The 144,179-nt window shown below is 42.9% G+C and overlaps 1 protein-coding gene across 7 annotated transcripts; it reads right to left on the minus strand.

Moving 5' to 3' along the window:
* Positions 1-9,564: 9,564 nt before the first annotated feature.
* LOC120017472 (fibroblast growth factor receptor 2-like) lies at positions 9,565-117,608 on the minus strand. 7 transcript variants are annotated; one of them, XM_038960236.1, is made up of 18 exons: positions 116,896-117,608; positions 114,009-114,285; positions 96,540-96,809; positions 95,893-95,967; positions 82,314-82,483; positions 76,724-76,847; positions 73,439-73,629; positions 72,855-72,993; positions 62,024-62,223; positions 60,905-61,047; positions 47,734-47,855; positions 46,953-47,063; positions 43,789-43,979; positions 42,894-43,016; positions 30,231-30,301; positions 18,694-18,831; positions 17,919-18,024; positions 9,565-11,315 (listed from the first exon to the last, which is right to left on the minus strand). In XM_038960236.1, the coding sequence occupies exons 2-18, from the start codon at positions 114,196-114,198 to the stop codon at positions 11,151-11,153; spliced, it is 2,529 nt and encodes an 842-aa protein (XP_038816164.1). In that variant the 5' UTR covers positions 114,199-114,285; positions 116,896-117,608; the 3' UTR covers positions 9,565-11,150. The 7 variants fall into 7 exon arrangements, with proteins under 7 accessions (XP_038816164.1, XP_038816163.1, XP_038816161.1 ...); XM_038960235.1 differs by having other exon boundaries at positions 62,018-62,223; XM_038960233.1 differs by lacking the exon at positions 72,855-72,993 and adding an exon at positions 71,845-71,989 and having other exon boundaries at positions 62,018-62,223; positions 116,909-117,607.
* Between the last annotated feature and the right edge of the window lie 26,571 nt (positions 117,609-144,179).

Below are 144,179 nucleotides of genomic sequence, written 5' to 3' on the forward strand. Positions count from 1 at the left end.
TGCGTAACACGGTGTCTGCCCGTACTCTCGCTCTCCACGGTAAGCCCGGGAAGTTGGCGCAGGTCTCCTACCTGACTTCGCCACACTCCCCTTTAGCCCCCCCCCCCCCCCCCCCCCAAGAAATTTTTGGGCTTGACTCACAGGCTTCCGTGCTAGTCGCTTCCCCTCATAACGCCGGTTCCTCTCTCCGGTTGCCTCTGCTCTCCGAGCTGCCTCCAGTTGTTCCCATGGGAGGCGATCCTTTCCAGCCAGGATCTCCTCACATGTGTAGCAACCCTTGCCGTCCAAAACATCCTCCCATGTCCATTCCTCCTTCGTGCGCTGTTGCTCTCTCCCGTTACACCGCTGCTTGATCCTTTGTTGGTGGGTGATTCTGTAACGTTCGTCTTGTGGTGAATGAACGGACCAAGGCGCAGCGGGTGATGAATACATACTGATTTATTAAATGAAAGACGAAACACTAATAAACACTAGAACAAACTACAAAACAATAAACGAAGGCAACAGACCTGAAACAAACGAACTTACATATAGACGAAGAACGCACGAACAGGAACAGACTACCTAAAACGAACGAACAAACGAAACAGTCCCATGTGGTATACACAGACACAGGAACAATCACCCACAAACAAACAGTGAGAACAACCTACCTTAATATGGTTCTCAATCAGAGGAAACGTCAAACACCTGCCTCTAATTGAGAACCATACCAGGCAACACATTAACCCAACATAGAAAACACATAACATAGACTACCCACCCCAACTCACGCCCTGACCAACTAAACACATACAAAACAACAGAAAACAGGTCAGGAACGTGACAAAGTCGGAAATTAGTTCTGACTACCACGTGAACGTGTCATGAGTCATAGGTCTACCACCTTCGATGTCACTGCTGACATCATCAGTGAGTAACAAGAGATAGGGAAATAATGTCGCTTTCAAGACAACTCGGAAACTCTGACATTTCTGACTTGGAAATTCATTGTAGAAAAATGAACTCCGAGTTTCCCACTTGGAAAATATCAAAACCGACCAATAGGAAGTACTACGCAAGAAATTTTAACTCTCAGGCGTTGAGTTTTTGAGTTGTCTTAAAAGCCCCATAAGCTGTGGGTGAAGCGATTGGCATCCGTGGGAAGTTACATGTTTTCTATTATTTTAGAAAAGGGGATTGCAATATATTTCAATAGCTGTCAGATGAAAATAATCTAGGATATACAGTATTTAATCACTGACTCTGACTTTCATTTGTATTTTATGTATCAGCTTACCACATCTATGTTATAGTAATCTGGTGCCCGACGGCGCAGTCCAAAACCTTGAAAACCCCATTAAAAACCCCATTAGATGTTGGGCTCCCGAGTGGCGCAGCAGTCTAAGGCACTGCATCTCAGTGCTAGAGGCATTACTACAGACCCTGGTTCAATTCCAGGCTGTATCACAACCGGCCGTGATTGGGAGTCCCATAGGGCGGTGCACAATTGGCCCTGGGTGGCCATCATTGTAAATAAGAATTTGTTCTTAACTGACTTGCATAGTTAAATAAAGGTTAGATAAAAATGTTTAGATTTTTGCCCAAAGTTTAGGATTTTTTTAAATTCATGATGGTTTTTATTTTATTTGTGCTAGTTTTGGAGTCAAAGATAATAGTTTCACTATAGTTTAAGTTTTTCAAACAGGTCTGTTAATTATTTTATTTCAGTTTACCCCCCAAAAATTAGGATTCGTTTTTGTATTAGTTTCAGTTTTAGTTTACTATAATAACCTTGACATGCACTCACTCACCCACCCACATACACAAACACACACTCTCACACACACTCGTTTTGTTTATCCTTCCATGAATAACCAGACACAGTGCCTTGCAAACCCTTATTCAAATACAAGTAGAGCCCTCCCTCCTATAGCCATTGACCCAGCGATGAACCAGTTGGGGGTGGGGTAGAGTTATGGACAGAGATTTAGTGTAGGGAGGGTAAAAAATATAAAAAGTAAGCCGTGTTAAACTTCAAGTCCCCTAAGTTGCTCACCCCCATGGCCCCCTGCCCAGTGCTTGGTTGGTAGGGTCTTATCTTGTGTCCCCAGGGTCCAGTGAATGTGGGCTCCTCAGGCTTCACACAAAGCCCATGTTGACATTCCAGAGGACCAAGCCTTGTGCAAACACACCAGAACCAGGCAGCCCCCTGGCAGATGGCTAGGCTGGGTGGGGTGGGATGGTGGTGGTGACGTTGGGGGAGCCAGGGGGCTCAGCCCAGAACATAACATGGATGGAATGGAGCAATAGTCCAGGATCGTGTTCAGTAGGACAACATTTTGCAACAGAAAATGCACATGAGTGTTTCTTATTTTCTTATTGGACAAATACAGGTAGTCCCTTTACGTATCAGTATACCACATCTATGTTATAGCAAGTCGCTGACGCAGCACGCAACCATTGATGATTCATGCAACGTCTGGGCAGGGGAATTTATTTTCGCTAATTTTGGAGTCAAAGATAATAGTTTCACTATAGTTTTAGTTTTTCAAACAGGTCTTTTAATTATTTTATTTCAGTTTAGGAAAAAAAATATATGATTCGTTTTCGTATTAGTTTCAGTTTTAGTTAACTATAATAACCCTGACAGTGCACTCACTCACTCACCCACCCACACACACATACACACTCGTTGCTTATCCTTGCATGAAGAACCAGACACAGTGCCTCGCAAACTCTTATTCAATTACACAACTTTTACGTCCGAGGAAACCACGAAGTCTAGCGAAACTACCGGTTTGAAGTGGAAAAAGCATCTACTTAATTTTTTCCGATAGAAATAATTCCATTCTCCTCCATGCACTGTAATTTACAACTTTATTCAACTGCCAATTTACTGTTCGTTCCCTTCAGTTGGTTGAGCCTGCATTATCATTCCAATTAATTAAATTGTTTTGTGTACATTCATTTGCTTCCTCTGTATATGCCGTCACGTCCGTGTGGTTATTGCTGAGGATGATTAGTAACAGTTGATAATATATATATAAGCCAACTGAAAATTATTCCTGATTATTATTTGACCATGCTTGTCATTTATGAACATTTTGAACATCTTGGCATAGTTCTGTTATAATCTCCACCCGGCACAGCCAGAAGAGGACTGGCCATCCCTCATAGCCTGGTTCCTCTCTAGGTTTCTTCCTAGGTTTTGGCCTTTCTAGGGAGTTTTTCCTAGCCACCGTGCTTCTACACCTGCATTGCTTGCTGTTTGGGGTTTTAGGCTGGGTTTCTGTACAGCACTTCGAGATATTAGCTGATGTACGAAGGGCTATATAAAATAAACTTGATTTGATTTGATATATATTTTCAATGACATGTAGGCTAATTACATCATTACAGAGAGGAGCGCAGACCAAGCCGTAACAGTTTGAACCAATAGTTATTGCAGGCAATAGGGGGTATCGCCTACTATTGTACACTATTCTTTCTATTACTAATCTTCCAACATTACCATGGGTTGAATAACTGAATATGTCAACGTTCAGGATGAGTCAAACCACTATTTTGTGTTCATCAATATATTTCATTGATCCCTAATATTCTGAAACCCTTCTCTTGATATATTATGTAACCAAAATTAAAATTAAAAGGTACACTGTATTTAAATAGATGGCTTAGAGATGTACTACGCAGAAATCGCTCCACCATTTACAGGTTGCTAAAATTAGAATAGTTCGGCAATTTTAGTTTTTGGGACAAAACAAGCAAGTATAGCGTAGAGAATCATTGTACCATCAACTGTTTGAAGCTGGTGTACATAACCGAAAGTAAAAGATGCAAAAACAAAACGTAAGCACTGGAAGCATAGAAATAGTCCACATAGAACAGATCTACCGCTTCTTGGACTTGCTTTCAATGAGAATGACAGATTTATAACACATTTCTAAGTGCATTTGGTGGGTCAGCCGAATAGTTACATATGGCAGCTATAAAATATATTTACTGAAAACCCTATTGAATGAAAACTCCATATGAAAATATGTTGGCCAGCAAGTGGGGAGGGTTTTCAGCAGATGGAAGGGTTTTCAGTGGTTTAATGAAATGTATTCTGAGCGGGCAAGGTAGCCACATCAGCAGAGCGGGTTACGCGACAATAAGTTAAGTATGAATAACAAATACTGAGAAGTGCATTGGAAAGGCTGTGTAGGAAAGGCTTAAGTAGGAAGGTGTACATTTCCTAAGTCTAAAACAGCCCCTTATACCCTAACGTCTGCCGCCTGTCTCCGTAGAAGTTAGCCTAGGCCCTGATTGGAGGTCTTAGGGGTTAAGCCTGAAAATGTTTATGAAACCTAAAAGTAAGCCCCCTCTATGGGAAAGCCGTGTGGTGGTCAGGGTTTAAAAGGGTTCAAATTAAATGTTATTTGTCACATGCGCCGAATACAACAGGTGTAGTAGAACTTACAGTGAAATGCTAACTTACAAGCCCTTAACCAACAATGCTTTACGAAGTGTTAAGTAAAAAAATTGAAAACAAATGTAACAAATAATTCAACAGCAGCAATAAAATAACAATAGCGAGGCTATATACAGGGGGTACCGGTACAGAGTCAATGTGCGACGAAACCGGTTAGTCGAGGTAATTGAGGTAATATGTAGATGTAGGTAGAGTTAAAGTGACTTATGCATTGATAATAAACAGAGAGTAGCAGCAGCGTAAAAGAGGGGTGTGGGTAGCCCTTTGATTAGCTGTTCAGGAGTCTTATTGCTTGGGCGCTCCGGTACCGCATGCTGTGCGGTAGCAGAGAGAACAGTCTATGACTAGGGTGACTGGAGTCTTTGCCAATTTTTAGGGCCTTCCTCTGACACCGCCTGGTATCGAGGTCCTGGATGGCAGGAAGCTACCCTCTGTAGTGCCTTGCGGTCAGAGGCCGAGCAGTTGCCATACCAGGCAGTGATGCAACCAGTCAGGATGCTCTCGATGGTGCAGCTGTAGAACCTTTTGCGGATCTGAGGACCCAAGCCAAATCTTTTCAGTCTCCTGAGGGGGAATAGGTTTTGTGATGTACTCTTCACGACCATCTTAGTGTGTTTCGACCATGATAGTTTGTTGGTGATGTGGACACCAAGGAACTTGAAACTCTCAACCTGCTCCACTACAGCCCTGTTGTTGAGAATGGAGGCGTGCTCGGTCCTCCTTTTCCTGTAGTCCACAATCATCTCCTTTGTCTTGATCACATTGAGGGACAGGTTGTTGTCCTGGTACCACACGGCCAGGTCTCTTATAAAACCCTCTTAGGCCTCACTCCCCCCTATCTGAGATATCTACTGCAACCCTCATCCTCCACATACAACACCCATTCTGCCAGTCACATTCTGTTAAAGGTCCCCAAAGCAAACACATCCCTGGGACACTCAACTTTTCAGTTCGCTGCAGCTAGCAACAAACACTCAAACTGGACAGTTTTATCTCAATCTCTTCATTCAAAGACTCAATCATGGACACTCTTACTGATGGTTGTGGCTGCTTTGCGTGATGTATTGTTGTCTCTACCTTCTTGCCCTTTGTGCTGTTGTCTGTGCCCAATAATGTTTGTATCATGTTTTGTGCTGCTACCATTTTGTTTTGCTACCGTGTTGTCATGTTGTGTTGCTAACATGCTGTGTTGTCATCTGTTGCTGCCTTGCTGTATTGTTGTCTTAGGTCTCTCTTCGTGTAGTGTTGTGTTGTCTCTTTTGTCATGATGTGTGTTTTGTCCTATATTTATGTTATTTATTTTATTTTTAATCCCAACCCCGTTCCCACAGGTCTTTTGCCTTTTGGTAGGCCGTCATTGTAAATAAGAATTTGTTCTTAACTGACAAAAAAAATGAAAGTTGCAGAGGGAGGTGTTTAGTCCCAGTGTCCTTAGTTTAGTGATCAGCTTTGAGGGCACTGTGGTGTTTAACGCTGAGCTGTAGTCAATGAATAGCATTCTCACATAGGTGTTCCTTTTGTCCAGGTGGGAAAGGGCAGTGTTGAGTGCAATAGAGATTGCATCATCTGTGGATCTGTTGGGGCGGTATGCAAATTGGAGTGGGTCTAGGGTTTCTGGGTTAATGGTGTTTATGTTAGCGGGATTTCTTATAAACTTCCGGGTTGGAGTCCCGCTCCTTGAAAGTGGCAGCTCTACCCTTTAGCTCAGTGCGGATGTTGCCTGTAATCCATGGCTTCTGGTTGGGGTATGTACGTACGGTCACTGTGGGGATGACATCATCGTTGCACTTATTGAAGCCAGTGACTAATGTGGTGTACTCCTCAATGCCATCAGAAGAATCCCGGAACATATTCCAGTCTGTGCTAGCAAAACAATCCTGTAGCTTAGCATCTTCTTCATCTGACAACTTTCTTATTGAACAAGTCACTGGTTTACAACATCTCTAAGTCCTATCTTGCAATCATCCCTGGGGTGCAGTTTAATAAAACAATATATGAATACCTCAGCAAGATAATAAATATATGATATCAATAAATTCACTGAATGAATGAAATACAAAACTATACCTTCGTAGTTTATATGATGAAAGGAATCTCAGGGGAATGGAGCAGAATATATTGGGCATGTCTATGTCTGTATGTCCTGTATCAGTATTTGTGGCCTAAAATAACAACTTCCTTAAATCTCAGTCACTCTTTTCTTGAAATGTTTTTTTCATTGCTTTTGTGGTTGCTGCGAACTTGTCATAATCAGTGACTGTTGGCCTAAACTTGCCTCAGCATTGGAGGAAAACATAGCATGTAGATCTAGACGGAGCACCTTATTTTCTCTCCAGTCTCCATACGCAACCTCCAGGAGTGTGTATAGCCAGTCCACAGGTACTGATTACAGTGAGCTATAGCCAGTATGAATATCCGGCCGCCAAGACCACCTTTCTCTCTCCTCCCTACAATGACGGGTGCCACTCATTCTGTTCTCAAATCCTCCAGGGCTCTTCTTGGCTTTTTCAGTGGAAAAAGATACATGTTTTCCCCTACTTTTCACTCCGCCCTCTCAGGCTCCCAGGAGCATGGCAGAACACGTTGAGCGCCATCAAGTCACAGGGGAGTGGCACTGCACTCAGGGATTCTCAGAGCAAGACAGGTCAACGCCTGGTAATTGAGGGTGAGGGAATCAAGATTTACTCTAAAGAATGGAACTGTAAATGTCTGCTCTTAACATCACTGGCCTTAAAACTTGACTTATTTGTCGTATGGCTCTATTCAATCGCTATTGCTGAAGCATTACAGATTGTGCTATAAAAATGTAAAGGTAATTTCCGATTGAGCAGACATACGCAGCATTTACTATGAATGCAGTCTCCGCTAACGTGGGAAAATTGTCTTTAAATTGAATAGAGCCCTTATTATTTTTAGCTCCTAGTGGAGCAAAGGGCCTCAACAGTGCATCTCCAGCGAACCCTGTTCTGGTCAGTTTTCCTAACTTTATTCCAGGCCCTAAAACTAGACACATCATTCCCCCACCTTCCTATAGACTGACTGGCAAATACAACATACATATAAAGCTCTAAGCCATGCTATCATCTGGTACAATTAATTTGGCTAAACTTTCATCAACTCTAATGTATTTTTGAATGAAATGCCAGTGTCTTGCTGTATGTTGCTATTAACGTTATTGCTTTGCTTAGATGAATAAAGCACCATTAACCTCTATTAACACAGCCTTTATCAATCACAGTTGATGATAAATAAACACTGATTACCTACATGTTTACCTAAATCATTATTTCACTCTGCTAAACTGAACAAATCAATCAACGAATCAGCCAACACCAACAAAAAACGGATACTGATATTCTAATATAGCCCGTCTCAGACCTCTCTCAAGGACATGAAAATATTTTTGAGTGAATAGTCAACACACACTTGTTTTTCTATCTTTTATTTTTCAAATGTGACAAGAACACTTGCAAAAAACATCTTAAACTTGGTCCACTAGAAGAAAAAAAAAACACAAATGATTTAATACTTTTGTTTTTCAGCTTTGAATCCTCTGGTGTTAATTTGGAGTCTATCTTTAAGCCTAAATGAAGTAACAGATTGCTAGTGGGTAGTTTTCAATCATATACAGTGCATTTAGAAAGTATTCAGACCTTCACTTTTTACACATTTTATTACGTTACAGACTTATTTTAAAATTGATTAAATCGTTTCCGCCCTCATCAATCTACACATAATACCCCATGATGACAAAGCAAAAACAGTTTTTAGAATTTTTTGCAAATGTATTAAAAATTTAAAACGTAAATATCACATTTACGTAAGTATCCAGACCCTTTACTTGGTACTTTGTTGAAGCCCCTTTGGCAGCAATTACAGCCTTGAGTCTTTTTGGGTATGACGCCACAAGCTTGGCACATCTGTATTTGGGGAGTTTCTCCCATTCTTCTCTGCAGATCCTCTTAAGCTCTGTCAGGTTGGATGGGGAGCATCGGTGCACAGCTATTTTCAGGTCTCCCTAGAGACGTTCGATCGGGTTCAAGTCTGGGCTCTGGCTGGGCCACTCAAGGATATTCAGAGACTTGTCCCGAAGCCACTCCTGCATTGTCTTGGCTGTGTGTTTAGGGTCGTTGTCCTGTTGGAGAGAGAACCTTCGCCCCAGTCTGAGGTCCTGAGCATTCTGGAGCATGTTGTCATCTGTACTTTGCTCTGTTCATCTTTGCCTCGATCCTGACTAGTCTCCCAGTCCATGACGCTGAAAAACATCCCCACAGCATGATGCTGCCACCACCATGCTTCACTGTAAGGAGGTGCCAGGTTTCCTCCAGACGTGACGCTTGGCATTCAGTCCAAAGAGTTCAATCTTGGTTTCATCAGACCAGAGAATCTTGTTTCTCATGGTCTGAAAGTCCTTTAGGTGCTTTTTGGCAAACTCCAAGCGGGTTGTCATGTGTCTTTTACTGAGGAGTGGCTTCTGTCTGGCCACTCTACCATAAAGGCCTGATTGGTAGAGTGCTGCAGAGATGGTTGTCCTTCTGGAAGGTTCTCCCATCTCCTCAGGGACTCTAGAGCTCTTTCAGAGTGACCATCGGATTCTTGGTCACCACCCTGACCAAGGCCCTTCTCTCCCGATTGCTCAGTTTGGCCGGGCGGCCAGTTCTAGGAAGAGTCTTGGTGGTTTCAAACCTCTTTCATTTAAGAATGATGGAGGCCACTGTGTTCTTGGGGACCTTCAATGCTGCAGAATTGTTTTGGTACCCTTCCCCAGATCTGTGCTCGACACAATCCTGTCTCGGAGCTCTACGGACAATTCCATCAACCTCTGACATGCACTGTTCACTGTGGGACCTTATATAGACAGGTGTGTGTCTTTACAAATCATGTCCAATCAATTGAATTTACCACAGGTGGACTCCAATCAAGTTGTAGAAACATCTCAAGGATGATCAATGGAAACAGGATGCACCTGAGCTCAATTTCGAGTCAAATAGCAAAGGGTTTGAATACTTATGTAAATAAGGTATCTGTTTTTATTTTTAATACATTTGCAAAAATGTCCAAAAACCTGTTTTAACTTTGTCATTATGGGGTATTGTGTGTAGATTGATGAGGATAATGTTTTATTTAATCAATTTTAGAATAAGGCTGTAACGTAACAAAATGTGAAAAAAGTGAAGGGGTCTGAATACTTTCCGAATGTACTGTAAATATCCAGAAATCTCATTCCATTTGCAAACCTAAGAAAGAGTAAAATGACTGGATAGAAACTGCATCATCTACATAAGAAAGGAATTAGCAGACTATAAAATGTACAGTATTTAAATTGTAACTTAATATTCACATTTATATATAAAATGTACGAAACCAGGAATCTTTTTAACACCCACTACCAAAAATAGCTTTGTTTCTGTTACCTCTGAAAGATAATTTTAAATGACCATAATAAAAATAATGAATTATTTATTCTTTGTTATCAGCATCATTAATAGCATTAATTCTTCCTTACTATTTTTGTTCTTTTTTCAACTTTTTTGATTTCATAAAAAAAGTAAATAAATTAACATGCTATCTCTTTCCCTGAAAGCCAATACTCCACTGTGTCCTTGAGTGAGAGCGAGACAGGTGTGTGTGTGTGTGTGTGTGTACGTGTGCATGCTTGTGTTTGTGTCTTTAAAAGAACACAAGAGAACAGAAACGTAACCTGGGTGATGACACACCTGTCTCAAACCCAAAGAGGGAGGACGGGAGAGGGGGGAATTATTCTGGAGTCCATACAAAAAATAATTAACTGTAAATATATACTATTTATATATTTATACATATTTGAATATATTTACAATTTTACTCAGCACTATATTTATGCATTATTTTTTCACCATAATAATATGTGTGTGGGATTATTAAGAGAAGGTAAAAAGAAACAAGACAATATTACAAAATATAAACAAGAGGCCGTGTCTGTATGCTCTCTTTCTCCTATTTAACTGTTTTTGTTAGTTGATGCTTCTTTCAGTCTCCTTCCTATTTTGCTGTCCTCTTTTTGAGTCCCTTGTTTTTTTTCAGTTCATTATGGTCCATATTTTCCCTCTGGGCACAAACTAAAGTCTTAGAATGGCAGTCAACGGAATGGAATCATGGAACGCACAAATTGTAAATTCCAAACTCTTGTGGAAAACAACCGAACAAGAAACAAAACGTCAAGAAAGGGGGTCCCTGTCCTCTCCTTAAGACCTTGAACATGGGTATGAACGTGGGTGAATGTGTTCAGTTCTAACAGCAGCGCTGCCACCAGCCCAGTCTCATCCAGTCCGTTAGTCCTTTGCACACTCTGTCTTTGCACACACTGTACATAGATTTTTTTCTATTGTGTTATTGACTGTACGTTTGTTTATGTGTAACTCTGTGTTGTTTGTTTTTGTCGCACTGCTTTGCTTTATCTTGGCCAGGTCGCAGTTGCAAATGAGAACTTGTTCTCAACTGGCCTACCTGGTTGAATAAAGGTGAAATAAAAAAAATTAAAATAAAGTCCATTGGGAGCCAGAGGGGGGTTGGGGGGTTGGGGGTTTGTGGCTTGGGGGGGGGTTAGTAGTGGGGGTATATCTCAGTTTCTCTCTATGGAAGTGTCTCTTTGGGGGGGGGGTTGTAAGGGTGAGGGGCAGGTCAGGCTCGATGGAGGGATTGAGGAGGGGAGGCCTCATGTTTTGACACCCCCACTGATGTGCTGGTACTTTGGGAGGCAGGGCTCCTCTGGTAAGGGGTCATGGGAGAACACAGAGTCATCACCGGAGGAACAGGAACTGCGTGTGTCCTGGAAGCTGGGAGAATACTGCTCCGCTGGGGCACACAGGTCCAGATACTCCTACAGTACACATAGACAGGGTAAGAGGGAAGAAGGGGGTGAGACAACTATAACACTCACAGGTTCAGAGAGGAGAGATAGAGAGAGTGAGAGAACTATAAACTATTATGTAAACTATAAACTATTCCTAAATCACGTTGGACAGATTCATAAAAAATGTTTGCGGCACCAGGAGAGAAAATAATCTTAAATCGGATCCGTATAAAAATATTTGCACGAATAATACTTAATAAATGGTGCGTGCTGTAGCGAGAGGAACTTTCCAGCACGGTTCACATAGAGCAATGCTGACCCGGTTGCTGCTAGTCTCAGTATAAAGTGGTTCAACGTGTCTGGGCGGGCAAGGCAGAGCACCCAGAGAGAGAGAGAGAGAACAAAAGAGTGAGAGAGAACAACACAGAGAGGGAGGGAGGGAAAGAGCGAGAGGGGGAGACCAGAGAGAGAGAGAGAAACCAAAGAGAGGGAGAGAGAGAAAGAGACCAGAGAGAGAGCGTTCAAACTAAGAGAGGAGGGGCAAGAAAGAGAGAGAGAGGGAGCGAAAGACAGACCAGAGAGATAGAGAGAGAGAGAGAGAGAGACTGTTCAAACTAAGAGAGGGCCACTCAACCCGGGGCTACATCTATACCGCTCCGCTTAACGTCACTCCCCAGCACAATCCAAACAAACCTGACATCTGAAATTGGAATGTGGCTGAACGTAGTCTGGCAACCTTCAGCACTCACCCAAAAACCAAGGAAAATATAAAAAACAAAAATATTTTTTTGTATTCATTTTGGGGCTTTTCGACTTAAGCCAGTCATTTTGTCATTATCCCTGCACCCTCCTCTCTCCTTAGAAGTGTTCTTGGGGTTTGAGCGTTCTTCTTAAAAAGAGTGCTGGCTTCCATTTTCTCAGCTCAACACAAGGCATCTCACATTACTAAAGAGCTCCACATATGCCAGTGGTTTGGGGAGGGGAAAAAGGGGCGCTTTATTACATTTCAAAAGTTCAAACTGAAACCTTGAAGTTGGGGCTTTTGGCATTATCTATGGAGCCCCAGTCTGAGGCCAGATGAGCCCTGACAGATTTCCATCCACAGCCCCTCTTCAGACCCGTGCACGGATATCACACACGACAGGAGGGGAATGGAAAGAAACACAAACCATTATTCCGAGGCGAGGAATAGCTCGGAGTAGCTCTCTATGATTGGGCAACATCAGTGGGCCATGGCCTGGTTTGCATCAACCAGCCATTTTCTGGTCACTGTAAAGGTCATGTGTCAGCCAACGCAGGTTCCTTCTAATGCTTTTTGAACATTCTTGTAAAAAAAAGTGTTGTTCAACTTTGCTTGCCCCCAATTGGAGTGTCTGTGAGCCTGTATCGTGTTCATCTTTTTCCAAGCTTTTGGAGTAGTCTGACATGCTTTTACGTCATACTTCTCAGTGGCCGAGCACTTCCAAGGATACGAGGTCAGCAGGGTTGGGGTCAATTCCATTTAAATTCAGTCAATTCAGGAAGTAAACTTAAATTCTAATTCCATTTTTTCCTCAATGCTAAATATTTTTATTGGATTTTCTGTTTACTTCCTGAATTGAAAGGGAATTGACCCCAACCCTGTACGTACATTGCCTTCGGAAAGTATTCCGACTTTTTCCTCATTTTGTTACGTTACAGCCTTATTCTAAAATGGATTAAATTGTTTTTCCCCTCATCAATCTACACACAATAGCCCATAATGATAAAGCAAAAAAACGGAAATATCTCATCTTCAAGAGGTTGGGCCATCCTATAAATGTTTGTGAAATATAATAACATTTTGCAGACACTTTGATCCAAAATGACTTACAGCCATGCGTGAATACATTTTTACGTATGGGTGGTCACGGGAATCAAACCAAATATCCTGGCAATGCAATGCTCTACAAAGATGCATGACAGGGTTATGAATGCTTTTTGAAGCATCAATTTAATATTTACCTTTATTAAAAAGTGCTAATACCACCCTTTATAAAGCACAGGTTTATGTCATACAGTGCATTCGGGAAAGTATTCTGACCCGTGCACTTTCTTTGTTACGTTACAGCCTTATTCAAAAATGTATTACATTTGTTTTTCTCCTCAAAAATCTACACATAATACCCCATAATGACAAAGCAAAAACATTTTTTTAGACATTTTTGCAAATGTAAAAAACTGAAATATCACATAAGTATTCAGACCCTTTATTTAGTACTTTGTTGAAGCATCTTTGGCAGTGATTACAGCATCGAGTCTTCTTGGGTATGACGCTACAAGCTTGGCACACCTGTATTTGGGGAGTTTATTCTATTCTTCTCTGCAGATGGTGCTGAAGTAAGATGGTTTTACATGCTCCTAACCAACTGTGCTATTTTGTTAGTTTTTTTTGCATTAACAAAAACAACTTATTTTGTACATAATGTGGATGCTACCGTCTCTTATGACCAAAAATGACTTCTGGACATCAGAACAGCGATTACTCACCTCGACCTGGAAGAAACTTTTTCCTTTAACGAGTCCGACGAGAAGGATATACTGCTTTCCCGGGCACAAATCCCCGTCATTTGCGTGAAGAAAAGACGGAGGAAAAGGGGCCGCAGGTCGGGCTGCCTTCTGAGAATCCGTAGGCGAGCGAATAAACTCCCACTGACCTACGATTAAGATTATCCTACCAACGGGACATTAAAAACGGCAATATCTTATGTTTCACCGAGTCGTGGCTGAACGACGACACGGATAATATAGAGCTGGCAGGATTTCCCATGCACCGGCAGAACAGAGAAGAAGCTACGTCTGGCAAGACGAGGGGTGGGGGTGTGTGTCTATTTGTCAAGAACAGCTGGTGAGCAATGTCTAATATTAAAGAAGTCTCGAGGTACTGCTCGCCTGAGGTAGAGTACCATATGAAAAGCTGTAGACCACACTATCTGCCAAGAGAGTTCTCATCTATATTATTCGTAGCCGTCTTTTAACAAACCACAGACCGATGCTGGCACTAAGACCACACTCAACCAACTCCAAAGCTAACAGGAAAATGCTAATCCAGAAGCCGCGCTCCTAGTGGCCGGGGACTTTAATGCAGGCAAACTTAAATCAGTTTTACCAAATTTTTACCAGCACGTCACATGTGCAACTCTAGACCACCTTTACTCAACACACAGAGATGCATACAAAGCTCTCCCGCGCCCTCCATTTGGCAAATCTGACAATAATTCTATCCTCCTGATTCCTGATTACGAGCAAAAAATAGAGCAGGAAGTACCAGTGACTCGCTCAATACGGAAGTGGTCAGATGACGTGGATGCTAAGCTACAGGACTGTTTTGTGAGTACAGACTGGAATATGTTCCGGGATTCATCCAATGGCATTGAGGAGTATACCACCTCAGTCATCGGCTTCATCAATAAGTGCATTGACGACGTCGTCCCCACAGTGACCGTACGTACATATCCCAACCAGAAGCCATGGATTACAGGCAACATCCGCATCGAGTTAAAGGCTAGAGCTGCCTCTATCAAGGAGTGGGACACTCATCCGGACGTTTATAAGAAATCCCGCTATGCCCTCAGACGAACCATCAAACAAGCAAAGCGTCAATATAATTAAGATTGAATCCTACTACACCGGCTCTGATGCTCGTCGGATGTGGCAGGGCTTGAAAACTATTACAAACTACAAAGGGAAACCCAGACGTGAGCTGCCCAGTGACGAGAGCCTACCAGACGAGCGAAATGCCTTTTATGCTCGCTTCGAGGCAAGCAACACTGAAGCATGCACGAGAGCACCAGCTGTTCTGGATGACTGTGTGATAACGCTCTCTCGGTAGCAGATGTGAGCAAGACCTTGAAACAGGTCAACAGTCACAAAGCCGCGGGGCCAGACGGATTACCAGGACGTGTACTCAAAGCACGCTCGGACCAACTGGCAAGTGTTTTCACTGACAGCTGCACCATCGAGAGCATCCTGCCCGGTTTCATCACCGCCTGGTATGGCAAATGCTCGGCATCTAACCGCAAGGCGCTACAGAGGGTAGTGCGTATGGCCGAGTACATCACTGGGGCCAATCTTCCTGCCATCCAGGACCTATATAATAGGCGGTGTCAGAGGAAAGACCATAAAATTGTCTGAGATTCCAGTCACCCAAGTCATAGACTGTTTTTTTCCGCACGGAAAGCGGTGCCAAGTCTTGGACCAAAAGGCTCCTTAACAGCTTCTACCCTCAAGCCATAAGACTGCTCCACAATTAATCAAATGGACACCCCCCCTACATTTGTTTTGTACACTGCTACTACACGCTGTTTAGCACCTATGCATAGTCACTTAACCCCAACTACATGTACAAATGACCTCAACTAACCTTTACTCCCCAACATTGAATCGGTACCGGTACCCCCTGTATATAGCCTCATTATTGTTATTTTATTGTGTTACTTTTTATTATTTACTTTATTTGGTAAATATTTTATTAACTCTTCTTGAACTGTACTGTTGGTTAAGGGCTTGTAAGTAAGCATTTCACTGTAAGGTCTACACTTGTATTCAGCTGTATTCAGCGCATGTGACAAATAAAGTTTGATTTGATTTGAGATCCTCTCAACCTCTGTCAGGTTGGATGGGGAGTGTTGCTGCACAGCTAATTTCAGGTCTCTAGAGCTGTTCTGTCGGGTTCAAGTCTGGGCTCTGGCTGGGCTACTCAAGGACATTCAGAGACTTGTCCCAAAGCCACTACTGCGTCTTGGCTGTGTGCTTAGGGTCGTTGTCCTGTTGGAAGGTGAACATTCGCCCCCAGTCTGAAGTCCTGAGTGCTCTGGAGCAGGTTTTCATCAAGGATATCTCTGTACTTTGCTCTGTTCATCTTTCCTTTGATCCTGACTAATCTCCCAGTCCATGCCGCTGAAAAACATCTCCACAGCATGATGCTGCCACCACCATGCTTCACCTTTGGATGATGCCAGGTTTCCTCCAAACATGACACTTGGCATTCAGGCCAAAGAGTTCAATCTTGGTTTCATCAGACCAAAGAATCTTGTTTCTCATGGTCTGAGAGTCTTTAGGTGCCTTTTGGCAACTCCAAGCGGGCTGTCATGTGCCTTTTACTGAGGAGTGCCTTCTGTCTGGCCACTCTACCATAAAGACCTGATTGGTGGAGTGCTGCAGAGATGGTTGTCCTTCTGGAAGGTTCTCCCATCTCCACAGAGGAACTCTAGAGCTCTGTCAGTGTGACCATCGGGTTCTTGGTCACCTCCCTGACCAAGGCCCTTCTCCCCCGATTGCTCAGTTTGTTTTAGAGAAGATAGTTCTAGGAAGAGTCTTGGTGGTTCCAAACTTCCATTTAAGAATCATGGATGCCACTGTGTTCTTGGGGACATTCAATGCTGCAGACATGTTTTGGTACCCTTCCCCAGATCTGTTCCTCAACACAATCCTGTCTCGGAGATCTACGGGCAATTCCTTTGACCTCATGGCTTGGGTTTTGCTCTGACATGCACTGTAAACTGTGGGACCTTATAAAGACAGGTGTGTGCCTTTACAAATCATATCCAATCAATTGAATTTACCACAGGTGGACTCCAATCAAGTTGTAGAAACATCTCAAGGATGATCAATGCAAACAGGATGCACCTGAGTTCAATTTCGAGCCTCATAGCAAAGGGGTCTGAATACTTATGTAAATAAGGTATCCGTTTTTTTTAAAATACATTTGCAAAAATTTATAAAAATCTGTTTTCGCTTGATCATTGTGGTAATGTGTGTAGATAAAAAAAATTTTTTAGAATAAGGCTGTAACGTAACAAAATGTGGAAAAAGTCAAGGGGTCAGAATACTTTCTGAAGGCACTACAAGTAAGTTTCTCAGACTTCAGATTGATTGTAGGTGACTGTGACCTTGGGCTGTTACGGTGACCGCATTACCGCCACACCGGCAGTCACTTGTCATGACAGCAGTCAAATTCCACTTAACTAGACTTCTCCAAAACTGCTCTCTGATGCCGCTGATGGTCATTAGTAGCCTATCAAACTTGCTAAGGGTCAGTCGCTTATGGTCGGTGCTCAGCGCTATATTTTTCCACTAATCATTCTGACATCAATGCAAATGCAATAGAAAATCGAATAAAACACTTCATGAGAGCTCTGGCATTCAGAGTTAGAGCAAAATAGGAGAGCCAGCTCCTCATAGCTGGTTGATGCATGGAATGAAATAAGTGTTCCTATAAGCCCATGTTGCTCAACATTTCCATAGGCTATGCAAAAGTGTTGATGGCCTCTATTAAAAAGACGAGGCTCCCATCAGGTTTCCATAGACTAGGCCTACTATATTTTTTTCTCAACTTTTCTAATATTAAGCACATTGCGTCGCTTTACAACTGGAGTAGCCTACCTGGCGGGTATGAAAATGAATCGCAGCAAAAGCCTCCTCCATCCGCTATTCAAGTGCATAGAATTTACCCTACCCCAACAGCAGTACGATAGCCAGGGATGCTGAACGCGCTTATGTTCATTAACAGTCAATTACCATGAGACCGGCTGACAACATTTCATGAGCGCCACAGCCCTAGTGTGAACAGGTGTGATGGTGAAGCGGAATGACTCTGGTTTGTGCCCTCACCTCATTGGTGACCAGGGTCAGGATACGGTCTAGATCCTCCACCAACTGCTTGAAGGTGGGCCGATGGGAGGAAATGGCATGCCAACAGTCTTTCATCATCATGTACCTGAGAGAGAGAGAGAGAGCGAGAGAGCGAGAGAGAGAGCGAGAGAGCGAGAGAGCGAGAGAGCGAGAGAGCGAGAGAGCGAGAGAGAGAGAGAGAGAGAGAGAGAGATTAACAAAAGTCCTGTATTATATATTTCCAAAGTAACATGCCTTGTCACTCATTAAACAGACTGCTGTTCTTCTCTAAAACACTGTCAAAGTGGGTGAGATGATTAAGACTGATTTCTCTGAGCCTAAGTGTCCAGGTATGAACCAGAGAATCCAAACACAGAGCTATGCAGGTTCTATTTCTCTGTACTCTTTAACGTTCAAGACTGATGGACCCCAATGCCAATCCTATCCTTGGTCTGTTTGTCTGTCTCCACTGTGGGCTTCACTGTTTCCAGTACAGTGTGAGAACATTAGGCCCTACAGTACCGGTGTAGGCCGTAACATTGTTTTCTGTGTGACTGGACAAGCCCCATTGTGAATGAGGACATTGATACAGACCCAGGCCAGATGTGTAGGGTCATTGATCCGATGGAGATGGGGTGAGGGTGGGGACCCCAATAAGGTTTATGTGTGTTTGTGTGCGCCTGCCTGCGTGAATGCACACATTCGTGCTTGTGCGCCTGCCTACGTGCATGCATGTGTGTGTGTTTGAGATAAAAAGATAAAGATGGTATCATACAGCTCGTTGGTGCAGTTGCCAGGCTTGTCCATGCGATGGCCCTCTTTCAGCAGCTTGAAGAGCTCTTCTACGGGGATGCCGGGGTACGGAGAACCCCCCAGGGTGAAGATCTCCCACATTAGCACCCCAAATGACCAGCTGTGAAGAAAAACACATACACACTAGAGTTCTCAATTTCAGCCCCAACCTGATGGGGCCTAACGGGTTCGGGCCGGGCCTGTGTTTTCAATAATTTTTTCATTGCATATATTTTTCTTTACAGTGCGTGCCTGTGTGAATGGTACACCCTATCTCTCTCTCTCCTCCTTCAGCTGAAGGAGAAAGTACACGCTGTATTGCGCTGTCCATTTGGGCTGAAGCTGCTATCTAATTAGTTATACATTTGTTTCTTACTTGTTTCTCTGACTGAAAAGTTATGTTACCGAAATCCCTCTTTTGTTCAGACTGCAAAAACATTCCCTATTCGCTAAATGTGCCTTCCCTGCTATGCTCTGTTCACGTGACACGTGCATGCACCCGTTAGGCCAAAGGCCGGCCTATAGCTAATAATATCCAGAACATTTATTTATTTATTATTTAATTATTCAAGACTCCATTTAATATTAAAAAAGTTTGTGTTTTCTGACTGTTTGAAACAGTGTAAACAGCACCAAACAGATAAGAAATCACAGAGAGTCTGTTCTAATGGAAAAAGTATTTATTAGACTACAAAGATTAAACACAGTCGCAATCCTACAATTGCTGACGTTGCAGTTTATCTGTTGAATTATTCAAGGCTCCCTTTGTTATTTCATTTTAAAACTAAGCCTACTGATGATGATATTAGCATGCTTATTATTATAATGATGATAATAAGAAGAAGAAAGCGATCAAGAAGACGGAGAGCACTGTGTGACCCATGTGTGTAAAGGTGGGCCTATTATAAAAACAAAACATTATGTTTGTTTGGAACAGCGTAAACAATGCTGAATATTTTTTTATTTTTTTAAATCACAGAATCTATTCTAATGAAAACAATTACTAAAATCTTTACTACAACATGCCAAAGTGTAAAAACAGTGGAATTCGTGAAATTGTTTTATTTAACATACAATACATGACAAAGTATGTGGACACCTGCTCGTCAAACATCTCATTCCAAAATCATGGGCATTAATATGGAGTTGGTCCCTCCTGCGCTGCTATAACAGCCTCCAGTCCTCTGGGAAGGCTTTCCGCTACACGTTGGAACATTGCTGTGGGGACTTGCTTCCATTCAGCCACAAAAGCATTAGTGAGGTTGGGCACTGATGTTGGGCGATTAGGCCTGGCTTGCAGTCAGCGTTCCAATTCATCCCAAAGCTGTTCGATGGGGTTGAGGTCAGGGCTCTGTGCAGGCCAGGTAAGTTCTTCCACACCAATCTCGACAAACCATTTCTGTATGGACCTTGCTTTGGCCACGGGGGCATTGTCATGCTGAAACAGGAAAGGGCCTTCTCCAAACTGTTTCCACAAAGTTGGAAGCACAGAATCGTCTAGAATGTCATTGTATGTGGTAGCGTTTTGATTTCTCTTCATTGGAACTAAATGGCCACAGACCATTATTCCTCATCCACCAAACGTTACAGGTGGCACTACGCATTCGGGCAGGTAGCGTTCTCCTGGCATCCACCTAACTCAGATTCCTCCGCTGGATAGCCAGATGGTGAAGCGTGATTCACCACGCCAGAGAACGCATCTCCACTGCTCCAGAGTCCAATGGCGGCGAGCTTTATACAACTCCAGCCGTCGCTTGGCATTGCGCATGGTGATCTAAGGCTTGTGTGCGGCTGCTCGGCCATGGAAATCCATTTCATGACGCTCCCGACGAACAGTTCTTGTGCTGACGTTGCTTGTACTTTTGTATATATAGTGTAGCTTACATGTTGTGGTTGTCTGAGGCAGTTGGACCTCACGGAATCAAACAAACACCTAAACGTGCAACAGAAGGAGCATCGGTCTAATTTCTGAAAATATATATGGATGTTTTATACACCCTGAGTCTACATATGACAGTTGTTGATTATACTCAAATTTGGGTTTTCCCCTCTTCTAACTTTTCTTAGACAAGGCAAGGGCTTTTCCCTCTCTCCTCACTCCGCTTGATGATGTCTCTGCCACATTGTTGTCAACACCAAAGTGTTGTAAGTGAATAACCTTCTGGTTAACTTTAGCAAAATAGCAACATGGTCTATAAATCTGGCATTACATTTCTTGCCTGGGCTCGGGCTTCAGCTCATCGGGTTTGGGTCAGACCAGGCTTCAATTTTCAGGCCAGATGAGAACTCTAATACACACATATTCAACATGATTGATTTCATCACTATTATCATGTTATACATCCATTGATACATACATACATACAAGTGATAACAATTGATAGCGATGAAAGTATGAAAGTACATATTATTATAATATATTTTTCCTCACAAGATTTCCACAGGTACTGCTAAGAGGACCAAAGGGTTGAAGGGTAACTGTTTAAAGAACCCACAGCTGCTGTCATTCCATTGATTAAAATGCTAAACATCCTCTATTAAAGTAGCATTCATTTAGATGTACTCAGTTTGACAAATGGATGTTTTGTGTAGAGGTGGTGGGGAACAAATCAAATGGAATTGTATTGGACACAAGTACCGAATACAACTTTACCGTGAAATGCTTGCTTTACGAGCCCTTCACAACGAGGCAGATTTAAAAATAAGAAAATAAGAAATATACAAATAGTATCACAAGAGGAACTATATACAGGGAGTACCAGTACCATATCACTGTGCAGGGATACAATATATTTGAGGTAGATATGTACATAAAGCCAAGGTAAAGTGACTAGGCATCAGGATAGATAATAATAAGAGAAGAATAAAGAACAGAGTAGCAGCAGCATATGATGATTGTGAAAGTATGTGTGTGTGTGTGACATTGGTATATATGTGTGTTATGTTTGTGCGTATGTAGTGTATGTGAATGTGTTTGGGTTTGTGTGAGAGTGTCAATGTAATGTGTGAGTGTGTGTATACAGTGCATTCGGAAAGTAGTCACACCCTTGACTTTTTCCACGTTTTGTTACGTTTCAGCCTTATTCGAAAATGTATTAAAGTGTTATTTTCCCCTCATCAATCTACACACAATACCCCATAATGACAAAGCAAAAAACATTTTTGCTAATGTATATACAGTTCCAGTCAAACGTTTGGGCACACCTACTCATGCAAGGGTTTTTCTTTATTTTCACTATTTTCTACATTGTATAATAATAGTGAAGACATCAACACTATGAAATAACACATATGGAATCATGTAGTAACCAAAAAATTGTTAAACAAATCAAAATATATTATATATTTGAGATTCTTCAAAGTAGCCACCCTTTGCCTCGATGACAGCTTTGCACATTCTTGGCATTCTCTCAACACAGCTTCAAATTCAAAAACATTACAATACATTCACAGATTTCACAACACACTGTGTGCCCTCAGGCCCCTACTCCACCACTACCACATATCTACAATACAACATTTGAATTTGTACTTGTGTGTATAGGGCGTATGTTATCGTATTTGTGTGTATGGATGTGTCTGCGCCTATGTAAGTGTTGCTTCAAAGTCCCGCTCTTCCATAAGCTGTATTTTTATCCGTTTTTTAAATCTAATTTTACTGCATGCATCAGTTACTTGATGTGGAATAGAGTTCCACTTAGACATGGCTCTATGTAGTACTGTGCTGCTCCCATAGTCTGTTCTGGACTTGGGGACTGTGACGAGACCTCTTGTTCTTCTGGGGTACGCATGGGTGTCCGAGCTGTGCGCCAGTAGTTCAAACAGACTGCTCGGTGAATTCAGCATACCTCTCATAAATACAAGTAGTGATGAAGTAAATATCTCCTCCACTTTAAGCCAGGAGAGATTGACATGCATATTATTAATGTTAGCTCTCTGTGTGCATCCAAGGGCTAGCAAAATTGCGATTTTCCTAAGTCCCTTTTTGTGGCAACTGACCACACGACTGAACAGTAGTCCAGGTGCGACAAATCTAGGGCCTGTAGGGGAAGATGAGGAGCGGCGCCATGTGAGGACGTACTTTTCTGAGCTCCTCATCAGAGTATTTAAATATTTGATTAGTTTGTTCCAAAACATATGGGCAGATTGTAATGTTGATTAAAATACCACTCTACAATCTGAGACTCAATTTTAAGGCTTACTGTCATGTTTTTGTCAACGATGCCAGGCACCAACCGCAAGAATCAGCGTAAGGCTAATGCTAACAGACCAGCTAGCCTAGCCAAGGACCATGAGGCTACCCCAACGGCTGAACACTGCACAGTCGAGGCAACTGGACAAGAAGCTATTCTACAGGCATTAACTGAAATGAAGCAGAAATTAATTGACAAAATAGACGAAAAAGGCAGAGATAAGAAACCAGGTTAGCCAGCTGAGAGAGGAGCTGAAAACTGCCATCAGACCAGCCTTTGGAACTTTGGTTTTCCTAGATATGGCTACTATATTGTGATCACTACATCCGATGGATCTGGATACTGCTTTCAAGCTAATTTCTGCAACATCAGTAAAGATGTGATCAATACATGTTGATGATTTCATTCCTGTGCTGTTTGTAACTACCCTGACTGATAACATGAACCAGGTTGCAGGCACCGGTTACAGTTTGAAGCTTTTTCTTGAGTAGGCAGCTTGATGAAAGCCAGTCAATATTTAAATCACCCCAAAAATATACCTCTCTGTTGATATCACATACATTTTCAAGCATTTCACACTTTATCCAGATACTGACTGTTAGCACATGGTGGTCTATAGCAGCTTCCCACCAGAATGGGCTTTAGGTGAGGCAGATGAACCTGTAACCATATTACTTCAACAGTAATTAACATGAGATCCTCTCTAAGCTTTACAGGAATGTGGTTCTGAATATAAACATCAACACATCCACCATTGGCATTTCTGTCTTTTCTCTAAATGTTATAACCTTGTATTGCTACCTCTGTATCATCAACAGTATTATCTAAGTGAGTTTCAGAGATATGAATGTAATCTGTTACTAGCAAATAATTGATTTCACAAACCTTGTTTCTTAAGATACATATGTTAATGTGGGCTCCCGAGTGGCGCAGTGGTCTAAGGCACTGCATCTCAGTGCTAGAGGCGTCACTACAGACCCTGGTTTGATTCCAGGCTGTATCACAACTGGCCGTGATTGGGAGTCCCATAGGGCGCCGCACAATTGGCCCAGCATGGTCTGGGTTAGGGTTTGGCCGGGGTAGGCCGTCATGGTAAATAAGAATATTTTCTTAAGTGATTTGCCTAGTTAAATAAAAGTAAAATAAATAAATAACGTGGGGTATTTTGAGCACTTTTCTTCTGGGATGCTTACTTGTTTTCATTGCTTTACTGGGAAGCTTAGCAGAAGTAGATATTCTCATGTTGATTATGTTAGTGCATAGTTGAGCTGCACACAGTGGACTTCCTACTAGGGCACACCGCCTCAGTGCTAACAATATAAATCTGGTTCATAGGCACACGATTACTGCATACAACAGCTGTAGGATCAGAAGAGGCATTCAGGGCAGTTAGAGGGACTTACACTGTGTCTACCAACGCCCCTGGTATAATGTACTGTACATTTGCTTAAGCATTATGACAACTCAGCGTCACAATGGTAGGGATTAACTGAGCTGGTAACTTATCATTGATAAATCATTGTCTCAACGCAGCCGTACAATGCTGTGAAAGGATCCAGGAACACAAATGATTTGGGTGGATCTTATCCTCCTTATAAAACGTGTTTGATTCAAAAAGGTATCGAAATTGTCAATAAAAGTTACACCAATTGAGCTGCAATCACGTAGCCAGTTGTGAAGAGAAAGAAAATTGAAAGTGTTCAATGCCACGAAGCAGAGAGGGCACAGGGCCAGATATGATGGGTATTTTATTAGTGTCTAGTAGAGTCAATCAGCTCTTTATGATGTCATTAGCTGCCCTTCATAATGTAATTAAAACCCACATGGACTACAATGGAATCGATTTTCATGTCCTGTCGTAGTAAATTCAGGAGTAGCTAAGTAATGTAATTTACTTGAGCTCCGGGATAGGACATTGTTTTTGCACCAGGAACAGTCACATTTCTCACCATGGAGCTGCCCAAAATCACGGCTGGTGAGAAGGATGAGGAAATCCGCCCAATCCCACACTTCACAGGATTCGGATATCCCCAGCGCTGGGAACCCCCAGTGATGAAGGTGCAGGAAAATCAGGCTCCGAGACGGCAAAACTTTTCGTTGTTTGTATCCGCTCCAGGTCTGTCGTTGGGAGTGTAGACTGCTTTGCCGGTTGGCTACTGTCTTCAGCTTCCACGGCTCATGACATGCGACCATCGTTGATTGCCATGCTCCTCTTGCTGTGCTCCTTTGACTCCGATATCAGATGGGGATCTCCGGGCAACACCGACCAGTCGGATAACGACAAACGACAAGGCGGAGATGCATCCAACAAGCGCGAACGCCGTCCAGCCACCGGCGTAGAAAAGGTTAACATTCCACTGTGCTTTCCCCAGTTTCTTACGTAGGCTGGCAATTTGAGTAATCAAGGAAGCCACCTCAAGCCTATAATCCTTGGCAAGCAAACAATTGCCGCATTGGAACTCGGAGTGATCCGGTTTGTCCCGAAACAAAGCGTAGTAGATACAGCTCCTACAGTGCTGGAACCGTTCATTTATTTCTCCAGACAAAAGGGCTCCATTGCAAAACTCATCTGGGACTAACTTTGTTAGCTTGATGGCTAGCAGCTCTGTCAAACAGGCTATTAAGCGGGATTCCGGGACAAGAAATAGCAGTCCTCGCTGTTAAAAGCAAACAGCATCGCGGAATCCATGCAAAAACAAGTTCAGTATTTATATTTAACAACTATTGGTTATGTTTTTGTCAAAAATAACAAATTGATTGTTTCCAGCATACAGTGTTCAGCTGCGCACTTGATTTCACTGTGTGATGACATGGCCAAGCAAGCTGTCATGTGCCTTTTACTGAGGAGTGGCTTCCGTCTGGCCACTCTACCATAAAGGCCTGATTGGTGGTGTGCTGCAGAGATTGTTGTCCTTCTGGAAGATTCTCCCATCTCGACAGAGAAACTCTGGAGCTCAGTCAGGGTGACCATAGCGTTCTTGGTCACCTCACTGACCAAAGCCCCTGTGTTCTTGGGGACCTTCAATACTGCAAAAATGTTTTGGTACCCTTCACCAGATCTGTGCCTTGACACAATCCTGTCTCTGTGCTCTACTGACAATTCCTTTGACCTCATGGCTTGGTTTTTGTTCTAACATGCACTGTCATTTGTGGGACCTTATATAGACAGGTGTGTGCCTTTCCAAATCTTGTCCAATCAATTGAATTTACCAAAGGTGGACTCCAATCAAGCTGTAGCAACATCTCAAGAATGACCAATGGAAACAGGATGCACCTGAGCTCAAGTTCGAGTCTCATGGCAAAGGGTCTGAATACTCATGTAAATAAGGTATTTCTGTTTTCAATTTTTAATATTTGCAAACATTTCTAAAAACCTGTTTTTGTTTTGCCATTATGGGGTATTGTGTGTAGATTGATGAGGATTTTTATTTATTTAATACATTTTAGAATTTTAGAATGTAAAAAAAATATGGAAAAATGGAAGGGGTCTGAATACTTTCCGAATGCACTGTATATAGTCTTGTGAGTGTGCAGAGAGTCAGTGCAAGATATGGCCAATGCAGATAGTCCGGGTAACCATTTAATTAACTATTTAGCAGTGTTATGGCTTGGGGGTAGAAGCTGTCTCGGAGCCTGTTGGTCCGAGAACTGATGCTCCGGTACCGCTTGCCGGACAGTAGCAGAGTGAACAATCTATGGCTTGGTTGGCTGGTGCAATTTTTTGGGCCTTCCTCTGACATCGCCTGATATAGAGGTCCTGGATGGCAGGGCGCTCGGCCACAGGGATGTACTGGGACATCCGCACCACCCTCTGTAGAGCTTTGCGGTCAAGAGCGGTTCATTTGTCATACCAAGCTGTGATGCAGCCAGTCAAGATGCTCTCAATGGTGCAGCTGTAGAACCTTTTGAGAATCGGAGGGCCCATACCAAATGTTTTCAGCCTCTTGAGGGGTAAGACGCGCTGTCGTGCCATCTTCATGACTCTGCGGGTGTGTGTGGACCATGTTAAGTCCTTAGTGATGTAAAGAGGCGCTGTCGTGCCCTCTTCACGACTGTGCAGGTGTAACAGTTTAGCTTCCGTCCCTCTCCTCACCCCTACCTGGGCTCGAACCAGGGACCCTCTGCACACATCGACAACAGCCACCCTCGAAGCATCGTTAGCCATCGCTCCACAAAAGCCGCGGCCGTTGAAGAGCAAGGGGAACAACTACTTCAAGGTCTCAGAGCGAGTGACGTCACCGATTGAAACGCTATTAGCGCGCACCACCGCTAACTAGCTAGCCATTTCACATCAGTTACACGGGTGTGTGTGGAGCATGTGATGTAGATGCCAAGGAACTTGAAGCTCTTGACCTGCTCGACTACAGCCCTGTCGATGTGGATGGGGATGTGCTTTCCCCTCTTTTTCTTGTAGTTCACAATTAGCTCCTTGGTCTTACTGACATTGAGGGAGAGACTGTTGTCCTGGCACAACACTGCCAAGTCTCTGATCTCTTACTGTACGCGGTATCATCGCCGTCGGTGATCAGGCCCACAACTTTCGTGTCGTCAGCAAACTTGATGATGGTGTTGGAGTCTTGCGTGGCCTCGCAGTCATGGTTGAACAGGGAGTACAGGGGAGGACTAAAGGTGTCAGCATGCTTGCATACTCCCTTAAAATACCTTCGGTCGAACAACAAGAAAAACGCAGCAATAGTACAGTTTGTCCATTTTGAGATGCCGTAGCCAATATACACTTCCTCAAAATAGTCCGAATGAATCTAAGATCATTCATTTTGACATTTTTGCAGAGGAGATCTTAGTTGCGCAATTTTACATCTAAATAAGATGTTTGGTGCAGTATTTCTCAATGAAAAAATTTGCATGAAAACAAGTCGTCTCTTGTTGAATGACAACAAAGACTTTATTGAAAAAGATCTACTGTTGACCAATTACCGACGAAAAGGCTTAGACTTTGGCTCAGAGCTTTGGCTTGCCACCAGTAAAAAATGTGTGTGACAAAACAGCCGAAAAAATTCCTCACCGAAGTCCAAGACAAACAAAAACGTCACAAAATGTTGTCAGAATATATGCACAAACTCTTCTGAACTGTTTCGGCTGGGAAGCGTGCGGACACCTCAAGCACACACCCCTGAGGGGCTCCCGTGTTGATGGTCACCGTGGCAGAGGTGTTGTTACCTACCCTCACCAACTGGGGCAGCACATCAGGAAGTCCAGGATCCAGTTGCAGAGAGAGGTTTTGGTGATGAGCTTGGATGAGCTGTAGCAGGGTGTAACTATCAATGCCCTCTTTCTGACCTCCCTCCGGTAGCCCGCACCACCCCGCGGCACCGACCCGCTCCTACAGCTGGTGGGTCGTGCCACGCTGGCATCAAAGATGCCCTTTGTCCCAATACTGGACAGTCACAATGTCACACTGGCCCCCATTGTCCAGTCACTAGTCAGAGTGACACACCAAAACAAACAGTGAACTGGACCACCCACTCAGAGATAACAAGGCTAACAGTATAGATTACTATTTATGTAATGGATGACTGTGTTAATAGCTAGCTCACTTCTACCGTACATTGTCACTGTACTGTACAGTGTCCGATCATTATTGCAACACTCATTGAAAGCATCAATAATACCCTGATATTGACATTCATCAATAGCATGCTGTATTTACATACAGTGATACACAAGATCAATGTTTCCCCTAAATTAATTTAACAGCGTGAAAAAAATCCCCGGGGAAAGATACACTGAAAACAGACAACACTTCCATTGAATGGCATATCTCAACAACAAAAAATCTATGAATCATCATGGCAGTGTGTGAGTTCGGAGCAACAAAGAGTGTATTATAGCACACGCAGGGAAATGCGGCACACACACATACACACACACAGAGCTACACGCCTACGTTAATGACCCAAAGAGAACACGACACGACACAGACACACTTTTCTTCTATTTAGTCCTGTGGGTATCTCTCCATCCATCTGTTAACATAACTGGCCCTGAATTTGTTCTCTCCTATCTCCCACCATATCTTTCCGTTTGTTTACATACTCCTCTGCTCCATTCAATGGCACTTTGTATCCATCGCTCACCTCTCATCATTCCATTGGGCCATGTAGATATACACACAAGCGCTCTCTCTCTGTCTCTCTCTCTCACACACACACACACTAAGGTAGTATACAACAGGGGAATGGGGGGGTGAGGCTGGTCTGCTAACTAGCCTAAATAAATGAAGCTGATGCAGAATAGCATACTTCTGTGGCTCAAATCAGTGCTCACTGTTAGCTGGTTGGGCATTTCACTCTAACATTTTCCTTGACAAACAACAATATGTATATGAATTGTAAAAAGGAGATCAGTACACATACATCAGCCCATGGGGGTATTACTTAATCCAAATGAGACATCATATACTCATTTAATCTGATGGCATGTTATGGATCAGTTTTTGCCTAAAGTGTGATTCAGATGGGGGAGTCGGCTACTCTTTTGTTCTTCTGTTTCCTTTTTTAGAGCAAGTACTCCTTGAAAGAGATGAGGAAAGGAGGAAAGACAGGTCTGCTGCCATTCACTTTCGAGATTAATGAAAATGAAAACGGAGAGGGGGAAAATAGGGATTATTTTGTTCACGGAAAAGGCCCCCGAAAAAGATGAGCCACATGTTCAAAGAATGAAGACTGAGAGACGAGTGTGTGCAGAATGTGTGGAAGGTGAGAGAGGAGGCCTAATTTGAAGGTTGGGGGCGAGGTGGTATTGTTGCGTTCAGTTATGTGTGAAAGACTTGAAGGAGGTCTACGGGAGACTTCCGAGCAGGGCAGGGGGAGGTGGGCTCTGGCCCCTTCCAGAGGCTTTGAAGACAGGCAGATTAGTAACACAGCGTTGGCTGCAAGTCTAGCGTGAAACTTTCACTTTTGCCACAGACCGGGCCGGTACACAACCCACCCCCCCAAAAATACCACCCCGCACCCACTAACTCCACCACAAACAAAACACCTCACTGACCTCCTGTACCCGATCCCCCACCACCACTCTTATCCCTTTGGTCTTGCTGCAAAATAATTTGCATCACAGAGCCACAGCCAATGACAAATGTTTTAAAGTGTTTTGCAACTGAAAAAGTTTTTTATTGTACAGGTCTAGCTAGTCCCTCCCTGTTTTAATCGTTTTTCTTGCATTTGGTGCCGAATGAACACAGTCTAGGCTGAGTTCCTGCTTTTAATGAAATGACGTTAACCCAATGTGGAATAGACGTTGAATTGACGTCTGTGCCCAGTGGACTGTATGGGTGTGAGAGAGTGTAAAAACAAGTTACAGTACTTACACATCGCTCTGGTGAGTGTACACACGGTCGAAGAGCGCCTCAGGAGCCATCCACTTCACCGGGAGACGACCCTGAGGACAAACCCACACAGGTCAGAGGTCAATAGGTCACAGGGTTGAAAAAGTTAGTTAGATATCTATGCGCAAACAGACATCCTCTGGGGTATTTTATGACCATGATTTATTCGCCAATCATGCAGCTCTTCCAGGTTCCTGGTATTCCCAGGAATCTCATTAGATCTGGGAATTTGAATTGGATTTTTTTTATTAAGATCCCCATTCGCTGACGCTATAACGTCAGCTTATCTTCCTGGGATTCAACACAGAACTATAAAGACATTACAAACACTTAACAAGTAGACATTCAAGACCATTAAAATACCTTACAGGTAATACATTTAACATTCAGTGGGATTAGTATCTGTCCAGTCATAATGGTCGATCACATTAGATGTTCTTTTATTGTTTTCTTGAAGTTGGATTTACTTTTTGCCTGAGAAATGTGATTTCGTAAAGAATTCCATTCAGTGATGGCTCTGTATATTACTTTAGATTTGAGATTTGTCCTTGGTCTGGGGGGGTATAAGATTAACGTGCCTGTCTGGCTTGGTGGTGGTTATGCTCGTTACTTGTAGACACTAGTTGGACAAAAAAGTACTTTGGTTTCTTGAAAATTACTACTACTTTTTTTTGCAGCAGATGACCATATGACTGGACAGTACTCTAGGTGTGATAGAACCAAAGCTTTGAATTCCCTGATTAAGAGCGCTGGATGTTACATACTCAGAACATTTTCTTGTTATAGCAATGCCCCTACCTATTTCGATTACAAGGTTATCTATATGTTCAGACCAGGATAGAGCTGCGTCCAATGTGACACTAAGTAGTTTGGTCTTATTACCTTGTTCCACAGGCAACCCATCCATCGACAAGTTTAATTGAGGGTCACCAGCAAGCATTTATCTTGGACCAAATACAATACATTTTGTTTTAGAAATAGTTAACACCAATTTGTTAACGTTAACCCACTCAGACACTGTTCTTAGTTCTTTGTTCAGTACATTTGTTAACTCATTATATGCTGATGCAGCGCCATACATTGTAGAGTCATCAGGATACATAACCACTCTTGCTTTATTCATTACTGAGGGTACAGTAAATCATTAGTAAAGAAGTGGGTCTAGGCAGCTAACTTGAGGAACACCACAGTGTAAATCTTTACTGTTCGAAAAGCTACCATTAAATAATACTTTTTGCCTTCTCCTGGATAGATAGCTTACCATCCAGAATAGAGCAGCATAACATTTGAGTTTACCTAGCAACAGTTCATGATCAATTACATCAAAAGCAGCACTAAAGTCTAGCACTGCACCCACTAACTTCCTGTCATCCATACATTTTATCCAATCATCTGTCACAGCCCTCCCAATCACTGCAGTGCTAGATAGAACTTTGTAGAATAACACCAATCTACAAAAAATATAACAGCGAAAATACTAAATTCTATGTGATCAATTTGGGTCGCGGGTTCACAATTTTACCTTTTCTGAGATCTCTGCCAAGCAAGGAGGAAAGGAGCCGACCTAATCCCACATCCCAGTCCCACTTTTACCTTGCAACCCCATTGGACATAATTTCACCTGCCAATCAACATTGTCCATCTTCCCTCTCTGACTGTAGGCTACATCCCTTGTTGCATGTTGCCAGATCATTACGGCAAAATATATCTACTGAAATGAGAGGGAGACTAGTGCGCAACACTACGCAACATAACGTCCACTTCATAGGATGACACATATGGGCTAAAAGGATCCTGTTTATGTACCAAATGTTTCATTGGATTGTAACTGTCACGTGTGCTCCCTCTCCGGCCTCTAGGTCACCAGGCTGCTCGTTATGGCACACACCTGTTACCATCGTTACGCGCACCTGCGCTCCCTCTCCGGCCTCTAGGTCACCAGGCTGCTCGTTATGGCGCACACCTGTTACCATCGTTACGCGCACCTGCGCGTCTTCAGACTCACCTGGACTCACCTGCCCTATGTATGTCACTCCCTTTGGTTCCTTCCCCAGGTGTCATTGTTTCTGTTTCATGTCTATTCATTGTTCGAGGTTCTTGGTTTGTATTATGTTAATTTTATTAAAACACTCACTCCCTGACTCTCAGCGCACATCGTTACAGTAACTTTCCTACAGTAGCCAGCTGACAGTGAACATATCCTTGTAAATACATTTCTGCTGCTGATATCATCAGCCTAGGTACTGATGCATGCATCTATCGAAATGGTAACTGTGGTAAATACTTCCCAAAGTTGTGTCAAGTTGGCTGGATGTCCTTTGGGAAGTGGACCATTCTCGATACCGGTCCATCTGGCACCTCCTAAATGTACCATACCCGGTTCAAAGGAACTTAAATATTTTGTCTTGCCCATTCACCCATTCAATACATGTCTCAAGACAACAACAAAAAATTATTTAACCTTTCTCATCTCCATCTACATTGAAGTAGATTTAACAAGTGAAATCAATAAAGGATCATAGCTTTCACCTGGATTCGCCTGGTCAGTCTGTCATGGAAAGAGCAGGTGTTCTTAATGTTTTGTACACTCAGTGTACAATCCATGTATTGAGATTTTTGCATCCTCAAATGAGTCTCTGATATTGCTAATACATAAATGGTATGACTGCACAATTAATTAATCGTATTCCTTAAACTGCATTTATTCATACTGTATGAGCAATCAACAGACCTTTCTTTGGTAAGTTCAGAGTATTTGATTGTCCGAGCATGAACCAGCAGATAGTCAGTGTATGTGTGTGTGTGTGTGTGTGTGTGTGTGTGTGGGGGGGGGGGGGGGGGGGGGGGCTGAGATTACTAACCCAAAAGTGTATTTCTGTCACTCCTCATAGGCCCTTGGGAGAAGGGTGAACAATCAGATTGTCATACTGCAGGTAGGCTATGTCCCCACATTCTCGTGCAGCATTCATAGCTGGCATGAGTTATTCTCTTCTTTGGTGGACTGCCTCAGCGAAATCCTCATCGATGAAGATGTTGGACCCTTTAAGGGTTTTCGCTCTTTCAAGAACCTCAAGCTCGTCCTTGAACCTGAAGAACTTCACTACAATCGTGCTTCATTCTATAGCTAGAGGACTCCTGATATCTCCAGGAGTGATATGTATGTATATTTTTTTCTTTATCCGTTGTGGTCTAGTACTGTCTTTTTGCTAGCTACTTTAAGTGCTGCCTGTCTTCCCATCTACTTGGTGTGTGAACTGCTGACTGATCATAATTTTCAGATAGTTGTTGACACATCAACCAGGCTCAAGGGGCAGGAACTGTGTGACTTTCTTTGGTAATCAGTGGCTGTATAGGTGGGGGACTGGTTTCACTTCTCCTAGGCAATCAGTGTTAGCTCTTCAGTCTCCCCTGGTTTCTCAGTCGCAGCTGTAAGCGGCGGTCGTGTCAGTTTTGTCACAAAACAAAGACAGTCGCCAAAACAAAGACAGTTCTGCCGAGTCGTTCGAGGAAGGCGCCACACAACTCTCTCACTTGAGTATCTTACCTAGATTTTCTTATGTTGCTCTTTTGTAGCTTTGTCAACTATGTGTGTGTTTCCTATATCTCTCGGTAGGCTTTACAGACACACCCTGGCTACAACCCTTCTAATTTAGTGTACCCTGCGTGCACAACCCATGTGGAATTCCGGGTCTCTGTTAGCATTTGGAACAGCCAATTTGCAGTCAAGAACGCAGTTTATCTCAGCCTATACTTTTCTAGAGGCTGCTCGACCTACTAATCTCACTGCAACCCCTCCCCCCCTCCAGGTCTCTGATCACTACTTAGTTTCCTTTTCTGTCTCCCTTTCCACCAACCCTAACCACTCAGCTCCTACCCAGATGGTCATGTGCCGTCACAATCTTTGCTCTCTCTCTCTCCCACTACTCTCGCCTCTTCTATCCTATCATCGCTCCCTTCTGCTAAATCCTTCTCCCTCTTGTCTCCCGATTCTGCCTTTTCGACCCTACTCTCCTCCCTTCCCGCATCCTATGACTCGCCCTGTCCCCTTTCCGCTCGGCCCTCCCCTCCTACTCCGTGGCTGAGTGACTCCTTGCGAGCTTACAGAACAGGGCTACGGGCAGCTGAGCGAAAATGAAACTTCCGGAGGACCTATCATCCTTTCACTCCCTCCTTTCTACCTTCTCTTATTCTATCTGCTGTTAAAGCCACTTTCTACCACTCTAAATTTCAAAGCTTTGCCTTTAACCCTAGGAAACTCTCCCCCCCCCCCCTCCCTCTGCGGACGACTTTGTCAACCACTTTGACAAAAGGTTGACGACATCCGCTACTCATTCACTAAGCCTATTAAGTCCACTAGTCTCAAACACACAGAACTACCCCACGTCTTGACCTCTTTCTCCCCTCTCTCTCCAGATGACATCCTGCAACTAGTGAGGTCTGGCCACCCAACCCCATCCCCTCCTCACTTCTCCAGACCATCTCTGGAGACCTTCTCCCATTCCTCCCTTCCCTCATCAACTCATCCCTGACCACCCTCTGCATCCCCTCTGACTTCAAAGTGGCCCGAGTTGCTCCCCTTCTCAAGAAACCAACACTCGACTCATCTGACATCAAACTATAAATCTGTATCCCTTTCTTTTCTTTCCAAAACACTTGAGCGTGCTGTCTCTGATCAACTTTCTCGTTATCTCTCTCAGAACGATCTTCTTGACCCTAACCAGTCAGGCTTCAAGATGGGTCACTCAACCAAGACTGCTCTTCTCTGTGTTATGGAGGCTCTCCGCACGGCTAAAGCTGACTCTCTCCTCTGTTCTCATCCTCCTAGAGCTAACCGCTAGATCTAACAATCAGATCATTTTCTCCACCCTCTCAGTGGTGGAGAAGTCTATGCACACTCTTGGATTGCATCCTACCTGGCAGGCCGCTCCTACCAGGTGACGTGAAGAGGATCTGTGTTTGCACCATGTACTCTCACTACTGGTGTCCCCCAGGGCTCGGTTCTATGCCCTCTCCTCTTCTGTCTATACACCAAGTCACTTGGCTCCATCATATCCTCACATGGTCTCTCCTATCACCCCCCCCCACCCCCCCCCCCCCCCCCCCCCCCCCCCCCCCCCCCCCCCCCCCCAGATATCTCAACTTGGATGTCGGCCCACCACCTCAAGCTCAACCTTGACAAGACGGATCTGCTCCTCCTCCTGGTGAAGGCCTGTCCGCTCAAAGACCTCTCCATCAAGGCTGACAACTCCAGTGTCGCCCTCCCAGAGTGCAAAGAACCTTAGCGTGACCCTGGACAACACCCTGTCGTTCTCTACAAACATCAAAGCAGTGACCCGCTCCTGCAGGTTCATGCTCTACAACATCCGTAGAGTAGGACCAAACTTCACACAGGAAGCGGAGCAGGTCCTAATCCAGGCACTTGTCCTCTCTCGTCTGGACTTCTGCAACTCGCTGTTGGCTGGGCTCCCTGCTTGTGCCATCAAACCCCTGCAACTTATTTTCAACCTTCCCAAGTCTTCTCATGTCACCCCGCTCCTCCGCACACTCCACTGGCTTCCAGTCGAAGCTCGCATCCACTACAAGGCCATTTCGCTTACCTACGGAACAGCAAGAGTAAATGCCCATCCCTACCTTCAGGCTATGCTCAAACCCTACACCCCAACTCAAGCACTCAGTTCTGCCACCTCCGGTCTCTTGGCCCTCCCAAGCTCTACTGTCCTGGCACCCCAATGGTGGAACCAGCTTCCCCCTGAACATCTGAAACCCTACCTCCTCAAACAGTATCTTAAATAATCCTCCTCACCTCGCAAGTTATGAACTTTGTCTCTGATTCTGACCATATTTCACTATGACTTTCCTGGATACCATCTATTACAATATTATTTTGCCTTGATTGACCCGCCAGGTAATCAGCTTTCCCAGATAGGGTTAGGAGGCTCTCATAGATGGTGATGATATCCATCCTTATAGAGGAACCGTCATGATGATTAACATTATATTTGCCCCTACCTTTTTAATACACCTTCTGAAATAAGTATATTTTCTCCTAGACTTTATCATCACCATCACCCATTGTCTATGGCCCATGCTGTTGTGGGTGGTTGTTTCAACTAGGCTAGGTTCTCAGCATTATAGTATGTGTAATGAAAAAGCAGCAGGCTGTGCTATGCTCTACAGTGGGAATGGGATGAATGCTACTAGGGTTCTACTATGAAGATGACAAGCACTCTGCTCTCCATCTCTTTCAGTATCTGTCTCTCTCTCTCGGGCTGTTTGGACAAGTGGCTATGGAAGTGAAGGAACAAGAGAGGCACAGAGCCACTCTGTAAGCACTGCATTTACTGATGGTCTGGGAACCTCCAGTCTCTGCCAAGACTGAGAAGGGAGGGAGGGAAGTGTTAACTCGAAATGACACAACTGGGTTCCAGTTGAACAACATTTACTTTGGTGTTGCACGGTATACCGACACTTCGGTACTTATTAAATACTAGAACACGAATAACGGTTCGGAACTAGAAGTTTTGTTACTTTCGGTACTTCAGTCAAATCTGTCTCACGTCAGACTCGATCCATCAATCCGTATGTCTAGTAATTTGTCTGAATCTTAAGGGGGCCGTGGTAAGCTAGCCATGCTTGCACTTGCAGCTGACACAGTGCAAGCCACTTTTGAGAAGCAAGCGAGAGGAGAGAGAATGCAGACAGCATGGCTTCTTCTAAAGAAAATATCATACCTCCATGCCCGCAGCTTGTTGACAAAACTGTCTCCAGAAGCGAACTATGGAAATAATTTGCTTAAAGAGCAGATGAGGGCCAGCTCACTGAAACAACTGGGCAAACGGTGTTACAAAGCAGTGCAGTGCAAGGGAGGTTTAGTTCCAAAACAATGTAAAAAAAAATATATATATTTTTTTTTAAACGTTTTATACATGACTTTCGCATTGTAGCATTCTACTAGCAACTACATTTGAATTATTTGTAAGTGTCAATGACATGAACATATTAATACAAAAATATTTAACACCATACATTTACAAAAATGTCTAAACCTGTTTTTGCTTGTCATTATGGGGTATTGTGTGTAGATTGAGGGGGAAAAAACTATTGAATCCATTTTAGAATAAGGCTGTAATGTAACAAAATTTGGAAAAAGTCAAGGTCTAAATACTTTCCTAATGCACTATATATAATAAATGCACTTAGTCCAATTTGTCATACCCCATCAGAACCCCCAAAATATGCCTGTTCTACTCAATTGTTTCTAAACAATGGAATTTTAAACAGATACCGTTTAACCTCTGAATATGGATAACATTTAAATTTTGTATCCATAGCTCACCGATTTTTTTAATTTTAATACATTTTTTGTTGTTGTTGAGTGGTTACATTTCTCCACCTCAAATTCCTCAGCTTTTGAACAAAACAGTCGTCCCATTCTAAATCTTCATCATACTTTCATTGCGACGTAAAAGTCCCGAGTTTAAATCTTCATCATACCTCTGACTTTTTATTATTTAGCATGCGACTCTTACACCGTTTAAGCTAGAAATGCGGTTACAACTTTAAGATATGTAGACTAGCCATGACCAGTGTGATTACCTAACGTTTTTTTATATAATTTATACATTTTAATTCATACGTCTAAGCCAGGGTAGTTTAGCTATTTGATTTTGAATTGTAAGACCCCTTGAAGTATAAAAATATATATTGTATGGAGAGAAAAAAATTGGCCTTACTGCTATTAGCCCAAACAAACACATTGAATAACAGATTCACTGAGATATAAGAAAGATCAGGAAACACATTTGATGTATTTAACCCTTTTTTTGGAACAAATATCTTATTCTGATAAAGTGACAGCTGTTTTAGTAACCACAACATTTTCTGTAACTTTTTATAAACAACGGACATTTTCAACACTTCTACCATGTTGTCTAACTTGTTGGAGAGGGTACGACATCTTCATCTCCTTCTCCGCTATTCAAATCTGTTCACGGAACCAAAATATCCGCTCCGGACCAAATGAAACAGCCGTTTCAGTAACTGCATCAACACATTTTCCCCCCATCTGTTTCCAAACAACTGCCGTTTTGACCACTCCCCAAACAAGTCAGACAAAAACGGTGTATAAAATCTTTCTCTGCTTTTCAAAACTGAAAAAAATATTAGGAATAGCTTCGACCAATCAATAGATAACGCTGTTTTAGTAAAACACCAACTGATCTCTTTCTAGATGCAGTGTCAGAAGCGAGCAGATTCATTATTTACCAACAACAGCTGCTAATTCCAATAAAACGACATCAGGTTTTGAAGTTCACTTTCCTTGCTTTGTCTAACAACACTATCACGAATCTAGCAAATAAGTTTTGTGGGTCAGATTTAGGGTCATGACAATTCTTTCAACCGGTTATTGTCATGCAAAAGAATTGACCGTTAATTAACATAAACACGCACGCATTCGGAACATCTACATTGTAAAAAGTATAATAAATCCATATATTTTAGGCAGGTCTAAAGAAAGATGATATGAAGAAACTGTATTTCAGAAGAACAGAATGCGTTGGCCTACTGTATGTTATCTGTCTATGCGCCATGGCATAAGCTGTAGGCTTGTTCATTTAGCAGACAAGATATGCTTAAGTCCAATGCCATTAATTTACATTGCATGATTTTATAGTGAGAAGAATATAATTGAACTTGAAGCTGAATAAAATAGAAAGGATATTTTTTACATTCTGGAGTGAGTGGGCATATGAAGTGGCTATGTTGAGTGTAAAAGTGATCATTTGAAATAGGTCCTATACGCTAGATTTAGAGTCACTTGGCAACTTTGGTTGCGAATAACACAAACCTTAATGTCTTTTAGAAATCAAAACATATATGGGCTGCATGATGCGACCATAGGCTATTGATGATTTGAGAAAGTCGCAAAAAGTTGTGCACTCTGTTCCTTGCCTCAGGTTGCACACGCTGTTCTCTCATCAAGTGATCATATTTTCTCCATCAGACTTCTGTTTCGATTTAGAATGGCCCATTATCAAATGGGCAGAGGGAAAAAGCCATGTCATCCGTGTGCACTCGAATAGTGACTGGAGGCCTCTTTTCAATCATGCGGGTAGGCTACTCTGGTTATTTCACTCCATGCATCAACCACTGTTTGAGGAGCATGCAGCCTCTCGCTGCGCAACAAGTGACGTTACGCCCAAACTCTATATGCCATGGGCTCTCCAACCCTGTTCCTGCAGCTACCCGGTCCTTAATTTGGGAAACTAAGTGAAATCTGTTAGGGATTTTTTTAAATTAATTATTATTTTTTTGAACCTTTATCTATCTAGGCAAGTCAATGAAGAAAAAATATTTATAATGACTGCCTACCGCGGCCAAACCCGGACGACGCTGGGCCAATTGTGCGCCGCCCTATGGGACTCCCAATCATGGCCGGATGTGATGCAGCTTGGATCAACATCCAAGTAAAGATGTTTTCACAACAAAACATATTTAACTGTTGACAGCCCCATCACTGTGCGCTCAGGAAAGGAATGGAGGAAAGAGAGGAGATGGAAATGTTGGTGAGATATTCTGTAGCTAAAGGTAATGTGTCAAATAAACATGTAGGCTAGCACTGTAAACTGCCCTGCACACTCAATGAACCAACAGCATCACCTAGGCCTATATGTTCTCTCCCAGACTCATGGATATTAAGTTTGGAGCATAGCATAAGGTAACCAGTCCATCCAGTATGCATAATAATACAGTTCACACTCAAATGCGATTACTAGAATTAATAAAACCAATTATGAACCAAAGACTCCTTAAATCAGTTTTTTTTTCTGCTGTGTGTAACATGTGGTAGGTTATGTATTGTATAACAGCACAATCATTTTAATTCAGGGTATTTTTGGGGCTTGGGCTATAATATGTGTATGGGTGTTGAATGAATCACCTTAGAAAGCGCTGTCCATTTCGATGTTAAGCTTTGAAACAACATCCACAAAGACCATGTTATCCACTCAGTTTCGACCTGTTGTTGAACTTCTTTCATCAAATTGATAAATCACCGTGAGGCGAGTCAACAAAAAAAAGCAAGATCGCTGCAACTCCCCAACGGGCTCGGGAGGCGAAGGTCGAGTCATGCGTCCTCCGAAACATGAACCGCCAAATCGTGCTTCTTAACACCCGCCTGCTTAACCCGGAAGCCAGCCGCACCAATGTGTCGGAGTAAACACCGTTCACCTGACGATCGAGGTCAGCCTGCAGGCGCCCGGCCCGCCACAAGGAGTCGCTAGAGAGCGATGAACCAAGTAAAGCCCTTCCGGCCAAACCCTCCCCAAACTCGGACGATGCTGGGCCAATTGTGCGCCGACCTATAGAACTCCCGATCATGGCCGGTTTTGATACAGCCCGAGATCGAACCCAGGTCTGTAGTGACGCTTCTAGCACTGCATAGCAGTGCCTTAAACCGTTGCGCCACTAGGGAGGCACGATAAGTATTTTGTGATTTCCGATTGCATTGAAGTCAGAGTGGTTAGAGAGACAAGAGCCCTGTGTGACCTGATGGTCGTTAGCCATGTCCAGAGTGCGGTCACGTGGAATTTGACTGCGGTCATGACTCATGACTGCCGATGTGGCGGTAATAAGGTCACCGCAACAGCCCTAGTTAAAGTGCAGTATTTATTTAGTTTAAATGCCCAAATGTACTGTATTTGTTAGCATGTTTTTTACACTGGCTTTAGCCATAGAGGGAGCAGGCCAGCCAAGGCAACTGTTGCGTAGCAACAACTACTGACCACAAACCCACAACTACTGATCACAACCACACAATTACTTACTACAACTACTGGCCACAACCACTGGTCACAACCACACAACTACTGACCACAACACAACTCCTGACCACAATCACACAACTACTGACCACAACTACAGAACCACACAACTACTGACCACAATCAGGTGCGGCAGGTAGCCTAGTGGTTAAAGCGTTGGGCCAGTAACTGAAAGGCTGCTGGATCTAATCCCTGAGCTTACAAGGTAAACATCTGTCGTTTTGCCCCTGAACAAGGCAGTTAACCCACTGTTCCCTGGTAGGCCGTCATTGTAAATAAGAATTTGTTCTTAACTGACTTGCCTAGTTAAATAAATAATAAAACAGACAACTACTGAACAACACAACCAATGACCAACCACACAAATACTGACCAGTTTAAGAAGACTTGGGCTGTCCCTGACAACAAAAAAATCTTGGTCGACCTAAAGTCGTTTGTTCTTTAGACCAATCAATTGGTCAAATTATTTAAAAGTGTATTTTATTCATATATAGACACACCCTAAGTGCATTGTGCCATCATTGTAAATAAGAATGTGTTCTTAATTGACTTGCCTAGTTAAATAAAGGTTAAAAAAATTACAACATTTGGGAGGAGCATGGCGATGTGGTACAGAGCCTCTGCATGCCTCTGGAGGCCGTGTAATTGCGTCACACCCGCCATATGTAGTCTCTGACCACATTTTCGGATCAAGCATAAATTGGCTTTTAGCCTAGGCCTCCGCAATGGATTTGTTTACTGAGATGGGCGCAAATAGATATATATATATATATATATATATATATATAGTATATATATTTTCTACTGCTCAACTAAAACATTCTTGGTCGACCAACAGCCTAACGACCAAACAATAGACCGGCTGACTAATTAGGGTCAGAATACATTAGCATATATTAGCATAACATCACCAAAGCCACTTTCTCATGTTCAGGCTATCCTAAATAAAAAATATTTTAACATTTTAGGAGCTGTACTAATATACATTTGCATTGAATAACTCCCCAACATTAACTATTGAACCGTTCAAGCTAGAGGCACCAAACCAACTCTCACATGTTCAAGCTATCCTAACTTCAAATTCTTTCACTTTTATGAACTATAATTATATACATTTGCATAAAAAAATACAATTAAAACAATTTCAATCCCACTTTACAACACAACAAAATGTGGAAAAAGTCAAGGGGTGTGAATATTTCCTGAAGGCACTTTAGCAAAATAAATGAGATAGATTTTGTTTGTGTACTGCCATATGTTAGTAACATAGCTATGTTTGTCACTGGCATGGGCTAGTAAATATCCTAAACCGAGCTAAAACCGGGGAGAGGGAAGAGAGAATTCCATTTCTGTTTCATCTGCTGCTTGCTTGCTAATGTTCACTCATATGTATTTCCACATACATATGAGTGTTGTGACTATTGTAGTAAAATCCTCACAGTTGTTGTTTATAGTGTGAAGTGCCATTTACAGCTTACTTTGTACAGTAGGCTACAGGCAATACATGTATGTTCCTCCACCGTGTGAGTCATAGAAATTACAATCTTGTGTTCGGGGCTTTCTGGCAATCTTTGTGGATTTTATATGCAGGGAGCATACATTGTACAATTGTAAACTAACAAATAATTTTGAACATTAGAACCCATGTACAGTATATTAGTTCATATACAGCACCAACTACATACATATCTGTTACGGACCATTATCGACTACCTGGACTTTTAACTGAATGTAAATGGAATTGACCCCAAACTCTGTCACATACACCCCCTCACAACACTAACTTACACACAGCATAGCATGTGCCCCCCCAAATACTCACGTTAGTTGTCTTTTTATAGTAATCAATGTTGTGGACATCCCTGGCCAGGCCAAAGTCTGCAATCTTCATAAAGTTGCTCTCTGTGACCAGGACGTTCCTTGCTGCTAGATCTCTATGTATACACTGGATGGAGAGAAGGAGATAAAATAGGAGTAGGGGAGAAAAGATAAGTGGCAATTGTGAAAGGGCAGGGGTGGATGGAGAGAAGGAGAGAAAAGCAGAAGAGGGGGAAGAAGAGGAAAACCAGTGGAAAGATTGGGGAAAGGAGAAAAGAACATGATACCGTTACTTCATTGTGCAAATAAATACATATACAAATACTAAAATACAAACAAGCTATGCTAATAAATGCTTTTATACGTGTAATAACCCAAAAACACACATTCAACTAAACACATGCTACCTAATATACCATGACGACATTGCACATGCATGAGAAACAAGGCTGAATCTGAAAACTATTTCTGACATACTTTGTCATACATGGTAGAAGTTGTTCATGTGTGTCTCTGTGCATGACTGCGTGCCAGAGTGTGTGTGTGTGTCTTAACATACTGTGTGATTGTATGCTCTAGCCTCTGACAGATTCCTCTTGTGAGAGGGAGCGTGATGGAGTGTTCGGCTAATGTGCCCATTCCCCGTTGTGAAAAATATGTTCTTCAGTTGTCTGCACAGAAAGGCTTTGTGTGATAGCTGGAGACAATGCTGGGATTTGGACAGTGGGCTAGAGACGTGTTTAAAGGAGACAATATTCCCACAATGATAAACACACACTTTTTACACAACCACCCTGGCTAAAGCCCTATCACAAGGGCCCAGTGCAATGTCATGGAAGTTTGTCTACCAAGCAGAATGGTGAGAATGAACATGGTGTGTTTGTGTATGGTGTGTGCACCTTCTGCGAGGCCAGATATTCCATGCCCCGTGCCACCTGGTAGGTACAGGAGACCAGGTCCTTGAAGGCGAGCTGTTCATCTGAGCAGCGGTTAATATCGTAGGAGTACTCCATGCCAGGGGGCCTGCGGGCACGTAGGTTCTCCCTCAGGTTCCCTTTCGAGGCATACTCCACTATCACATACAGAGGGCCTGACACACACACACACACACACACACACACACACACACACACACACACACTCATTTAGGACTCAACCACACTGACTGACCACTGCTTTCCAAAGTGGGGCAGAGAGAAGTAACCGAGTCAAGCAGGGATTTTGGGCATCAGGATTTAAATGTTGACTGAAACAATTTGTGGAGGACAGTGGCAAACATGGACTAATGACAAATATATGGGAGGGTAGAGTTATTTGATAAAATACTCCTTTAAATTCAGTTCTGTTGAACACTATATTCATAGTAGATGTGTGGGAGAGAACTTGGCAACTCTACTCGAGCAATACATTTCGGTGTGCGAGCATGCGCGTGCTTTCTTGTTTCTCATTTCACCACAATGGAACCAAAGGACGTATTTGGGTGTTTTGGGAGCATTGTTCATGTTTATTAATGGCCACCAAATGATTTGATATTGAGATAGAAACGGCTGCATTGGACCATTAAAGGAGTAGTTCACTTCCTTATTGTAGGTGATGCAGGTCTTAAGATGTCGTACACATGAAACGGTGTAATTCCAAACTTTATCCACAGCGTTATATTCCATTTTGTTGGACTCAAGCGATACATTTTCTTGTGAGAGCATGTACGTGCTTTCTCGTTCCAATTGTGGTGATATGAGAAACCGCAGAACGAGGAAGTCTATTGCGGGTGGGGTAAGTTTTTCAAAACCAACTGAAATCGTCCCCCAAAAAGTCTGGAACCTTCTATAACATGCCATTTACATCAAAAAAGTGAACCAGTCCTTTAAAGGGATAATCCACCCCAGAAATAAAATCATGAAACTTATGATTTGGTGAAAGCCTATGTTCTATCAGTGGGTAAAATAACAACTTCCCCCATGGATTAACTTCACTAGGGTAGGGGGCAAACATCGTTTGACATGTTTCTACAAACTTTTATTGTACTTTTTTGATTTTTCGTTTTTCGAGGTTTTTGGACATAAAGATGGACATTATCGAACAAAACGAACATTTATTGATTAACATGGGGTCTTCGGAGTGCAACCATATGAAGATCATCAAAGGTAAGTGTTATATTGTATCGCTATTTCTGACTTTTGTTACTCCTCTTCTTGGCTGCTAACTGTTTGTAATGATTTGTCTGCTGAGCGCTGTTCTCAGATAATCGCATGGTTTGCTTTCGCCGTAAAGCCTTTTTGAAATCTGACACAGCGTTCGGATTAACAAGAAGTGTATCTTTAAGCTGGTGTATAACATTTGTATCTTTTATGTATGTTTATTATGAGAATTTCTGTTTTGTTGAGTTTCACGCTCTGCAATTTCACCGGCTGTTGTTTGAGACAATGTTTTACTGAACAAAACGCGCTAACAAAACGGAGGTTTTTTGATATAAAGAGGGACTTGATCGAACAAAACAAACATTTATTAAGTAAATGGGAGTGTTGTGAGTGCAAACATATGAAGATCATCAAAGGTAAGTGATTAATTGTATCACTTACTGACATGTGTATCTCCTCTACTTGGCTTGTTACTGTTTGTAATGATTTGTCTGCTGGGCGCTGTTCTCAGATAATCGCATGGTATGCTTTCGCCATAAAGGATTAATAATTTGTTTATCTTTAAACCCATGTATAACACTTGTATGTTTCATGAATTTTTATAATGAGTATTTCTGTTTTTGAATTTGGCGCTCTACAATTTCACTGGATGTTGGCCAGGTGGGACGCTAGCGTCCCACACGCCCTTGTGCGGTTAACTTCTAAGTGGTCTGTCTGTGAAATCAGGAAATCGTGTAGGAACGCGTCATAGCTACATGGTTCTTGTCAGTGGAGATAGGGATAACACACTATCACATTTCATAATACTTTTTAAAACATTATCTGCAGTCCAGATTGCCAAATCAGCCAATAGACGGTAAGGGCATACTTGTCTAGAACACGTCCATCTGTTTATCATCAAAGCAAAGTATATATTTCACTTATATGTGCTCAATCTAAACAGTGTACCTAATTATTCAACTCAGTTTCTCCTTAAAGTTCCATCTTGCAATGCACCCTGTGTGTTTTGTGGGAAATGCGGGAAAGGGCCATTGTTGACATAGCAACGTACTCTGCACTCGCTCTGGCGCAGAGACAAACTGAAAGTTGAACTCGGTGAGAGACTCCTACCCTTACAAAAATGTACCATGGTAGTACAATGGGAAAAATAGAAATAGCATGGTACTATAATGTTTTTTTGGTCACTACCATGGCAGGAAAATACAATGGTATTTTGCTGCCATGGTAGTGAACCAAAAAACATTATAGTATCATGCTATTTTATTCATTGTATATCATGGTATTTGCACCAATACCATTGTATTTTCCTGCCATGGTAGTGACCACAAAAACATTCTATATTTTTCATTTCATTTTTTTCATGAAATAAAATACCAATGTTTTGTACTAGCAGCATGTAGTGAAACATGAAAGCATGGTAGTTGTTTACAATGTATTATGATGGTCTGTGTCCCAACGTTTTTCAGGTAAAGCGACCAAAAACATAGTAATTTATGGTACTCACAAAATGCAACATTGACTACTCACTCTGCAATGGCAAAGCGTAGGCCTAGTACCCTCTTAAACCCCTTTAGCTCATAGTGAAAAACCACAACACATATGGTCTGGTAGTTTTGTTAATGCCATTTTACAGCTAGTTAGCTCCTTCACATGGTGATATTGACTTTGGTATTATTGTGTGTAGCTATGTTTGCTAGCTAGCTAGCAAAGCCAGCCGGCCCAGAGAGAGCATTGCATTGTGGGTTTTGTAGTCGACTTGAGCTGGAACAGATTTACACAATGATTTTCACATTTTTGCTAACAACGTTGTTATAACGACAAAAGGAAAGATTAGTTCTCTAAAAATATTGTTTTCGCACTGTTAATCATAGGAATTTGTGGTTTGGGGTGGATTGTCCCTTTAAGGCAAAGCCCCTCATACTCACCGTCTTGTGTACAGGCCCCTAGTAGGTTGATGATGTTCTTGTGTTTCCCAATCATCTTCATCATCTCCATCTCTGACACAAGGTCAGACAGGTCTTTCTCTGTAGCATCGTCTGGAGGGGGAAACAAGGCATCACACACTACCCGCATCTCTTTCCCCATAACCCAGGACGCCCCAGCCCCTGTCTGTCCTACAGTCCAAGCAGACAAGCTTAATCTGTGCCGTTATTAAGCATGCTTCACTGACAGTGGTGGTCTGGATTACATTATAGCAGTATGACCACTAAACACAGGCCTCTATTCTTTCAGCAGCCAGGGAATTAAAAGACATTCAGTCAATCTGAAGTTATTATCTCCAGCAGCACATGAGTCTCTGTTTTCATGGGTCTGCTCGAGGCGACCGGTCAGTCAGACACAATGGCATCGGATTTATTCCGCTGTCAGCATCATTACCTGGGCCCCCAAGCCCCACCTCGACAACCCCTACATACAGGTACACACACGTATGCACATATAGCCAGTGTATGTAGTGTACATAAGACATAAATAAGCAAACACACCCACGTACACACCCCAACCCAGAGCTGGTGGCGGTGGCCCATATTTGAAATGGGTCAGAGGCTCAGCCCAGGGCTTACAGCTAGCAGGGCAGTATGTCACAGGGCTAGGGTTACACTGTGGAAATACTGAGATCGTGAGATCCCGCAGCCTACTGTGGGAGGGACAATCACGCACACACATGCACACATACACGTACAAACTGAGGGAAACACTCACACGTACCTTTCAGCATCTTCACGGCCACTGTGATTGCCTCCTTCGGCTTGTCCTTATCGATGCCTAACGCTTCAGCCATCACCACCTGGCCAAAGCAGCCCTCGCCCAGCGGCTTGCCCAGAGTCAACCTGTAGAGGAGAAAAAGGGAAACGTTAGAGAAACAGTTCATATTCAAACACCTGAGTCCTATTCATTAGGGCACACTCGCTGTTTAAGTCTGTTATCTTCTGTTTGGTGCCTATTAAATACATCCATAGCCAAATCAAAATAGATGCACAGACTAAAACAGTTTAGTGCCTTTATGCGCAACAGTTAGCAACCGGAACACAAACACCTATTGAAAACCCACTTAACTCTCTTATCTCTCTCTGTAGGACACATACTTAAACAGATTTGTAAAGGAGCGAAAAAAAGAGAGCGACAGAGAGAGAACAAGAGAGCGAGATTGAGAAAGCAATTGCAAGGGAGAGATAAAGAGAACGAGGAAGAGAGGTAAACAGAGCGAACAGGCACTAGGCCAGTGTTTTCCACGCTCCTCTCTCTCTCTCTCTGCCACTTCCTCTCCATTTCAATCAGATTGTGTGAGTGCTTAATTGGCTCGATGTGGTGGCAGAGGACTGTGCCAGGGCGGTAGGGACATTGAGTTTACCACATCAGTCACCGGCTTCATTAATAAGTGCATCGATGACCTCATCTCCATAGTGACCGTACGTATCCCAACCAGAAGCCATGGATTACTCGCAACATCTGTACTGAGCTAAAGGCTAGAGCTGCCGCTTTCAAGGCGGAACATTAATCCGGACGTCTATGTGAAATCCCACTACGACCTCTGACGAAACATCAAACAGGCAAAGCATCAATACTAGACTAAGAACGAATCCTACTACGCCGGTTCTGACACTCGACGGATGTGGTACGGCTTGCAAACTATCACGGATCACAAAGGGAAACCCAGCGGCGAGCTGCCCAGCGACGCGAGCCTACCAGACTAGCTAAATGCCTTCTATTGAGTTTATTTACATTTTTTACAGGGACAGTGCATATTTATGTTTCAGTAAAAGTGCTGGTTTTAGCCAGTCAGCTAATTTTCAACCCCAGTCCCTGGGCAGGTTATTAAAAACAATTACAATAACAATCTAGACAATCAGCGGTTAACACATGCAAAGCAACATAGGACAAGCAACACGTAGCATGCAGAAAGAGCAATAGCACAAAAAGCAACAAAACAAAATACATAAAAGCAACAAAGTGTTTCCACACCTCACAAGCTATACTCGCTTCGAGGTAAGCAATACTGAACCATGCATGAGAGCACCAGCTGCTCCGGATGACAATGTGATCTCGCTTTCCGATGTAAGACCTTTAAACAGGTTAACAATCACAAGGCCGCGGAACCAGACATAATACCAGGATGGGTACTCAGAGCATGCGCTGACCTGCTGGCAGGTGTCTTCACTGACATGTTCAATCTCTCTGAACCAGTTGGTAATACCAACTTGTTTCATGCATACCACCATAGTCCATGTGCCCAAGAATGCAAAGGTAACCTGCATAAATGACTATCGCCACGTAGCACTCACATCTATAGCCAAGAAATTCTTTGAAAGACTGCTCATGGCTCACATCAACACCATCCTCCCAGACACCCACTCCAATTCGCATACCACCCCAACAGATCCACAGATGACACAATCTCTATTTCACTCCACACTGCCCTCTCCCACCTGGACAAAAGGAATACCTATGTGAGAATGCTGTTAATTGACTACAGCTAATTCAACACCATAGTCCCCTCCAAACTCATCACCAAGCTCAGGTTCCTGGGACCGAACACCTCCCTCTGCAACTGAATCCTGGACTTCCTGACAGGCCTCCCCAGGTGGTGAGGGTAGGCAACAACCTATCCGACATGCTCACCATCAACACGGGGGCCCCTCAGGGGTGGGTGCTTAGCCCCTTCCTCTACTCCCTGTTCACCCATGACTGCGTTGCCACGCATGACTCCAACACCATCAAGTTTTCTGACGATTTTACGGTGGTAGGACTGATCACCGACGACAATGAGGCAGCCTATAGGTAGGAGGTCAGAGACCTGACAGTGTGCCAGGACAACAATCTCTCCCTCAATGTCAGCAAGACAAAGGAGCTAATCGTGGACTACAGGAAAAGAGGTGGAACCACGCCCCCATCCACATCGATGGGGCTGTAGTGGAGCGGATCGAGAGCTTCAAGTTCCTCGGTGTCCACATCAATAAGGAATTAACATGTTTCACACTAGGGCTGTGACAATCATGGAATTACAGGTGTCGGTGACTGGCTTGGCATATGACACAGTCGTTGACATAACTGACAGCCAACAGGGGGCACACAACATTAGTGCATATAGACAATGGAAAAACATTAGCGAATATAGGCCTAACTGTCTTGCTCATAGACTCAAGTTTGGGGAAGAAGATTTACCATAAAAAATATAAAGCATTCCATGCATCATCACATTTGCAGGCTTATGTAAGATATCACATTAGAAATAGTCGGCTGAGTAAATTGGATAGTCATAATTTAGGCTAATAACTCAATCGCGAAAAATTCAATCAACAATCAATACTGTTCGCTCAATTAAGTTGAGAATTTTGATAACTAAAACACTAGTCTTTTCATTGTCTTCTCCTTACATCAATAGCCAATTGCTATGTTTTCCCGCGATTGTATTTTGAAATATTGCGATATGCCTGGCTGTGATACACTGACATTCGCAACTTAACAATCATCTATTTGGTAGCCTATTTGATTTAAAACAATCCACAGCTTTTTAAGAAGCTAAGGATCCTCTGATCCTCCAAATAATGGTTTCTTGTGTAGTACCCTATTTTAAATGATTTTATATACAGTTGAAGTCGGAAGTTTACATACACTTAGGTTGGAGTCATTAAAACTCGTTTTTCAACCACTCCACAAATTTCTTGTTAACGGACTACAGTTTTGGCAAGTCGGTTAGGACATCTACTTTGTGCATGACACAAGTAGTTTACCCAACAATTTTTTACAGACAGATTATTTCACTTATAATTCACTGTATCACAATACCAGGTGGTCAGAAGTTTACATACACTAAGTTGACTGTGCCTTTAAACAGCTTGGAAAATTCCAGAAAATGATGTCATGGATTTAGAAGCTTCTGATAGGCTAATTGACATCATTTGAGTCAATTGGAGGTGTACCTTTGGATGTATTTCAAGGCCTACCTTCAAACTCAGTGCCTCTTTGCTTGACATCATGGGAAATCAAAAGAAATCAGCCAAGACCTCAGAAAAAAATTGTAGACCTCCACAAGTCTGCTTCATCCTTGGGAGCAATTTCCAAATGCCTGAAGGTACCACGTTCATCTGTACAAACAATAGTACCCAACATTAACCACCATGGGACCATGCAGCCATCATACCGCTCAGGAAGGAGACGCGTTCTGTCTCCTAGAGATGCAAATCAATCCCAGAACAACAGCAAAGGATCTTGTGAAGATGCTGGAGGAAATAGGTACAAAACTATCTATATCTACAGTAAAAACGAGTCCTATATCGACATAACCGGAAAGGCCGCTCAGAAAAGAAGAAGCCACTGTCAGGACCCGGTGTGAGAAACAGTCACTAATAGTCGGCAGAACCCAGAAGATGAGGCAGACACAGCAGTACTAGAGACGGTGGTTTAATAAAGGAAAAAGATCTTCAGGCAAGAAATATAAATCCACAACGTCAAAAGTAATGCCAAGAGAAAAAATGAGTATCCTCCAAGATACAATGAAAATCCACAAAGTGGTAAGAACAGCAGGGAAAAACAAACCTTAAAAAGAATAATCAAAAATAAACAAGAACAAAACCAGAGTACCTCAGGAAAATCCAACTAGAGAAATAAATGTTCACAGCATGGCTGGGGCTGGGTGCTAACATACAAACACAGAGCAAAGAACTGAGGAACACTAAGGGTTTAAATACCTACAAGGAAATGAGGCACAGGTGCAATTAATAACTATAACAAGGGAAAAACAAAAGGTTAAAAAAGGCGCAATGGGGGCATCTAGTGACCAAAACAATCCTGGCCAAATCCTGACAGCCACTGCTCCAAAACCGCCATAAAAAAGCCAGACCACAGTTTGCAATTGCACATGTGGATAAAGATCGTACTTTTGAGAAATGTCCTCTGGTCTGATGAAACAAAAATATAACTGTTTGGTCATAATGACCATCGTTATGTTTGGAGGAAAAAGGGGGAGGCTTGCAAGCCGAAGAACACCATCCCAACCGTGAAGCACGGAGGCGGAAGCATCATGTTGTGGGCGTGCTTTGCTGCAGGAGGGACTGGTGCACTTAGATGAAAATAGATGGCATCATGAGGAATGAAAATTATATGGGTATATTGAAGCAACATCTCAAGACATCAGTCAGGAAGTTAAAGCTTGGTCGCAAATGGGTCTTCCAAATGGACAATGACCCCAAGCATACTTCCAAAGTTGTGGCAAAATGGCTTAAGGACAACAAAGTCAAGGTATTGGAGAGGCCATCACAAAGGCCTGACCCCAATCCTATAGAAGATTTGTGGGCAGAACTGAAAAAGTGTGTGCGAGCAAGGAGGCTTACAAACCTGACTCAGTTACACCAGCTCTGTCAGGAGGAATATGCCAAAATTCACCCAACTTATTGTGGGAAGCTTGTGGAAGGCTACCCGAAATGTTTGACCCAAGTTAAACAATTTAAAGGTAATGCTACCAAATACTAATTGAGTGTATGTAAACTTCAGATGAAAGAAATAAAAGCTGAAATAATTCATTCTCTCTACTATTATTCTGACATTTCAAATTCTTAAAATTTAGTGGGGATCCTAACTGACCTAAAACGGGGAATTTTTACATGGATTAAATGTCAGGAATTGTGAAAAACTGAGTTTAAATGTATTTGGCTGAGGTGTATGTAAACTTCCGACTTGTATTTCTGTACAGACAGGAGTAGGCTAATTAGGCGTAATAATTTTGGCAATTTCATTCAACTTACAAGCTTTAAAGCCTATGGGACTCTTTCTGTTGGATTATTAAATGAATTGTCAGACACACAATCTATTTTAAGAAGAGCAATTTATTTATTTAACATAAAGCAATAAAAACATGCATTGTATTAAAGTCCACACAGCAAACGATTTTGAAGGCTAGTGCTTCTACAATAAATTACCACTAACAGCAGAAACATATAGGACAGAGCAAAAATGAACAGTAGATCTATAAGGCCTATAATAAAAACAAAAATAATTAAATTTAAAATAAAAAATATTGCTATTTTGATGCAGTGCTCGTGGCTTAAATACACATGTATCTGCGTGCCAGTTTCGACATCAATGTATCGGTGTTCATGGTCAGGCTTTTCCTGCAGGTAGCGAGTCAGTTTGGTGTCTGCATGGACTCTGAGGGGTACAGGGGCAGTGGTTTGGGCCCTTCACTTTTGGAGAAGATCCCCTAAATTCCTTTTCTTGGCAGGCGGTGGAGCATTCGCTCCATCGTTCGAGTCATCATTTTCCCCAGTCGCAGTAAACGGTTTTGAAGGTTATTTATTTTCATGATGGTCTTCATCCAAAACCGTCAATGTCCTGGATATCCAATTACCATCACAGCCCTAGTCCACACACACCCACACAGGTATGAAGAGGGCACATCAACGCCTCTTCCCCCTCAGGAGCCTGAACAGATTTGGCATGGGCCCTCAGATCCTCAAAAGGTTCTATTGCTGCATCATTGAGAGCAGCTTGACTGGCTGCATCACCAGAAAGGATGGACCTCATCCAGGACTTCTACAACAGGCGGTTTCAGAGGAAGCTAAAAAAATTGTCAGACTCCAGCCACCCAAGCCATAGACTGTTCTCTCTGCTATCCCACGGCAAGCGTTACCAGTGCACCAAGTCTGGAACCAACAGGACCCTCAACAGCTTCTACCCCCAAGCCATAAGACTGTTAAATAGCTAATCAAATGGCTACCCGGAGTACCTGCATTGACCATTTCTTGCACTAACTCTCTTGCGCTGACTATGCACACACACTGCACTCTACCCACACTTACTTACACTGCCATCCCAATACACACACACTACATACGCCCACACACACTACACACTACACACTACACACTACACACTACACACACTGCTACTACTGTCCATTATCTATCCTGATGCCTAGTCAAATCAAAGTTTATTTGTCACATGCGCCGAATACAACAGGTGTAGTAGACCTTACAGTGAAATGCTTACTTACAGGCTCTAACCAACAGTGCAATTTCTAAGTTAAAAAAAAGGGATTAGGTGAACAATATATAAGTAAAGAAATACAAACAACAAATAAAACAACAGTAAAAAAAGACAGTGAAAAATAACAGTAGCGAGGCTATAACAGTAGCGAGGCTATAACAGTAGCGAGGCTATATACAGGCACCGGTTAGTGGAGCTGATTGAGGTAGTATGTACATGTAGGTATGGTAAAACTGACTATGCATATATGATAAATAGAGAGTAGCAGTAGCGTAAAAAGAGGGGTTGGCGGTGGTGGGTGGCGGGACACAATGCAGATAGTCCGGGTAGCCAAAGTGCGGGTGCACCGGTTGGTTGGGCTAATTGAGGTAGTATGTACATGAATATATAGTTAAAGTGACTATGCATATATGATAAACAGAGAGTAGCAGCAGCGTAAAACAGGGGTTGGGGGGTGGGCACACAATGCACATTTTCCATTTGATTACCTGTTCAGGAGTCTTATGGCTTGGGGGTAAAAACTGTTGAGAAGCCTTTTGGTCCTAGACTTGGCACTCCGGTACCGCTTGCCATGCGGTAGTAGAGAGAACAGTCTATGACTGAGGTGGCTGGGATCTGGTGTAGAGGTCCTGGATGGCAGGCAGCTTAGCCCCAGTGATGTACTGGGCCGTACGCACTACCCTCTGTAGTGCCTTGCTGTCGGAGGCAGAGCAGTTGCCATACCAGGCAGTGATGCAACCAGTCAGGATGATCTCGATGGTGCAGCTGTAGAACCTTTTGAGGATCTGAGAACCCAAGCCAAATCTTTTTAGTTTCCTGAGGGGGAATAGGTTTTGTCATGCCCTCTTCACGACTATCTTGGTGTGTTTGGACCATTCTAGTTTGTTGGTGATGTGGACACCAAGGAACTTGAAACTCTCGACCCGCTCCACTACCGTCCCGACAATTTTAATGGGGGCCTGTTCGGCCCGCCTTTTCCTGTAGTCCACGATCAGCTCCTTAGTCTTGCTCACATTGAGGGAGAGGTTGTTGTCCTAGCACCACACTGCCAGTTCTCTGACCTCCTCCCTATAGGCCGCCTCATCGTTGTCAGTGATCAGGCACTCCATGGTTGTGTTGTTAGCAAACTTAATGATGGTGTTGGAGTCGTGTTTGGCCATGCAGTCGTGGGTGAACAGGGAATACAGGAAGGGACTTATTACACACCCCTGAGGGGACCCAGTGTTAAGAATCAGCGTGGCAGACGTGTTGTTGCCTACTCTCACAACCTGGGGGCATCCCATCAGGAAGTCCAGGATCCAGTTGCAGAGGGAGGTGTTTAGTCCCAGAGTCCTTAGCTTAGTGATGAGCTTTGAGGGCACTATGGTGTGCCCACGAAGTTGGTCCGCGCATTGGTCTGCGCATTTGGTCCGCGCATGCTTAGCATGCTTTGAGTACACGTGCCTGGTAATCCATCTGGCCCAGCGGCTTTGTGAATGTTGACCTGTTTAAAGGCTTTGTTTACATCGGCTACCGAGAGCGTTAACACACAGTCATCCAGAACAGCTGGTGCTCTCGTACATTCAGTGTTGCTTGCCTCGAAGCAAGCATAAAAGGCATTTAGCTCGTCTGGTAGGCTCGCGTCACTGGCCAGCTGGCGCCTGAGTTTCCCTTTGTAGTCCGTAATAGTTTTCAAGCCCTACCACATCCGACGAGCGTCAGAGCCGGTGTAGTAGGATTCAATCTTAATCCTGTATTGACGCTTTGCTTGTTTGAATGTTCGTCTGAGAGCATAGCAAGATTTCTTATCAGCGTCCGGATTAGTCTCCCGCTCCTTGTGGAGTAATATACAGACGAAGTCGGAAGTTTACATACACCTTAGCCAAATACATTTAAAATCAGTTTTTCACAATTTCTGACATTTAATCCTAGTAAAAATTCCCTGTCTTAGTTCAGTTAGGATCACCACTTTATTTAAGAATGTGAAATGTCAGAATAATAGTTGAGAGAATGATTTATTTCAGCTTTTATTTCTTTCATCACATTCCCAGTGGGTCAGAAGTTCACATACACTCAATTAATATTTGGTAGCATTGCCTTTAAATTGTTTAACTTGGGCCAAACGTTTCAGGTAGCCTTCCACAAGCTTTCCACAATAAGTTGGGTGAATTTTGGGCAATTCCTCCTGACAGAGCTGGTGTAACCGAGTCAGGTTTGTAGACCTCTTTGATCACATAAGCTTTTTCAGTTCTGCCCACAAATTGGAAGTATGCTTGGAAGACCCATTTGCATCCAAGCTTTAACTTCCTGACTGATGTCGTGAGATGTTGCTTCAATACGTCCACATAATTGTCCTGCCTCATGATGCCATCTATTTTGTGAAGTGCACCAGACCCTCCTGCAGCAAAGCACACCCACAACATGATGCTGCCACCCCCGTGCTTCACGGTTGGGATGGTGTTATTCGGCTTGCAAGCCTCACCCTTTTTCCTCCAAACATAACGATGGTCATTATGGTCAAACAGTTCTATTTTTGTTTCATCAGACCAGAGGACGTTTCTCCAAAAAGTATGATCTTTGTCCCCATGTGCAGTTGCAAACCGTAGTCTGGCTTTTTAATGGCGGTTTTGGAGGAGTGGCTTCTTCCTTGCTGAGCGGCCTTTCAGGTTATGTCTATATTGGACTCGTTTTACTGTGGATATAGATACTTTTGTACCTGTTTCCTCCAGAATCTTCACAAGGTCCTTTGCTGTTGTTCTGGGATTGATTTGCACTTTTCACACCAAAGTACGTTCAGCTCTAGGAGACAGAACGCGTCTCCTTCCTGAGCGGTATAACGGCTGCGTGGTCCCATGGTGTTTATACTTGCGTACTATTGTTTGTACAGATGAACGTGGTACCTTCAGGCATTTGGAAATTTTTCCCAAGGATGAATCAGACTTGTGGAGGTCTACAATTTTCTTTCTGAGATCTTGGCTGATTTCTTTTGATTTTCCCATGATGTCAAGCAAAGAGGCACTGAGTTTGAAGGTAGGCCTTGAAATTCATCCACAGTTACACCTTCAATTGACTCAAATTATGTCAATTAGCCTATCAGAAGCTTCTAAAGCCATGACATCATTTTCTGGAATTTTCCACGCTGTTTAATGGCTCAGTCAACTTAATGCATGTAAACTTCTGACCCACTGGAATTGTGATACAGTGACTTATAAGTGAAATAATCTGTCTGTAAACGATTGTTGGAAAAATGACCTGCACAAAGTAGATGTCCTAACCGACTTACCAAAACTATAGCTTGTTAACAAGAAATTTGTGGAGTGGTTAAAAAACTAGTTTTAATTTCTCCAACCTAAGTGTATGTAAACTTCCGACTTCAACTGTAAATCTAAGTTACTCTCACTCAGTTTGCATAAAATTCTGGCACACTTTGTAATAGAAAGGTCTGAATAGCTACACAGAATTTCTAATAGCTCTCCTTTATACACACAGGCATGTGCAGACACACACACACACACACAGACACACACACACACTCCCCACCCCTAGACCAAGCCCCACACACTCCACACCACTATTACTCATGGTCACAACACCTCCCTAACCTTTGACTCTTTGGTCATAGATTGACCCTCTGATCTTAGTTTGATTGACTGGTGGTGGCCCCGCCCCTGCAGCCCAGTCTTGCGGCTGTCTAAACATTCACACTGGCTCAGGGGCCTGAGGCCAGCACCCCATCACAGAAACACAATCCCTATTCTGTCCACATACATGCTTCCCAACTACCCCACCCCTAGCTCAATGGCACCCATTCTGCACTGGCCCACCACACATAATCAATGTTATTTTTCCTTTCACGCCACCACAAACGTTAGCATTCCTGAATGTTGTGCATTTCCAACACGGCCCCTGAGGCACTTGGGAATGATAGAGGAGGAGCGGAGGGGGACACAGATGAATGAAAGAGAGAGAGAGAGAGAGAGAGAGAGAGAGAAAAGAGCGAGATAGACACACACACACACACAGACAGGGAGAGAGAGAGAGAGAGGGCTCAATTGAGCATGCTAAGGAGAACATTTAGAATTTTCGCAAAACGTTTGCATTCCACCCATAACTCACACAACACAAACAGTTCCTTTCATTGGCACATCAATTACATTTGCTATAACTGACTTGGTCACTTTTTATTGCCATGCAACTTCAATTCTACTCGCGCGCAAACAGACAATCCCGAGTACAGAAAAGAACACATGAGAAATGATTTTCAGAGATAAGGGAATTCTTCTGGGAATGCTTTTGATCCCCTACTGTTAAATATTCACACTAACATGGCTTGGCCTTACACCACAGGCGAAGGCATGTTAATTACCAAAGAGCCAGAGTGTGCTTTACGGCCTGGGTTTTCCCTATTGCTTAATATTAATAACAAAAGACCTCACCACAGCTAAATCACTACAGTGCATTCGGGAATTATTCAGACCCCCTTTTCCACATTTTTTTTACGTTACAGCCTTAGTCTAAAATGGATTCACACATTTTGTTTTACAAATCTACACACAACACCCCATAATGACAAAGCGAAAACAGGTTTGTTGAATTTTTTGCAAATATATAAAGAAATACCTTATTTACATATGTATTCAGACCCTTTTCTATGAGACTCAAAATTGAGCTCAGGTGCATCCTGTTTCCATTGATCATCCTTGAGATGTTTCTACAACTTGATTGGAGTCCACCTGTGGTAAATTCAATTGATTGGGCATGATTTGGAAAGGCATAGACACCTGTCTATATAAGGTCCCACAGTTGACAATGCATGTCAGAACAAAAACCAAGCCATGAGGTCGAAAGAATTGTGGAAAAAATGTGAAGACAGGATTGTGTCGAGGCACAGACCTGGGGAAAAGTACCAAAACATTTCTGCAGCATTTAAGGTCCCCAAGAACACAGTGGCCTCCATCATTCTTAAGTGGAATAAGTTTGGAACCACCAAGGCTCTTCCTAGAGCTAGCCGCCTGGCCAAACTGAGCAATCGGGGGAGAGCCTTGATGAGGGAGGTGACCAAGAACCCAATGGTCACCCTGACAGAGCTCCAGAGTTCCTCTGTGGAGATGGGAGGACCTTCCAGAAGGACAACCATCTCTGCAGCTCTCCACCAATCAGGCCTTTATGGTAAAGTGGCCAGATGGAAGCCACTCCTCAGTAAAAGGCACATGACAGCCCGCTTGGAGTTTGCCAAAAGACACCTAAAGGACTCTCAGACCATGAGAAACAAGATTCTCTGGTCTGATGAAACCAAGATTGAACTCCTTGGCCTGAATGCCAAGTGTCACGTCTGGAGGAAACCTGGCACCATCCCTACAGTGAAGCAAGGTGGTAGCAGCAAAATGTGTGAATCCATTTTAGAATAAGGCTGTAACGTAACAAAATGTTGAAACGGTCAGCCATAGCCATGACACACACACACTAGGGATGTGATACATGGAAACATTTTCTTAACGTTTAAACAGTAATGTTTTATCGGTTTTCCGTTAAAACAATGAGGAAAATGCATAAAATTCCATGTGAATTCACAAAGCAGACGGTCTACATCGCGTTTCCCAAGCAGAGAAAGAGAAAATGTTATAATTTATGCTGTTGCTGCTCTTGCTTTTCAGCTAGCGTCTCTCGGTTTAATGCAGTCAAAACAGGTACTATGTATTCAGATGAGATGATAAATACCAAGCAATTAGTAAGTCTACCAGCGCGAGTCGACTTGCTTGCTATCTCTCCCCCTCGTCACTCATAGATGCACACCGCACGGCCCCTCGTTCCCTGCTTGAGCTTCTCTTTCCTTTCTGCATTACATCTCTGGTTAATGAACTAGCAAAAATAATAAAATGGATACTCCTAACATTACAGCATTGTTGTTTGTTTTGGTATTTTTCCCTTTACGATGAGGACATGTTAGTGGTAGTTGTGTGATAACTGCAACAACTAACATTGTTTTTATAGGCAAAAAAAAAAATGTACATTCAGAATTTTGTTTAAACTTTTTCAACACAGGGTCCTGATCATTAGGCTGAACATTTGAAAACATTTTGCAATAGAAAACAAAAATGAGGGTTTCTTAAATGGACAAGTCCAGGTTGTCCCTTCCTCTTTCAGTCCCTCATTCTTCTGTTTTGTGCCTAATGAACACTACCCTGGTACAGTGTAGTACTCAGAAATGACTCATTGTTCTTTATCACAGTCATAGCCATTACTCACTGGTTAATCATTACAGATAATAAACCATGTTCAATGGTGCTTAATGGTATATTACACCAGACAACAATAGTGCCTCATGTAACAGCCTGCTGATACAATCAGTTAGCTAAATGTTTGCATAAGTTGCCGTTATTATACCATGATGGGGGGGGTAATCTGCTACTATAATGCATATAGTTAGGAGACAATTAAGTAAGGAGCAACTTTCACTTTAAATTGCGAAATCACTGCCTCAACCTCTTACAAATGGGACCCTGCACTGGATTCATTTCTGGGGGTGTTTGCAGTTAGGTAGAAATACTGTACATTCCAACTGAGCAAAAACCTCACTGACTGCAGCTTACAACAGTATGCAGCCAGCCTTGGGCCTCACCGATTCTCAAAGAAATACCTGAGTATAAAGCCACTGTAGGCCACATTCCAGGGGGTCTGTGAAAGCAGTTAAGCAACGCAAATTAACCAATGATTGAAAGACAAATGTCCTATATTGCAGTCTCGCATTGAGTCAGGCAGTGATGTAGTTACTGACATGGTAATCACGTATCTAGGCGTTGCGGGGTTTGCTGAGTGACTGCTATGTAGGAAGCCTGAAATGCAGCCATACCGACGAGGTGCCACACCCTATACCTCCCCCATCCCTATTCCTACTTCGGTTCCTGTCTCTGTCCCTCACCTGTCTCTGGAGAACTCCCAGCGTGGGTCCTCGGGGAGGTCATACTCTGGGATGGGGTCGTCGTGGCCAGCCGAGCTGCGTCGCGTGGTGATGCGGACCAATGGAGTGCTGGAGTTCATCGAGGAGCTGGAGTCATTTGACACCTGTAGGAGGAGACGGATTGGCTGATCACCCGTCTAGATACACTGGTCATATAAAAAAGGCGTGTAGGTGGGTGTGTGTGCACGTGTCTCCATAACTAAAGATCAAATGACTGATATTGATTGATATTGTGCAAATCAACATATTTTCCTTCCCTTTTAAAAACGAGTGAATGCATGTCAGTAATCATTAGAGTTGAGCAACAACTCAGTGCTAGGGAGTAACGTTCAATCTCATGAATGTGTCCATTTATCATGCTGTTGTCATTGTCCTCAGGGCTCCTATCTCCTTTCGTCCTAACCTTACCTTGACACAGGAACCACCCGTCTCTCGCAGGAATGTAATCCAACACTTTTTGTACCTCTTGGAGTTTGTGTTTTTCCCCTTGAGGGAAAAGCATCACTCACAGAGAAGTAGGGGAGCTAGAGCAGGAGCTAGAGGTGATGGATAACAGTGCTAACATGCTCAGACGCCATGCACTGTAGCTAGCCGTCTTTCAGTAGAGTTAACTGGGGCTTAGCACCTCAAGCAGTGCGATGTATTAGTTACAGTATTGTTATGAAAATCCACTTCCCATGAACAGCTACATTTCGTGGGCTCTCAAATTAGAGTACCAGTAACCCAAATGAGTAAGATCTATGTCAGGAGTACAAATTTGGTAGAACTTTTTTTGTGTTTTCCGCTCTTGGTAGGTAAACTTTGGACTATTTTCTGTAATTTGCATATAAATCTGAGTATATAGGGCTTTTCACACTGCTATACCCGAACCGAGCCAAACCGAGCTGTACTGAGCTGGCCTGGTTACACATCCACCATAGTAGCTGAAACCATGAAAATATAATATCCTAGTCAGTACAGTTTAGTTCGGGTCAGCACGATAGTGCGAAAAAATAATGATGTATGAATGCATGTGTGTGTGGAGTTTGTGTTTCTACGGGTGTTAAAGGCCTTGGAAACCCCTTATCTACTTTCTGTTACCTGGCGGCGCAGAGGTATCTGCTTGCTGAGTTTGTGGACTGCTGGCTGATTGCCAAAGTCAGGCTTCTTAGCCGTATTCCTCATCCGGCACACCACCACGATGACCACCATACAGGCGATCAAGAACACCCCGATGCAGTAGATGGCTATCTCCACGTAGTCAGGTGACATCAGACCCGTCACCGTATCTTCGTTACTGGCTGATGGGGGAGGGGAGAGGGTCAGGGAGGAATAAAAAGTGGAACGTAGAGGCACATACTGACTCTTGACACATGCACACACACGTAAACAAACAGACATGGACACACTACATCTGATAGACGCCCATGTATAAACAGAACACACGCCATGGAAACAACACACACACACACACACACACACGTCATCGCTAGATAGACAAACAAAACATAAATAATGACAAAGACGCACACGCAAAAAAAATTCTCTCTCTCTCCTCCTCCTCTTCATCAAACAACCATCTACTTACTGCCCATCTAGGACAGACAGGAAATGCAATTGATATGAGAAGAGGGGGTAAACCAGATCAAAGGGGGCAAACACAGTCTGTTGGAGAGTACATCTTGACTGAGCTCAAGCAGTAGGCTGTGCGTACTATATGCCTACATTCAGGGCTACTTGACAACCACACATGCAGGGTGCAGACACACATTCTCTTTCTCTCAAATACACACGCATGCACTCACACACACGCATGCACTCACACACACACGCTTACTCTTGCTCTCTCCCTCTCTCTTTCTCACACACACGTCACACAGACACACTTCAGAGGGCAAACAAGTGAGTGGTGCCCTTTGTGGTTGTATATGGCCTGAGCTTCCTGTCTGAAAGAAACGGGTGTGGGTCTGTCTCTGAGTGGCTATAGGACCACAGCCTGTTCCATAATGCATGCCATCTACCCACAGCTACAAACAAGGCCCTTGTAATGTGCAGTCAGGGGGAAATGATAACATGTAGGAACCTTTCTCCTGTCAGCATTGTATCCCCTGGTCCAAAAATCACAGCAAACAGCCGCAACATAGACAGCAGGCAGCGCCATGCAGGCGCCACCAGAGCAGATACGTGGAACTAGGGCAATAAATTAAAGATATTATTCCCAAAGGAATTATTATTCGGCTGCCTGTGATCATTTTATCTTGTTTAGAGACAAAACAAGGCTGTTTTCTGCGAGTACATAAAGGCAGTGTTTTCAAAATGCGCCGTCAGCTGTCGGCTAAACAGCCAACAACAGACATTGTCACCCGCCTACTTTTTCCACTTCATAAATGAACTAGGCTTCTTTTCATTTAAAACGTTTAAAGTCACTAGTCAGTCAAGTCCGTATATCTTTCTCCCGCTAGAATGAACTATACGCATGTTCTAGTGATCAACCGTCGGTCACAAAGCGAGCGATGATAGGGAAGCACTGCTGATGTGTCAGTTCACTGTCTGTCCGTGTTTTCTGTTGTGTGATGTGGTTGGCTGCAGTCTAATTTCTTTACACAGAGGAGGGAGAGCATGATGCTTCTTCATCGTCTTCTGCGAGTGAATTTACACCTCCTATAGTGCATTCGGGAAGTATTCAGACCCTTTTACTTTTCCCACATTTTGTTACAGTACGTTACAGCCTTATTCTAAAGTTGATTCAATCGTTTTTTTACCTAATCAATCTAAACACAATACCCCATAAAGACAAAGCAAAAACAGGTTTTTATAAATTGTTGCAAAATTACTACAAATAAAGAACTGATATCACATCTACATAAGTATTCAGACCATTTACTCAGTACTTTTTTGAAGCACCTTTGGCAGTGATTACAGCCTTCCAAGTCTTCTTGGGTATGGCACTACAAGCTTGGCACACCTGTATTTGGGGAGTTTCTCCCATTCTTCTCTGCAGATCCTCTCAAGCTCTGTCAGGTTGGATGGGGAGTGTCTCTGCACAGCTATCTACAGGTCTCTCCAGAGATTGGGTTCAAGTCTGGGCTCTGGCTGGGCCACTCAAGGACATTCAGAGACTCTTCCTGAAGCCACTCTTGCGTTGTCTTGGCTGTGTGCTTAGGGTCACTGTCCTGTTGGAAGGTGAACCTATGCCCCAGTTTGAGGTATTTATCTTTCCCTCGATTCTGACTAGTCTCCCAGTCCCTGCCGCTGAAAAACATCCCCACAGCATGATGCTGCCACAACCATGCTTCACCGCTTCACTTGGTTTCCTCCAGACATGACGCTTGGCATTGAGGCTAAAGAGTTCAATCTTGGTTTCATCAGAGCAGAGAATCTTGTTTCTCATGGTCTGAGTGTCCTTTAGGTGCCTTTTGGCAAACTCCAAGTGGGCTTTTACTAAGGAGTGTCTTCCGTCTGGCCACTCTACCATAAAGGCCTGATTGGTGAAGTGCTGCAGAGATGGTTGTCCTTCTGGAAGGTTCTCCCATCTCCACAGAGGAACACTTGGTCATCTCCCTGACCAAGGCTCTTCTCCCCAGATTTCTCAGTTTGGCCGGGCGGCCAGCTTTAGGAAGAGGCTTGGTGGTTCCAAACTTCTTCCACTTAAGAATGTTGGAGGCCACTGTGTTCTTGGGGACCTTCAATACATTTTTTTAACCCTTCTCCAGATCTGTGCCTCTAAACAATCTTGTCTCGGAACTCTACAGACAATTCCTTTGACCTCATGGCTTGGTTTTTGCTCTGACAGGCGCTGTCAACTGTGGGACCTTAGACAGGTCGGTGCATTTCCAAATCATGTCCAATCAATTGAATTTACCACAAGTGGACTCCAATCAAGTTGTAGAAACATCTTAAGGATGATCAATGGAAACAGGATGCACCTGAGCTCAATTTCGAGTCTCATAGCAAAGGGTCTGAATACTTATGTAAATTCATGTCATTCTTTTTCTCTTTTTTCTAATAAATTTACAAACATTTCTAAAACCATGTTATCGCTTTGTCATTATTATGTGTAGATTCATGAGCAAAATGTTGTATTTAATCAATTTTAGAATAAGGCTGTAACAAAATGTGTATATATATATATACACATTTCCTGATCTTTCTTTTATCTCTGATATAGGAGAGGCAAATATTGAAAATACTATTTTGGTATTTAGAGTCCTGTTTAGTGCAGAATTAGATACCTTCTCTTTGGTGCAGTTTCCTCTCTCTAAAGCTTTTAAACACTATTATTATGTTTTGAATCCTGTCTAGTACAGAATTAGATTCCTTATTCTGAAGGGTCTTGATGTTTTACTTTATTTTCTGTATTTAATCATTTGCCATTTTATACCGTTTTGGAAGGCATTGTAAAGCACAGTGTTCAAACGAACAGCACTAACTGGAGGTTAAACTGCAAAAATTGAGGATTCTGCACATGCCTTTTCAATTGACAATCATGAATGTGTGAATAGGTGCTGTCCTGATTGAATGTAAATTTGCCTAACGGTTTTGATATCCGTTCATGATCCATTACATCTCATGGCACAACGAGTTTAATGCTAACATAGAAATATGCTTTCCCTTCTTCAAACATGCACGCAACATTGTGTGAAAGAATCATAAAATCAAACGTTTTTGAATTACCCACAATCCTCTAAAAACAGAGTCACGTGGCAAGATAGGAAATGCAAGGTTATTAAAACCAGACTTCCAATGAGTTAAATCACTCAATGTTCTCTCTCGTTGGTTATCCTCATGAAAAAGCATTCCACATGAAGCTGAATGAGAGAATGCCAAGAGTGTGCAAAGCTGTCATCAAGGCAAAGGGTGGCTACTTTGAAGAATCTCAAATATAAACTATATTTTTATTTGTTTAACACTTTTTGGTTACTACATGATTCCATATGTGTTATATCCGAGTTCTGATGTCTTCACTATTATTCAAAAATATAGAAAATAGTCAAAATAAAGAAAAACCCTTGAATGAGTAGGTGTGTCCAAACTTCTGACTGGTACTCTACGTGTTCGTGTGAGTCACAACTTTCCACAGAATGGTCATATTAGTGTGTAGCCCAAACTATTCGGATGCTACATACAGAAGTTGGCAGATCGTCTGTACGAATCCCAAGACGGAGAACACCATCGTGTTCGTGAGAGTCTCATCTTTCCATAGAGGGGTCATAGTAGTTTGCAGGCCAAACCGTTCGGACGCTACAGACGATCTTGTGAGAAGACCAATTTTTGGGATGTCTCATGGTCTGACAAATTCCACTCTAGCTCGGTCACCTTTCCCCGCAGAAGGGGTGGTGCAACATAGGCGGATGCGGTGGATTGATACGCATCCAATGCACAAAAAAAACATATCTCTAGCTTAAACTGACAGAGTTTTGGGGGAATTTTTGTATTATGCTAATTTGGACATTGACCTTAGAAGAGTTACAACACACCATGTAATGATTCAAAATATCTCATGATGATGTGTTTCAATACTCCAGCAAAGTTAAGATTTCGTCTCCTTCGAGTTGGTGACTGCTCAGTTGCCACTAGTTTTGGTTTTATAACGCACTTCATTTCAACAGCGGTTACGGGTTGCTCGCGAACAAATGGCTCTTTTTTCATTTGCCTCCCTAGTTTGCATAATGGTAGGCTACTACTACTTTTTGGCAATTATCTGCAGATAAATTCTGAAAACATTTGATGACGATGTTGAATCCTCACTGCAGGAACGATAGGTAGTGGAGAGAGAGCCTCATTCTGGTCCAAAATATGATAAAAGAAAACAGATTGAAGGTTATAAAACAAATGTCGTGATACTTGGCATTATTGAAGATATTTATATAGGACTACTGATTTGATTAAAGTGTCGACAATGGAATAGTCAACTGCTGCTTTCTGTTTAGCAAAGCCCATGTTTAACACCTGCCTTTCTTCAATCAAACCTATAGGTCTATTAACGGGTGTTTGACTTTATAAAAGTGGGGCTGCACAATCTGGCGAGTGGTCTGGGGTTACTCCCCCTGAAAAGTTGTGTATTTTTTATTTTTTCCCCTGCAATTCTATATTGTTTCTCAACAGGGAATCCATGTTCACTTTTCAGAATACAACTTTTTTCTTAGGTTTTTGCCACAATAAATTCAATTGAAAGAGTAGACTAGACTAGTTTTTCTGACTACATTACTAAGAGAAGGTTTAATGTTAAAAAGGTTCTTACTTAGAAAATAGTCCTGATCATATAGGCCTAGACGATATCCAAAACGACTAACAACACACTGAATCCATACATTTTCAGTAATATTTATTGTAAAGTCATGTCTTTCTACTCAATACCACAATTACTTTTACCAATATGGGAGGTAAAGTCGTTTAAGTATTCAATAATTTAGCTGTGTATTTCGGATGGATTCAAGGCATTAGAATGTTACATAGGCCACCAAAATAAAGCTTGTTCTGCAAAAGAAAATCACGGTGGCAAAGACACAGACACACACGAACTCGCGCCGACACAAAGAGACACACATTCATTTAAAACACACACACACACACCCACTCGCGCAGACACAGGGAAACACACATACATTTAGACACACACACACACTATATCAAATACATTGAATACATTGAAAAAAATATGATATTGAAGAAAGTCAAGCCGTAAGTATTGAGGCTGTGACTTTTTTCCCCCTTTTGTATTATCTCAAGGAGAAATAATAAAAAGGAAATAAATGATCAGACCCAGGTAAGAAGCCATTAGGGAATTGGCATCCAATCTCAGGGCACCCACTAACACCGACAGACAATATCATCAAGACAGACAGACACCCTGCTTTTATAAAAACATGCAGTCCGACCCAAAATGTCCCAACTTTCCCCGAGAACCAGGAGAGAGAAAGAGATACGATGTGAAAAAGAGAAAGAAACGAGGGAGGAAGTGGAGAGAGAGACAAAACCCCTCGAGTAAGGAGATACAGTGCATTCATAAAGTATTCAGACCCCTTGAATTGTCCCACACTTTTTCCACAATTCTTTCGACCTCATGGCTTAGTTTTTGTTCTGACATGCATTGTCAACTGTGGGACATTATATAGACAGGTGTGTGCCTTTTCAAATCATGTCCAATCAATTGAATTTACCACAGGTGGACTCCAATTAAGTTTAAAAGATACATCTCAAGGATGATCAATGGAAACAGGATGTACCGGAGTTCAATTTCGAGTCTCATAGCAAAGGGTCTGAATACTTATGTAAATAAGGTATTTCTGTTTTTAATTTTTAATATATTTGCTGAAACTTCTAAAAACCTGTTTTCTCTTTGTCATTATGGGGCATTGTGGGTAGATTAATGAGGGAAAAAAATATGTGATACATTTTAGAATTGCTGTAATGTAACAAAATGTGAAAAAAGGGGTGTGAATACTTTCCGAATGCACTGTATAAATAAATTATATATTTTTTAATATATTTTCCTTTATTATTTTCCCCTAACCCTACCATCCCTCCCCTAATTGGAATAAACTAATGAACAACAACACTTAGGGTTCTACTTCCACCTTATACATACTATATACATTTTACAGTAGTTATCTTTTGTTTGATTTTGTCCCATCCTTCAGCTCCAATCAACCCCCCTTCTATCTCTGAACACCATCCAGTTTTGATTTATATTTTCCATACATTTTTTAACTCTGTTGTGATGTTTCACAAAAGTTCTAAACCTTTCAATTATCATATATTCTACTGACTGTAAATTAAAGACAAAATGGTTTGCTAAGAGTATTATTATATTATTGCTCGACTGACTATAGCTGTGTTTGAATACCCATACTAACATTCTGTATACTACATACTTAATGAGTATGCGCTTGTCTACCGGAATTTGATGCTGTTGCTATTCAACCTCTTACTATCTTGTTAGCATAACATATTACTAGCTAGACATTTTACGACTTCGGATGTGTTGGTAAATTCAATCTGGAGTGCCAGAGTGTGCTCAGAGTGCGCTCTGGGCGTTAGTACGTTCAGAGCATTTCACTATCGGAGCTTTCAGAGCACGCACTGGACGCCAGTCAAGCACCCAAGCTAACTGGCAAACATTGGCTAGCTACTTCCGGATACAAATGAGAGAACACCTCACTCTTACCATTTTACTCGCACTAGCAGAGCTTGTTAAGCTCTTTTCGTGTTATCCAGAGCGTTGGTGACTGTAACTAACTGGCAACAATTGAATTACGCTATACTTTTACTGACACCGGATATATTCAACGGATGAAGAGCGTTAGTAAATGATTCAGTTATTCTGCGCTCTGGCACACTCAGACGAGTGCTCTGGAATCCGAGTAGATAGCCAGAAGGAATTTACGAACGCACCCGAATTAACAATGTCAATTGAGAACGCACACAACTAGGAATGAGTTGAATAATCAAGTCAATAAACATTGGGTAGCTAGTTAGATAGCATCTAGTTCATATACTGGCAAGTTCGATGAAATAGTAACCAACTAACGTTAGGTAGCTAGCTAATACCAGTACATACTGCTGAAATGATATGCTATGCAGTTCGTAAGGATAGCGTAGCCAACATAATGTGTAAAGTAACGTATTTGAAAAGTCATCACATTATTACATTGCTCAACATATTCTTAACATTTGTCATAATTAGTTAAAACTTCTTCAGGATCAGTGGGTCCCCTGTGGGACGTTGCGCTAACATAGGCTAATGCGATTAGCACAAGGTTGTTAGTAACAAAAACATTTCCCAGGACATAGACATATCTGATATTGGCAGAAAGCTTAAATTCTTGTTAATCTAACTGCACTGTCCAATTTACAGTAGCTATTACAGTGAAATAATACCACGCTGTTGTTTGAGTAGAGGGCACAGCTTTGAACATGAAAAGTTATTAATAAACAAATTAGGCACATTTGGGCAGTCTTCATACAAAATTTTGAACAGAAATGCAATGGTTCATTTGATCAGTGTAAAACTTTACACATACACTGCGGCCATCTAGTGGCAAAAATCTAAATTGCACCTGGGCTGGAATAATACATTATGGCCTTTATCTTGTAATCTGAATAAAGGGAAAAATGACATTCTTGAACATGGGGTGAGACATTCTTACTAATCTGCGAGAGAACCAGTTCAGATTGAAGTATAACTTTTGTGTGACTGAAGCCTTTAGTGAGAGGTCTAATGATTTTATATTAAATTATTTCTGCCCTCCGAATTCATATTCATATAAATAAGCCAGTTTAATTTTGTTTGACTTGCCGTTCCAAATAAAATTTAATATTTTTGCTCATATAATTTTAAAAATAAGTCGCTAGGTGTAGGCAATGCCATACGCAAATTAGTAAACTGAGATATGACTAAAGAGTTAAATCAGGGTGATTTTTCCACAAATATACATATCTTATCTATTTTTGACAACTTTCTATTCAAATGTATTGTAGCGAGATCATTTATTTAGTTCGGGATGTGAACACAGAGTATATCCACTTCACCGTCAGACCATTTTATTGGTAACCTACACAGTAATGTAAAAGTTATATTTTTTAGTGATCCAATACGTAATATAGTAGTACACTTATCATAATTTGGTTGTAGTCCAGTGAGTTTAGAAAAGTATCTGGAAAAAGTCAAGGGGTCTGAATACTTTCTCGAATGCACTGTACTTGAGCAATTCGGGGAAGTCGACTTCCGCTCTGGAGTTATAATAAGCCTTTATTAGGCCTAGCTTTCAAAACGTCGCCAATCAAGATAACAGAATATATGGAATACATATTCCTGCTCTAGTATAGACCCTTTTCCAGTACACGACACACTGATGTCACGTACAGATGCGTGCGACTCTTGGCAGCAGTAAGAAAGCCATCACCATCTGCGCCCATTAAACATAACCTAGATTTACACTATTTATTACTTCTAAACAAAATAACTTTGAGGTTCTCATACACTTACAATGTTGTTTTGATTCTTGCTTGAACAGTTGCTAAGATTATATTTGGTTGTGCTCTTTGCCAAATAACTATTTTGGATACAGCAGTTGTTAGCTAGCATGCTAATGCTCATTGACATAGGCTGTAGCAAAAGCTAGCCAATGAGTATAATGCAGTTGATTTGCGATGATGACATAAACATTATATTATGCAGGACATTCATACGAGCCTTAAAATCCAATTATAATCAAAAAGTAGTGTGAAATGTACTCATAAGCAACATGTAAATAAGAACTCCCCCTTGTTCTGCCAACAACTTGCGCGCATCGCCCTCTGTGCGGCAATGTTAAACACAGAAAGGGGTCTATTACACTAAGTTAGATGTTGAGTTGTTGACTGTGTAAGTTCATCATAGTAATCTGATATTTACATTTTTATTTTACCCGTTTTTCTCCCCAATTTCGTGGTATCTAATTGGTAGTTACAGTCTTGTCCCATCGCTGCAACTCCCGTACGGGCTCAGGAGAGACGAAAGTCGAGAGCCCTGCGTCCCCTGAAACACGACCCAGCCAAGCCGCACTGCATCTTGACACAATGCCAGCTTAACCCGGAAGCTAGCCTTACCAATATGTTGGAGGAAACACCGTACACCTGGCGACCGTGTCAGCGTGCATGTGCCCGGCACGCCACAGGAGTCACTAGAGCGCAGGATCTTTAGTGGCACAGCTAGCACTGTGATGCAGTGCCTTAGACCGCTGCGCCACTCGGGAGCCCTATGATATTTTGTTATTTCGTTAAGTTAGGTTGTTTTCACTCCAGAGCGACTTTTCACTTCTCTGTTCTTCTTCCCATAGAAATGATCGAAATAACTTTATTGACTGAACATTGAACCATTAGTGGACAACATTGATAGAGAAAAGGGGGAAAGGGAGCGCAGTATAGTTGAGTGTATATACCTGGAAGCACCGTCAACCAAGCAGTGTGATAGGAGATCCCAATAGAATTGCCCGCCAAGCACGTATACTCCCCAGCATCCTCGTAAGTGACATTGGGGAGGTAGAGGACTTCAATCTCCTTGTCCGTGGTGTTAACACCTGCGGTCTGGGAGAGGGAGAGGAGGAAGGGTGGAGGACGATGAAAAGGAGGAAAGGAAGGGGGGGTGGAGAATGGGACAGGAGGGGTGGAAGAAGAAGGAGGAAGACAAAGGGAGGGAGGATGCAGGAACAGAAGGGAAGATGAAGGATTCGAGTAGAGGATGGATATTTGAGGATAGAGGGAGTTGAAATGGAAGAAAGTAAGATAAAGGGAAAGGAGTCGGAGTAAGAATAGAGGGGAGGGAAGAAGAGAGCAGGAGGAAGCAGATGTAACAATTAAATCCACAACACCAGGAGAGAGGAGAAGCTGGATGGCGTCCATCACTGGTAGGAGAACTGGTGACCCATATATAGAGATAGATGGGAGGAGCTTTAAAACAAACAGGAAGAGCACCTCGTACCACAGGGAAAAATAGGAAACACAATACACAAAAACACTGTAAAGAAAATCCCTTCACCCACAACACCAGAGCCCAATAGTAAGTCCACACCAGGCCTGTGTATGCATGGTGCACACAACCACAGAAGGAGAAGATATGGAGATCACCCAACTGCAGCACCCAACACTAGCCTGTACACTGACACATCACACCTTTCAACTGAGAGAGCGAGAGAGATGAGGCACGTGATGGACATGGCAGGTTAGTGCATGGGTGTGCAGATCCAGTGGGCATTTCCATGGCTGTACAGTCACAGTCAGACACAGTACAGTAGAGTAGCTGGGAGTAAAACAGTAGAACACTGGGAGAGAGTAGGTCAGTCCACAACCCAGCAGGAACCAAGACCAGCACACCACCAAACCACACTAAACCAGGTCAGAGACAATAAAGGAGGGTGTCAACAGAGGTCAAGGGTCAGGCGTCAGTGGTTACCTGGGATGACGGTCAGCCAGCCCGACTGGTTGACCGCCCCTATATAATTGGAGACTTTACAGGTATACTCTCCGGCATCCTCCTCGGTCACGTTGGTGAGCGTGAGCACCTCCACGTCCGAGCTATTGATGCCCGAGCGCTGGAGTGTGTGAGCCACACACATACAAGAACACGCATGTGCACACACACACACACGGCAGCAAGGGGACAAAACACAGAAAAGCCTGTTAACTGTCACATCTGCAATCTAAGTGCAGGGAGAGGAGAGTAAAGGAGCCGCCACCCAGACAGGAACACAGCTAGAGTGCTCCAGTAGTATAGAGGGAAAATGAGTATTTTTTATTCTTCGTAAAGGGGGAAAACGTAGTTTTCTTTCAGTTTCACTCTCTTATAGGAAGACAAATTGGACACTAACAAAAAGCTTTTACGAATGGCAAAAAGGTAAGCTGAAAACATAATAATTATCAGCCTACACTTTGAAGAAAAAAATATTTAAAGGAATATGTCACAGGAAGGAGGAGCCAATAATTTTCACCGCTCAGGTCAGAACAGCCAATGAGTGGCCATGGAGGGCTGGAAAGTACCTTTAAGACGCGGACGTAGGAGTGTCCGTCTGGGCCAGTGCGACTACCATTCTTCTGGATGTGCTGCAGCCACTGGATGTGGGGCTGAGCGTCGCTGTACACCTTACACACGAAGCGTGCGTCTTCCCCCACTTGCACACTGGTGTTGGCTGGCAGCCCTGCTTGGAGAATGGGCCGATGGGGGGACCGTTCTAAGATGGAGAGAGAAAAGGGGAAGATGTGATATGATGAGTTATGTTAGTTTGTGCATTGAGACTTCACCATGGCCATTTCAAACTCCAACCTTGGTCTGTACACCCTTAAGGAATAGACAGGTTTGTATTACTAATGTCAATGACAGTCAATTGATCAACTAAGCTCGATCACCACCGGGTACCTTGAGACTAAGCATTAAGACACAGACACTTTGTGTAAGGAACTGAAAACGAGCACAGAATACTAGCCAAAAGTCTGATGCAAAGGCTGGGGACAGTATGGTAAAAAGAACTGTTCTTACTAGATGCTTGTGTTTTTTAAGTTTTGAGGCTGTGAAGGGGGCCTGGTCTGGATGTTTAAGGGAACAGTGGACACGTGTGAATATTCCACATCCGGGAGACAAGCAGAGTCAAGACAAGAGAAGTGCCCATCTCTTATCACCACACCACTTAGATTATTCACACAACACAAAGAGGAGTTATCTCTACTGATAAGGACTAAACACAGCTGTAGTAGGAGTTGAATCTAAAAACTCACTTCAGTCACTTTCTGAGCCGATGCTATTTCAAAATCCCTTTTATTGCAAAATGTTGGCAACTTTGGCAACTATTTTTGAAGTACTGTAAGTAAACATTAGCAGAAACTGTGGCCTGGTAAGGGTTAAAATATATAGCCACGCTCCGACTCAAATATGCACCAGTCTTGGAGAAACACCTTCATTTTCCTTCACTAAAAACTATCTGCGTTCTTTTGCAAGCAAACATTTGGCCTGCAAATCCAAACAGAGCAAGACCTGCCGAACAATGCCCCCTTTCACACACTACCCTACCACTGCCTCCCCTTCACAACAACCCCCAGGCACTGGATGGGTTAAAGAAGGAGGGCTTTTAGGTGGGGAGAGGTGACAGAGAAAGGAGAGGAGGGGGAAGGGGTGGGAGAATAACAAGAGGGAATAAATGGAGCTTAACAGATGGAGACTGAAAAGAGAAAGCGAGAGGGGTGAAGAGGTTGAATAAAAAAAAAGGAAGGTCGAGAGAATACCCACTGGGCACACACTGGTTGAATCAACGTTGTTTCCACGTCATTTCAATGAAATGACATTGAACCAACGTGGAATAGATATTGAATTGACGTCTGTGCCCAGTGGCTACTTCCATGTCTGTCTGTCTGTCTGTCAGAGGTTTGCCAATAGTCCTCTGCCTCTGTGCTCTCTGTCTGTCAGCCAGTAGGCCAAAGTGCTACTCTCTCTCTCTCTGTCAGATCAGATGATTCCCACCCCTCCCTTGTCTCTATCTCTTTTCCCCTCCTCCCTATGCATTCCTTTGGCTCAGCGTGCTTATTGTCCCCGCCCCTCCTCCTTCCACCCCTCTCGCTCACATGCACACCTCTCTCTGTCTCTCAATCACTCTCTCTCTGTCTCTCACACACACACACACACACACATATTAACATGGAGAGAATTAGGTACCCTACACCACAAACAGATGCAAACACCTTACTCCCTCTCTGTGCCCACTTCTCCCTTTACACACAAACAACTCAGGAGCATGATAACTAGCAAGCTATCCAATACAATATATTTGTCTACAGCTAGTCAAGACAACACAAAATAATATTTATTTGATTTTCCTGCAGTCAAATGACCAAATCGCCCTCTAGGGGCCTCATGGGTGGAACGTTATTAACATTTTTCATAATTTCATAAACATTCTTACTTTTAAACCACCGAAAATCCAGTGTTTTTATGTCAAACGGTTTTGTTATATTTCAGTCTTCTGTGATGTATATAAAGTGTATTATTGGGATGCAAAGTCTAAATTGAATACATTTCAACTCTATATCTGACATGGTACAGGTGTCTTTTTCTTAAGACTATAGCCATATGTGTGAGGTGTATACTTTTGTTACAAAATAGATTTGTTTAAGACTACCAAGAAACACTCTGTGTGACCCCGATTCAGCCCACTGCAGTAAAAGGTTAAAAACCGTCAAACATCAGTCAGTAAATCATAATAATTATTTCTACTAATAATTAAAATAAGTTAATCTTCACACATTCAAATGCACAAACACACATAAATCTACAATGCATCTAGTTGTGCCACAGCTTATGCTCACAAAACTGCTTAGAGCTGCTACTTTTGAATTATAGCCAGTCTGCTCTCGGACCAGACTGTGGCTCTAGTGCTTCTGTGAAATATACACTTGTTTGCATGTATAGTATGTGTCAGGTGTAGGTCTCTCCATAAATGCATGGATAGCATGGTGACTATGACACACACACACACACTCTCTCTTGCTTGCTCCAAAGGTCAGCGCAAAGGGGTTGAGTGAGTTGGGTTTGAACTTGCTGTGCCCCCTTGTAATACTGATAACCCATTGGTTCTGTTTGCCCCCAGAGAGAAGCACAGCAGCATGCCACTCCCACTGTCCCTCTCCAGCTCCTCTGACGGTCACATCCCTGGTCCTTTTGACAGTTGCCTGATTCACACTGTAGGGCCAACCCCAAACCGTACTGTCTTGGATTGGATATTTTCTTTTCACATTGTCCTTTCTGGCAAAGTTCCAGTAAATGTGGTTGATACGTAACCAGGAAATCCCAGTTTAGTTCGACTTGGTTTGGTGTGAATCAGGCTATTGTGACCAAAGAGAAATGACCAGGGCCCTGCCTACATACAGTACATGCATCAATACTGCCCTTAGAAACAGACCTGGCACACCTAGGCAACCTTCCTTCTCTGCACCTGCATAGAGTATAGTAGCGTGCACCTGGGGGATCAAACAGCCAGCATTAACCCCCCCCCCATCAGAACCCCTAATGCTGGCCCAAACAGATAACGTTTAGGTAGGGGTGGCAGGTAGTCTTGAGGTTAGCGCATTAGGCCAGTAACCAAAAGGTTCGAATCCCAGAGCCAACAGGATGAAAAATATGTCAGTGTGCCCCAAATGCTCCAGGGACACTGGTAAATAGCTGACCCTGGCTCTGACCCCAACTCCCCACGGGTGTCTTGCAGATATGATTATTAACCCCCAATCCCTCCATCCCCTCATCCCTCCCTCCATCCCAGGCAAGCCCAGTACAGTACTCACCCACTACATCCAGGGTGTAGGTGTGATTGATGGCACCGTATGCGTTCTCCACCAGGCAAGTGTAGTTGCCCTTGTCTGACGGCACCACACTCTCCATAATCAGGGTCCAGTGCTGGTGACGCACCTGAGAGGGAAAACAATGCATGGATGGAAGGATGCAGACCAAAATAGACAATTGTAGAGTGCTATATAAAGATTGAGAGTGAGTGAGGAGGCACGGTGAGTGACGGGCGGTCAGGTCTGCTCTCACTAGTGCATCATGGTGAAAAACAATATTACTGGTGGTGACAGACTGGTCCAACGGTGAGCTTCTACACCTTCCCAAGGAAGTGCAGTGTTTTGCTGGGACTGTGGAGTGGAATGCTCCTAAAGCTCCCACTTACCCTTCTACTCCTTAGAACAGTGGTTCCCAAATGTTTTACTCTGGCCACCCCTCCCGTCATTTTCACTCGCGGCCCCCGTACTCGCCTCGTCTATTTCTATGGGCACAGGCACTGTCGATGACACAAACTGTTCACACCCCTCTTGTTGGCGGAGAGGACATTTAGCAGGTCTAAAGCTCATTTCCTACAATTCTATGCATTTTGCCATGTCTTATGTGTGTTCATGTGATATCTGAGTGACAAACATTACAACAAAATCAATGGGCTAAAAAACCTAGCTAAAAAACTTTAGCTGACATGGGCTAGTTGATATGGACAATTCTGACAAGTTATAAATAGCTCTCTAAGGTCTGCAATGACTGACGAGAAAAACAGCTGATGCACTACCCAATTTCAAAATTCTACTATTACAATTTTCAAAAGTAAGTTGAAGGACCGACTGAGTCCCCCCCCCCCCCCCCCAAAAAAAATGTATAATAACCTTGTGCCCCACAGTTTGGGAACCGCTGCCTTAGAAAACACCAAAGATCCCAAATATTTGACTTTTTACGTAGACGGCACTGTACATTTCGTTTTGTATATTAAGGCACTTGTTTTCTCCGTTAACAATCAACCGGTACTGTATAAGCCCACATGTGGTCATTTGGTCATTGTGGCTGTGGCCTACACTGGTGACCACACACAGACAAGCAAGGATCTCAGCCCTGTTCACTGACCATGGTCCTCTATTGTAGCAGGGGCCAGTCAAGCGCGATGTGTATGTGTGTTTACTGAAGTGTCACTGAAGACACTATGTAGTGGGGACAGGGAGTTCTACTGAATACTGTATTAACAAGTGGTACTCCACCTCCCCCCCCCCCCCCCTCGAATGTACAATCATTTTTGTTACATTCGGTACTTCTGTCGTGTACTTTCACGTGATTGAGAGGATCAAGTCTGTCTATTAGCACAGCCCCTTTATAGTGTGAAGGGCAAAGTGCCTGCTCCACTTACTCGTTCATTGCTAGAGCTGTCTGAACTGCATTGTTAGCTCCCCACTGATGCTGCGCAGAAGTTAACAAACTTCAATAATGTAACACGGCACGTAGAAATGTTTTTAACTGTCCGTTACTGGTGGCAAAACAATTTCCATACAGGCGAGAACACTTTTACAATGCAAGACAATACCGGTAGCTTCCAGCTATAATTGTAGGCTAACTTTCTTTGCTAGCTTTGAAACAAATCACATAAAATTGTATTTGTCACATGCGCCGAATACAACAAACTTTACTGTGAAATGTTTACTTACGAACCCCCCCCCCCCCCCCCCCCAAAAAAAGAGCAAATATAAATAAATAAAAGGAAATAGTAACACAATAAAATAACAATAATGAGGCTATATACAAGGAGTACCAGTACCGAGTCAGGGACACAAGGAACCTGAGGTAATATGCACAGTACATGTACGTAGGGGGTAAAAGTGACTAGGCAATCAGGATAGGATGCCAAGCAGTTGCCATACCAAGCGGTGATGCAGCCAGTCAAGGGGCTCTCAATGGTGCAGCTGTAGAATGGGATGATGGTGTTGATGTGAGCCATGACCAGCCTTTCAAAGCATGGCTACAGATGTGAGTGCTACGGGGCAAGAGTCATTTAGACTGGTTACCTTGGTGTTCTTGGGCACAGGGACTATGGAGGTCTGCTTGAAACACGTCGGTATTACAGACTGGGTCAGGGAGAGGTTGAAAATGTCAGTGAAGACACTTGCCAACTGCATGCTCTGAGTACGAGGCCTGGTAATTAATCAAGCCCTGTGGCCCTTGTGAATGTTAACCTGTTTAAAGGTCTTACATTGGCTACAGAGAGCGCATGTAAATAGACATAGGATACATCTTGTTTTACCCCGTTTATCAAGAGATTTACCATTCAAATAAGTGATTACCATGATGATGTTTTGTAGCTGATAAAAACAAAGTAAAATTGATTGTATAATTGATTCATTAATGCATACATGGCTGGATCAAGTGCCATTATTTGGCTAATATGCATTCTTTTTTTGTTGTGGTATCATTTTGATATGAAGTATCGTGATGGTATCAAGTATTGTGATACTAAACCTGGTATCGTGACACCACTATTTACTTGAAAGACTTTCTACGGAATTAAAGACAAGGGGAAACATATTAGCCAGCTTGTGGCCACATCAACATATTCTCTGGAAATTCCCATGAAGAGATGGCTGTGTTTTCTGGTAAACGATCACCCATTAACTACTTTGTTCCTTCCCTATCACATCCAAACACACTGGATGACTTGCAAATGAATCTATCACTGTGATTTTTGATTCGATTTTGATCAAATGCAGTTCATTAGGGCAATTAGAATTGGATGATTCCCCAATCTTATTCAGCTTAAGTATCTTCATATATTTGAGGCTATTGTGAAGCTTGTAAAAAAGTGACAGAGGGTTCTCTCTGACCCAAACACAAATGTTGAACTCCAACCCAAAAAGACTATGACAGATGGGAGGAATTCAGTTTTTTCAGACGAAATGTAGCTCTTAACATCCATTTAATGCTGAGAGGAAATAAAACATTACTGGCTAGGGCCCGGTTTCTCAAAAACCTCTTAAGGCAAAGTTTATCGTTAGAACCTTCGTAGGGGCATCATTAAATCTCTGAGCTGTTTCCCAAAACCGTCGTTATTAACATTGCACTTGAAAATGCTCGTAATCTAACGCCAGCCTCAGGCCACTTGTAGAGCAGCTACGTAAGTGTGTCGTTAGATGCTTTTTTTGCCCTCTCGTGTCACTTTATACACAGAATATCTCTACTAAACATAGGTTTACCCGTCTCTCTGTGACCGCTGACAACTTCAGAACAAAGTCGATTACAAATACATAGTTGCCAATGTCTTTGCAATTGATACAAACAAGCAACGTGTAAAAATATACTTCAAATGAAAACCGAGATGACTGAATTAAAATATAAATTCGGATATAGGCCTATTTTAATCATTTTGAAATACATTTAATGTTCAATAAATGTAGTTATATTTTGATACTGTCTGTAATTTGTCTCAAAATATTTAATGGTGTAGCTTAACACGCACAATTTTTGGGGGGTAAGAATTCGAATAAGCTGGTAATATCTCTCTAGGAGCTGATTCGTCATCAGAAGTGTGAAATATTTATAAATGTTAAGGTAAGATATGAATTGAGAAAGTTGATACAAGAACACCACTAACTTTGTTCCGATCCTATCCGTATCGACACATGCTCCAACAACGCACTTAGCATGGTGTTTTGGTTAACGCATGTTACGTCTTTGGCAGTTGTAGGAAAGATGCATTGTTAAAACACACGTGAGCCAAAGTTCCATTGCTATTGGGAAACCGGGCCCAGTTTGACTTTCCCTGTTCCCCATTACATGTGGCCTCAGGTATTTTCAGGACAAATAAATCAACTCACTAACTGTTATCTTATAAGTACCACAGAGGCTGTAGTGAAATAATTATTAAACTTTCTCTCCAGACTTCCTCTGTTGGAACAAAAAATGTCAATTTGGAATATAAAAAAAAAAAACGTGAAATGCAATTGAATCAAGTTTCCTGGCCTTTTTTAAAGACATTTCTAAAATAGATATAGAATACTGAATAGAAATAGAATAGAAAAATATTGAAATCTAAAGTCTTGAGAAAAAACCTTCAGGACTACTTTTGCATTTACAGTTGAATCCTAGGTCACCTCTTGGTGTGTTTAATGCTTGGGCGGTTTTCAGATTGTCATACCTTCATACCGACCTTGTGCCACCCTGGGATATTCGGTAAGGCTCATGTCTCTCGTCGTTGTGTGCTTGTAAACAAACTGTGACTGGGAACTACCGGTAAAGCTTCATAATGTAAAATAATGTGACAGGTGCAGATATTTACTTAAAAAGTAGATACAGGGCCTCTCGAGTGGCGCAGCGGTCTAAGGCAATACATCGCAGTGCTTGAGGCGTCACTACAGACCAAGGTTCGATCCCAGGCTTTCACAAACGGCCGTGACAGGGAGTCCCATAGGGCTGCGCACAATTGGCCCAGTCCGGGTTAGGTGAAGGTTTGGCCGAGGGGGCTTTACTTGGCTCATCGCACTCTAGCGACTCCTTGTGGCGGGCTGGCGCTAATTTATTTAAACAAATAAAATATATAGTTTCAACAATATTGGCGATATTGAAAAACCATCCCGTGGCTATTTCTGCAGATCTAAAATGCTTCTTATTATAATTTCTGTTCGGCATTAGACATTTTTTGCTTCAGCTGCATTTCTCCAATTGGATGAGAACTCATAAATGGGCATTCTATCAACAGACAGCACTCTGACTGATGTGTAGCTACTTTTCTCCTGTACTTTTCTCAGTGTAGCCAACTTTTCTCCGGTAAAATGCTAGATTAACTTCAAACAAAACATTAGGAACTGTAGCTGGCTACATTCTTCCTATGATAAATATGAAGGCCATGCGTTGCACTTCTGTTGTCATCCAATGAAAATGAAGCTATTTTCTACCGAATGTGTTGCACTATAGTTGCCCTGCTCACTCTATTGAAGAAAAAAACACGGTTGACTTTATATAAAACACGGGAAATGGTTTAAAACTGAGATTTCTTGAAAGTCTGCGTTCTGAAAATGCACATTTTGGAACTCTAACGTGAACCCTGATTGTACCAATTGTTGTTCTCTTAATATAGTGTCACTTTCTACTTGCTGACTGTCTATGTGACCTAAAGTTTTACTGTATGTTTGGGTTTTCTAATTGGGCGAGTTGAGAGACATTTAAAGCTGGGGGAGAGAGAGAGAGTAAAATGTCCCATCGAGAGCACACACACCAGCAATTTCACACAAGCAACCCTGCCCTCCTCTCCTTTGTCTCCAGTGATGGTGTAGAGGGGTCGGGTGACAGAGAAATGTGATTAGCGGATTTTAAGAGCCAAACTGGAAGGGCAACAGTCTGCATCAAGATCAAGACGAGTAAATCCTTTCTAAGAAGAGTAAATCCTTTCTAAACAACAGACACCAAGCATTTCGCTACACCCGCAATAACATCTGCTAAACACGTGTATGTGACAAATAACATTTGATTGATTGATTGAAATGTAAACTCGATTGAAACACTTAACTACACAGACTCATCCCAAGACACTAGTCGTGAGAAACTCCGTGCATGCTGCAGCGCAGGGTTCTCGCGTACCTTATACCCGCCCATGCGGTCCTCTTGTCGGAATGGTCGGTTATTCTTCAGCCAGCGCATCTTAGGACGTGGGTTGCCCCCGGCAGCACAGCGGAACTTGACTGTGTTGGCAGCAGGCACCGCGTGCAGCCTCTTCTCCATCTTCTCCAACATCGTCCAATAGGGCGCCCCTAAAGAAAAGACACAACCAATCAAGTCACATTCTGTCCATTCTAAACCCAATAACAGAATTATAGCAAAACAGGAACATGTAACATATTATATTTGGTAAGTACCAGAAAGTATACATTGTTACCACATAGTGAATTAGTTATTACCATGTAAATATCAGCTTAAACCGAATTGTAAAATAAAACTTTACTGGTATTTGTGAGAGTTACTCTGCTCATTTTATCTCTACTCTCAACAGAAAAACTGTATGAGAAATATGGCGAAGCAGCAGAGCTCAATTGAGTAACCTTTTCAGTCTAAAGCCTGAACAAAATGCACTACTACAGCTAGCATTAGCATTAGCCTAGTAGTGCGATAGTGAGATAGAGTGAGGCCCCAGACAGTTTAGGTGGGGGGGGGGGGGGGGGGGACAGGAAGGCATGACCGATGGGGCAAACCCTTAACTGCTGTTCACACATACCTGGCCCCCTTCACAACACAGGGCTGTCTGGATAATACAACTCAGCCATTAATTCACAGGCTATAGCCGAAATGGCACCCTATTCCCTATAAATTTCACTAAATAGAGAATAGGGTTCCATTTGGGACATGGCATAATTCACACTGAACAAACACTTAAAACTCAAACAAATTTGGTATCTTTAGTGTGTTACAGGATCAGCTTTAATATTGCAGATAGATGGTGGCTACATCAATGTAAATGTCTGCATCGTTTCCAATCCCCTATATATTTTTGGGGTATTCAGACCCCTTCACTTTTTCCACATTTTGTTACATTACAGCCATATTCTAAAATTGATTAAATAATTGTTTTATTTCCTCATCAAACTACACACAATACCCAATAATGACGAAGCAAAAACAGGTTTAGACATTTTTGCAAATGTATTAAAAATAAAATACTGAAATATTGGAAAGGCACACACCTGTCTATATAAGGTCTGACAGTTGACAGTGCATGTCAGAGCAAAAACCAAGCCATGAGGTCGAAGGAATTGTCCGCAGAGCTCAGAGACAGGATTGTGTCGAGCGACAGATCTGGGGAAGGGTACCAAAAAATGTCTGCAGCATTGAAGGTCCCCAAGAACACAGTGGCCTCCATCATTCTTAAATGGAAGAAGTTTGGAACCGCCCGGCCAAACTGAGCAATCGGAGGAGAAGGGCTTTGGTCAGAGAGGTGACCAAGAACCCAATCGTCACTCTAGCAGAGATCCAGAGTTCCTCTGTGGAGGAAGGAAGAACCTTTCAGAAGGACAACAATCTCTGCAGCACTCCACCAATCAGACCTTTATTGTAGTGGCCAGACAGAAGCCACTCCTCAGTAAAAGGCACATGACAGCCCACTTGGAGTTTGCCAAAAGGCACCTAAAGACTCTCACACCATTGAAAAACAAGATTCTCTGCTCTGATGAAACCAATATTGAACTCTTTGGCCTGAATTGCAAGCGTTACACCTGGAGGAAACCTGGCAACATCCCTACGGTGAAGCATGGTGGTGGCAGCATCATGCTGTGGGGATGTTTTTCAGCGGCTGGGCCTGGGAGAAGAGTCAGGATCGAGGGAAAGATTAACAGAGCAAAGCACAGAGAGATCCTTAATGAAAACCTGCTCCAGAGCGCTCAGGACCTCAGACTAGGGTGAAGGTTCATCTTCCAAAAGAACAACGACCCTAAGCACATAGCCAAGACAACGCAGGAGTGGCTTCGGGACAAGTCTCTGAATATCCTTGAGTGGCCCAGCCAGAGCCCGGACTTGAACCCGATCGAACATCTCTGGAGAGACCTGAAAATAGCTGTGCAGCGACGCTCCCCATCCAACCTGACAGAGCTTGAGACGATCTGCAGAGAAGAATGAAAGAAAATCCCTAAATACAGGTGTGTGCCAAGCTTCTAGCTTCAAACCCAAGAAGACTCGAGGCTGTAATCGCTGCCAAAGGTGCTTCAACAAAGTATTGAATAAAGGGTCTGAATACTTATGTAAATGTGATATTTGAGTTTTATAAGAGAGAGAGAGAGAGAGAGAGAGAGAGAGAGAGAGAGAGAGAGAGAGAGAGAGAGAGAGAGAGAGAGAGAGAGAGAGAGAGAGAGAGAGAGAGAGAGAGAGAGAGAGAGAGAAGCACAATCACCAGATGGTGCTGCAAAGTAGTATGGGTTGCACCTCCATCACTCGGTCGCGTCACTGCCATTCTTATCAACATTCCACAGACGGCCTCCCGGGTGGCGCAGTGGTCTAGGGCACTGCATCGCAGTGCTAACTGCGCCACCAGAGTCTCTGGGTTCGCGCCCAGGCTCTGTCGCAGCCGGCCGCGACCGGGAGGTCCGTGGGGCGACGCACAATTGGGCTAGCGTCGTCCGGGTTAGGGTGGGTTTGGCCGGTAGGGATATCCTTGTCTCATCGCGCTCCAGCGACTCCTGTGGCGGGCCGGGCGCAGTGCGCGCTAACCAAGGGGGCCAGGTGCACGGTGTTTCCTCCGACACATTGGTGCGGCTGGCTTCCGGGTTGGAGGCGCGCTGTGTTAAAGAAGCAGTGCGGCTAGGTTGGGTTGTGCTTCGGAGGACGCATGGCTTTCGACCTTCGTCTCTCCCGAGCCCGTACGGGAGTTGTAGCGATGAGACAAGATAGTAATTACTAGCGATTGGATACCACGAAAATTGGGGAGAAAAGGGGATAAAATAAAATAAAAAAATAAAAAAAATAAACATTCCACAGACGCCGCAGCCACATTGATGTCCAAAAGTAGAACGGGGGCTAAGCTAAACGTTCTGATCAGTTGCATCAGCCTCATTCCTTAAAAACCTTTTTTTAATGCTAGTGGTTGTATTCATTTGGTGTCTATCGCATCCCACAACTGTCCCAAACTATGTTAGAAATATTTATTTCTCGCACAGAATAGAAAAGGTCAACTTTTGTACCATGGGAGATAGTAGATTGACATAGGCTAATGCTTTTGCTGTTCGTTAGGTCTACTCATCTTGTTGGCTGATGAAAAGTAAATGTGTACAATTCTTTCAATATCTTCACTATGAGCCTCGGAATTGGATAACAACGTGCACAGTTGTGTCCCCGATGTCTCTGTGTTCACTTATAGCCTGTGAGAAAGACCCGATCACGTGACAGAGAGCCGTTGTGAGGCAGAGGTGCTTTGGAGCGCCCAGCCGAGAGAAGGGAATAATACTTATATTCGGCCCTAGGGCACAACAGCAAAAGGCATGTTATTTTTTAAGCGGCATTAGGGCCACACAAAGGGGATGCCGCTGGGAAATTGTATTAAAACGGGCCTCCTGAGTGGTGCAGCGGTCTAGGGCACTGCATCGCAGTGCTTGAGGCGTCACTAAAGACCCGTGTTCGATCCCAGGCTGTGATGCAGCCGGACGCGACCGGGAGACCCATGAGGCAGCGCACAATTGGCCCAGCGTCGTCCGGGTTAAGGGAGGGTTTGGCCGGCCGGGATGTCCTTGTCCCATCGCGCTGTAGCGACTCCTTGTGGCAGTCCGGGCACATTCACTCTGACTTCGGTCACCAGTTGTACGATGTTTCCTTCGAAACATTGGTGCGGCTGGCTTCCTGGGTTAAGCGAGCTGTGTGTCAAGAAGCAGTGCGACTTGGCAGGGTCGTGTTTCGCCGGACGCATGGCGCTCGACATTCCCCTCTCCTGAGGCCGTACGGGAGTTGCAGTGACGGGACAAGACTGTAACTACCAATTGGGGAGAATTTGTTTTTTACAAAAATGTGGATATTAAAAGTATAAAAAAATCTAAACATATAGCCCAGAGTTTGTATCACAACTAAAGTTACATTAATAACTACATTAATAAATTAAGCATATAGGAGTACCTGTTTCTTTGTTAACCTATCAACAAAGAATAACTGTATGTGCGAACCCCCCCCAAATTGTTTGGAGAAAATATCCTTTCTATTTTATTCAGCTATGTTCAATTGTATTCTTCATAATATAAAATAATGGCATTTAATTCTAATCAAATCTTGTCTGCTAAATGAACTAGTGTATCCCACAGCCATAAGGCATAGCCAGATCAGGGCCTAACATAATGACAACTCAGAGCATGCTATTCTGTTCTTCTGAAAATGACTACATGCTGTATTACATGGATTTATTAGACTTTTTAAAATGTAGATGTTCCAAAGGTCTGCATCAGTGGCTTGTAAGCTACGCATGGAAGCCAGGAGAAGCTACATGTGTTTGTTAATTAACGGGTAATTACCGTGAGATTGGCAGTTATTTGCATATCTGAACAATCCAAAACATTGCCACCTGCTGAACGCACCCCAGGTTGTTAGCTATAGCTAGTTTAATGAGATAGCATGACTGAACAAGGTGTAGCCTAAACAAATGGTTAACGGTCCAGTCCGCAAGTAGCCTAGTTTTAGAACGGCCCGCGATATGCTTTATGAACGTAAAATGCGGCCCGCCAATGCACGATAGACAGAAAAAAACATAGCGCTGGTATTATTGGTCATCTTTTGAACGGTAGCCTAAGGGCTAGAATCAAGCTGTTTTCTCTGAGGAAAAGTAGGAGGGTTGAGCAAGACTACAAATTCAAAGACATACTTTTCTATAGACTACTCATTGGAGAGAAATAGCTTGACTGTTGTTTTACTATTCATCTCAATGCTGCTATTGTTTTTTATTTCATAAAGCAGCTTGTGTTTCTTAACCAGGCAAAGGGTAGCTGACTAGAAAGCTGATGGTTAGCTAAGGTGAAGCAAGAAAGTAGGCTGCGCAATGTGTATAATCGGAAGCGGAGCCGGAGCGGAGCTTGTCTGCCTACACTCATCACTTGCTCCCCCGCAGCTCACCAGCTGATCAAATCAAATCATTTGATTGGTCACATACACGTGTTTAGCAGATGTTATTGCAGGTGTAGCGAAATGCTTGTGTTTCTAGCTCCGACAGTGCAGTAATATCTAACAATTTCACAACATATACCCAATACACACAAATCTAAGTAAAGGAATGGAATTAAGAATATATAATCCAGTTTTTAAAATCAGTGGAATTAGAGTATGATAGCTAAGGAGATAAAGAAAATTCCGTCCGTTTGATTGCAAATATGCAGAGAGAGTCGAAAAGAGAACACACAGATTGTTGTTGTATAAAACACCTGTCTCCGGATTACATCTTCAAACAAAGGGCAACCATGGCATCTGTGACAGAGAGAGAGAGATGTGTCCATCCATTTCAGATATTACTCGTTTCTAATTTTGTCAGAAAGTCGTTTTCATTTCAAGTGTTCTGTTAGCTAGCTAGATAACGTTAGCTGGCTGGCTCGCTAGCTAACGTTACATGTATGATCTGTGTAGTAATATTATTCGTATCTCAGTGCCATTTGCATTGCTAGTTATTGCCTAATGTTAGCTAGCTAACATTGAACCTGCTTGGTTAGCTACCTGCAGATACAAGCACGGTAGTAACGTTATGAGATGGGATTATGGTTCATTGTTTAGCTAGCTAGCTACATGTCTAAACAAAAAACTCCACTATGCAAGTAACCATTTCCGTAGAATGTTCACGACGTCACTGAAACAACTGTCGTTAGACGTAGCTGGTAAATTCTCTCTGGCTATCTACTCTGATTTCAGAGCACTCTCGTCTGAGTGTGCCAGAGCGCAGAATAACTGACAAATTTACGAACACTCAACACCCGTTGAATATGGCCGGTGTCAGTAAACATTGGCAAAAAAGCTTAATTAAATTGTTGCCAGCAGCACAGTTGCAGTCACCAATGCTCTGGATTACATAAAAACAGCCTAACCCCATCTGCTGGGGCAAGTAAAATAGTCAGAGTGAGCTGTTCTCTCATTTGTGTCTGGAAGTAGCTAGCAAGCTAGCCAACGTTAGCCAGTTAGCCTGGGTGCTTGACTGCTGATGTTAGGTCATAACGCTCTAATCAACCCTACTCCTCGGCCAGAGCGTCCAGTGTGCCCTCCGAACGCGCCAAGAGCGAAACGCTCTGAATTTACGAACGGAAAATCTGACAACACTCAAACGCCCAGAAAACCCCCTGGCACTGCAGATAAAATTTACGAACACACCGTAGTAAACCAGCCTTTAGTCTTAAAACCTTTGGTTGTTTAGTACATGGCCTCACGTGAGTCCTTAAAGAGATGGGTGGGACTAAACTTAAGAGGGTGTGAACGAGGCTGAATGGGTGTAGACAAAGAAGAGCTCTCCAGTATCTGTACAAAAACATTGAAGGGCCATTTTCTCAAAAGGTGATTTTACAAGTTTATCAACTTTCAAAGCACAATTACTTCCCCATTGTTCCTCAACTGTAGTGTATGATATACCCGTTTTTAGCTGTGTCTATGCTTTTATCCAAATGTAAAAAACACAATTTCAAATTTTGCTACGTAAGGCCAAATCGAGCCGGTCGATCACATATAGGAAATTAGGAACACCCCTCTTCGTTTTGGCCTACATAACTGCAGCTCATTAACCCCATACCTCTCCACCCCTCCCTCCCTTTCTTTCCCCCTCTCGGTCTCTCAGTCATCTGTAGTTCACAGAAGACCCTTCTCTTTATCTCCCTCTCACGCTCTCTCTCTCTCAAACACACTCAGTGTCTCTCTCTTTCTCTCTGCACCTGGGAGAGTGATTGCATAAGCAGATGAACTCACTGAGGAAGAGAAACTTGGAGCGAAACAACAAGACAACCAACGGCCACCCCACCATCACTTCCTATATCTCTAGGACAGGAGCAGGGAGAACATGGGGAACACTCCAGGGTTACACTGGCTTTGAGACACTCCTGTCCTTGCTTCAATCAGTTTGACCACTGACGGAATGGACAGGAGTTTAGCCTTCTTGTTCTTGGGCCTCTGTGCTTCCCTTTCCACCCCTCTCTCTCTCTTCCCACTCCTCTCTCCCTTTCCCGCCTACCAGAGTGCAATCGGAATACTATCGGAGTCAGTCACCTCCCATCATTTTCTCTGGCATGCAAACTGAGCAGTACACACATACTTTGATACAGAAGTAAACCATGCTCTTCCTTCCGGGATGAACTAACACACTATAATTAGGCTAGTTAGCTTCTCTTCAGCCCCTTTCCTTCACTCTCACTATCTCTACCTCCTCTTTCCATTTCTCCCCATATATCCTATCTTTCAACTCTTATTTTCTGTACAGACACTCAGTCTTCTCTCCCTTTCATCATCTTTACCTCTTTTCAACTTCTTCTCTTTTTCAACACTCCGCCATACAGACAGATTAAGGTGGTGTATGCCCCCGTCGGGAGCTCGTCTCTCTCGGATGAACTATGACCCTTAAGCTCTCTGGATCCGGACAGCTCATCTCACTGTTTACTCTGTGGCATTCTGGGGTTAGCCCATGTTATTCTAGAACAAGAATGTACTGTATATTCAATATGAGAAGTGAGGCACAAACATAAGTGGCAAATCATAGTACTAATTGCTTAAAGTTGTAACATGAGGGCATGAAATCCACAAATTTGCCCAATACTGTAGACATTGGTTTAGAAGTACAGTACTAGAGCTACATAACAAAGCAGCAAATTATATTAGACTTTTATCAAATTGAGGCATCAAATCCACTAATTTTACATCAACTGTACGGTCCTATGTACCCTACAGATGTGTCAAACGAAGAAAAACGGGAGCAATTAAGGTTGATCTCCTTAACAGACCAGAGAACAACAGAACCAACGGGACTGGAACCCCACATCCACTCTGACCTTCTACTGATGTCAATGCTCCCCCGAAAAACAAAGCCTTCAACATGATCCTTCCGCTGGGCCTTGCTTGTTTCCTGGGCAGTGGGTACAACTTAGCTCGTAACTTTTTCTCCTTGTATTTTGGGGGGGCCGGGTTGTGATTGTGTTGTTGTTCAATGTCTTTTTTAGAAAGTGGAATAAAAGTGTTCAGAGTAGAAGCTGAGGCAGACACTGAAACATAATCCCCACCCCCCCTATCTCCTTCCTTTTTCCCCCTCCCATACCTCCACATCCCCCCTCCAGAAGTGGGCCAGGGAACAGAGCTCCACAGCGTACACAGAGAAGCGCTGGTGCTGATCCAAACCAGAACGCTGTTCAACCTTCCCCCTTTTTTTTCACCCTTTCCCTTTTCCCCACTCTTCCCTCTCTTTATTTTTTATATTCCGGGTTTTGAAATCATAGAAAAAACACCAGGAGAAAATTGGACAGAGCTGCCAAAACAGCTGTTACTTTGTTTTCAAACAGCTTATTACCACCAGAATTATCATTTTTTCCTCTCCATTTTCCTCTCCTTGCAGAGTTCCTATCCACCATATTAAATGGATTTCAGGTAATTACAGTTGGCCCTGAAGGGGGGGTTCAGCCAACAGTGAGGCAGGATGCCTGTGGAAAATTTTAAGAAGATGTGGAAGCCCTCATCTTCACCTTGTGACACACACACACACATTCATTGCACTTGGAAAGTATTCAGAAACCTTCCCTTTTTCCACATTTTGTTACGTTACAGCCATATTTTCAAATTAATTAAATATATTTTCCCCCTCATCAATCTACAAACAATACCCCATAATCACAAAGCAAATATTTAAATGTTTTTTAAAAAATTGCTAATATTTTATTTTTTCAAATGGAAATATCACATTTACATAAGTATTCAGACCGTTTACTCAGTACTGTGCTGACGCACCCTTGGCATCGATTTCAGCCTCGAGTCTTCTTAGGTATGACGCTACAATATTGGCACAGCTGTATTTGGAGAATTTCTCCCATTCTTCTCTGCAGATCCTCTCAAGCTCTGTCAGGTTGGATGGGGAGCGTCGCTGCACAGCTTTTTTCAGGTCTCTCCAGAGGCCACTCCTACGTTGTCTTGGCTGTGTGCTTAGGGTCGTTGTTCTGTTGGAAGATGAACCTTCACCCCAGTCTGAGGTCCTGAGCGCTCTGGAGCAGGTTTTCATCAAGGATCTCTCTGTACTTTGCTCCGTTCATCTATCCCTCGATTCTGACTAGTCTCCAAGGCCCAGCCGCTGAAAAACATCCCCACAGCATGATGCTGCCACAACCATGCTTCACCGCTTCACTTGGTTTCCTCCAGATGTGACGCTTGGCATTCAGGCCAAATGGTTAAATCTTGGTTTCATCAGACCAGAGAATCTTGTTTCACATGGTCTGAGAGTCCTTTAGGTGCCTTTTGGCAAACTCCAAGTGGGCTGTCATGTGCCTTTTACTGTGGAGTGGCTTCCGTCTGGCCACTCTACCATAAAGGCCTGATTGGTGGCCTTCTTCCATTTAAGAATGATGGAGGCCACTGTGTTCTTGGGGACCTTCAATACTGCAGACATTTTTTGTACCCTTCCCCAGATCTGTGCCTTGACACAATCCTGTATCGGAGCTGTACGTACAATTCCTTCGACCTCATGGATTGGTTTTTGCTCTGATATGCACTGTCAACTGCGGGACCTTATATAGACAGGTGTGTGCCTTTCCATTTACCACAGGTGGACTCCAATCAAGTTGTAGAAACATCTCAAGGATGATCAACGCAACAAAATGTGGAAAAAGTGAAGGGGTCTAAATACTTTCCGAATGCACTGTACACGGTCACACACTACACAAAGCCCATCCCCCATCAGGTCCCTAACCCAGTCCAGATGGGAGTTTACATAATGGATGAGTCCAGCTGACTGGCTCCTTCGGGCCTGACAACCTGAGAGATTCCGGCTACAGCAGGAATGCTAGGAATTCTTCTTCCCTAGAATGCCTAGAAGGTCTGAGAGAGACATGGCCTGACTACCCCAGGTGCTCCCGACATAAAAAAAATACTATAGTATACGATGGTATAAACACTATAGTATTCACTGTAGTGTTTTGCTGACTGTAGTTTTTACTGTAGTATAATGTAGCTCCTGAGTGGCGCAGCAATCTAAGACACTGCATCTCAGTGCTAGAGGCGTCACTACAGACACCCTGGTTCGAATTCAGGCTGTATCACAACCGGCCGTGATTGGGAGTCCCATAGAGCGGCGCACAATTGCCCCAGCGTCGTCCGGGTTTGGCCGATGTAGGCCGTCATTGTAAATAAGAATTTGTTCTTAACTGACTTGCCTAGTTAAATAAAATAATGAAAATAAAATAAATAAAAGTATACTTTAGTATTTACAGTTACCTATAGTATAAATACTGTAGTAAAAGAAAACTCTAGTATATACTATAGTAATTCAGGTAGTGTATTTTCAGATTGTAGTATACTGTAGTACTTACTGGTGTTTTTGCAGACTGTAATATACTGTAGTATTTACTGTAGTGTTTTTGCGGACTGTGGTACACTGTAGTATTTAGTGTAGTGTTTTTAATGTAGTATTTATGACATTAATGTAGTATTTACTATACGGTCTTTGTTTTATTATCTTTACAATACAAGTGGAGGCTTGTTCCTTCAGGAAACCTACTGGAGAAATACTAAAAGAGCACATTTTCCATAAACTGTAGGTACAGTGCCTTCAGAAAGCATTCATACCCCTTGACTTATTCCACATTTTGCGGAATGGGTTAAGTAAAAAAAAAAATCTCACCCATCTACACACAATATAAAGTGAAAACATGTTTTTAGAAATGTATGCTAATTTATTGAAAATGAAACACATTAACATTTAATTTACTTAAGTATTCACACCCCTTAGTCAATACTTTGTAGAAGCAACTTTGGCAGTGATTACAGCGTTGAGTCTTTCCGGGTAAGTCTCTAAGAGCTTTCCAAACCTGGATTGTGCAACAATTGCCCATTATACTTCAAAAATGTTTGAACTCTGTCAAATTGGTTGTTGATCATGGCTAGACAACCATTTTCAGGTCTTGCCATAGCTTTTCAAGTAGATTTAAGTCAAAACTGTAATTCAGCCACTCAGGACTATTCACTGTCTTCTTGGTAAGCAACTCCAGTGTAGATTTGGCCTTGTTGAAGGTCATTGTCCTGCTGAAAGGTGAATTAATCTCTGAGTGTCTGGTGGAAAGATGACTGAACCAGGTTTTCCTCTAGGATTTTGCCTGTGCATAGCTCCATTCCATTTATTTTTTATCTCGAAAAACTCCCCAGTCCTTAACAATCACAAGCATACCCATAATATGATGCAGCCACCACTTTGCTTGAAAATATGGAGAGTGGAACTTATGAGGTCACATGCGCCGAACACAACAGGGGTAGACATTACAGTGAAATGCTTACTCACAAGCCCTTAACCAAAAATGCAGTTTTGAGAAAATACCTAAAAAAAGAGTAAGAGATAAGAAGAACAAATAATTAAAGAGCAGCAGTAAATAACAAATAGCGGGGCTAAATACAGTGGGTGCCGGTACAGAGTCAATGTGCAGGGCCACCAGTGATGAGGTAATTGAGGTAATGTAGGTAGAATCATTCAAGTGACTACTGGAGATTGTAGTATACTGCGGCAGGAAGCCTAATGGTTAGAGCGTTGGACTAGTAACCGAAAGGTTGCAAGATCGAATCCCCGAGCTGACAAGGTAAAAATCTGCCGTTCTGCCCCTGAACAAGGCAGTTAACCCACTGTTCCAAGGCCGTCAATGAAAATAAGAATTTGTTCATAACTGACTTGCCTAGTTAAAGGCAAAATAAATAAATAGATGATAACAAAGAGTAGCAGCAGCGTAGAAGAGGGGGGGGGGAGGCAATGTAAATAGTCTGGGTAGCCATTTGATTAGCTGTTAAGTCTAGGCTTCTTGGACCTACACTTGGCGCTCCGGTACTGCTTGCCGTACGTTAGCAGTCTATGACAGTCTATGACTAGGGTGGCTGGAATCTTTGACCGCCTGGTATAGAGGTCCTGGATGGCTGGAAGCTTGGCCCCGGTGATGTACTGGGCCGTACTCACTACCTTCTGCTGTGCATTGCGGTCGGAGGCCGAGCAGTTGCCATACCAGGCAGTGATGCAACCCGTCAGGATGCTCTCGATGGTGCCGCCTCTGGATGTGCGTTTTCCTGTTTTCTTATGGCGGTATACAGCTCATTGAGTGCGGTTTTAGTGCCAGCATCGGTCTGTGGTGGTATGTAGACAGCTACGAAAAATACAGATGAAAACTCTCTCGGTAGATAGTGTGGTCTACAGCTCATCATGAGATACTCTACCTCAGGCGAGCAAAACCTCAAGACTTCCTTAGATGTTGTGCACCAGCTGTTATTTACAAATACGCACAGGCCCCCACCCCGTGTCTTACCAGGGGCTGCTGTTCCATCCTGCCGATAGAGTGTATAATCCACCAGCTGTATGTTATTAATGCCGTCATTCAGCAACGACTCGGTGAAACATAAGATATTACAGTTTTTAATGTCCCGTTGGTAGGATATCAGTGCTTTCAGTTTATCCCATTTATTTTTCCAGCGATAGAACGTTAGCTAGCAGTACGGAGGGCAAAGGCAGATTAGACACTAGTCACCCGATCCTCAAGGCACCCTTATTTTTCTTCCCATCTAGCAATAGGTGCCCGTTGCGAGATATTGGAAAACCTTTCTGGTCTTTGGGTTTGAAATTCACTGCTTGACTAAGGGATCTTACGTATAGTGAGCGGTACAGAGATGAGGTAGTAATGTTAAACACTAGTAATGCACAAAGAGTGAATCCATGCAACTTGTTTTGTGACTTGTTAAGCAAATTTCTGCTCCTGAACTTATTTAGGCTTGCCATAACAAAGGGGTCAATTTGTAAAAATGTCAAAAGACATAATTCCAGTTTGACATTATGGGATATTTTGTGTAGGCCTGTGAAAAAAATCTAAGTATATACAGTAGCATTTACTATATAAAAGTTTATTTTTTCGCGGACTGTAGTGTTTTTGCAGACATTACTATAGTATTTACTACAGTGTTTTATTTCCGGATAATACAAAAATATGTACTATACTACAACATTATATAGTAAGTACTACACATGATCGAGAGATACTGTAGTATGTAGTATAGTATTCCACAGTATACTACATTTTACTGTAGAATTCTAAACTGTAGTCTTTTTTAATGTGGGTCACAAACACCCTCAGAACACACATACATTCACAGCACAAACAGACTCCCAGACTCAGTACATACAGAGGAATGCAACGGTATAGCTGATACCTCGCAGCAAATTTTAAATAATATAAAATAACCAGATTAGGTAACATACATACAACACAACTGTCTTCTCTGTTTCCAGTAGAATTTTAAAAAGTAACTTTAGTCATGATGACATTTGATCTCATGGTCGATAGTCCAAGCGTTTTCCCCTCAGTTCCACAACAGTGTTATCATATAACAAGGAGGGTAAAAACAACCAAAAAAACGACAACCTTTTTGCTGAGTTCACATATTGCCCACAGGCCCCCACTACAGAAGACAATAGTCATGGCCTCTGCTGCCCACACTGTCCCCACAATACTATGCCCATACTCACTTATCTGCTCTCCGTCCGCCCCCACGTCCTCTGATCGCTCTGTGTCGTCCTCATCGTCACCAGACGAGATGGCATCTGTAGAGATGACCACGGTTACTTACTGCCATCTCTGGCACCCTCAGGAGAGCCGCAGCCAAACATATACACTCACACTGCTAGGCAGGCACACACACGCATGCACACCACTACAGTACACGCACGCTCACTGCAGCACATGCTCATACATGCACTGATGTGTTGAGGATCAGGTGGCGTAATATTGACGTTTACATGAGTCACTCGCCTATGTAAGAAAAGATATATAACTATAAATGAACTACATGAACCAAAAACATAAACACCCAGTCCATAGCCCTTCCATGGACATTCCCCAACTACACCACTGCAAAGGCAGCACCACCTCTCAAGAACAGGGATGTAGGTGGAACTCGAACCCTCACGGGTAAAGTAGCTGAAGCCACATTGCAGTCCAGCGACTATCCATTCTGCCTACACTGACTGTACTCTCCATGACACGCCGCATGTGTATACCAGAGCAATATAAAAGCATACTATAAGACCTACACCATGCCCTTGTCCTGCCCTGACAAGCTGGCCGACTGGCTGGTTACTCTCTGTCCTGCCTCCTTCGTGGCACCCTGACTCACCTGTGACGTTCACTATGAAGCAGAGCGTGTCGCTGCCCTGCGGGCCCACAGTGCTGCACGCGTACAGCCCAGAGTCCTTGGGCGTGGCGTCGCGGATCTGCAGAACCTCCTGTTCTATCAGGGTGCGGTTGTTGGCCCCCAGAGTGGAACCATCCTTAGTCCAGGTGATGGCTCCGGGCTCCCCGGCCAGAAGGCAGCTGAGCTTCAGCAGTTCCCCCGGGTGCACCGAGCACACGGTGGGCTTAGAGATTTGGTATTTGGTCGGAGGCTCTGCAGAGCGAAGGAAGGGGAGGAGGAAAGTGAGTAGGGTTGTGCACAGAAAGGAGGGAGGAAACTCAGGGGAAAAAAGTGGGAGAATAAGAAATAAGCAATAGTATAAAAATAAAAAACACACATAACCCCATGGATGCACTTAAATCAACGTCATGCCAAGAGGAGCGATACAGGGAGAAAGAAGAGGCCCAAATACTTTTATCTTAAAACCATAAATTAGGACGACATTATTTTGTGTTGGGTTGTGCTTTCATGAGTAAAGCATGCAGTTATGGCCCAAAGCAGAAGGTGTAGAGTGGACAGTGGTGTGGAGGTGGAGCCTGTAAGAGTAACAACCAATAATTGTGCCCAGACAGATAGACAGATAGACTTCCCTTTCAGAAGAAATACCAGGCAGCCAGTGTGAAACAGCAGGGAAAGCCAGATACCTCCAAAATGAAAATATATACAGTACCAGTCAAAAATTTGGACACACCTACTCATTCAAGGGGTTTTCTTTATTTTTACTATTTTCTACAATGTAGAATAATAGTGAAGACATCAAAACTATTAAATAACACATATGGAATCATGTAGTAAACAAAAAAGCGTTAAACAAATCCAAATATATTTATTTTTTTGCCTTGGTGACAGCTTTGCCTAATCTTGGCATTCTCTCAACCAGCTTCACCTGGAATGCTTTTCCAGCAGTCTTGAAGGAGTTCCCACATATGCTGAGCACTTGTTGGCTGATTTTCCTTCGCTCTGCGGTCCAACCATCTCAATGGGGTTGAGGTCAGGTGATTGTGGAGGCCAGGTCATCTGATACAGCACTCCCATCACTCTCCTTTTTGGTCAAATAGCCCTTACACAGCCTGGAGGTGTGTTTTGGGTCATTGTCCTGTTGAAAAACAAATGAGTGTCCCACTAAGCCCAAACCAGATGGGATGGCGTATCGCTGCAGAATGCTGTGGTAGCCATGCTGGTTAAGTGTGCCTTGAATTCTAAATAAATCACTGACAGTATCACCAGCAAAGCACCCCCACACCATCACACCTCCTCCTCCATGCTTCACGGTGGGAACCACACATGCGGAGATTATCCGTTCACCTACTCTGCGTCTCAATTGGCGGTTGGAACCAAAAATCTCAAATTTGGACTCATCAGAGCAAATAGCAGATTTCCACCGGTCTAATGTCCATTGCTCATGTTTCTTGGCCCAAGCAAGTCTCTTCCTATTATTGGTGTCCTTTAGTAGTGGTTTCTTTACAGCAATTCGACCATGAAGGCCTGATTCACGCAGTTTCCTCTGAACAGTTGATGTTGAGATGTCTCTGTTACTTGAACTTTGTGAAGCATTTATTTGGGCTGGTAACTCTAATGAACTGAGGCTGGTAACTCTAATGAACTTATCCTCTGCAGCTGAGGTAACTCTGGCGGTCCTCATGAGAGCCAGTTTCATCATAGCGCTTGATGGTTTTTGCGACTGCACTTTCAAAGTTCTTGACATTTTCCGGATTGACTGGCCTTCATGTCTTAAAGTAATGATGGACTGTCATTTATCTTTGCTTATTTGAGCTGTTCTTGCCATAATATGGACTTGGTCTTTTATCAAATAGGGCTAACTTCTGTATACTACCCCTACCTTCTCACAACACAACTGATTGGCTCAAACGCATTAAGAAGGAAAGAAATTCCACAATTTAACTTTTAACAAGGCACACCTGTTAATTGAAATGCATTCCAGGTGACTACCTCATGAAGCGGGTTGAGAGAATGCCAAGAGTGTGCAAAGCAGTCATCAAGGCAAAGGGTGGCTACTTTGAAGAATGTCAAATATAAAATACATTTTGATTTGTTTAAAACTTTTTGGGTTACTACATGATTCCATAGGGGTTATTTCATAGTTTTGATGTCTTCACTATTATTCTACAATGTAGAAAATAGTAAACATAAAGAAAAACCCTTGAATGAGTAGGTGTGTCCAAACTATTGACTGGTACTGTAGTGCATTACTTTTGACTAGAGCCATATGGGACCAGAGCCTTACTTTGGAACTATGGGCCCTGGTCAAAATTGGTGCACTATATAGGAAATAGCATGCCTTTTGAGATGCTACCTATTCGTTGACACGGGAATGAAAATTAATTCCTGTCCTGTCTTGTCAAAAATTTCCCGGTACTGTCCTGATCCTGCAACAGTTATATAACCCCGGGTACTTTCCTATCCTATCACGATCACAATTCACTCCCACCCATCCTGTCCCGTGCTAATTTTTACACGCAGATTAAAGGAATAACTTCCTGCTTTAGCTACTCGTCTGTCTGTCCGCTGCTCTGCATGTGTGTAGCCATAGCAACTGCTTCGTTTGGCTGCTGCATAGCGCTCATAAGACACTTGCCTGCACACACAGCTGATAACAACCACATTACGTGATTTTGGCAATGAAGGCAGCCCTTCTACTTACCCAGAGTCGGATGAACTCATGGATATGGAACGTTGGGTCACGATTTCGAAACATTTGGCCTCAACAAGATTAAATGCCGCACATATCTGCCACCCTACTCTTTACCTCAGATGGCATGGGTTTAGTTAAATACGCAAACAATTGGGCTTGACCGGTAACGTTGTTGGTACTAGAGCAGCTATGCCGCTTGTCCCGCTCTCCGGTTGGTATTTGATTAAACCGCTGCAATTTTTTTTTACAAGCCGTGTAATCGGTTTCTTCATTGTCAAAGACATCTATCAACTTCAGCAAAAAAAACATCGCTCTTTCCTTTTAATGACTCTAATTTTAGTGATGGGTCCTTGGCTGCAACGAGACGTTGCAATTCCTCTCTTGAAGGCTTCATCATTCCCTGACGTACGTTGACATCTGAGGTAAAATAGTGACTGGCAGTGGCTACAACTATATTCGTTTTTTTTTATTTTTATGAAATGCATGACATATTGTTAACCCCCCACCCCCTGTACTGCCCATTCCTGTGGACTGTCGACCCTGACCCAAACCAACCTCTAGAACTTCACTCTCATTCCTGTTCCCATGTCTCTCTGCGACGCCACAGCTGCATGGATTCAATCCACCTTTCTGAACGCATTATGAGTGAGCATGGAAAACCATTAGGCTATTGGTTTAGACACTGATATGATGCCAATGTAAATTGGATATTGCAATGTATATTGAATCCAGGCCCAGTCACCCCCAGGCTCTCCCACACATTCTGACATAACACCTACACACAAGTCTTACCCCTAGGAAAGAGCTGGGGCGAGTGGGTGAATGCAGGGTCTTCCTGCGGGGGCAGAAAATGGGGTCTTTCTGGGGCATACATCTATACAACCCCCCCCCCCCCCCCAAAAAACGTTTTTTGTTTGCAGTGGCAGCCACGATTTAGCACCGGCGTGACCCCACACACACACACAGAGAGAGAGAGAGAGAGAGAGAATAGAGAGAGTGAGAGAGAGAGAGAGAGAGAGAGAGAGAGAGAGAGAGAGAGAGAGAGAGAGAGAGAGAGAGAGAGAGAGAGAGAGAGAGAGAGAGAGAGAGAGAGAGAGAGAGAGAGAGAGAGAGAGAGAGAGAGAGAGAGAGAGAGAGAGAGAGAGAGAGGATTCTCTGGATCAACTCAGAGTCTACAGATCTCAACACTCAATAAAACCCTTCATTATTAAAGTGCAAGATTTTGGGATGTTTATTGATGAGCAAAACACTGTGTGCGTGCGTGCATGTCTGTGCATGTGTGTTCTTTCTCAGGGAAGGGGCTGAGCTGGGAAAGATTAAAAGGATTTAAGGGGAAAATAAACTCCCAACAACAATGAAAACATGTATTAAAATCTCCAGTTCTGTATGTGTCTAACGTGTCTTTTGGCTGACTGTCTACATTTGGCTAATTGTACACTAATATTTACAGGCATAGTTGATTAAGATGACTTTATTAGTCAGTCGCATACAAGGTCCAACTGAAATTTTTGTTCCCACGTTTAACCCAACCCCTCCGCAAGACACACATACATACAGTATACAGCTTTTTGGAGATGTACAGGGGCTGCCACACTGGGCGCCCGAGGAGCTGTTGTTGTGGGACGTTAAGGGGCATAATGCTCAAGGGCATAATGGCAGGCAATGGCATATAGGACTTGATACCCTCCGGTTGCCAGCTAATTTCCCACCAGATTTTTCCAGCCGGACCCAGGATTCAATGCAGAAACCCTCCGGTTGCTGGCTTTCCTCTCTAACCGCTAGGCTACCTGCCACCCCAGGTATAGAAGCATTCCCAACCATTCCTGTACCTCAGCACAACCTTTTCTCTTTCCTTCACTCCTGAAATAATGATCCTTTCCCTCTCTACCCACCACCACCACCCAGTGTGTTTGGTCTGGAGAGGAGTGTGTGTTGATTGATGGGGGCTATATTCAGCACCTTTGTTTTCCATAGTACCTGGGGCCACTGTCATTTAATTTAATAGATATTGAATCTGCATTTCCCTCCATTGTGTAATCAAAGACTTTGGAAAGAGCTGTAGTGTTAGCATGTTGCCTGATTTAGGCCTTGGCCTCAGTTAGGGAGCTAGGCCTCTCTCTCTCTCTGTCTGTCAACACGGAGAAGAGAGAAGAGAGAGAACGGGTGTACAGAAAGCCGATATGCACAGAACTGAGAGGGGATGGTCATATACTATGACAGGGACCATGCATTGCACACACGCAGAATGGGGGTTGGGGAAAGACATGGTAAAAAAAAAAGACATGTTGGGAAAATGAAAGCAGAGATGGAGGGTAAACTAAGAAGAAGAACTGGGAGGGGCTCCCTCACCTCAAATGGTGGCACTTCGAAAGGCATGCTTAAGTGTTACTTTTAGGTGTTCTGTATCAATTCGATTTAAGGGCTTTAGTGGCATGGGAAACATATGTTAACATTGCCAAAACCAGTGAAGTAGATAATAAACAAAAGTGGAATAGACAATACAAATTAACAGTAAACATTACACTCACAGAAGTTCCAAAAAGAATAAAGACATTTCAAATGTCATATTATGTCTATATACAGTGTTGTAACGATGTGCAAATAGTTAACGTACAAAACCGCTGTGTGTGCATCTGTCCCTCTCCATGAATGCCTCTCCTCCCTCATTCCGCTCTTTCACATCCTCTTCCCCTCCTCCTGTCCTTTCCCTCCCCCCATGACACTGTTGACCTGACCCTGATCCCATCGCTAAACCTGTTGACACCTTCAGGACTCCCAACTATTCATGTGAACCATGGGGACCACCACAATCACACCTTGAAACACACACACATCCACCAGGGTTTCTACCAGGAAATTTTGGCGCCAGACAAATGACTGGGAAGATTTTCATTTATCGGACATTTGAGAAATGTCCCGTACGTCCATATGCATTGGGTGCGTAACCCAAGCAGCCAGCGCCATCAATAAACAAGGGATATTTGCCAGAGGAGCCACATTTACAGTATGTGTCCTTAAAAACAGCCTATAGCTTAATTACAAAAAGACTATTCCTTGTGTTTCAATGTCTAGCAAATGCAAAACTTTAAAGCCAATTGTTTTATTGGTTTTTACTTACCTAAAACAATAATTGTCCACCTCATGGTTCAGCTGTCAGAGATTTGAGCACTAAATTTATCAGGGTATTGCATGCATAGGCCTATGGGCTTAGGCGTCCACTGTATGATTTTAATATTGAAAAAATACGTATAAAAAGGAAAAGAAGCTTAGGTCTAGCCCCAGAGAGAGAGAGATATGCTGGCTGCATGCTATGACACCGACATGCATTTCATTATCCTTGTCAGATACAGTGATTCTTCCTTTAAAAGTTACGAGCTGATGTCGCGACCGTTAGTGTTAGATGGTGGCATTCTGTCATTGCACCACACTATCACAAGCGGGAGTTGGAGCGCTGATCTATCGATAGTCTAAACTGTGGCAATTAATGGAGGCGTTTTTAGTCTAAAAGTATCTCCTCTGGCACTAGAGTCCTGCATCAGGCAACAACTAAAACTGTCGGTGGTTCTGGAGTTAAGAGAGAACTTGGGTAAATACAATGGGGGAATTTCACGTGACATGTGGAATGACGGATTTCGAAAGATACGCACGGTGGGCTTTTGGTTTCTCTCCCTCTAAAAACAGAAATAAATCATTCTAAATAACACACTGGCTTTATTATATTATATAAAAAAACATTAAAAAGTAAGGAATTTGTCTGTCGGCCCTGGATTAAAGACCAAAATTGTGATACAAAAAAAAAAAAAACAGTTTCATTAAGTACCACGGGTAACAAGTCTAATATTAAAGAAGTTTCGAGGTATTGCTCGCCTGAGGTAGAGTACCTTACGATAAGCTGTAGACCACACAATCTACCAAGAGAGTTCTCATCTATATTATTCATAGCTGTATATTTACCATCACAGACCGATGCTGGCACTAAGACCACACTCAACCAACTAAGGCCATAAGCAAACAAGAAAATGCTCATCCAAGAAGCGGTGCTCCTAGTGGCCGGGAACTTTAATGCAGGCAAACTTAAATCAGTTTTACCAAATTTTTACCAGCATGTCACATGTACAACCAGAGGGAAAGCAAACTCTACACCACCTTTACTCTACACAGATGCATACAAAGCTCTCCCCCACCCTCCATTTGGCAAATCTGACTATAATTCTATCCTCCTGATTCCTGCTTACAAGCAAAAACTAAAGCAGGAAGTACCAGTGACTCGCTCAATACGGAAGTGGTCAGATGATGTGGATGCTACGCTACAGGACTGTTTTGTTAGTACAGACTGGAATATGTTCCGGGATTCATCCAATGGCATTGAGGAGTATACCACCTCAGTCATCGGCTTCATCAATAAGTGCATCGACGACGTCCCCCCCACAGTGACAGTACGTACATACCACAACCAGAAGCCATGGATTACAGGCCACATCCGAATCCAGCTAAAGGCTAGTGCTGCCGCTTTCAAGGAGCGGGACACTAATCCGGACGCCTATAAGAAATCCCGCTATGCCCTCAGACGAACCATCAAACAAGCAAAGCGTTAATTCAGGATTAAGATTGAATCCTACTACACCGGCTCTGACGCTCATCGAATGTGGCAGAGCTTGAAAACTATTACGGACTGCAAAGGGAAACCCAGACACAAGCTTCCCAGTGACGCAAGCCTACCAGACTGGCAGGCTAAATGCCTTTTTATGCTTGCATCGAGGCAAGCAACACTGAAGCATGCACGAGAGCACCAGCTGTGCTGGATGACTGTGTGATAATGCTCTCCGTAGCCGATGTGAGCAAGACCTTTAAACAGGTCAACATTCACAAAGCTGCGGGGCCAGACGGATTACCAGGATGTGTACTCAAAGCATGCACGGACCAACTGGCAAGTGTCTTCACTGACATTTTCAACCTCTCCCTGACCGTGCCTGTAATACCTACATGTTTCAAGCAGACCGCCATAGTCCCCGTGCCCAAGGAAGTGAAGGTAACCTGCAGAAATGATTACTCCCGTAGCACTCACGTCGGTAGCCATGAAGTGCTTTGAAAGGCTGGTCATGGCTCACATCAACAGCATCCTCTCGGATACCCTAGATCCAATTCACATATCGCCCCCTTTCCCACCTGGACAAAAGGAACACCTATGTGAGAATGCTGTTCACTGACTACAGCTTAGCGTTCAACACCATAGTGCCTACGAAGCTCATCACTAAGCTAAGGAACCCAGGGACTAAACACCTCCCTCTGCAACTGGATCCAGGACTTCCTGACGGGCCGCCTCCAGTTGGTAAGGGTAGGCAAAAACACGTCTGCCACGCTGAACCTCAACACTGGGGCACCTCAAGGGTGTGTACTTAGTCCCCTCCTGTACTCCCTGCTCACCCACGACTGTGTGGCCAAACACGACTCCTTTACCATCATTAAGTTTGCTGACAACAGTGGTAGGCCTGATCACCGACAATAATGAGAGAGGTCAGAGAACTGGCAATGTGGTGCCAGGAAAACAACCACTCCCTCAATGTGAGCAAGACAAAGGAGCTGATGGTGGACTACTGGAAAAGGCGGGCCAAACAGGCCCCCATTAACTTCAACGGGGATGTAGTGCCGCAGGATGAGAGTTTCAAGTTCCTTGGTGTCCACATCACCAACAAACTAGAATGGTCCAAACACACCAAGAAAGTCGTGAAGAGGGCACGACAAAACCTATTTCCCCTCAGGAAACTAAAAAGATTTGGCATGGGTCCCCAGATCCTCAAAAAGTTCTACAGCTGCACCATCGAGAGCATCCTGACCGGTTGCATCCCCGTCTGCTATGGCTACTGCTCGGCATCTGACCGTAAGGCGCTACAGAGGGTAGTGCGTACGGCCCAGTACATCACTGGGGCCAAGCTTCCTGCCATCCAGGACCTATATAATAGGCGGTGTCAGAGGTAAGCCCATAAAATTGTCAGAGACTCCAGTCGAAGTCATGGACTGTTCTCTCTGCTACCGCATGGCAAGCGGTACCGGAGCACCAAGTCTCAGACCAAAAGGCTCCTTAACAGCTTCTACCCCCAAGCCATAAGACTGCTGAACAATTAATCAACTGGCCACCGGACTATTTACATTGACACCCCCCCCGCTGCTACTCGCTGTTTATTATCTATGCATAGTAACTTCACCCTTACCATGTACAAATTACCTCAACTAACCTGTACCCCTGCACACTGACTCGGTACCAGTACCCCCTGTATATAGCCTCATTATTGTTATTTTATTGTGTTACTTTTTATTATTTTTTACTTCAGTTTATTTGGTAAATATTGTCTTAACTCTTCTTGAACTGCACTGTTGGTTAAGGGCTTGTAAGTAAGCATTTCACGGTAAGGTCTACACTTGTTGTATTCGGCGCATGTGACAGTTTGATTTGATTTGATTTACAATGGTGTTTGTGTTCCATTGGTTGCCCTTCTCTTGTGGCGACAGGTCACAATTCTTGTTGCTGTAGTAGCACACTGGTATTTCACCTGATATGGGAGTTTATCAATATTGGATTTGTTTTCAAATTCTTTGTGGGTCTGTGTAATCTGAGGGAAATATGTGCCTCTAATATGGTCATAAATTTGCCAGGAGGTTAGGAAGTACATCCCAGTTTCCACCTCATGTTGTGGGCACATAGCCTGTCTTCTTCTTGCTCTCTCTCTCTCCCTTGGTGTCAGTTATTATTAGCATGTCTATCAAGTGTGACAGACTGGCGCTGTCTCACTCCTCTCCTCTTTTCATTCACACCATCCTGACAAGAAGTAATCATGCTCCCTGAGAGACCACGGCAAAAGCGCTGCAACCAATTCGCACACCAGAATACACTCGTCTATCTATCTGTCGTTCTCACTCCATCTGTCCAACTCTCTGTCATATCTGTGAGCAGACTAAGCACCAACAGTACAAGTATCAAAGGAGCATGAGATGCGTACATAGAGAGCGGTGGGATCTTCTAAAAGGTGTGTGATCATAAAACAGACACTGCTGTAAACTAGCTAGCTCTTCCCGCCCATCTCTCTCGCCTTTAGTTTAGTGGATAATGGTAGGACTGAAAGTCATTACAAAGTCTATACACATGCATAAGCATGCACACGTGTAACAGTTGTTAAAGTACTTCATATATGAATATGTCATGTTGATTTGTTATTATGCATGCCTGCATCCTGGGAGTAGGGGAGTGTGTACTTACGTTTTGCCCTGCGTGCTCGTGCTCAAATCATTTTTGATGCACTATGAGAGGTCGGCAAGCTTTTTCTGTCATCAGAAACGTTAGATTATTTTAAGCACAAAGTCATACACACAGTGTTTTGTTCATAAATAATGTTGTATATTTAGAGGTTACTCAGAAGTGGATGGTATTGTTAAGATGCACTTGTAATTGTACTTTTTAGGATGATATTTACATTCTGAATTCAACATGTGGTTAATAGCTAGCTAAGGTATTAGCAGACTATTGTATGTGTGAACGATGGCTAGCTCATCGAATGATCCCAGTCCCTTGTATTGCGCATCTGTTGTAGAGAGGGGCGACGATTCGCAGAACACATGTGCTCTACAAATGTTTCATTTTCTGTTGAATGCAGGTATGTGGTTTTACCTATGTCAAATATATGTTACGTGTCGATGCATAATAAGGAGAGGCTGTACTAATTTTGATGCACTACGAGAGAAAGGGGCGACGATTCGTAGAACATATGGGCTCTAAAACTGTTTTGTTTTCTTTTGGATGCAGGATGCAGAGAGTGAATTCTGATGAATTAAAAGAACCTGCTCTCAAGTCGACGTCTATAGTCTCAATCAACCACACACAACGCAGAGTTACAGCGGTGCATTACAGCACCGGTTACATACGCACACACTGACACACACACCTCAAACTATGCTATAGGCTGCTTTTTCAGTGTTCTCTCTCTGTCCTTTGACTTAAATCTCAGGACTATTATTTTTTTCCCCTCTCTTCACTCTAATTAGGGGCTCACGGAAATCCTGTGATTAGCTATTGTTATTGTCCGCATAATTTTGGGGGGAACTTGGTCAAATAACTCAAGCATAGATTTTTTTCTAATTTGACACACATAAGAGGTCATGAGTAAATTGGTAAAAAATAATGCCACTGATTGGCCTATGGGGTGCGCTGTTATAAGCAGTCTCACGTAAACCCTTATATCCATTGCCACGTTTGATCTAGAAACATATGTAGGTGTCTTTCCTCATGTTGAACAGATTTGCTGCAAGGACCCATAGGGTTTGTCAGGATAGATTTTCCTCCATCTTGGAAATCCTGGAAAACCTTTGACAAACTTCTGATGAACCATTGTACATCTTTTAACTTAGTTTGAGAAATTGGTTAAGAGATGCCTGAGTTATTGATCAATCAGGAAATCTGATTTCACGTGTCCATTTGTAAATCCACTACACAATGGCCTATTAACTTGAAACGTTTTAGGGTCATCAGACGTTAGTATGATGAACCATGTTAAGTTTGACATTGATATCTTAAAAAATAAGGACACTATTAACAATTACTTTTTTCTTACTATGTAAATCTAATGCTTAAAATAACGATAGTAAATGTTCTCATGGACTAAAAGTCAGATTCTCTCCAAATTTGGTCTTTGGACTCATCACAATAGTCTAGGGATTTGAATATTTCCCTTTCAAGACATATCTAGATAAAAGGGCTCCGATATGATACCGGAATGATAAGTTTTAGTTCGGTTTGATTACAGGACGAATTGATGTGATACAATGCACTAACACTTGTTGCATTTTTCATTCTAAATTAAAATCTGCTGCTGATAGAGCTAATGAGCTGGTCCTCTCTGAGCTGGATCTGTCTGAACTGACTTGTGTGTGTGTGTGTGTGTGTGTGTGTGTGTGTGTGTGTGTGTGTGTGTGTGTGTGTGTGTGTGTGTGTGTGTGTGTGTGTGTGTGTGTGTGTGTGTGTGTGTGTGTGTGTGTAAATTATGTATTTCTATGCTGTATGTACTAGGGATGTGACAAAATGACAATTTTGATTAACATTTAAACTGCCATTTCTTTTCCGGTTTTCCGTTAAATAAAGGTGAAATTTAAAAAATATATAATTAGCATCGCTAACGGCTACACAAAGTGGTATACATATAGGCCCTATTGAACCGCACACAGCAGGTCAGGACATTCAGGTAAATTTGCCAGTGGCACATCAGGCCAGCGCCAAATGAAAGCTACTGGCACGAATGGAAAATAAACTGGCCCGGGTCAACATCTGACAGGAAAGCGAATGATGTGTAATTTCAATAGCAGGATTCATAGAGACATTGGCAAGTCAAATTCAAGGACTATCAATTATTTTTCAAGGATTAAATTGCAATTTTCAAGTACCTACATTTTATATGTAATTGTTGTAAAAGCCTATAGAAAATAAAACTCCTCCCAAAATGTATGCAAAAAAAGTATGCATTACCACTTTAAGAATAATGCATTTTTCAATAGGCCTACCCAATGGAATTATACATTTACATTCTAAAATATGTCCGAATAATGTGAGAATTTCCTGACTAAATAGACAGCATGCTCCCGACACACACACACATTAATGAAGTCTGTCCATGTGGTAGCTAGTCATTCTCGCCATTTGAGATGTTGAAGAGTTATTGAGGGGTTACTGTATCTTGTTTTACAACGAGAAAGTGACAAGTTGAATAATAATATTGGAGCAAATCAATTCAAAAGTTTATTGGTTGCGTACACAGATTTGCAGATATTATCGCAGGTGCAGCGAAATGCATGCAGAACTTCTAAATCGGCTACCATATCGTCAATGACTTTTCAAGGACGAAAGAGCCTCGAGGAAATTATTTTCAAGGTAGGCTATTCCATGATGACTGAGTTGTGCATTGCAAATATTCAACCAAGACTTTGAACTTTTTAAAATACCTGGTTTGCATACCCATTCTTGCCTTAGCATTTATAGGTAGATATCATAACTTGGAACTGCTACCGCTGTTGGTCATCGGTCCACGCAACAACCAGCTGTTTGAGAGCTGTGTGCTCTCTCTGCCCAACAGATTATCTATAGGCTATATGGGTGTAGCGAGCATGTGATAAATAATCGAAACCGCAAACGACCAGCTTCGGGAATCCATCTGTTTTTTAAATACATTTCAGCCTAGATTAAAAATTGCATTATTGAAATATTCCTTACAGACGGGGATTAACGACTGGCCCGGAGGGTTCCCAAAACCTCCCTTCTAAGTTGAGCCCTGACACACAGACGAGCATTCCCGTGCCGTTGTTGCCTGTTCAGGAAGTTGGTTTATTTTTTGTCATTTGCACATTACTGATGAATAAATCATAACGAAAACATTTTTACAAATTGTGAAGCAAAAACTAACGTGACCAGGTAAAAGAAATTCACTGGTACCCTTGCGACCAATTCAAAATGTGTGTCGCACTGCCAAGTCAAACCCTCGCAAATGCAACTGTTTCGGTCACAGCATCGAACCCTGCCCCCCGCTCTTTCATGGAGGCTGAGGATGCAATTTCCAGTCAATATCAACCCACCCTGCTCTGGAGTTCATTGTTGTGGTCAACTTGCAGCATCCCTTGGTCACAGCCTGGCACAGGCAATCACTCAGTTATATCACCCTCTTATCAGACAGGTGTGAGGTAGTGGTGGAGTGACAACAAGGCGTTTTCTGCTGCATCGGCCAAGGCAAACAACAGTCCATATAACACCGACACACCTCCACACTAACTAGGCCTAACGGCAGGCAAGTAGGGGCCTATAAAAGTCCATTGTATAGAAGAGGCTATCAGGGTAACTGCCTGGCCATATTGACAGCAGGACTCGGGATAGTTTGTTTAGTTAGAGAGTTCAGCTCCACTGCCACTGGGGCATACACACACACAATAAGCACGCTCACCCACACAAGTACACACACACCAAACATGCTCACGCACACACACACACATCATTAACAGGCCAGGTGCAGGCAGACAGGCTGACACTTTTACACTTTTACAACCTGGATCCTACTGCTGTTTAGATATCACTGTGTTTGAGGTAAGTCATATGGCCACTATCTTTTCTCCACCACCCACTTACATGAAAATGAACATGCAATAAAATGGGGTTCTTCTTATTAAAATTGAACTGGTAATAACTATGCATGTATCCTGTTATGAAAACCTGAACAGAGATTTTAAAGTAATATAATTACTAGATTGAAGGTCTGGGACGAACAATACCAGTATCGCAATATGTTTCCCATGGCAAAAATGAAAACACGAAGCAGACCAAACTCTTTGGTACTTTAAAAACCTGCTGTATATAAAATACTGTGTGCTATAACTTGGAAAATAAATACATGTGATTCTGGATGACAACATAACGACGTTAGTTTCCAACATTAGGAAGCTAAATCTGCTTCGTGTTTTGTTTCCTTGCCATGATACTAACGAGTATCGCGATACTGGTATCGTCCCAGCCCTACTAAATTGTGTTTTAAATGTCAGTAGCAGCCTCTTCCTGCTCCACACAAGATGAAGGATAGACGTGTATGTTTCAGCATGTTCCTCCCTGCTATACTAGCCTTACAGGTAGGAGTCCTACAGTATAGCATAAGCTGACATAATGAGTAGCAATCAATCAAAACGAATCACAATTACGCGTTTTCCATGACAATGGGTTGTCACACCCATGCATATTTACATTGATTTAGCCTGACTATCCTTCAGTCCACTTAATCTACTACCACAAGTATAGTAAGAGTGAGGACCATATAAATTGAATGAATAGATGGTATTTAGAACACCTGTACTTTGTCAGTTCCATCGACACGCAAGTTCCAACGTACAGACTACACACACAGTGCCACATTCATTCATTCAACACAAGTATTTAAACAGGCCCCGGAGCCAAGCAGCATAAATGCCATTGTAAAGGGACACATACCAGCGTTTGTAACCCGTTTCCATATCATTGTTACTCCGCTCCACTTACCCAGTTCAATTCACAGTGAAAATCCAGCCGGGCTTCTGGACAAGGCAAACAGTTCCATAAATACAGAACGTCCGGGGTGACTGACGACAACAACAATACCAGTACTGTATAGCCTTTTCACAACCATATGCTCGCTCTACTTCTTCAGTTTCCGCATACAGAGGTAAACAAACATGATGAGGAAAAAGGTAATGGGTCTGCGCACAAAAAGATGGTGCATAAAGAGTGAGAAAATTCATCGACAGCCCATGCTTAAGTACAACTAAGTCAAGGGATAGCATACACATACATTTCAGTTTAACAACCTTCTTCGGTGGGTAGGAAAACAAACTAGCAACAGAGCTATCATGGGTTCATTCCTTGTTCAAAGCTAGCAGTAACACTGATATGCACTCTATGACAATATCCCTCCCTTTCCAGAGAGGTATATAGAGACAGTGGTGCATGCACTTGTGGCCCCGGGCGCTCTAGTGTTCAGATGGGGTGGGGCCAAAGGCCATTACTGTCAAGACAACCTCTGGGGGGGTAATTAAGAGAGGGACAGACAGTCTAGTCTGTCTCTTTTCACGTTCCTCTGTTTCTGTCAGTACAGACGGGACACCACAACCACAACCAATCAGAGTGAGAGAGGTTCTCATATGAGCTCAAAGGAAATAAATTGTAAAAGTGTTTGGTGCATCTTTGGTGGTTTAAAATGCAGTGTATCCACTTGTGTGTGGCTGGGATGGGATTGTGTTTTTAAATCACCAAATCCAACGAAAAACGCTGGTTCACACACAAAACACACACAATCTTCACCGCCGTGGAATACTACCCTTACGTGCTTGACCAGGGTCAGCTAACAAAAACTGATCTGGAATCAGATATCGGGGCTTTCTAAATAAGCCTCAGAAACCTGCCCTGTTGATCCGTCACCATGTGAGCCCCAGGTTCAGCCCACTTAATCCCAGTCACATGACTTCCCAACTTTTCCTCCTTCTCCGTAATCTCCCCTATTTGAAGGAAATGTCAGGAAAAGTCAACTATGCACAAATCCTCTTAAAACATTTAGCTATTTGCAAATATTGGATTACAAGGGAAGAATTCCAGGCTCTTACAACAAAGGCATGTCCAATAAATCTGTTTTTCAAACGGAGCCGATTGGAGCTAAGAGGACTCTCTTTCTGTAAACAACAAAAACAAGAGTGAAAACCTGAGGTAGTGAGGTAACCCTTGTCTGGGCAAGTGTGGGCAACTCCCGACCCCTAGGCCAAAGGGCAAGAGAGCAGGGGCTGAGTGTGTGTGTAAACTGTGAAGGGGGATTCAAAAGGCATGCAGCGTTGGCCCAACTTACTGACTGACTAGCCAACACAACAACTCTAATTAGGGTCTGCCTACTTCTCTGAATTTCCAGGCTCCTTGGAGGCTAGTGACAAAACACATAGTACTCACAAACACTGCCTGTATTACAAACCATCTTTCATAATGTATTTCAAGAAGTAACCGTTTCTAAAACAAAATGCGACCATCTCAGGCACCAGTTCAGCAGCCCAAAAATATGTAAAAAAATGGCCATGGAAGGTAATTTAGCTGGAGACAAGCTAGAGCGACTAAGGAACCAAAAAACGGTGTAAAGTTAAGGAAAGTAGATCCTTTCACATTCACACTGTTAACCAAAAACAAGTATTTTCTTCCCAACCAAAAGGCTGCTTGGTGGAAAATAGGCTACACATAGACGTACAGGCTAAAGTGTGTGGTCCTCACTCCTCCCCTCAGAAGAAGCAGAGAAAGAGACTGACAGAGAAGAAGAAAAAGGGCAAAAAACACAGTAGAAAAGGAGCAAAAACGTTTGATTCACTCAGCAACACATTGAAAAGTGTTGTGTATGGAGGGAATCAGCCTACTGCAGTGCGAGTAGAGGATGAAGAGAGCTCTCTCTTTCCTTCTCTCTCTCTCTCTCTCTCTCTGGGGCAGCGGGGCACCCGAGAGGTGCAAGTGAAAACACTGTCCCACTCACCTTCCCACTCATCCTCTCATACCAGGTCCCGGACCAGTATTTCACACATGCTAGGCTTTGTCCATGGCAATTTAAAGCACCACCGCCTGATACGCTTTTCTTGACAGTTTTTAACTTTAGATGACACAAATAGTGTCCCGAGACTGAAATTTCACAACAACAGGCAAAGAAAAAGTGACTATGGGAAAGAAGTAAGAACTAAAGCTATGTGCCATGGTAGTAAGTATCTCATGGTGTGGCAAACATCACACATGCCAAGGTTAGTTAGTTTCCACATTTTATAGTTTTCCTTTTTACGTGCCCCAATTTCTCAATTCCACATGTTTCATTTCTAATGAATCCATAATACTGTGGAGATTTGTTATTATGAGGGTGAGGGCATATTTTAGGGAAAAGAAATAGGAGTACAACTCAAAAGTGCCAGCCCTCCTCCTCCCCAACCCAAACCACCCTTACAGTGTACGATGAGGGGTGCAAGACAATAACCAAGGAGCCAAGTTGAGTCTTTCAACAACATTACCTCCTTCTCTCTATCCCACCATTATATTAACATGCTCCAGGTGCCCATTGCCCTTAGGCACAGACCTAGGATCAGCTTATCTTTCCCAAATCCTAACCTTAACCACTGAAGGGGGAAACCTCTAAACTGACCTTAGATAAGTATCTAGGGGCAACAAAGTATATAATACAGTCAACGAGGAGCCAGTATCTTACCTTCAGGTTCTAGCGTAGCCTCCTCTTCCTCGGCAGCAGTGTACGGCGGCCTTGCCAAAGTAGCCGTTGCTAGGGACAGCAGGATGGTGGCGAGCAGCCAGGCCCACGAGGCCATCCCGTTAGTGGAGGGTGAGTCCGTCCCCCATCCCCCCCTCCTCAGGCTCTGCCTCCCCCTGGACACTGATCCCATCTGAGGGGCTCCACCCAACCATCAACTGCAGGCTGCCCGGCCTGTCACTCACTGTGAATTCCCCCAATCACCTGGGCTGAGGAAAGGCTGTGGGAGGAGCAATAAAGTTGGAAAAAGGGTGGTAAATAGGTGAAGATGGAGGGGAAAAGGTAGGTAGGGATGAACATTTTAAATAATGTGGGGAGAAAGGATGAGAGAGGGAGAAAACCAAAAGAGAAAAATTTATATTGACTTAGAAACTGAAGCCAATTCTGCATTTACCATATACTATAGTCATATTCTCACCTATTCTAATTTGTTCACCGACTTATTTAATTTGTTTCAGTTACAATAACACCTATAGAAAGAGTAGAGAGAGGAAGAGCGAGAGAGTGTGTCACAAAATGCTGTCAGACAAGCCTTGCCACAGACATACCGAAACGCTGATGCACCTCAGCTCAGCACACAACAGCTACCTTTACACCAGACCCATTGTCACAAATCCTCACGTTCCCTATTACAATACTACCGTCTGAGTACATAGCATTTCTATTAAGTGGACTTGACGCTTGCATTTCTAGGCTAAAATCACTTTTATAAAAGATGCACATTTATTTAAAAAATAGAAACGGCATAGAATAGGCATTGTTAGTTGTGAAAAACATAACTTTATTACAAGGTTATCTATACCTATGTATTGTATTATACCATTTCACTAATGAAATTATTAGCCTATTGTTATTATTACTGAAATTGTGGAATATCAAATTCCATCAAACATTACCTTCTTCTGATCAGAGAGTAGGTTACAATTAATAAGTAAATCATCCAATACTGAATAGCCTATATGAGTTGTATCCTAGATGCTCCAAACCTGTTGCTTTCCATTTGAGGTTGGTATATTAGTGAATATGCATACTTTTCTGTTGCAAAATAAATTCACTTAATTCATTGTAGCCCTATGATTATGCGATTTGTAATTTAAAATGGAATACACTAGGACACATCAATCTACTGGCCATTGCCAGACATCTGCGGTGCAATCCGTTTTAGAAATCTATAGAGGTTTGGAGCGGCTGCAAAGAGCCCCGAGTCACGCTTCCTCAAGCGCCTTCTGATCCAGCTGCGATGTATTGATTGGTTTACCCAGGAAGATGCATGTCATTTGACATGTAGGCGTAAACAGCAACTTTGAAATGTGTTGAGCGATTCTGGTTCATTTATATTGACTGGAGAGGGGAGAGCACGCGCGGATCGCAAGCAAACGTTTATGCCCACCGCGCGCACCACATCATGGGATGCTGCCTGGATGCATCCCGCACGTACAACGTACCTAGAGTGGGCAGACTACCTTGGTTTAGGACTATGGTTTACTTTTAAAAACAAAATTCGTCTATCAATGCGATGTAGAAAATTAAGCAAAGTAATAAATAACCAGAACAGTGTTGTTAATGAACATGCACGGGTGCTGCATCCACTGCTTAGATATGTTTTCCTAATTGAGGGGAAAACATAGTAAACATCGCCTTATAGGCTGTTGTTGAATTAAAAACAGTATTTCCCCCAAATAAGAAAACGAGCTCTTGCTTCGTAGTATAAAAGGGGTAGGCTACTTTATATGGCAATTTCTTATAATTTGACTGTCAGATCAACGTAGCATTTTAATTAGCCTATGGATAAGAATAGTCCTTTCAAAACTCCTTAGAACAACAAATATGGCTAAAACAACAGGTCTTACCAGCATTAAAAATGAGCTATTCTATTTCAGATGCGTAAAACCCACATCAGGAATGGATTATATTCTCGTATAGTCTTTTGCTAAGCAAAATGGACACTTCAGACCGGCACTGCAAGGTAACCGACAATTCATGGACAATTCTTTATGCTCGACAATTCGCCTAAGTCTAGCCATCTTTTGCTGTGGTAAATCTAACTACCACATGTATAGCCTACAGCTTTTAAAACCTCTTTATGAGTTGCTGCTGTCAACAACATGACATCCAATAAGTTCGGACACCAGGGCTTTTCAGCATATGCATATCCATAGGTTTCCCTGGCCCCCATTTAAACCAAATCTTCCGAATGAAATTTCTTAGCGCTGATTTTAATCCTATTGATATTCAAATCAGTTGGCTTTTGGACTCAGTGCTCAGTGAGTCCATGCAGTAAAAACACAACGTGCGGTCACGGGGTAGTTGGCACCATTAATGCGATGTAGAAAATTAAGCAAAGTAATAAATAACCAGAACAGTGTTGTTAATGAACATGCACGGGTGCTGCATCCACTGCTTAGATATGTTTTCCTAATTGAGGGGAAAACATAGTAAACATCGCCTTATAGGCTGTTGTTGAATTAAAAACAGTATTTCCCCCAAATAAGAAAACAAGAGCTCTTGCTTCGTAGTATAAAAGGGGTAGGCTACTTTATATGGCAATTTCTTATAATGTGACTGTCAGACGTAGCATTTTTTTTTTCAACGTAGCATTTTAATTAGCCTATGGATAAGATTAGTCCTTTCAAAACTCCTTAGAATAACACATATGGCTAAAACAACAGGTCTTACCAGCATTAAAATTAGCTATTCTATTTCAGATGCGTAAAGCCCACATCAGGAATTGATTCTATTCAATTATATTCTCGTTGTTCCAGGACGAATAGAACAATAACCATTTGAGATCTATGCCCACAAGTTGCCAAAATACGGCCAAAATACTTACAACGAATAACTACCTAAAGTCTGGAAGAACTCCGATTCGCATGCATGGACATGGCAGGAGGCGAGTGTATGGGCCGAATCGAGAGGAATGTGTAGCCTAGTCCCGATGGAGCAAATTCACCCCACTGCACCAAAAATGCCAAGCAGCGATTTTTTTACTTTCCCCAAATTGGACGAGCAACAAATAAAATCACTGAAAATGTATTATTAAATCACGATGTCATTGTTGTTCCATTGCACTTAAAAAAATCCGAATTTAAATCCATATCCTTGAAAAATAACTAGAAAAACATAGCTACGTCCCTGAAACTTCTTCACCAAGTTGCTAGTCAACTCAAATGTCAGTGTTCCAGAGCGAGCGCACTTTTCATCCAAACGAAAGGTTTGCACTTTATGATGAACTAATGGGTAAAAAAAGAACATAAACTCTCCAAAAACATAGAATCCATCAATATATGATCCCTCGCGGCAGAGCGTCTTCTTCCCAGACAATCCTAGTACTGTTCTCAGACGCTTTGTCAGGTTTACTAGATTTTTTCTCCTCCTTACGTCCCCCGAAATTCGAGCCGTTTCCTGGCCACAGTGTTTTTGGCTCTGCCTTCCTCAGCCAATCAAATCTCAGTGGCCCCCTCTCTTTCTATGCTTTTGCCTCGAAAGAAACGACGAGCCTTTCTTGCTCCGTGCGCCCGAGGAGAGAGTGCTCAATTTACGGAGCTCACTACAAACTTGGTCCCATACAGGGGTCCTCCGCCCTTCGTTGGCTAGGCTCAACTCGCAATAATTACGCCCCCGTGCGGACAAAACACGAATCATATACATTGCATTCGGAAAGTATTGACCCGTTGACTTTTTCCACATTGTTATGTTACAGCCTTATTCTAAAATTGATTAAATACAAATATTTCCTCACTCGGGGTACCCGAGTGGCGCAGCGGTCTAAGGCACTGCATCTCAGTGCAAGAGGCGTCGCTACAGTCCCTGGTTCGAACCCAGGCTGTATCACATCTGGCCTTGATTGGGAGTCCCATAGGGCGTGCACAATTGGCCCAGCGTTGTCCGGGTTAGGCTGTCATTATAAAGAAGAATTTGTTCTTAACTGACTTGCCTAGTTAAATAATGATATATATTTTTAAATCAATCTACACACAATAACCCATCATGACAAAGCGAAAACAGGTCTTCTTATGGCTGAGTTCCCGTTAACGGGATCGATATGACAACAGCCAGTGAAAGTGCAGGGCGCAAAATTCAAACAACAGAAATCTCATAATTAAAGTTCCTCAAACATATAAGTATCTCATACCATTTTAAAGGTAATCTTGTTGTTAATCCCACCACAGTGTCCGATTTCAAAAAGGCTTTACAGCTAAAGCACAACAAACGATTATGTTAGGTCACCGCCAAATCACAGATAAACACAGCCATTTTTCCAGCCAAAGACAGGAGTCACAAAAAGCAGAAATAGAGATCAAATTAATCACTAACCTTTGATGATCTTCATCAGATGACACTCATAGGACTTCATGTTACACAATACATGTATGTTTTGTTCGGTAAAGTTCATATTTATATCAACAAATCTCAGTATACATTGGCGTGTTATGTTCAGTAGTTCCAAAAACGTCCGGTGATTTTGTAGAGAGCCACATCAATTTACAGAAATACTCATTATGAACGTTGATCAAAGATACAAGTGTTATGCATGGAATTTTAGATCCACTTCTACTTAATGCAACCGCTGTGTCAGATTTCAAAAAAGCTTTACGGAAAAAGCAAACCATGCAATAATCTGAGGTCGGCACTCAGAGCCCAATCAAGACAAAAAGATATCCGCCATATTGTGCAGTCAACAGAAGTCAGAAATAACATTATAAATATTCACTTACCTTTGATGATCTTCATCAGAATGCACTCCCAGGAATCCCAGTTCCACAATAAATGTTTGATTTGTTCGATAATGTCCATCATTTATGTCCAAATAGCTACTTTTGTTAGCGCGTTTGGTAAACAAATCAAAACTCACGAAGCGCGTTCACTAGTTGCAGACGAAATGTTAAAAAGTTCCGTTACAGTCCATAGAAACATGTCAAACGATGTATAGAATCAATCTTTAGGGTGTTTTTAACATGACTCTTCAATAATGTTCCAACCGGAGAATTCCTTTGTCTTCAGAAAAGCAAATGGAACGGGAACTACCTCTCATGTGAATGCGCATGACCAGCTCGTGGATGCTGGCAGACCTCCGACTCATTCCCCTCTCATTCAGCCCCCCTTTACAGTAGAAGCCTCAAACACGTTTCTAAAGACTGGTGGAAGCCTTAGGAAGTGCAACATTACCAATATCCCACTGTATCTTCAATAGGGGCTGAGTTGAAAATCGACCAACCTCAGATTTCCCACTTCCTGGTTGGATTTTTTCTCAGGTTTTAGCCTGCCATATGAGTTCTGTTATACTCACAGACACCATTCCAACAGTTTTAGAAACTTCAGAGTGTTTTCTATCCAAATATACTAAATATACATATATTAGCAACTGGGACTGAGGAGCAGACAGTTTACTCTGGGCACCTCTGGGCACCATATTCATCCAAGCTACTCAATACTGCCCCCAGCCATATAATAATTATTTTTTTTAAACAGAAATACCTTATTTACATAAGTATTCAGACCCATTGCTTTGAGACTTAAAATTTAGCTCAGGTGCATCCTGTTTCAATTGATCATCCTTGATGTTTCTACAACTTGAATAAAATAAAATTTATTTCACATGATTTGGAAAGGCACACACCTGTCTATATAAGGTCTCACAGTTGACAGTGCATGCCAGAGCAAAAACCAAGCCATGAGCTAGAAGGATGTGTCCGGAGAGCTCAGAGACAGGATTGTGTCGAGGCAAAGATCTGAGGAAGGGTACCAAAAAATGTCTGCAGCATTGAAGGTCCCAAGAACACAGTGGCCTCCATCATTCTTAAATGGAAGAAGTTTGGAACCACCAAGACTTTCCTAGAGCTGGCCTCCAGGCAAACTGAACAATCATCGGAGAAGGGCCTTGGTCAGGGAGGTAACTAATGACCTGACCTGATGACAGAGCTCCAGAGTTCCTCTGTAGAGATGGGAGAACCTTCCAGAAGGACATCCATCTCTGCAGCACTCTACCAATCTGGCCTTTATGGAAGAGTGGTCAGATGGAAGCCACTCCTCAGTAAAAGGCACATGACAGCCCACTTGGAGTTTGCCAAAGGACACCTAAAGACTCTCAGACCATGAGAAACAAGTTTCTCTGGTCTGGTGAAACCAAGATTGAACTCTTTGCCCTGAATGCCAAGCGTCACGTCTGGAGGAAACCTGGCACCATCCCTACGGTGAAGCATGGTGCATGGTGCTGGTTTTCAGTAGCAGGGACTGGGAGACTAGTCAGAATCGAGGGAAAGATGAACGGAGCAAAGTACAGAGAAATCCTTGATGGAAACTTGCTCCAGAGCACTCAGGACCTCAGACTGGGGCGAAGATTCACCTTCTAACAGGACAACGACCCTAAGCACACAGCCAAGACAACGCAGGAGTGGCTTTAGGACAAGTCTCTGAATGTCCTTGAGTGGCCCAGCAAGAGCCTGGAATAGAAACCGATATAACATCTCTGGAGAGACCTGAAAATAGCTGTGTAGCAATGCTACCCATCCAACCTGACAGAGCTTGACAGGATCTGCAGAAAAGAATGGGAGAAAGTTGCCAAATAGTGGCTGTAATCTCTGCAAAAGGTGCTTCAACAAAGTACTGAGTAAAGGGTCTGAATACTTATGTAAATGTAATATTTCAGTAGATTTTTTTTAATGGATTTGCATACATTTCTAAAGAGCTGTTTTCGCGTTGTCATTATGGGGTGTTGTAGATTGATGAGGAAAAAAATACAATTTAATCCATTTTAGAATAAGTCTGTAACGTAACAAAATGTGGAAAAGGTCAAGTGGTCTGAATACTTTCCGAATGCACAGTACATAATAGCAATAGTGCATTTACATTGAAAAGGACCCATGAGCACCAACATGTGATGTTCATAGGAGCATATCAAATTGAATGTCAAATGAGAGCTAAGAGTCTATATTTTGGGGAAATTAAGGCATAGATAAATGTTTAAACCATTTTCCATCGAAGAAATGTGGCATAAGTAAAGGATTTGATTTCTGTATAAACAGATGGAAAAGGGGTCTTCGAAAACATCTGCCAGAAAAAGTTGTAAAAGGTATAAAAAATACATAAAAACACAATAATGTTTGATGAAAAGACTCCTGCCAACTAATATCAACACTTATATTTAGTTTTGGAGAAATCGTTTACCTTATGGAAGTTGAAGAACTATTGCCTTCTACCTTGTAATTCCGTTTCCAATAACCCACGTCTTTTCTAATGTCTCTCCCTGATGAGGAGGGAGGATAATGAAAGTTCACAGAAGTAACAAGTAATGGTAGACATACAAATTAGTTATATAAATTGTGTTTATGAATTATTAAGTGATTAAAACTCGTAATTCCTTTACCAAAAAAATCTGTAAATGATTTACTGCAATTTAATTGGCTACAATGAGAAATCATAATAGTCACAAACCACAGTTGGGTCACCTGCTACTGTCTTTCCTTTCAAATCAAATCAAATCAATCAAAGTTTATTTGTCACGTGCGCCGAATACAACCTTATAGTGAAATGCTTACTTACAGGCTCTAACCAATAGTGGAAAAAGGGTATTAGGTGAACAATAGGTAGGTAAAGAAATAAAACAACAGTAAAAAGACAGGCTATAAAAGTAGCGAGGCTACATGCAGACACCGGTTAGTCAGGCTGATTGAGGTAGTATGTACATGTAGATATGGTTAAAGTGACTATGTATATATGATGAACAGAGTAGCAGTAGTGTAAAAGAGGGGGTTGGCGGGTGGTGGGTGGGACACAATGCAGATAGCCCGGTTAGCCAATGTGAAGGAGCACTGGTTGGTCGGCGCAATTGAGGTAGTATGTACATGAATGTATAGTTAAAGTGACTATGCATATATGATAAACAGAGAGTAGCAGCAGGAGAAAAAAGGGGGGTGGGGGGGGCACACAATGCAAATAGTCCGGGTAGCCATTTGATTACCTGTTCAGGAGTCTTATGGCTTGGGGGTAAAAACTGTTGAGAAGCCTTTTTGTCTTAGACTTGGCATTCCGGTACAGCTTGCCATGCGGTAGTAGAGAGAACAGTCTATGACTGGGGTGGCTGGGGTCTTTGACAATTTTTAGGGCCTTCCTCTGACACCGCCTGGTGTAGAGGTCCTGGATGGCAGGCAGCTTAGCCCCAGTGATGTACTGGGTCGTACGCACTACCCTCTGTAGTGCCTTGCGGTCAGAGGCCGAGCAATTGCCATACCAGGCAGTGATGCAACCAGTCAGGATGCTCTCAATGTTGCCTGAGGGGGAATAGGTTTTGTCGTGCCCTCTTCACGACTGTCTTGGTGTGTTTGGACCATTCTAGTTTGTTGTTGATGTGGACACCAAGGAACTTGAAGCTCTCAATCTGCTCCACTACAGCCCCGTCGATGTTAATGGGGGCGTGCTCGGTCCTCCTTTTCCTGTAGTCCACAATCATCTCCTTAGTCTTGGTAACGTTGAGGGATAAGTTGTTATTCTGGAACCACCCGGCCAGGTCTTTGACCTCCTCCCTATAGGCTGTCTCGTCGGTGTCGGTGATCAGGCCTACCACTGTTGTGTCGTCTGCAAACTTAATGATGGTGTTGGACTCGTGCCTGGCCATGCAGTCGTGGGTGAACAGGGAGTACAGGAGGGGACTGAGCACGCACCCCTGGGGAGCTCCAGTGTTGAGGATCAGCGTAGCAGATGTGTTGCTACCTACCCTCACCACCTGGGGGCGGCCCGTCAGGAAGTCCAGGATCCAGTTGCAGAGGGAGGTGTTTAATCCCAGGATCCTTAGCTTAGTGATGAGCTTTGAGGGTACTATGGTGTTGAATGCTGAGCACTTTCACTGGCATACTGTTATATTCAGCTCATAACTGTTTTCTTTCTGTCATCTGGTGGTCTCTCTCTCTCTCTCAAAAATAGCTCCTTAGCAAATAGCAATTTCTCATGAAAGAATTTTGGGAGTGGTCTTTGTGAGGGGCCTAAATGGACGAGCCTAATGGAAGGGATATGCAACCTGGAAACTAGCTGTTATTGGCAAAAAGTTTTAAAACTCTCTTTTTTATTGGTTTATTTACTTATACCGCCTGGCGGTCTTTTAAAAAATGTCTTATACTAAAAGGCTATTATCATAATCCCCCCCATTTTTTTGCCCTCAGAACAGCCTCAGTTTGTCGGAGCATGGACTCTACACGGTGACGAAAGTGTTCCAAAGGGATGATGGTTCATCTTGACTCCAAGGCTTCCAGCAGTTGTGTCAAGTTGGTTGGATGTCCTTTGGGCAGTGGACCATTCTTGATACACACGGAAACTGTTAAACATTAAAAACCTAGCCAATTTGCAGTTCTTGACACAAACCGGTGCACCTGGCACCTACTACCATGCCCCGTTCAAAGACCTTCACCCTCAGAATGGCACTCATACAAAATGTATGTCTCAATTGTCTCAATGCTTAAAAATCCTTCTTTAACCTGTCTTCTCCCCTTCATCTACACTGATTGAAGTGGATTTAACAGGTGACATCAATAAGGGATCATAGCTTTCAACTGGATTCAACTGGTCAGTCTTTGTCATGGAAAGAGCAGGTGTTCTTAATGTTTGTATACTCAGTGTACATAAAACACAGGGAAATCAGGTTTTTGACTGCACTTTAACGTTCACAGACAGACCGGAGTGGACCAAATCTGAACGAATTGTTTCATAGACATGTGTTTCACAATTTGGATATCACAGTTCATTACAGTACAGTACAGTGAGTAAAGAACAGTACAATACAGGCCAGGCACCAGGATGACAGGCCTGCAGAGGTCAATTTGCAGTCTACTATATTTTTGTAAATAGGTTCCGGCCCCCTGATCATCCACTCAATAAAAAATCGGCCCACTGCTGAATCTATTTTCAAAGATTTCAAAGATTTCACTGCAAATACAATAGTTGAACAGTTTTTAACAAATTAATTTCTTCAAAAATGAAAGAGAAGCAAGAGAGAGATTTCATCATTTTCCCCCCCACTTTCTGTTTCACTTACTTAGCTAGCAAATGCAGCTAGCTACTTTAGCCTACTCAAACACCCTGCTCAAACAGAGGGATGCTATGTTAGTTAGCTGGCTATGACTATCCAACACAAGACTGGAACTCTTCCAAGTAAAAGTAAGCTTTTGGTTTTACAAATGTTTTGCCACCGGGGCCTGCCATTCTTACTGCTCAACAGCTTACTGTAACATTACTGCATGATTGTAGCGGGTTTACTAATGCGTTAGTTCTGTTAGCTATGTTGACTATGACATTACTTTAGTTAATATGGTGACAACGATGAAGGCTGTGTGTAGCGGTTATGATATGGTTTGGCTTGGAAAGTTTTTTTGTTTGGTCACATACAGCTGATGTGTTGTGGATTGTCCACAAACGAAGGGAAAAGGTGAGCGGGGGAGTGCATATATGCGAGAAGGAATATAACGTGACTGCTATGAAGGTGAACTGTGTTTACACGTGATCAGGGGTGTATTCATTCTGCCAATTCTGTTGAAAAACTTTTCTTAAACAGAACCAAAACGGAACGACACAGGGATAAAAATACATGAATTTGTCCAATAGAAACTCTTGCTTGCAACTTTTTGACTAATGATTGCACCCTAGATCAGCTAGTTGCAGGCAAGAGTTGCTGCTACCGTCTCTTATGACCTAAAATAACTTCTGGGTATCAGAACTGCGATTACTCACCACGGACTAGCAGAATCCTTTTTTTCCTTTAACGAGTCCGATGAGCCCGACGTGAATGATATACCGCTCTCCCGGGAACAGGCCCAGATCCCCATTATTTGCGTGAAGAGAATGCAGAGAAAAAGGTCCCAGAAGGTGGGCTGCCTTCTAAGAATTCGTGGGCAATTGAATAAACCCCCACTTCCTTCCAATCTGCTAGTAAACGTGCAATCTTTGGAAAATAAAATCGACGACCTATGCGGAAGATTAAACTACCAACGGGACATTCAAAACTTGAATATCTAATGCTTCACTGAGTCGTGGCTGAACGACGACATTATCAACATACAGCTGGATGGCTATACGCTGTATCGACAGGACAGAACAGCGGCGTCTGGTAAGACAAAGGGTGGCGGACTATGTATTTCTGTAAATAACAGCTGGTGCACGATATCTAAGGAAGTCTCAAGGTTTTGCTCGCCTAAGGTAGAGTATCTCATGATAAGCTGTAGACCACACTACCTACCTAGAGAGTTTTCATCTGTATTTTTCGTAACTGTCTATAAACCACCACAGACTGATGCTGGCACTAAGACCGCACTGAATGAGCTGTATTCCGCCATAAGCAAACAGGAAAACGCTCACCCAGAGGCTTCGCTCCTAGTAGCCGGGGACATCAATGCAGGGAAACTTAAATCTGTCTTGCCAAATTTCTATCAGCATGTTAAATGTGCAACCAGAGGGGAAAAAAACTCTGGACCACATTTACTCCACACACAGAGACGCATACAAAGCTCTCCCTCACCCTCCATTTGGCAAATCTGACCATAATTCTATCCTCCTGATTCCTGAAAATTAAAGCAAGAAGCACCAGTGACAGATGAATAAAAAAGTGGTCAGATGAAGCAAATACTAAGCTACAGGACTGTTTTGCTAGCACAGACTGGAATATGTTCCGGGATTCCGCTAACAGCATTGAGGAGTACACCACATCAGTCATTGGCTTCATCAATAGGTGCATTGATGACGTTGTCCCCACAGTGATCGTACTTACTGTACATACCCCAACCAGAAGCCACGGATTACAGGTGTAACAGTATAGCTTCTGTCCCTCTCCTCACCCCTACCTGGGCTCAAACCAGGGACCCTCTGCACACATAAACAACAGCCACCCTTGAAGTATCGTTACCCATCGCTCCACAAAAGCCTCGGCCCTTGCAGAGCAAGGGGAACAACTACTTCAAGGTCTCAGAGCGAGTGATGTCACCGATTGAAATGCTATTAGCGCGCACCCCACTAACTAGCTAGCCATTTCACATTGATTAAACTCACCCCCCTTTTGACCTCCTCCTTTTCCGCAGCAACCAGTGATCTGGGTCACGGCACCAATGTAGCCATTTCACATCGGTTACACAGGAAACATCTGCACTGATCTAAAGGCTAGAGCTGCCGCTTTCAAGGAGCGGGACTCTAACTCCGAAGCTTCTAAGAAATCCCGCTATGCCCTCCGACGAACCATCAAACAGGCAAAGCGTCAATACAAGACTAAGATCGAATCGTACTACACCAGCTCGTCGGATGTGGCAGGGCTTGCAAACCATTACAGACTACAAAGGGAAGAAAAGCCGAGAGTTGCCCAGTGACACGAGCCTAACAGACGAGCTAAACTACTTCTATGCTCGCTTCGAGGCAAATAACACTGAAACATGCATGAGAGCACCAGCTGTTCCGGAAGACTGTGTGATCACGCTCCCCGCAGCCGGTGTGAGTAAGACCTTTAAACAGGTCAACATTCACAAGGCCGCAGGGCCTGACAGATTACCAGGACGTGTACTACGAGCATGTGCTGACCAACTGGCAAATGTCTTCACTGACATTTTCAACCTCTCCCTGTCCGAGTCTGTAATACCAACATATTTTAAGCAGACCACCATAGTGCCTGTGCCCAAGAACACTAAGGTAACCTGCCTAAAGGACTACCGACCCGAAGCACTCACGTCTGTAGCCATGAAGTGCTTCGAAAGGCTGGTCATGGCTCGCATCAACACCATTATCCTAGAAACTCTAGACCCACTCCAATTTGCATACCACCCTAACAGATCCACAGATGATGCAATCTCTATTGCACTCCACATGGCCCTTTCCCACCTGGACAAAAAGAACACCTATTTGAGAATGCTATTCTTTGACTTCACCATAGTGGCCTCAAATCTCATCAGTAAGCTAAGGACCCTGGGACTAAACACCTCCCTCTGCAACTGGATCCTGGACTTCCTGACGGGCAGCCCCCAGGTGGTAAGGGTAGGCAACAACATATCCGCCACGCTGATCCTCAACACAGGGGCCCCTCAGGGGTGCGTGCTCAGTCCCCTCCTGTACTTCTTGTTCACTCATGACTGCATGGCCAGGCACGACTCCAACACCATCATTAAATTTGCCGATGACACAACAGTGGTAGGCGTGATCAACGACGAGACAGCCTATAAGGAGGTCAGAGACCTGGCCGTGTGTAGCCAGGACAACAACCTCTCCCTCAACGTGATCAAGACAAAGGAGATGATTGTGGACTACATATCCTCAAAAGGTTCTACAGCTGCACTATCGAGAGCATCCTGACTGGTTGCATCACTGCCTGGTATGGCAACTGCTCGGCCATACAGAGGGTAGAGCGTACGGCCCAGTACATCACTGGGGCCAAGCTTCCTGCCATCCAGGACCTCTATACCAGGTGGTGTCAGAGGAAGGCCCTAAAAATTGTCAAAGACTCCAGCCACCCTAGTCATAGCCTGTTCTCTCTGCTACAGCACGGCAAGCGGTACCGGACCGCCAGGTCTAGGTCCAAGATGCTTCTAAACAGTTTCTACCCCCCAAGCCATAAGACTCCTGAACATCTAATCAAATGGTCACCCAGACTATTTGCATTGCCCCCCCTTTTACGCCACTGCTACTCTCTGTTGTTATCATCCATGCATAGTCACTTTAATAACTGTACCTACATGTACATATTACCTCAACTAACCGGTGCACCGCACATTGACTCTGTACCAGTTATCCTCCTGTATATAGTCTCGCTATTGTCATTTTACTGCTTCTCTTTAATTACTTGTTACTTGTTACTTTTATTTCTTATTCTTATTATTTTTTAAACTGTGGATAAGGGGCTCGTAAGTAAGCATTTCACTGTAAGGTGAAACACCTGTTGTATTCGGCGCATGTGACTAATACAATAAAATTTGATTTGAGTGTGCAAGGCGGTATTGAATATGTCACTGTCTGTCCATGTGTCACCTCAAATTCTTCTCTCGACCTGTGTGCACCTATGTTGTAAACTTTCATTCATAGGCAAGGTTGTAGTAACCTCATGATGGGTATAGGGAAAATTAGAGTATCGTGTAGTAGCCTAAACCTATCAATGTTACATTGAACTGGGTGAATGGAATATGAATGACAGTCATCCAATATGCTATTACAGAAATAAGGCCATGCCGATGAAGAAAATGTTTTTGTCTTCCATCATCTTAAATGGGACCGACCGCCACTAATGTGATTGTTTACAAATGTATTTAATGTTTGAAATGATTATGTTTTAGAAAAATGTATCTATTTGAGTTTCTTGTGGTCAATTTGCAGTCTACAATTTTTTTGTAATTAGGTTCCGGCCCCCTGATCATCCGCTCAATAAAAAAATCGGCGTGCAGCTTAATCTATTTTATGATACCTGTTATATGGAACCAACACTTTACATGTTGTGTTCAGTGTATATCTTTCCAGAAGCCCCTCACACACATCCTAGGCTCACCTCATCAACTACCTCTGAGTCACAGGATAAGCCCACCCTGTAGCTCCCCTCTCACTCTGCCTCAAGCAGTCTCCCTCATTAGTTCAGGCCTTTTCAATGGCTCTGAAAGAGAGAGTGGAGTGGAACAGAGGGAGGGACGGAGGGAGGAAAGGAGGGAGGCAGAGGACTAGCTCTGTTTATAGAGGGAAAAACCTCCTATTCAGGATGAATAGAGCAGCTAATAAGGCTGTTACCAAAAGCGAGGGTCTGTACTGTGAATGGAGGGTTCTCTCTCTCTCCCCCATCTCTCACTCTTGCAGTAAAGCCATCAGAGAGGTGAAGATGACAGCTTCGTTTGAAACAAAGATGGGGAGAGGGAGAGTTCTGCTGCAGTTTTCTCCTAATACAAGAGCGTCAAGGCAGTCATTCAAGCAAACTCCCCGTTCCTTCACCTAACGCTATTTACCGCTTTCCATTTTCTCCACCTTTTGAACATCATTTATTTTGTAAAGAAACCTCATCAAGTTGGGTTTCTTTAAGCTATTGACTTGGATGAACCCAATTCCCAAGAGCTGTGCTGCTTGTCCTCCTCTCTCTAATGTCCCACTCAATTTCAATTTAAGGGGCTTTATTGGCATGGGAAACATATGTTTACATTGCCAAAGCAAGTGAAATAGATATTAAACAAAAGTGAAATAAACAATGCAAAATGAACAGTAAACATTACACTCACAAAAGTTCCAAAAGAACAAAGACATGTCAAATGTCATATTACGTCTATATACATTGTTGTAATTATGTGCAAATAGTTAAAGTACAAAAGGAAAATATCATCCCTCTCCTCTCCCATTTCCTCCCCCATTTCTTCTGCCCCAACACCCAAAGCAATGGAGGAGAATAAACTAGTGGGACATAGACAGACACACACACACACACACCGTATAAGCACTATCCTCTAAGCCAGAACTAATACCAGGTAGAAAGTGTATATACATGATAATGAACCTACTTTAAAAAAAAAAAATTATTCTCAGATTTTCTTTTTCTTCAGTCACAGTATTTTCAATTTAGACCTATTAGCAGCACTATTTAGCAGCTTTGGTGGATTTTGTGTTCTCAAACAAGTGAGCCTGCCAACATTCTACATCAAGAATATGGGCAAAATGGAATTACTGACAATGGAAAAGGTGGGAATGTTACTGTCAATATAGCATTAAAAATAGTTTTCCAGATTGGATTTCGACAACAAAAAAAGAGATGTGAGTATTGGGTTGCGTCAGAGACAACCAGGCTAAATTTGGGTCCCGAGGCAAAACCAGTTGAGAACCACTGCTCTAAGCGATTTTCATCAACAACAACAAAAAAGTACGCAACCTAGTAATTTGAAACAGCAATGCAATCTTTACAACTTCGGAAATACTATTACTTGAAAAAGCCCTTGTTTAACCCCTGACCAACCAGAACATGAGCTAGTTCAGGCCTGGGCAAAGATCGGCCCAGGGGCCGTATGCGACCCGCGACCTGATACGGTCCGCGGAATCATGCTCAGATCAAAGAATTTGCGATAGTAAAGTTTTGAAAAACGTATTTGTTATTAGTTTTTCAAAGAAAGTAGACAATGAATGTAGGGTGTTCCAGCAAGAGTGGACATCAAAATATTTCTTTATTGAGGTATCAGAGAGCATCGCTGTCTTGAAAGACTACAACTTGTCCCGACACTTCCAGACGAAGCATGCAGAGAAATATAGGAATATGTCTTCTGAGCAGAGGACAAGTGCATCGAAAGAGTTGCTTTCTCAGCTGCAAAAGCAGCAAGGACTTTTCACAAAACTGCATTCAGCAAACAACAGAATTGCGAGAGCTAGCCACAAAATTGCTAAACATAGCAAGCCATTCACTGAGGGCGAATTCATTAAATAATGTTTAATTGACTCTGCAGCAATACTTTTCCCCGAAAAAAAAGAGCTGTTTGAAAATGTTTCCCTGTCAAGACGAACAGTGACACGGCGTGTTAAGGACATTGCAGAGAATATGGAACAACAGTTGAAAGACAAGGTAAATTATTTCTCCTTGGCCCTGGATGAGAGTAGTGATGCACGTGACACGGCACAATTGTAGATATTCTTACGAGGCATAACCCCAGACTTTGAAATGACAGAGGAGCGTGCTTCAGTGCAGTCAATGAAGAGCACAACCACAGGGAAATATTTATTGGAGGAGGTTAATAAGTGTGTGGCAAAGCTGGGACTGAGTTTTGAAAAGTTATCCAGTGTGACCACCGATGGGTGCCCAAACTTGACAGGAAAAAACGTTGGCCTTTTGAAAAGGATACAAGATCAAGTAGCTGAGCTAAATCCAGATCATAAAAGTATTTTCCTGCATTGCATTACTCATCAGGAGTTGCTCTGTAAATGTGTTCTGAAAATGAGCCATGTTGTGGATACAGTCACTAAAGTGGTAAACTTCATAAGAGCTAAATCTTTAAACCACAGGCAGTTTGTCTCACTGTTGGAAGAGACAGTGTCGGGTCGTGCAGATCTCCCCTACCACACAAACGTGAGATGGCTGAGTTTGGGGAAGGTGCTTAAAAGGGTGTGGGACCTGAATTCGGAGATTGCTGAGTTTTTGCAAACAAAAGGAAAATATGTGGATTTCCCTCAACTGCAAGATAAAGAATGGTTGGCTGATTTTGCCTTCACCGTGGACATCATGGCCCTCATGAATGAACTGAATTCCAAACTACAAGGCAAGAGCCTTTTTCCACATCAGATGTACAGCCTTGTCAAAGCCTTCAAGGGAAAATGACTCCTCCTGACCCGTCAAGTAGAAACCATTAATCTCACCCACCCTCCGACACTACTAGTCTGTTCCCTATCAGATGACCAGCGGGAGAAGTATACAACGCTGCGTGCTTTGAACAGTGAGTTTTCTCGTCGTTTTGAGGTTTTCAATGTGTTGGAAAATTACATGCTATTGGTTTCCTCTCCTTTCAACTTCAATGTGGATAACGCTCCCACTGAGCTGCAACTTGAGTTTATCGATCTTCAGTCTGATGCAGTAATTGGAGAACTATTCAAAACAATGTTACTGACGAGGTTCTATGCATCTCTCGATGAACAAAACTTTCCAAAGATTAGGAGTCATGTTCAGAAGATGTTTGTACTGTTCGGGTCAACCTATGTGAACAGACATTTTCAGTGATGATATACACTGCTCAAAAAAATAAAGGGAACACTTAAACAACACAATGTAACTCCAAGTCAATCACACTTCTGTGAAATCAAACTGTCCACTTAGGAAGCAACACTGATTGACAATAAATTTCACATGCTGTTGTGCAAATGGAATAGACAAAAGGTGGAAATTATAGGCAATTAGCAAGACACCCCCAATAAAGGAATGGTTCTGCAGGTGGTGACCACAGACCACTTCTCAGTTCCTATGCTTCCTGGCTGATGTTTTGGTCACTTTTGAATGCTGGCGGTGCTTTCACTCTAGTGGTAGCATGAGACGGAGTCTACAACCCACACAAGTGGCTCAGGTAGTGCAGTTCATCCAGGATGGCACATCAATGCGAGCTGTGGCAAAAAGGTTTGCTGTGTCTGTCAGCGTAGTGTCCAGAGCATGGAGGCGCTACCAGGAGACAGGCCAGTACATCAGGAGATGTGGAGGAGGCCGTAGGAGGGCAACAACCCAGCAGCAGGACCGCTACCTCCTCCTTTGTGCAAGGAGGTGCACTGCCAGAGCCCTGCAAAATGACCTCCAGCAGGCCACAAATGTGCATGTGTCAGCATATGGTCTCACAAGGGGTCTGAGGATCTCATCTCGGTACCTAATGGCAGTCAGGCTACCTCTGGCGAACACATGGAGGCCTGTGCGGCCCCACAAAGAAATGCCACCCCACACCATGACTGACCCACCGCCAAACCTGTCATGCTGGAGGATGTTGCAGGCAGCAGAACGTTCTCCACGGCGTCTCCAGACTCTGTCACGTCTGTCACATGTGCTCATGTGCTCAGTGTGAACCTGCTTTCATCTGTGAAGAGCACAGGGCGCCAGTGGCGAATTTGCCAATCTTGGTGTTCTCTGGCAAATGCCAAACGTCCTGCACGGTGTTGGGCTGTAAGCACAACCCCCACCTGTGGACGTCGGGCCCTCATACCACCCTCATGGAGTCTGTTTCTGACCGTTTGAGCAGACACATGCACATTTGTGGCCTGCTGGAGGTCATTTTGCAGGGCTCTGGCAGTGCACCTCCTTGCACAAAGGCAGAGGTAGCGGTCCTGCTGCTGGGTTGTTGCCCTCCTACGGCCTCCTCCACGTCTCCTGATGTACTGGCCTGTCTCCTGGTAGCGCCTCCATGCTCTGGACACTACGCTGACAGACACAGCAAACCTTTTTGCCACAGCTCGCATTGATGTGCCATCCTGGATGAACTGCACTACCTGAGCCACTTGTGTGGGTTGTAGACTCCGTCTCATGCTACCACTAGAGTGAAAGCACCGCCAGCATTCAAAAGTGACCAAAACATCAGCCAGGAAGCATAGGAACTGAGAAGTGGTCTGTGGTCACCACCTGCAGAACCATTCCTTTATTGGGGGTGTCTTGCTAATTGCCTATAATTTCCACCTTTTGTCTATTCCATTTGCACAACAGCATGTGAAATTTATTGTCAATCAGTGTTGCTTCCTAAGTGGACAGTTTGATTTCACAGAAGTGTGATTGACTTGGAGTTACATTGTGTTGTTTAAGTGTTCCCTTTATTTTTTTGAGCAGTGTATAACAAGTCAAGGGACAGATCATCTCTTACTGACTCACCTCTCAGCAATCCTGTACATAGCAACTTCAGAAACTACACCTGACTTCACTGCTCTAGTCAATGCCAATCAGAGACTTCACTCCTCACACTGATTGAGTAGTTTAAATGTAATGTTGAGCTCTCTCTCTTTCTTGTGTTTTTGTGCATACCCGTTAACAAGAGTTCTGACCGTGGTGCTGAATGCACAGTGTACTTTTCCCTCCGTGTAGTTCATTGCATGTTTAATAGTGAAAATACCTACCAAAAGGAGAACATGGATGTGTTTTATTTCTGTCATGTTAAAAAAGTAAAATAAGTAGCATATCTGGACGTGATTTACAGTAGCTATATCGGTCAACACATTCATACACATGATGTATAATCCTGTACTATGATTCTGGCCCGCGATGACAAAAATATATTCTAATGTGGCCCTCCATGGAAAATAAGGTATAATAAGCTAACATAAGGAATTGTTTTAAGATGGTCATGCCAAGGATCATTTAGATCAGGCCTGGGCAATTATTTTCCACGGAGGGCCAGATTAGAACATATTTTTGCCATCATGGGCCAGAATCATATTACAGGATTATACATCATGTGTATGACTGTGTTGACTGATATATCTACTGTAAATCACATCCAGATATGCTATTTATTTTACTTTGAATGAACTGAACTCACCGGGCTACCTTCATATGAGTCTAGTGGGCATCCTTGAGCAAAACAACCGACATGTACAGTACCAGTCAAAGTTTGGACACACCTACTCATTCAAGGGTTTTGCTTTATTTTTATTATTTTGTACATTGTAGGATAATAGTGAAGACATCAAAACTATGATATGACACATATGGAATCATGTAGTAACCAAAAAAGGGTTAAACAAATCGAAATATATTTAACCTTTTAGATTCTTCAAAGTAGCTACCCTTTGCCTTGGTGACAGCTTTGCACACTCTTGGGATTCTCTCAACCAGCTTCACCTGGCATGCTTTTCCAAAAGTCTTGAAGGAGTGCCCATATATGCTGAGCACTTGTTGGCTGCTTTTCCTTCGCTCTGCTGTCCAACTCATCCCAAACCATCTCAATTGGGTTGAGGTCGGGTGATTGTGGAGGCCAGGTCATCTGATGCAACACTCCATCACTCTCCTTCTTGATCAAATAGCGCTTACACAGCCTGGAGGTGTGTTGGGTCATTGTCCTGTTGAAAAGCAAATGATAGTCACACTAAGCACAAACCAGATGGGATGGCGTATCGCTGCAGAATGTTGTGGTAGCCATGCTGGTGAAGTGTGCCTTGAATTCTAAATAAATCACTGACAGTGTCACCAGCAAAGCTCCCCCACACCATCACACCTCCTCCTCCATGCTTCACGGTGGGAACCACACATGCGGAGATCATCCGTTCACAAAAACACCGGTTGAAACCAAAAATCTCAAATTTGGACTCATCAGACCAAAGGACATATTTCCACCAGTCTAATGTCCATTGCTCGTGTTTCTTGGCCCAAGCAAGTCTCTTCTTATTATTGGTGTCCTTCAGTAGTGGTTTCTTTGCAGCAATTTGACCATGAAGGCCTGATTTACACAGTCTCCTCTGAACAGTTGATGTTGAGATGTGTCTGTTACGTGAACTCTGCAAAGCATTTATTTGGGACGCAATTTCTGAGTCTCTAATGAACTTATCCTCTTTGCAATGTAAAGAATTGGTAGAATTTTTGGCGGTAAACCCGTAGGGTGACACATTAGTTGGACTGTGATTTAGGTTTTGTATTCCATGTCTCACCAAAATATAAACCTTGTTTCCCTTCCCTAGTGATATGAAAGGTATGTATAACTTTACTACTTCCAAAAGCCCTAGGGCCCCTCCTCTCTTCTTATTCTCCCAGATTTTTCTCTTGATATTTTTGTCACATTATAATTAAAAGATCAAAAGTGGGTGAGTTATATCCTGTATAGAACCTGAAACAAATGTGTGTGTTTGGGGGGGGGGGGGGGGGGGACAGAGAGAGAAGGAAAAGTATGCCTCAGGGTTTAATTTGAACCATATAACTTTTACTTTGCAGCCATGTAGGGATGGAAGGGGGAGGAGCCACTGCAGGAGGGATAGTGTTGGTGTAAGAGAAACAGTTAGTAGCCTACACAAATCAAGAGCTGATATAATTGCATGTTAAATTGAAGGAGACCAGTCTATTGGACATTCCGTAGAAGGTGTGAGAGATGAATGTTATCGTATTGGGGGGAAGGGAGGGAGAGACAGAGGGGAAGAGAGGTACAGTATTGATACCATACTGCAGCCATGACCAATATCACAGCCCTCCAGATAGGGTCAGCCAAGAGGTCAGATCTCTTCCCTTCCCTGATATCCCAAGGAATGTGGATTAGCAGTGGTTCTCTGCTTTCAGTGCTGTAGACTCCAGAACCCAGCCACTACTACATATCCTGGGTTGTGTTCATTAGGGCACACCGTAACAAAACATTTTAAAATGTGCAATTTAAAATGATAACTACTGTTTATTGTAGGGGGAAAAAGAAGGGAAGCGCTGCTAGGGTACACAATCTTGTAAAAAGAAGTTGCTCTTTGGCAAAGGGGTTAAGTAGTCATCAAACAAATGAGGACCAAGGCATATAGTGTAATTAAAATGCCTTTATTCTTACGGCATGTTCAATGGATAAAATACTTTAAAAGTCTGACGTGTTTCGGCACTATTGCCTTCGTCAGGGAGTAACCATAAAAAACAAATAGGAACAAGGCACTCTTCATATAATCAAAATGCCTTTATTTTTACGGCATGCTCAATTGAACATGGAAGTTACTCCCTGACGAAGGCCATGATGCCGAAACACATTTTAATCATATGAAGAGTGCCTTGGTCCTTGTTTTTTTGATAACTAGTGTTTCTTATTGGACAAATTCAGATAGTACATCTTTGTTTCACTCCATATATAAAAATTGTAATCCGTTTCATGCCTACTGAACACGACCCTGGATAGGATACAGAAGTACAGGTAGCTACCCCCTCTCAGCATCCCCATCCCCATCCCCAATATCTCTTAATAACCCAATTAGGACACTTAAGACCCTCTACTGCCAAAACCCTCCTCACTCCCCTAACCATCAGTCAGGTAAGAGACAGAGCAGGGATTCAGTGAGGGGGTGGAGGGTCAGTCATCCATATTCCTCATGTTTCCGCCACAGTTCTTGCGAGTGTTTGGAATAGCTGGGATGCCTGGATGCTTGGCTTACATTGGGGCGTGAACGAAAGGGAGAGTCTCCAAAGTTGATTTTACAATATGAGACTTGGAGTCCAGGCCTTTTGAGAAGAACCAATTTTATTTTACCTTTATTAAACTAGGCAAGTCAGTTAAGAACAAATTCTTATTTTCAATGACAGCCAGGGAACAGTGGGTTAACTGCCTTGTTCAGGGGCAGAATGACAGATATTAACCATGTCAGCTTGGGGATTCAATCTTGCACTAGTCCAACGCTCTAACCACTCGGCTAACTGCCACCCGAATATATCAATGTTTTTCTGTTTTAAGGTAAAGGAGATGGACATTCATTTGTCTTGTTTGCGAATTAACTCAAACGTACAGAAATACCTGTTTCAGATTCTATACAGGATATGACTCACCCAATTTTGAGTTATTGGATTTACATCAAACATGCTTGGATAGCCTGCAAACACGCACGCACACACACACACTTGTTTCAGATTCTATACAGGATATGACTCACCCAATTTTGAGCTATTGGGTTTACATCAAACATGCTTGGCCAGACTGCAAACACACACACCTGACATTCGTACCTTCTGTAGAACACACACACACACACACACACACACACACACACACACACACACACACACACACACACACACACACACACACACACACACACACACACACACACACACACACACACACACACACACACACACACACACACACACACACACACACACACACTATGCCTACTGCTCATTACCAGACATTGACACAGGCCTCCATACTAATTGTGACTGTAAGAGCTCATTCTTGTTTGCGCCGTGGTGGAGGGAGTTAGGCATTAGCGCTGATGCTGGTGATCCATGCACTTGCTGTCTGGATCAACAGGAAGAAGGGTTAAACATTACTGTCTGTATGTGTCCCAAAAGGCACTCAATTCCCTTTATAGTGTACTACTTTTGACCAGGGTCCATAGGGCTCTGGTCAAAAGTAGTGCACTATATAGAGATTAGTGTGCCATTTACGACCGATATTCTGTACGTATAGGCTCCTAACAGTTCCCGAAACCCAGCACGGCTCTCTTTGAATGATGAGTCTTAGAATGTTCTCTTCACCTATTCAAAAGCAGGACACATCTCTCTCTGTCTATGAAGAGATAGAGAGGTGCTGCTCTCCTCCGATAGGTAAGACTTCCTGGCCTGCAGCGTTTGCGCTCACTTGACTGAGTAGGTAAAGGTCAGGAGAAGTAATTCAGGTTTAGCGCGATTATAAGTTAGTTCTTGGAATAGATTCCATGTGTCAAAAACTGACATTGTTGTCTGATTTGCCACTAATATTATACGGGGGAAATCCGTTCTGTTGATTTCTGGTATATTATCAAAATAAATCAATCACAGCACATTTTTGAAATCATTCAGCAGTTTTTACCTGATTAAGTAAAATACCATTGGAAATTAATGAGGAAAGTTCAAGTTATATTCCTAAATATAGGGGGGATATGTGCTGTTGAAACTACCACAACTCAAAAACACATGTATATATTTTTACATCACTGGTTAGAGGACAACCTGCAGAACACAGTCAGATACATTTTGGAATGTTGCATTTTGATACGGGGGTCACCCGTACATCCCCAAACTCAAATCAAATTTTATTTGTCACATGCGCCGAATACAACCGGTGTAAGCCTTACCGTGAAATGCTTACTTAAAAGCCCAGTTTAAGAAATAGAGTTAAGAAAATATTTACGAAATAAAGTAAAAAATGTAAAGTAAGAATAAAATGACATAACAATAACAAGGCTATATACAGGGTGTACCAGTACCGAGTCAATGTGCGGGGGTACAGGTTAATCAAGGTAGTTTGTACATGTAGGTAGGGGTAAAGTGACTATGCATAGACAATAAACAGCGAGTAGCAGCAGTGTAAAAAACAAAAAGGGATCAATGTAAATAGTCCGGGTGGCCATTTGATTCAGCAGTCTTATAGCTTGGGGGTAGAAGCTGTTAAGGAGCCTTTTGGACCTAGTCTTGGCACTCCGGTACTGCTTGCCGTGCGGTAGCAGAGAGAACAGTCTATGACTTGGGTCACTGGAGTCTTTGACAATATTTTGGGCCTTCCTCTGACACAGCCTAGTATATAAGTGGATGGCAGGAAGCTTGGCCCCAGTGATGTATTGGGTCGTATGCTCTATTTTTTGTAGCGCCTTGCGGTCGGATACAGAGCAGTTGCCATACCAGGCGGTGATGCAACCGGTCAGGATGCTATCGATGGTGCAGCTGTAGAACTTTTTGAGGATCTGGGACCCATGCCAAATCTTTCCTGAGGGGGAAAAGGTGTTGTCGTGCCTTCTTCACGACTGTCTTGGCGTGTTTGGACCATGATAGCTTGTTGGTGATTTGGACACCAAGGAACTTGAGACTCTAGATATGCTCCACTACAGCCCCGCCGATGTTAATGGGGGCCTGTTCGGCCCACCTTTTCCTGTAGTCCACAATCATCTCCTTTGTCTTGCTCACATTGAGGGAGAGGTTGTTGTCCTGGTACCACACTGCCAGGTCTCTGACCTACTCCCTATAGGCTGTCTCATCATTGTCGGTGATTAGGCCTACCACTGTTGTGTCATCAGCAAACATAATGATGGTGTTGGAATCGTGCTTGGCCACGCAGTCGTGGGTAAACAGGGGACTAAGCACACACCCCTGAGGGGCCTCAGTGTTGATGATCAGCGTGGCAGATGTGTTGTTGCCTATCCTTACCACCTGGGGGCGGCCCACCAGGAAGTCCAGGGTCCAGTTGCAGAGGGAGGTGTTTAGTCCCAGGGTCCTTAGCTTAGTTGATGAGCTTTGTGGGACTATGGTGTTGAACGCTGAGCTGTAGTCAATGAACAGCATTCTCACATAGGTGTTCCTTTTGTCCAGGTGGGAAAGGGCTGTGTGGAGTGCGATTGAGATTGCGTCATCTGTGGATCTGTTGGGGCGGTATGCGAATTGGAGTGGGTCTAGAGTTTCCAGGATGATGGTGTTGATGTGAGCCATGACAAGCCTTTCAAAGCACTTCAAGCCTACCGACGTGAGTGCTACGGGGCGGTAGTCATTTAGGCAGGTTACCTTCACATTTTTGGGCACAGGGACTATGGTGGTCTGCTTGAAACATGTTGGTATTACAGGCACGGTCAGGGAGAGGTTGAACATGTCAGTGAAGACACTTGCCAGTTGATCCGTCTGGCCCCGCGGCCTTGTGAATGTTGACCTGTTTAAAGGTCTTGCTCACATCGACTACGGAGAGCGTGATCACACGGTCATCTGGAACACTGTTCGTTTGTATATCAGTATTGCTTGTTTGTATATCGCAACGTGCAATACTATTATGGCTCTAGCCAGAATTTTTGCCTCTGCGTTTCTGATTTATTCTACAATTCAAACATGGAGATTATCCCACACTCTCGTTCCACCTACACCAAAAGACTTGGATGGAGATCTTCACTTTCATATTGTGAACTTCAGCCATGAACAATTTTACCGGCACCTGATATCACCTTTCCTGCGGGAACAGCTGACAGTGTTTTCTGACAGTGTACCTTCCCCAATGAACAGCTTGGGGAAGGTACACAGGAAACGCTGCAGCGCCGTTGAGACCGGTGTTAACTCCAACAAGCTGCTTGTTACTACCTTCAGCTTGCTACTCTGTGGCAATGTACAACCCTGTCCTGGCCCAAACACCACAAAGCAAGCAACACAACTCTGCCCAAACTGTGGTAAGACCGTAAGGAAGAATTCAAAAGCGGTGGCTTGTGACATTTGTGATTTGTTTGTTCACATAAAGTGTGGAGCTATCAACCCCTTGTCATATGATGAAGCTGTAAAATCTCAAAGTAACATTTCTCTTGTTTGCAATGTATGCTGTTTAAATGTGGTGCAAAAACAGGGATGAGTGCAATCTAGATTAGATAGTCTATGTATCAGCAGTGGGCACAGAAAATAACATGTTTGACTGTTTCAATCGGAGACTTCATTTTATCCATGTGAACGCACAGAGCCTGCTGCCGAAATTAGAGGAATTAAAACTCCTTGCTTCTAACACACGGGCTGCAGTAGTTGCTGTGACTGAGACGTGGCTCAATGGGTCTATTGAGGACGATGAGGTTGAGCTACCAGGTTATAGCATTCATAGAATTGACCAAAACTGAAACGGTGGCGGTGTGTGTGTGTGTTTTGACTAGGAATGATTTGCATTTTAACCCTCGTTCAGATCTGAAAATGGATGGTCTTGAGGTTGCATGGGTAGATCTACTTCTTCCTAAATGTCGTCCTGTACTTGTTGGTGTGTGCTATCGGCCTCCTAAGCAGAATGACTTCTATGATTTACTTGAATGGAATTGCTGTGATCACAAAATATTTGCTGACAGAGAATGTATTCTGCTGGGCGATTTCAATACATATGTGCAGTTATCACCCAAGAAAGTACACTAGAAATGCCCTGTAAAACTTTAATCAGTTATTTGGACTAAATCGACTGATTGTTGAGCCAACCCGGGTGTGTATTGACAGTAAATCAACTTTGGATTTGATTATTGTATCAGATCAAGAGAACGTCTGTTAGTCAGGCGTCTTAGATATTGGTTTTAGTGATCATATGGTAACCTACTGTACCTTTAAGAAATCGAAAATGCTATTAGATCCAGGTAATAAATACATTAAGGTACGGTCTATGAAACAACACTCAAATGAACGTTTTGTAGAAGTACTTGAAATTTTGGATTGGTCTAAACTGTGATGTTGATCAAGCTTGGTATCTTTTTAAAGATCTGTTTCTGTCTGCACTCGACTCTCTGGCTCAGATGAAACAAATTTGAATCAAACAGCGGTCAGGGAAATGGATCACTTCCGAGATCTTAGACCTCATAAGTAAAAGGGATCGCTACCTGGCCAGATTCAGAAGGACACATCTACAACAAGGTTATGACGGTTATATTAACTGTAGAAACCAGGCAAGATACAAAATGGAGAAGGCCAGATCCCAACATTATATAGACGCCGGTAATGACTACTTACATCAGTCTCGAAAACTGTGGATCATTTTAAAGGACATTGGCTCAAAAAACTCCCCATAAGGTAAAATCCTGTAATATTGGCCTGAATATTGATGATGTTTTATGTTATGACCAGGCAAAGGTTGCAAATTATTTTAACACTATAGCCTCATCTCTGGTTAAGAAGTTACCCACCCGCTCTGGACACTATGACCAGTCTTTCATGAACAACTTTTACCACAGCGAAGGATCACAAATTATTTGTTTGAGCTGTGCATGATAACAGAGGACAACATTTGCAATCAACTATGCTTAATGAGCATAAACAAAGCAACTGGGCTGGATAACCTTATCTGCAAGATTCCTAAAGGATAGTGCTTGTGTCACCGCTAAAATGATAACGCATATTGTAAACCTTTCTATTAGTAGTGGTACATTTCCCAAGGATCTCAAAACAGCCCGGGTGGTTCCACTCTCCACAAGAAGAGCAGTAAAACAAATGTAGGAAACTAAAGGCCTGTGTCAATCCTCAGGACCTTATCCAAAGTTGTTGAGAGATTTGTTTTTTTAATCAACTTGAGGGATACCTTCTTGAGCACAAACGTCTTTATGAACTACAATCTGGCTTTAGAACAGCTCATTCCAGTGATGCTTACCTTATCCACCCTTTTGACCACATTAATAAGCAGGAGAGTAGGAAGGGGAACTATACAGGTATGGTCATGTTAGACTTGCAGAAAGCTTTTGACACTGTGGACCATGATATTCTCCTGATGAAACTGAAATGCATGGGTCTAAATTATGTAGCAGTGAATTGGTTTAGGTATCTGATCAACAGAACACAAGTATGTAATGTTGGTGATGTTCTGTCAGAGGCCAAAGAAATATCCCGTGGAGTACCGCAGGGATCAATTTTAGGGCCTCTCTAATTTCTAATATACGTTAATGATAAAGTGCAAACTCTTGCTTTATGCTGATGATTCAGCCATACTGGTATCAGGGAAAGATACAGTTTACATAGAGGAGACCCTGAGTAAGGAATTTCATTTTGTTAGAGATTGGTTGTCTGACAACAAATTGTCACTACATTTGGGAAAAACTTAATTGATTTTGTTTGGAACAAAATGTAGATTGCTTAGGGCTGACAAGATAATGGTAAACTGTGCAGGCAAGGAGATTGAGTCTAAAACAAGTGTATCTTATCTTGGTGTGTCCCTAGATTAATCCCTTTCTGGAGACCTAATTGCTGCTAAAATTCTTTCTAAAATGGCAAACAAATAGATATTTTAACATTAAAGTTAAGAAACTGCTTGTCTCAACCTTGATTCAGTGTCATTTTGATTATGCTTGGTATAGTGGGCTATCAAAAAAGCTGATCATGCAAAATAATGTTATCGAGTATATGCTGAATGTCCCCCCTAGGACCCACATAGGGGTACAGGAGTTCTGGGAGGTGGGCTTGTTGCCTTTGGAGTCCAGAGTGGACCAACTTAAACTTAATCATATGTTTGACATCTTAAATGATCGTGCCCCAGGTTACATGAAAAACCACATTGATATGGTCTATAACCAACACAGTCATACTACCAGAGCTAGTGTTATGTCTTGTAAAATCCCAAGAGTAATCAGTACTGCGAGGAGCATGTTTTTCCATACAGGCATTTGTCTATGGAATAACCTTCCCTTGGAGATCAAGAAAATAGAAAGTAAAAATAGCTTTAAAAAGCAGGAAAAGTTTTTCATTTGGACAGGGTTGTCTAGGTAAGGGAAACCACTCCACTGCCCCTTGTGCCACTGGTCAGGTGTATTTATTTGACGGATTGGTATGATGTGAAATTAATAGATTGTTTTAATGTGAAATGGTTGATTTTTAAGGTTAGGGAGAAGTGCAGTGAATAGTGCCACTTTTTAGGATGTCAATATAAATGAATGTATTTATGGTTGTTTTGTAATTTTGTCTTGTCTTTTAATCATTATATGTGTTATTGTTTTTTACAATCGAGGACCACTTTGGAAACAAGCGTTTTAATTCATACTTTCTAGTGGTATCCTCTGGGTCCACATTGTGCATTTTCTTGTATACAGTGGGGGGGGAAAGTATTTAGTCAGCCACCAATTGTGCAAGTTCTCCCACTTAAAAAGATGAGAGAGGCCTGTAATTTTCATCATAGGTACACTTCAACTATGACAGACAAAATGAGAAAAATAAATCCAGAAAATCACATTGTAGGATTTTTAATGAATTTATTTGCAAATGATGGTGGAAAATAAGTATTTGGTCACCTACAAACAAGCAAGATTTCTGGCTCTCACAGACCTGTAACTTCTTCTTTAAGAGGCTCCTCTGTCCTCCACTCCTTACCTGTATTAATGGCACCTGTTTGAACTTGTTATCAGTATAAAAGACAACTGTCCACAACCTCAAACAGTCACACTCCAAACTCCACTATGGCCAAGACTAAAGAGCTGTCAAAGGACACCAGAAACAAAATTGTAGACCTGCACCAGGCTGGGAAGACTGAATCTGCAATAGGTAAGCAGCTTGGTTTGAAGAAATCAACTGTGGGAGCAATTATTAGG

The sequence above is a fragment of the Salvelinus namaycush genome, chromosome 22 (genome assembly GCF_016432855.1).
Source record: "Salvelinus namaycush isolate Seneca chromosome 22, SaNama_1.0, whole genome shotgun sequence".
In the NCBI taxonomy this organism is placed as follows: Eukaryota; Metazoa; Chordata; class Actinopteri; order Salmoniformes; family Salmonidae; genus Salvelinus; species Salvelinus namaycush.

Coding starts and splice junctions, on each gene's coding strand:
- LOC120017472 (XM_038960233.1), bottom strand. CDS start 114,198: ATGGGATCAGTGTCCAGGGGGAGGCAGAGCCTGAGGAGGGGGGGATGG. Junction 62,224..71,844: donor TTGGTTGACGGTGCTTCCAG/GTATATACACTC, acceptor CTCCCCCATCAG/CCAGTAACGAAGATACGGTG. Junction 11,316..17,918: donor TGACCCTGGTCACCAATGAG/GTGAGGGCACAA, acceptor TGTGTACTGTAG/GAGTATCTGGACCTGTGTGC.